This window comes from Meles meles, chromosome 1 (genome assembly GCF_922984935.1).
Source record: "Meles meles chromosome 1, mMelMel3.1 paternal haplotype, whole genome shotgun sequence".
In the NCBI taxonomy this organism is placed as follows: domain Eukaryota; kingdom Metazoa; phylum Chordata; class Mammalia; order Carnivora; family Mustelidae; genus Meles; species Meles meles.
In genome coordinates this window covers 185,399,222-185,541,833 of record NC_060066.1, presented here as the reverse complement: position 1 = coordinate 185,541,833, position 142,612 = coordinate 185,399,222, and the positions used below count along the sequence as shown (strand labels likewise).

The 142,612-nt window shown below is 47.0% G+C and overlaps 2 protein-coding genes across 5 annotated transcripts; one reads left to right on the top strand and one right to left on the bottom strand.

Annotated features, from left to right (window-relative positions):
• Window positions 1-1,244: 1,244 nt before the first annotated feature.
• RIMS3 (regulating synaptic membrane exocytosis 3) lies at window positions 1,245-43,020 on the bottom strand. Of its 2 annotated transcripts, XM_046021417.1 has the most exons (9): window positions 42,732-43,020; window positions 26,221-26,396; window positions 21,275-21,522; window positions 15,589-15,730; window positions 12,948-13,060; window positions 10,724-10,825; window positions 10,229-10,368; window positions 8,583-8,686; window positions 1,246-7,307 (listed from the first exon to the last, which is right to left on the bottom strand). In XM_046021417.1, coding segments are annotated over exons 3-9 (819 nt in total). In that variant the 5' UTR covers window positions 21,492-21,522; window positions 26,221-26,396; window positions 42,732-43,020; the 3' UTR covers window positions 1,246-7,306. The 2 variants fall into 2 exon arrangements, with proteins under 2 accessions (XP_045877364.1, XP_045877373.1); XM_046021408.1 differs by having other exon boundaries at window positions 1,245-8,686.
• Window positions 43,021-62,114: 19,094 nt separating this feature from the next.
• On the top strand, window positions 62,115-132,542 carry NFYC (nuclear transcription factor Y subunit gamma). 3 transcript variants are annotated; one of them, XM_046010436.1, is made up of 10 exons: window positions 62,115-63,184; window positions 101,072-101,184; window positions 109,410-109,481; window positions 110,909-111,022; window positions 114,847-114,942; window positions 120,037-120,210; window positions 123,797-123,955; window positions 127,039-127,146; window positions 129,593-129,652; window positions 130,637-132,541. In XM_046010436.1, the coding sequence occupies exons 2-10, from the start codon at window positions 101,080-101,082 to the stop codon at window positions 131,066-131,068; spliced, it is 1,320 nt and encodes a 439-aa protein (XP_045866392.1). In that variant the 5' UTR covers window positions 62,115-63,184; window positions 101,072-101,079; the 3' UTR covers window positions 131,069-132,541. The 3 variants fall into 3 exon arrangements, with proteins under 3 accessions (XP_045866392.1, XP_045866394.1, XP_045866393.1); XM_046010438.1 differs by having other exon boundaries at window positions 62,131-63,184; window positions 130,949-132,537; XM_046010437.1 differs by lacking the exon at window positions 62,115-63,184 and adding an exon at window positions 80,047-80,231 and having other exon boundaries at window positions 130,637-132,542.
• Window positions 132,543-142,612: the final 10,070 nt, after the last annotated feature.

Genomic DNA, 142,612 nt, shown 5'->3' with positions numbered 1-142,612 from the left:
CCCCTTCCAATTTGTTTCCTCCTTGGATACTCTCCTTCTGCCTTAGAATATACTCTGTAGAGCTCTCTAGGGTTACTCCAACTGCTGAGATAATTTTTAAAATTTAATTTTCCTTGTTCACTTGACTGTATGGTTTCTATATTCGGATGGGCCCCTGGGAGATAAGTTAGATATTTGTATTGTTTTGAAGTTTAGGGTATTATGAACAAAGCTGCCATGAACATTTTTGTCTTTCGATGGCCATATGTTGTCATTTTTCCTGATAAACACCTAGAAGTGGAATTGCTGGGTCACATGGTGAGCATATAAGAAATTTAGAAGAAATTGCCAAACCATTTCCCAGACTGGTTGTACCATTTTGCATTTCCAGCCAAGATGCTGCTCCCAACCCTGCCAGCACTTGACTCTGTCAGTCTTTAATCTGAGCTGTTCTACTGGGTGTTAAGCTCCCTGATGAATTATGGTGATTGAGTGAATGTCTTTTCATATGCCAGTTGGCAATCTGTGTATCTTCTTTTGTGATGCATCTGTTCCAACCTTTTGCTCATTTTCCTCTGGTTCTCTTACCAAGTTGTCATCTTATTAGGAGTCTTAATGGTATCTTTTTTTTTTTTTAAGATTTTATTTATTTATTTGACAGAGAGAAAGATCACTAGTAGGCAGAAAGGCAGATGGGAGGTGGGGGGGAGGCAGGCTCCCTGCAGAGCAGAGAGCCTGAAGCGGGTCTCCATCCCCGGACCCTGAGATCATGACCTGAGCCGAAGGCAGAGGCCCAACCCACTAAGCCACCCACTGACCCCTTAATGATATCTTTCCAAGAGGTTTCAGTTTGGATGAAGTCCAATTTATCTTTTTATTTCAAGGTTAGTGCTTTTTCTGTTCTAAGAAACCACTGCTTACCATAAAGTTGTGAAGACTTTTTTCCCTACATTTTCTTCTAGGAGTTTTATAATTTTAACTTTTATATTTAGTTCTATGACCCACTTCGAGTTAGTTTTGTGTATAATGTGTATAATGAGAAGTAAGGGTCAAGGTTTGTATTTTTCCATACAAATATCCATTGTCAAAGCACCATTTGTTGAAAAGATTTTTTTTAAGATTTTATTTATTTATTTGACAGACAGAGATCACAAGTAGGCAGAGAGGCAGACAGAGAGAGAGGAGGAAGCAGGCTTCCCGCCGAGCAGAGAGCCCGATGTGGGGCTCGATCCCAGGACCCTGAGATCATGACCTGAGCAGAAGGCAGAGGCTTTAACCCACTGAGCTACCCAGGTGCCCCGAAAAGATTTTTTTTAATCACTCGGGCACCTTTGTCAAAAGTCAGTTGGCCGTGCCTAAGTGTGTTTTTGTACACTGGTCTATGGGTCCGTCCTTATGCCAATACCATTGTTACTTCATAGTAAGTCTTACAGTCACAGGTAACATAACTCTTCCAACTTGGCTCTTCTTTTTCAGAATTGCTTTAGCTATGCAAGGTCCTTTGCATTTCCAATAAATTTTAGCATCAGCATGTCAATTTCTCCAGAAAGCCTGTTGGAATTTTTACCAAATGTGCAATGAATGACTCTAGCAATAAATGTGGGGAGAATTGACATCTTCACAATATTGTGTCTTTCAATCCATGAACATGGTATGATTTACCCTCCATATATTTAGTCTTTAACTGCTCTCACTCTGCATCTGTCTGGCCATTCTTCTGCAATCATACCTCGCTTTGACAAGAGCCAGGAAAAGTTTTCCTCTTTTAAAGACCCAAGTGATTCGACTGGCCCCACCCAGATAATCCAGAGAGCAGAAATGGAAAAGTAAAAGACAGAAACCTGGGAAACATTAGAGCTCACAGAGTGAGCCTGGTTTCATAAGCTTCTCTCAAGAGAGGGTGCCCCTGGCACTGAAAAGCTAAGAGCCAGAGCCCAAGTACTGGAGGACCCTTGGGGAAGAGGCTGCCAGTCTTCCCTTGGCAAGCATGTGACATTGGGACACTTCCTTTATGTATCTTCTGTCTCTGCAGACCCAGACCTAGGACAAGGGCACTGCCCAGAAGTGATTAAATGTTAACACACCTTTCTGTCCCTCCCTGAGACAGGGAGAGGAAGGGGTGCCCCCGGGGTCGAGGACTGCCGGAGTTCACAGCACCCGGAGGTCAACTGCGTGTTTACTGCTTGTATCAGCTGTGGCTGGTGTAGACAAGACTGGCTGAGAGCTCCTGGACCTGAGCTCTCGGGAAGAAACACATGAGGGGTCAAAAGCGGTGGCCTTAGCTCCATCTTACCTTCCCTTCTGGTTGACACTGGGCATCCCTTGTGGAGTCTGTGGGAACAGAAGGCTTGGAGGACCTGTAAGCAGGAACTGTGGGACAGCTGGGAAGCCACCTGGCCCCATCAGATTCCACGGCCCGTGAACATCAGTGTGACAACAGAATCCCCACGCAGGACCCGGAGGCCCTGGTCAGACCTTTCTGGGGCCTTTTCCTCAGATGTCCTGCCCTTTCCTGCCTTTGTGCCTTGGCGTCCTCCTCCTCTTCCTGGTTTTAGTTGCCCAGAACCCTGTTTTCTCTCTCTTTAGAATTAAGAACCATCTTCAGAAAGCAACACAAGAAACCATTTTCAAACTGACTTTAATCTTTTTTTTTTTTTTTTTTGCTGCCCAAATATTGTACATGCAGAAGCCATGTGAAGAATTTTCTCCTCGAGGGAATTGGCAAGAATGTTGTCGGAAACAGCCGGCAGTCCTCCCCAGCCGTCCACCTGCCACCTAGGAGCCACAGCAAGTTTGGAAAGATGCTGCACATAGAAAATGTAGAGAGCGCAGATATAAAAGGCTAATTGCTTCTTATCTTAACAGTGTGCTTGTCAGTCCCTATCAGCTATCTCTTTCTTTGCAGGATGCATTTGGAAATTCTAAAAAAGGGGTTCCTGCCTCCTGTGAGTTTACATACTAAAGGAGTGGATAGAATAATCAGGTCAACTTTTCCTAAGGAGGCAGCCACTCTGCCTGAGGTGAGGTCTGCTGAGAGATTCCGGAGAGAGGAGTGGTTTCGAGAAGCAAAATACTTTGATGGAGAATGAGTGCCCTCTCTCCTCCCATCAGAGAGCATTGCCTTTAACATTCTCAGGTGTTCGACTCTCCCACGGATGTCATTCTAGAAGCAGAGAGGAGGATGGGCCCAGTCTCACCTGCTGGTGGGGGTACTGACCTACGCAGGCTGCGGCTGAGGTGGTCACATCCCACCAGCCCCTAGAAAAGTGTCCATTGTAGACAACCCTTAAGTATTTCCAGTCGTTACACAAGAAGAAAGGAGGGAGAGCAAACCACAAAGACGTGGAAGCAGAGTCTGTTAGGATTCCGAGTTCCTGTCAGAGGCAGCATCTGGGCACGGACGGATGAGGACCTACACCCGGTCGGGGTACCAGGGGCCGGATGAAACCAGCCCTTGGACCAAGTGTACCAGGCTGGAAACCCTCCTCGGCTCCAGATCAGACTTTAAAGCCTGGAGGGAACCATGGAACCACTAGCAAATGCTGACTTTGCAGATGAGGAAGCTGAGGCCCAGACAAGTGAGGAGTCTTGTACAAGGTCACAATTTGGGACAAAACTATATAGAACAGCCTTTGTTTGATGCCCTGTAACCAACTGTCCAGGCCATCGATCCGGGGGCGGGCGGGGCGGGGGACAGATGCTCTGTGGCCCCTGGATTCCCAGGGCCCATTTCTTTAGCCAAACTCTCTGGAACCCAGTCCCAGAGACCCTTCCTGACATCGGTGTGAACTCTGGCCCCTGGGCCTTACTGGCTAAGTTTCCAACTAGAGTCCTAGAAGGTTCGTCCAGAGCGGTAACGCACTTTTCTCAACAAGCCCTCGCCCCAAGTTAGTCTAGGCCCCTGACAGATTTCAGTTTCTCTTACTGGTGTGGTTTTCCTCACAGGCACAGCCAGGCTGGGCCCACAAAAGCCCGAGCTCGGGGTTGAGGGGGAAGAAGGAGTTGCTTTGCTACATGGAAAGATTAAGCCCTTTGTCAGAGAACAAGGTCCCACCGTCAGGCATGCCAACGGCCGAGGCAGCATCTGTGCGACCTCACCAGCAGAGCTGGCGCCCGGGCAGACCAAGTTGCTCTCTTTGGCATCACCGACATTGCTCTGAGATGCTCAGGCACTCTCAAAATCAGCCGTTCCCAGCCAGACCAGGCCCCGCCAGGCGCCACCAGGCCTCCCGACTGGGCGGGGCTCCCCTGCCTTCGGTCAGGAGTGTTTGGTTTTGCCCCATCCTCTTCTGACCTGAGTGAAAAGCAGACTGGAGGAGGGAGGCAGGGGAAGGAAGAGTCCACACGCCCGTCTCCTCCCTCTTCCTGCGATGAAAGAGAATCCAGGACGGGAAGCAGCATGTTCCCGAGCCTCTTTCCGTGTCAGGATCGGGGAGAAGAAAACGCCCGGGAGGAGAGGAGCACGAAGGGAGGAGCCGGCGAGGGAGGCAGGCCTCTTCTTTTCCATCTCCTGGCAGATGCCCGCCAGCCCCGCAGAAATGCCGCGGGCCCACCCGGGCCTGGATGGGGCGCCCTCTCCCTCCGGCCAGGGAGGGGCGCCTCGTCGACTTCATCAAGCAAAGGCAGCCATTTCTTGCACAGAGTTTGCACAGTGCAGGAAGCAATCAGAGAAACAGAAGAACGGCCTTCGTGAAGCTCTGCTGCTTTCCGGGCCGAGGAGGAAAGGGAATTGGAGGCATCGGGGAGCCTCCCGGGCAGCAGGATGTGGCTTGAGAACCCTGGTGGTACGTCAGGGTTCCTGGTCCCACAGTCAAAGATTGTGCTACATTTCATTTCCAGAGACATACCCTTGGGGGTCTCTATTGTCTCTAAGGGGGGAGGGGGCCGCTCTCCTCTAGGCTGGCAGTAAAGAGCTCAGGCATGCTTGCCCTGGTGGGGGTCATGCCCCGGGAGAACCAGTGATCTCATGAGCGAGGAGCTCCCCGGGTGCCCCTCTTTCTGGAGCCCCTGGGCTCTGCCTCACCCCGTCCCCCTGGAATGCTGGCATTCGGGGGAGAGCCTCCCAGGGAGGCTCGGCTTCTTTTGGGGGGAAAACGGGGAGGTGGAAGATATGGGATAGGGAGGAGTTTCGGAGCTGGTTTTTCCCTGAAGGATCAAATCCCTCTTGTCCAACCTAGACTTGGCCCCATTTACCAGAGGCTGATTCATAGCAAAGCCCTCAGACATCCCCATAGGGAAGGAGTCTGTGAGGGAAGTGGGACGCGCTGAGCAGCAGAAACGTGAAGACAGATGCTCTGAATCATCCCTCACGGTTCCTGCCCACAAGCCCAACACTGCTGCAGGGCCGCCCCCATCTCCGCCGCATCCGCCACGAACCTACCCGGGCAGAGGACAGGGCATGGCAAAGAGCCCCGTCCTGTCCTCAGCTCTGGGTCTCACCTGGGGGAAGCGGGCCTGCAGAGCCAGGACCAGCTGTGCCTGGCCAAGCAGGGTTCCCAGGTGAGGGAGCACTCTGGGGAGGATCATGTTCCCTCCTTCCCCCACCATCCCCTCTTCAAAGATGCTCTCCGCTCCAGGGAAGGCCAGGCCGGCACACCGTGCCCCCGCCTCTCCCGGGACAGGCTAGCTCCCAAACGGCTTCTCAGACAAGCCCCTGTATGGAGGAGGTTGAGGAACAGACCCTGAAACACAGCCATTCACAGTCACACGTGTGTCAGCCTCACATGACCTCACCATCATCGGGGGGATCCAGGTGGGGATTCGTAACTGACTGGTGCAGAGGTTTAAAGAGGGTAATTCCCTAAGGTCAACCTGGGGGTAATTACTTCTCCTAGGAGAGGTGGGATAGGAGCAGCCCAGCTCCTGGGAAGGTCCGGCAGCTAGGGACTGCAGCCAGGTCAGCGCAAGTTATCAACAGGTCAGGCCTCAGCTCCGGCGGGACCTTCTGTGTGCTAACTTGCCCCCCAAGGTGAGGGGACCGTGGCCTACAGCCACCCAGAGGTGGCTTTTCGCTGGAAGCCGTCTACCTTCTCTGTCTTCCTGGACCCCTCAAAGAAGGAGAGTGATCTCCCTCCCTGATAGCCCCCATTCCGTGCTGGGGGTGGGGGGTGGCTGCACGTTCTCGGTAGCACCACTCAGGGCTGCATCAGCAGGTGTCTACGCGATCCTAGGAGTCTTTACTAATCCCACCATTCCAGAAGTGTAGACTATGTTCACGCCATCCTGAGGGTGACTGTTCTGGAGAGGTGAATACCTCACAGACAGGACAGAAAATACCCTTTTGTGAGCGAGTTTCCTCTCTCTCCCCACCCTAGGGTCAAAGAGTACAGAGCCCTTTGCCTTATTTTTAGAAACATGAGATATGCGCGCATTACCCAATCCCGACAACCGGAGAGAATTTCTGCCTAAAGAGAAAAGTCGACCCAGCTGCCTCCTCCCTCTCCCTACGCCCACAACAGTCCTCATCTGTGATAAGACAAGAATGGAGGTTCTGGCGGAAGCCGGGAGCCCATTTGGTTCATTTCTTACTGCCCTTACCCACTTTCCATCTGTGGGCAGGACCAATGGGGTTTTCCTGGGAGGGAGGTTACCAGGCTCTGGCTTCGACCTGATGTGGGTCGCTACCAGGAAAGGAGGCCCTTTGGGTGGAGATGCCTTTATCTCCTGAGAACCTCCTCCCTCTCCACTCAGAATACGCCTCTAGGCCCATCTGTCCGGCTTTGGTTATGAATGGAGTCCAAGCACTCGGGTCTGAGACCGCCCCACTGCTCAGCTGGGTAGCTCCCCTCCACCTTGGGCATGTGGGTCAGAGTGATGCAGCGCTTGAGGCTGACGTCTGGGGAAGAGGCAGAGGGACAGTCTTCTCCATACCCTGATGCCCTCCTGCCACCTCTTTCCTCCCCACCAGACACGGACCCAAGGGCAGCCATGTGTACCCCCTGGGCAACGTCTCGCCTTTTGCCCCAGACCTGAGGAAGGAGAGGACAGATCTGGGCATTCCCAGCAGACATCTCATGGGTCCAGGCCCTGGTAGCCTCCCTCACACAGGGCCCAGCAGTCCTGTGAAGTCAGGGTTTGAGGGACTTTGGGAGGCTCCAACCAGACAAGAGCAGAAAGAAAGCAGAGGCAGGTGAGGTGCGGAGAGCAGGCCGGGCCACTCTCCAGAGGGCAGCTGCAGGGTGCAAGGAGGTGGGGAGGCCAAGAGGGGAAAGTATTGCTTGTACAGAGCTGGTGACTGTGGCAGGCTAGCTGAGTCCCGAGCCAGGCTGTCCGTGAGGCTGCGAAGCTGGAGCCCAGGTGAGTCTGAGCTCCCAGACAGGGACCCTGGTCTGGAAATGAGCAAACAAAGAGAGACCCAAATGGTCAGCCTCATGCAGCTAATCCCCAAAGGTCAGACAGGAGTCTCAACAGTGGCACAGACAAGGGGAGCCCCAGCCCTCCTCATCCCAGAAACAGTCCCACCCCCAGCGCTTCCTCCACAAGCCAGGTCCCACCAGGATGCACCCCGAGGGGGGCAAGGCCACCCCCCCCCCCCCCCCGGTGGCCTGGAGAACACACAGGAACCTCCAGGAACCATCTGCTTTGGCAGAGAACCTTCCCCCTGAGGCCAGCCTCCGGGGTGTCAAGACCCTCCAAGTCCACACCTCCTGGGATCCACTGGGAGAGCTCCTTTGGCATGTTGGAAGCAAGGAGGTTCAGAGGAAGGCAGGAGGTGGAGAACGATGCTAAAGGGAGGTGCTGGCACTTCCCTCTAAGGGGCCTGGCCAGCCTCCCTGGGAACTAAGTCTTCCTAGCCGTGTGCTGCCGAAGCGAGGAGGCGCTCTCCAAGCCCGCAGCTTCCCAGGCACGGTCTGCTGGCCCGGCCCCCAGCCAAGACCCTAGGTAAGCATGCTCCAGGCTGCAGGTGCATTCGGTGGGAGGAGCTGCCAGAGCGCTGGGCAGGGAGGAGGGTCCCCGAGGGGCCTCAGTGTGGCCAGCTGCAGTGGGTACTACATTCCTCAAAAAAGAGCCGCGGTGCTGAGAGAAGCACAGGTGGGACGCAGAACAAGGCAGAGAACAAAGCAGGGACCACCAAGAGGCAGCCCCGACAGGGACACGTGGACTCCACCCTGGGCACAGGACCAGGCAGGGGGGATCGGCGGCCACATCCCCCACTTCTGCCCCTGGACTCAGGGATCCACACCCACACAACACTCCTTTGGGTTTCTTTTCAACAAGACACAGAGAGATGTGGATTTAGCTCACGTAGTCACCAGGACTGACTGTACCCAAACAGGTAAACGGATAAAACATGGTCGCACACAAACACAGACACACACACAAACACACGCACACACACACACACTACGGTCTCCACTGCCAGCTGGGACGGGCCCAGTAGCCAAAAGGCATGCAGCAGGGCAAGGGTCCAGAAAGACACAAAGACTATGTACAGGGGAGGGGAGTGCCATGAGGCACCCCTTCCCACACTAGATCCCGGCCTCTTCGGAGGTCCTTAGGAGCACGAGGGGCTGGTGGCACTCTCCAGGGAGGACTGGGACAGGCGCCTGGTGAGGGATCCAAGCGTAGAGTCTGCCACTGAGGACGTGGGGAAGAGTTTGTACCAGCCGGTGACCGCAGCGGTCAGGTCCAGCTCGTCCAGCATGATCTGGGCCATGCCCATGAAGCATTTGTGGTCCATGCGGCCGTAGTCTCCCCAGACGATCACCTGCCGGGGTGGGAGGGGCAGGAGACAGGGGCGCTGAGCCAACTCCCTGACTCCAGGGCTCAGTAGTGGGCCCGGGAACCTACAAGTCTCACCAGGACACAGATGAGGCAGAGAGAGCCAGAACTAAGACTGATTTGGGGGCAACAGCTTACTGAGCACTTAAGGCGTGCCAGGCTCCAACATACGGACTTTTCTCCATTATCTCAACTGTTCCAGCCATCTAGGTAAAGGTGCTGTGTATCATCATTTCAACAAAGAGGAAATGACCACTCAGAGAGGTTAATTAACTAACCCCAAGATATACAGTAATAGGTGGCAGAGCTGGGATTGGAACCTGGGTTTGACTTCCAAACCCAGGAATCTCAGATGACAGCCTTCCCCATTTAGGAGGAGACTGAGAGTCCGGGACCTGAGTCATAGTTCCTAGTCTGCTGCTGGCTCACAGCGGAGCTGGGGGAGACCCCTGGCTCTCACTGGACCTCAGTGTTCCCATCCAGAAAACTGGAAGAGGGGAAGAGATGGGCTCGGTGATTTTCAAACTTGTATTTCTGTTGGTGGATCCTTTTCTCAAAATGGAATCACAATATACATATACAGAAAAACAGACACCCAGGATCCTCCCTGCCCCCACAGAACCCTAGGGTTCTGCAGTCCTGGTCATTTGGGACCCCAAGGGCCCTTGCCACACAAGGACCCCAGCCCAGAGGAACAGCCCCTGATGAGCAGTCACACAGCCCAGAGAGCCCCAGCTCAGTCCTCCCCTCTGTCCCCCACGTGTCCTCAGGTGAGGCCACCAGCCACTACAACCAGCTAAAACCCAGAGAGCAACTGTCTGCAGGCCAGGTACTTGGTGAGGCCCTCCACGTGCGTCTCTCATTTACACTTCATAGTATATCGTCCACAGACCGTGATGGAGCCGAACCTTAAATCCAGGACTGAACCCAGACACCAGACCCCACTTAGCCTCTGGCTAAGCCCCTCAGCTGCTTCATCTGTGAATGGGCGTGATGATCCCTCCCTCTCCGGACCATCACGAAAGCCACCGCCCTCTCTCAGAGTTGGGGTGGCATCACCTTGGCCAGGGTCTCCTTGGCTTTGCACGTCACTCGGTGAAACCTCAAGCGAGTCACTACCCCTGAGACGGCAAGATGGGGAGAATCATACCTACATCGCAGCATCATGTAGAGGACGCAAGGAGGTCAGGATTAAAAAGCCCTTTGCCCAGAGCCTGGCATGGAGCTAATACGCAATAAGCACCAGGCAGAAAGAGAAGGTGGTGGTCAAATGCGGCTTCTACCTACCCACTGAGTACCCTGGGGGTGGGACGGAGGAGTAGCAGACTTGTCCCCCTGAACTCTGGTTTCCCTTCGAATCAACAAGGGACAAAGACCCCTCACTGGGCTGTGAAAACAAACAGGTCATGCGCATTGATGCACCTAGTTCGGTGCCTGACCCAGGACACATCCAACACAAAAGAGATTTTAAATTATAACTTGCAGTCCTGGGGAGTCGCCCTGTCCCAGGAACCCCCGTAGAACTCACCTGCAGCACCTTGCCCTGGGGCCCCTCATCGAAGAGCAGAGCCTGCTGGTACAGGGGATCACAGGTCTTCTTGGCCACCTTTGTCTTCTTTTTGGCCAAGCAGGCCCCGTTTTCAAGCAGATAAACCTTGATATAGGTGGCTGAGGGATGGGAGAAAGCAAGCTTGGGAGGGGTCCAGGAGAGACTGCTATGGTCTGCTCCATCCCCTAACATCCAGCAGCTCCTGGAGGTGAGCGAGCTGTGTGGGACGAGCTGAGTGGACAGCAGTAGAAAAGACAGACTCAAAACACTGACTCATCCATCCTCCCCGCTGCCCGCCCCCCACCCCCGCAACTCTGTCTGCTGGCCTTCCAGGTAAGCCATGACTCCAGGGTCAAGAATACTGATCTAGGCCAAGGGGCAGTCGAGGACGTGCTAGACTCAGAGCTCAGTTGCATACCTCTGCCTGGCAGGACCCCCATATCTGAAACCCCTCTCCCTGCTGCTCAGCCTCACCTGGGAGGGATTTGGAGCCTGGTTTGGGGGTCAGGCCCCGAGCCTCAATCACTTCCACCTCCAGCTGGCCACTCCGGTCCATGATGGCAATGTGCACGTCCCCTGCAAGGGAGAAGAGGGACAGTCCAGGCAGAGGCAGAGCCATGGACAGGCCAGCCAGCTGCTGTGCCGAGGGCAGTCTGCAGAGGGCGCTATGCTGCTGGAAAGGGCACAACATGCAAACATTGCTTGCGCCAGAATTGCTCTCCAGAGGCCACTTGAAAGCAGCTGAGAAATCCTTTGATAGGTACCCTGGGGCAAGGGCAGGGGCATGACCCTCAGGGGGCATCCTTGGGTAGCAGCGGATGACTGCCAAACTCCCAGGTTTAAGTCTGGTTAACTGGGGGACTCCTCTCTTACTCAGCAGAATAGCGGCCCTCGGCCACTCCCCAAATATTTACAGACTATCAGTTTGAAGAGATGCTGAGATAGGAGCCTGTGCAGGACAGGAGGCACTGCCTGGGAATGCGGGCCTGTTCACACTCTGGCCAAAGGATGCAGGGAAGCCCAGATTTCCTGGGAACAGAGAACTGGGAAGTCCTCACTGTGCTCCCACAAACGATTACCTTGCTGAGGCAAGTTCTGTATGAAGTCATGTCAAGTTATTTCTAGAACTCTCAGCTTTGTTCAACATCGTTAGCAGAATTTGAAATGATGCATTAGTCACTTGGAGCATCCTTCAAAGGAATGCAGAATCATAAGCCTGATGCAGAGAAATTAGAATTGGCCAGACTTTGGGTTCAGCCACCCATTTTAGATACTCCGAGCTATCATGCAAAAATTGTTTATATTTGCATACTTGGGAGGATGGGGATTTATTACTTTCAGGAAACATCCTGGATGTCTTCACCCTCCCTTCTAGCTATTTCTGACCTCCCCGTGCTTGAGGGAAGGGGGAGGTCTCACTGTAACATTCCTAGCGAGAGGAGACAAGCAAAGGCAAGCCTGTCCTTCCCACTTCTAGACACCAGGAGGCATCACACGCAAGTGTTCCAGGCTGGGAAGGCACAAAAGCCTCATGGCGGTGGGTGGCTCCTCTCATTGCCTCCCAGACCCTGGCTGGGCCTAGGGCTGGGAAAAGTAGACTGTGAGCAAGGGCTGGGAATTAGCCAAATCCTACCCTAGAGCCAGAGGAGAGCTGGTGCTCACCCTCTGAGGGTTCCCGTGGACAAAGGCTCATCTGAGGACAAGGAAAGCACATCTGAGGACAAGGGAGCAGTGCCGTGGGATGAGAACTGGCCTGGGACAGAAACCCAGCTCCACTGCATGGCTCACAGCAACGCGCTGCCTGAGCCCAGCCTCCTCACGTGCTGTGAGGTCAAAGGTCGAACACTGTTCCAATGAGGACTGAGTCCGGAGGCTCAGGTTGGACTGATGGGGAATGCGGAAAGGCAAGGGGGCATCTCTAGGGGAACGAGTTCCTGGGAGGAGCTCCCTAAAGCCAACATGGCCAGTATCTAAGACAGAGGGGGAGAGGAAGGCAAGAAGGAGAGAGGGAAGGAGGAGGGAGGGGGCCAGAAGTGCAGCTAAGAGGACCAAGTAGAGACTCTGGGTAACAGGTCCCAGTGGCAGGGGAGGGGGCTGAGAAAATTATTTAAAAGGCTTTTAGGTGCCAGGCAGTTAGAAGCAACAAGTCCAAAAGGACACAGTTTTCAGGAGTAAATGAAACACTTCATTCAAAGCATCGAATAGGAACTCGACGAATTGTTGTTAGGTTGCAGAACTAGGGCAGGGATTCTTAGTCCCATTTTACAGATGGGAAACCGAGGCTCAAAGAAGGGGAGTGACTTGCCCAAGGTCACATGGAGCGTCAGGGGTAGCACAGACTTGGGGAACATCAATGCTCTGACAACTCTAGTTCACCACCTTACATGGAGCCGGCCATGGGGCTGGCCGTGGGAGACTGTGTGTGTGTGCGCGCACGCATGCGTGCATGCTTAGTGAGGGCAGGAACGTGCTATAAACCACTGCGGGGCAGCCAGCAGAGCCGAGCTGGAACCCCTGTCTTCTCAGTAGAGGGAGGGACCGTGGAGGGCCTGGCCAACTCCTTTTCACTGGTGCAAAATCCAGAGTGAGGGCTCCTCTCCTCAACTAGCACTGTGTCACACGGCGGCCCCCACAGAGCCCACCCCTTCCGCGCCATGGCCGCCATCACTCCACTCACTCGGCCCTCAGGAGGACTCACCCATTGGTGGCGTCGCCAATGTCTGTCGCCCCACAATCTGCGCTGGTCCCAGCCCATCCAGGAAATCACTGAACTGGCTTTCAGCCCCAAGCCGGGTGGTGGGGAAAATGAACCTGGAGGAAGATGCAGAGGGGTACATGAGGTGGCCTGGATGGTGAGATGCAGTGGCCACGCCCCTCTGTGCCTCAGTTTCCCCTCTCCATAGCACGAGTTCCCTGCTTTAGCTAGGGACAAACAGAACTCTTCATCTCTGCCCATTAGAGAAAAATGCTCTGATGTCCCTTGAGAAATAATAAACATAGGGGCGCCTGGGTGGCTCAGTGGGTTAAGCCTCTGCCTTCGGCTCAGGTCATGATCCCAGGGTCCTGGGATCGAGCCCCACATCGGGCTCTCTGCTCAGCAGGGATCCTACTTCCTCCTCTCTCTCTCTCTGCCTGCCTCTCTGCCTACTTGTGATCTCTGTCTGTCAAATAAATAAATTAAATCTTTAAAAAAAAGAAATAATACACATAACATAATAATGTTATCTAATCCTCAAGCACCAGGGTTTTCTAAGGTGACCCTTAGAAGGTAGGGCTTGCTGGATGCCTGTGTCCTCCCCAGGGGATATGAATGCCAAGAACCGGAAACACAGGCCAGAAATTTCAACGCCTGGGGCAAGTTCCAAGAACTGAGGTTTAGTTGACCGTATGTTTGAAATCCAAATCAATAACGTGAGGTGGTGCCCAAAACAGCAACCGAGACCAAAATAACACAATTATAGGGTTGAGAGAAAAGGCGAGCGGTGGTGGGTGGTCCCTGGTTGTGGGGGCCTGGAAATAGTAGCAAGCAACACTGACGGTGATTCAAAGCTGGCCGGGCGCCCAGGGCCCACTAAACGCTCGGCATGGGTCGTGTTCGTTCCCGCCATTCTGTGCGGCGGGAGCTATGCCTGTTTGACAGATGAGAACACAGAGGCTCTGAGAAGTAGGAGACTTGCTTTGACTGCAAAACAGAGACGAAGCCCACCTCGCAGAGCTACGGCGGGGACTGGGGCAGCTGGTGCGGGGAAGGTTCCAGACAAGCAGAAAACAGTAAAATGGCCATTATGATGTTGTTGCTGGGAACATCGAGGGAAGGGGCCCCTCCTGATGCGTTCAAGGCCACATGTTCTGGGGGTGGCCAGTAGAGAAAGGACCGATAGGGGAGGACAGGCCCAGGTGTGCTCAGTGGCTACAATGGACCAAAGTTCTGAGACCTCCTGGGATGGCTGGGGTGTCTGGTCTGGGAGATCAGACTGTCCCAGAATGACTCCCCAGTTGGAAAGTTTGGTCTTGAGTCCTCCTTGGTCACCGACAGACAGGGAGAAAGGTTGCATACGCTTGTCAAAGAGGGCCTTGGGTTTCTCCAGCTAGGCCAGCCTCCACTCTGTGGGAAGGGGCTTCGAGGCCCACTCACTATTACTGACTGGCCATCAGCAATGGTCCCAGACCGCACTCTGAGGAAAACAGGATCTGAGGAGGTTAAATAAGGTCATGGACTCTCAAGGTCACAGAATTTTAGGAGCTTGGTCTAGAGAACGTAAAGGTTGTGAACAAAGGTTGAAGAGTCAAGTGGCCTTAATTCAAATCCTGACTCCGCCACCACTGTACAGCTGTGACCTTGGGTAGGATACCTCACCCTCCTCCCATGCCTCAGTCTCTCCACACGGAACATGGAGATCAGTGCGACATCCCTCATTGTTAAATGATATACTGGTTTTGGTCTGATGGTGGCCAGTAGATCTCAGAGTGAGAAGCAGCCATCTGAAGTGGCCAGTGACACCTTGCATACGGTGGGATGCAGTAAATGCCACTTGCATTCATGGGAGTGGGCACAATCATGAGACACGAGATCACAGAATCCTAAATAACAGAGCCTCAGGGCCCTACAATCCATGGGCCTTGATGAGGCCGAACCAGAAAATCTTATTCATATAACCAGCTTCTTCACAGATTTGGGAGGGACTGAGGGAATAGCTAACCCAGTGACTTCTGAATTTTTGACTGCAACCCCCATCCGATGGAAAAAACCCATTTAACATCATAAGCCTCTGTGCAACCCTATATTAAAAAACCAAAACAAAAGTTCACAAGGTAATTCATCCTCACACCACAGGATATGTTTGAAATTTCTATTCCTTTCCCTAATGCCAGTTTTCACCCACTAAACTGATTTTACTTCCGCCTGAGTCACCAACCACGGTCTGAAAAGCACTGATCCACTCCAACCTCCTTCTCTAAGCTCCATGCAAGACCACTCATGAGAACTCCATTCATACCTGAGCTGCAACAGTGGTTTCAGATCGAGAAGGATTTGGGGTTCATACTTTCCTCTGGAGCAGGGCAGTGTAGGTGCTGGGGGGTGGGCAGCATGAAACACACAGACGGGATGCACCGTCCCAGGGGTGCTGGGGTATTTGGATGGGGAAATGCAGCCCAGAGCAAGATGAAGACCGGGGCGCAGGCAGCGAATGTCCACGGAAGGCGGGGACGCAGAGGAACCCACACATCTGGACCCAAAAACCAGCCAGAAGATTTTCCCATCCCACCCTGCCTCCAGCTCTGAGACTAGAGGACCATGCAGGAAGGGGGGGACCACAGTGGGCATGGGCTGCACGCACGTGCCCTCGGAGCTGTTGCTGTTGGTGCTCCCATCCGTGGACTCCCGGCTGCCCTGGCGTGTGACCCGACTCCGCATCTCCACAGCGATGCCCGTCTCTGTGCTCCGTCGGATGGTGCTGCGCAGCTTCTTGGTAGCCCCTTCTGGGACCCCCCAAAACATAGAAAGGGAACAAGGTCAGATCACTGATGAGGCTTCTGTGGGAATGTTGCCCAGGTCACTTCTTGGGTTCTGGCTGGAGGCAGGGGCGCTGCTGAGCTAGTCTGCACAGTGACAGGCGCAAAGACCAGAAGGATGACTGGAGGCAGAGTCAGGATGATGGGGCTGTGGGGCGGGGAGTCGCCAGGTGGAGCCCAGCCCTGCAGCGCTCACCCTCATCCCTGCCAGGCTCCCTGAAGGCCACCTTCCCAACTCAATTCCAGCCCTTGCCCCACACGGGTAAGTGTGCCTTTCTCTTCTGGAAAGGTTGCTTTCTCTGGCATTTCCAGGTTTGCTTTCGCTCTTCCAGGTACCCTCATGAACCCTATCACACCCGGACCTCACCCTCCACCTCTGTGATACCTTCATAGACCCAATTAAAACAAAAAACCAAAAACCCCACGGGAAGCCTGGCCACACTCAAACCAACCTGCATTCTCAAGGTGGGTCTGAACGTGGAGGGGTATGTGTGTGGAGGGGTGCAGAGGCCATTAGGGAAATGAGACTGAGAGGGACCACTAGGTTGACCTGAATTGACCTTGGCTTTGAGAAAGAGGTCTGCAAAAGAACCCTAGAAGCCATGTGGTGAGAGCTCACTCCATGTCTCTGTACCTCTTATTTGGAGGGACCTCTACCCTCACCCCAGCTCCCACCTTGAGACTTGCAGGGAACATGGGGCACTTTGCCTCTCCCAGCAGCCCACCATCCTGTCTGGGTTTCCATGGCAACCTCCTCAGCATTGCAGCAAGGTCCCCCTAGACACCCTCTCCTCCTGGGGTGGGGGGAGCATTAGACCAGTTGAACTGAAGGTTTGTAGGGCCTGCCCTGCTGAAGCTTCACTGCCTGAAGAGCTTGATAGGGAGGAAAGTGGCATCACATAAGGATTGTGCCAAAGGAGCCACTGGTTAGACACCTGGGCAAATTAAGAGTGGAACTGCCAACAGGGCTGGGGAGGCCGGGAGTGGAGCCTGGCAACACAGCCTCCAAAAGCTGTGGGGAGGGGGGAGCTGATTATGCTGGCCAGCCCCTCTCTGGGCCACACCCAATGGTGGGTTGGGGAGGGGTTGTTCAAAATGCCAGCCTGAGAAAAGGAAGACTTTAGTTTTCCTCCTTCATCCCACTTATATTTCAGGAAGTCCCACTGCGGGGTGGGGGGAGGCTAAGAGGGCCAAGATCCCCCGTGGATGGGATGGGGGGACTGGTAGTAAGTCTGGGCCAGTGGTGAGGAGGAATGTCTTCTTGGAAACCAGCCCAGCTGCTGCGATATTGGAATAGCTACTGTCCACAAGTCAGTGAGAACACTGCTATGTCCGTCAGTCTGTCTCCCTCTCTCTCTCTCTCTCTCTCACACATACACACACACACGATCACTTGAGCCGACACATATTTCTTTCACGTGGGCATAAGCAGATACACATGAGTGCTAACAATCACATGTATGAGTACAGTGATCTCCCACACCAGGTCACATACACTCATACAATGGGCACACGATCACTAACAGTCCTACAAGGTCTTAATCATACTCTGCCACACACACGTGACCCTCACACCGTAACACCTGATTGAACCCCTCCAGTCGGTCACACACAGAGATACAAACTCACAAATGTTGTGTAACCCAACACACAGAGGACTGGGCAATGATGGTGGGTATAGGGGGGTCGCTCTGTCCATGGTTCCTAACTGCCATATCCCCTCTAACCAATTAGGATGGGTCTGTGGGAGCTGCACTTTACCCTTCTCCATATCCCCCCAAAAACACACACCCTGAGCTGAAGCCAGAGCCCTTCCACCCATGGCCCCAACCTTCCTCTTCTAGATCCACTTGGGAGAAAATTTACCTCAACCTACTGCGAGCCCCTGGGTAGGGGTGTCACAGAATCCTGAAGTATTAGAGACACCTTGCTAGCCCCCGATTGCCATTTCATAGATGGGGAGCCTCAGGGCCACATGCTCACAGGGCTGGGGCCAGACCGCAGGCCCACACTCCCCTGGTCTACTGACGGCCTCCTTTTCACTCCTCTCCATCAAGTCCATATAGGTTTGAGAGGTGATTCAGCAGAGGTTAAGTTCCACATCTCCTGGGTGGGCAGAAAGTTCTTGCAGCCTCAGAGAAAATTCATCTACTGGTTTCATGCTTGTCTGGTCTGAACTCTGTCGATCTGGGAGTAACTTTATGTGGGCTCTCTCTCTCTCTCTAGAAAACTGGGCCAAGTTGCTTACAATAATTCTGTGGTGCCTGGAGACTGAAAGACTCCAGGAACCATCCCATCTGTCCCACCACATAAAAGGGAGAAGCAGAGCCTTCAGCAGCTCTCTCCATGGCATCTCTGGACCAGTCCTGAGCCCTCTCCCCCACCAGAGCCCAAAGTCCAGGTGGGAAGGGCTGCTGTCCCTGGTACTGAAAAGAAGCTCTCCTTTTGATCAAAGGCTGGAATGGTCCAGCCTAAGGCCCGGTCAGAACCCACCGATGTTCTGGGATACCAGAGCTCTGACCCTACCCTCATCATTTTTCCCACAATTCAGAGAATGTTAGATCTAGAAAGAAACCGGGAGACGGTCTTTATGGTTCCATTTTAACAGAAGAGGAAATTGAGACCCAGTGGGAATGTGAGTTTCTCAAGGTCCCAAGGGTAGTTACAGAGCCAGGACTAAACTCTAAAGTTTCAGAGTGATTTTCTGAGTTAAATGTGAGGAATAAACTGGAAAGGGCAGGTGTGAAGCAGGGGAACTAGCTGAGGTAATAGTCCAGGCTAAGTATCACAGGGCGGGAACCAGGACTGAGGCTTTGAAACAAAGAGGAGGAGATGGGTGGGGCCGTAGCAGAGACAGTATAGACAGAAGACCAGAAGGAGGGAAGCCCCTAGAGGGGCAGACCTAGAGCTCAGAAGATTGTGTCCCGACTCCACACAGCCCGGCCCTGCAGGGATCCTAGCAAGGAACCGAGCCATCCCATCTGGGGATAGCAGGAACACCCTGCTAGGATCTTTTTCCAGAACAGAGTTTCCCAGCCCAGTACCCATGGTGAGTCAGCCCATACATCACCATGGGGACAGACTCTCCTACTCAGGATGGGGCTCCAAGCTGAGACACTGGCAATCTCAAGGCTGGGGAGAGGAGCATGCTACAAGCAAGGGGCAGAGCTGTGGGGGCTAGAGAAGTCACTTCTTATTTGGTCCTACTGTGTGATCCTGGCCAATAATAACACTGACAATTTACCAAGTATCTACTATGTGCCAGGCATGAGGCTGAGTACCTTTGCTTATCCTATCTCATGCAATTTCCTGGACAACTCTGCAAGGCAAGTGTCATTGTCCTTATTCCACAGTCAAGGAAGCAGACTCAGAGAAGTGAAATAACACGCCTGAGTCACCCAGCTAGCAAATGACAGGGTGTGGCTCAAAAGGCCAACTTGAAGTTGTTCTCTAGGAAAGTGCCTCTCCTCTCCAGGCTCACATGCCTCATCGATAAAATGAGCATGTTGGACTAGATGATCCCGAGGGGCCCTCCCTACTCTCACAACCAGAGATTGGGTGATTCAAAGAGACTCAGTTAAAAGTGCATCTGGGCCATTCATCTCGCTCCAGCCCCAGGCCTTCAGCTGTACCCTTGCATACCATGGACACAAGTGATCCTGAAGCCCTGTCATCATTCATCTTCCTTTGAGACTTGAGGTCTTCTTGGTGTCTACTCCAATCCCTACCTGCTGACTGTGGAGTCTGGGTAGGTGGACAGCCCCAGGCCGACCACTGGACTGTCTCCCAGTTACTCAGGCCCCAGCCCTGGGTTTGGAAGACTGTCTGTCCAGATCACTTGGGCATGAAGAAGCCTTTGGTTCTGAAGCTGAATCAGGTGGATTCAGCTGGAGATCAGTACGGCTAGGTCTCCTGAAGCCACATTCCTGGGCCCCAATACCTCCTCAAATTAATCTTAATCCCTTAAACTTAATCCCACTCCTTGGTCCTCTACCAACCAAACTCCTGAATCCCTATCTTGACTCTCTGGTGCTGGGCCTAAATTGCATACTTACAGAGGATATGCCCATCCTGGGGTATTGATAACCTCCAGCCCCCTCCCCATCCAGCATTTCCCTGCACCAGAAACCGCATCGCAGCTCGATCGCTGGAAAAGACCATCCCACGTGCTCCTGCAAAGGGCTTTGTAAAAATCTATTTTAAGGCCTGGAAAAGTCTCCCACCCTCAGCCCCAACTGGGAGTCTTGACGAGCATTCTCTCTGGATCCTCCCGGGCCCCCGCCCCCTCACCACCCCCATCCAGCTGCCCTATTTGAAGGTTTCCTGGGGAAGTTGTTACTCTGAACAAAACAAGCAGGAAGAGATTTTAAAACAAAACCAGCTGGTGTCTGGGCTGATGCTTCAAAGTGAGGAGGTCTTTGGGGGGGAGCAGGCTGGCTCCTCTGTGACGTGGGGTTCAGCATGACTGTGTGTGTGACAAAGTGGGTCGCCCACCGGTCTGAGCAGAACTGGCATTCCAAAACTAAGTGTTTGAGAAAATACATTTTCCCAGATGCAGCTGGTAAGGGGTGTGTGACTTTGGACTCACGAGATATGTGCGTGTAGGAGGGCAACGTGCTTCTGTGGCCACGGGCCATTGTGTGTGTGCGCATGTGTCACTATGCTTCTGGCATCCGGGTCTCTGCATTAGTACTCGGAGGGCTCTGCCTGTGGGATTCGCACGACTGGCTTTATCATGACCACAAACAGTATGAATGGCTGTGATACGCTCTCTCGGCAGCAGGGGTGGCTCACCCCATGTGACCACGCACGGCGTGTGTTTCTCTCCGGGGACTTGGAATGCAGAGGCATAACTAACTACATTCGCGCACCTGTTGGCACTTGGGAGACTCAGAGAACACAGAGGAGACCGAATCCTGCAGACGTGCGTCTGCGAAGGTGTGTCCCTTGGCACAGGGCCAGGAATACAAGGGCCGGTTCATAAAGAATGGATGAGGAGGGGCGCCTGGGTGGCTCAGTGGGTTAAACCACTGCCTTCGGCTCAGGTCATGATCTCAGGGTCCTGGGATCGAGTCCCGCATCGGGCTCTCTGCTCAGTGGGGAGCCTGCTTTCCTCTCTCTCTCTCTCTGCCTGCCTCTCTGCCTTGTTGTGATTTCTCTCTGTCAAATAAATAAATAAAATCTTTAAAAAAAAAAAAAAAAGAATGGATGAGGAGTGTGTCAGTCTGTGCATGGGGGGCAGCGGGTGTAGAATTTAGGAGCGTGAACCCAGAAGCCCAGCTGCTGGGCTCTGAATTCACTAGCTGTGTAGTTTGGGGCATCTTCCTGCTCCTTCTCTGTGCTTCGTGGAGTGGGCAGGGATTCCACGAGGCAGTACAGGGACGGGACCCAGAACAGCACATTGTATATGGTACGTGCTATAGAAGTACTTGTGGGTGTGAGGACCCTCCCTGGGTGCCCCGTCATTGCAAGGTGCCCCCAACCCAGCCCCCCCGTCCTGCGCCCACTCACCAGACTGGGGCAGCTGCAGCGTGCTCTTGCTCCACTGGGTCAGGCCCACGATGGCCACCATCTTGGCCCCGAGGCTGCTGCGCCGCTTCTTGGCTGTGGTGATCCCAGCCCCACCCCCAGCCTGCTGGGAGCCGCAGATCTCACCACTGATGCTGGAACTCCGAACCACGTTCCTGGAGGCCGCGGCCGAGGCCGGACCCGGCTCCCCGTTAAACATGGTCCGAGGGGTGGCGAGGCCTCAGGCAACCCTGTGAGGGAGGGCAGGAGAAAAAGGGGTCCCACATCAGACCCCCGAGCCACTATGCTGTACCCACTTCTTCCTAGCTGTGTGACTTTGGGTCAGTCACTTGGCCTCTCTGAGCTCATGAGGATTAAATGAATAAATAAAGGCGGAGTATACCCAGGGTCCAGCTCATTAAATGGTACCATTCTTAGGAGCACATGGCGGTCCTGGCAAGTGACCTGGTTTGGCAGTAAAGGCAGAGGCTGCGGAGTCATTCGGCCCACTCTTGAATTCCTAAGGCCTCTACACACTGGCTGTGTGATCTTGTGACCAAGCACCTTGGGGTTTCAGTGAACACCTCAGCAAAACAGGAAATACAAGCACTTACCTCACAGGGTTGTTGTAAGGATTAAATTAGAGCGTGTGAAGGCGCCTAGAACAGTGTCAGGCATGGAGTAAATATTTAGGAGGTGTGATTACTTTCACAGCCAATAATAAGAACAGGGAGAGCAACAGTGGCCCCAGGCTGGGGAGACAATGGAAGGGGACCTCCTGCTAAAGGGGCCAGCACAGAGAAGTATAAAAGGAGCAGGCACGAGTCACCCTTAAGCACACCGCAGAGCGGCAGCCACTGGAGGTGTTTTAACCCGAATCCCAGGGTTTTTCTTAATGCATTTTAAAAATAAACTGAACTCACACTGCACATACAATTTTACATCCTGGTATTTTTCATTTAACCTCTGATCATGAGCATCTCCCAATGTTGTAATATACGGCACACGTGTTTTAATACCACCATAATAGTCCATTGTGTGGTGGTAGCATAATTGACTTAACTATTGCAATACAGTGACCTCTTAGGTCAGGTCTGACTTCCTCCCCTCTCTCCTGCCTTTTAAACAACACCGCAACAAACCTCTTTCTACACTGCTTTGATCTGCTTCTTTCCTGAGGATTGATTCCCAGAAACAGAGTGACTGGGCTGGGTATAGAGACTGCCGGGAGCCTCCCCATTGCTCACTCTCCCTTCCTGCTTCCGGGCAGACTGCTGCTTTCGTCAGGTACCACCCATCCCATTTTGGAGGCAGATCCTGATTAGTTCAAGTCACTCCGTGAATGGCACTCACCTGGGTAACTAGTACTGGTCCTGAAGGCAGGCCTGTGACTCAGCCGGCCCGATCTGACTTAAGGGGAAGATTTGGATTCCATGCTTATGGGAAAAGTGGGGTCTCCCTCCCTGCTTTTTCCCTCAAGACCCTTCTCCCTAGAGAAGGCCCAGTCTCAGGAGGAAGCCAGTGTCGCTGAGGACCCAGAGCAAAGGAAAGGACCTCAGGCCACCCCGGAGCCAGCCTTTCTCTGGTCTAGCCAGTTATGGGAGATAATGTGCTTACGCCAGTTTGAATCAGTGTTCTCTGTCCCACCCAAAAGCATCCCACCTGACACCGAGGACATAAACATTTCTTTGATTCTTAGAAAATATTGCCAAATTCCTTTCCAAAGCTGCCATCAACAAATATTTAAGCCCCTAAAACTCCAAGGTCTAGGCTGAATGCCAAGGATATGACAGTGAGCCAGGCCGACATGGTCCTGCCCTCCCAGAGCCACCAGTCCAGGAGAAGAGACAGACAGTAAGTCACTGATTAGGTAATTAAATATTAAATCTGAGGGAAGACAGAGGGCACTGGGAGCCACTCTGGGGGAGCGAGGGAGTGGGGCAGCAGGCGTCTATGGCTCGGTTTTGTACAGAGATGGGATCTCCAGCTGTCTGGCCTCTACAGCTTGGCCGAAAGTCCAGTGCAGCAGGGAGTGCACTCCGCTCAGTGTACCCGAAAAGCAGCTGCTCCAGCAGGCTCTGCCTCCAGCTCTTCCCAGCTCTGTCCCAGGCTACAGAGCTCTTCCCAGCACAGCTCCCCATCCCGGGGCTAAGGTCACTCTGCTTGACCCTCTGCCCTCAGGCTTGTCATCCTAAGGGAATCTGACTTTTCAAAAGGACAGAGCTGAAGGAGGTGTGTGAGAATAAGGGAGAAGGGAAGGGGCCACTCTAGAGGATTCTGCAGCAGAGAGCTGCGAAGGGTGGCTGCTTGGCCTCCTGGTCAGTGCGGCTCCTGCCAACCAGGCAAATTGGGGCTGACAGTGGGGATGAGTCAAAGCTGTGTTCTCCCTCCTTTGTGGTTGTCTGGGCCATTTTTTGCTCACCCTGTGATACCGGCAGAGTCCCGGATTATATTTCTCCAGCCATCCCCCGTTAACCTTGCAGCTAATGGAAAGTCCCCCTGGACTTGGGCCTATGATGATCTCTTCTCTTCAGTTTCCAATTCCAGTGCCTGTTTGTGTGTTTCTCTGGGTATCTGCATGGTCTCTTGGTGGATAGTGGGAGAAGCCTCATTTACTCTTTAAAGAATTTCTGTTAGGTGTGTGGTAGTCTCCATGTCACAGGTGAGAAACTGAAGTCTCTGGGAAGTCAAGGCCATCCTATTCAGCTAAGAAATGGCAACACCTGGACTCGAACCCAGGTCTCCCTTTCCCACAAAGGTGCAGACACAGGGGCGCCTGGGTGGCTCAGTCGGTTAAGCATCCTACTCTGGGTTTTGCCTCAGGTCATGATCTCAGGGTGGTGGGATGGAGCCCCTGTCCTTGGGCTCCACAGCAGGGAGTCTGCTTGAGAGTCTCTCTCTGCCTCTGCCCCTCTCCCCACTCATGCTCTCTCTCAAAATAAATAAATGAAATCTTTAAAAAAAAAGAAAAAGATGCAGGCATGCTCAGCAGCTCCTGCCCCTCCCAGCCAGAGCTCAGCCAAAGGTGTGGGCGCATCCCTCCCCTTCAGCCTTTGCCCTGGGTCTCTGACTCTTTGAAAACACTGGAAAAAAAAAAAAAAAATCTCTGATGAGGAAAAACCTCTGTGGCCCAGGTTTTCACAGCTGGCATGAGCAGTATGTGAGGGCCAGGAGAAACCCCACCCAGAGCACAGCTGTAAGAGTTCCCACAGCACAGAGCAAGAGCTCCCCAGGCACAGCCTACAGGAAGCCAGAGTACCACTCCCAGGGGCTGAGAAGGGAGGAAGGTATGGGACAAAATTCCTGACTCCACCAACCCAGGGGCTCATGTTGCCTCATGAATAATGAATGACATTGACAAGCAGATGGTTTGACATCCAGGACTCGGCCCCATCTGGAGCCTTCTCATCTTTAACCACCCAGGGATCACCCAGGGGGCCTGGAGAGCTGATGAATGCTTCAGAGCCCCACCACACGGGCCACCCTTCAAGGGACAGGAGGAGCCAAATCCGAAGCACAGGACCCAAGGTCTTGGGACCTGACCCCTGGGTTGGGCGGCCTGGGAGAAATAAGAATGAGGAAGTGGGATTAGAATGTATACAGGCTCCTGTCACTTTCTCTGGGCCTTGGTGTCCTCATCTGTATGTAAAATAAAGCGATTGCCTTAGGTGATCTCTAGAAGCCCTTTTAACTAGAGAGCAGAGCCTGTGGACACACACTGCATGGGCAGGCTCAGAACTGGGGCTCCAGGTGCTTCTCTGACAGCTGGTCTAGCTCAAGAGGAGTGAGACAAAGTGACAGAGCCAGCCACCCGGCCCCTATGAGGAGGAGGGCCTCCTCCCAGGGACCCTACAGGGCATCCTGGTAGTTCTTTTTTTTTTTTAAGATTTTATTTATTTATTTGGCAGACAGAGATCACAAGTAGGCAGAGAGGCAGGCAGAAAGAGAGAGGAGGAAGCAGGCTCCCTGTAGAGCAGAGAGCCTGATGCAGGGCTCAATCCCAGGACCCTGAGATCATGACTTAAGCCAAAGGCAGAGGCTTTAACCCACTGAGCCACCCAGGTGCCCCGTGTCCTGGTAGTTCTGAAAGATTGCTAAAATGAACTCCATCCTTCAACAATCTTCAACAAGTCTTCAACAATCCCTGCCTCTGAGCATGACTGTCCCTTTCCCAGCCAAGTTCATGGCTCCCCAACAAAGGGTGCCCTCCCTCACCAGGTGACTCCAGCTCTCTCTGGCCTCCCACCTACTGTCACAGTAGCATCTACTACTGTGGCTCAGATTTCCCATTTAGGGACAAGGACTACTGTTCCCACTCCTGCTGAAGGTCCATGCCAGCCAAGACCTTCCAAGATCCTCAAGGAAGACATCTAGTGTTTTCTTTCCAGCTGTGGGTATGTAGCCTTCATCCTGGAGTCTCAGTACCCTAAGGGCTCTCCAAACCATCTCTTAAATCCTGACAATAGGGGTCTCAGGGCTCTGCCAGGCTACCTGGACCCCTTGAACCCTTTGACCATGTGTCTAACGAGCTCATGAGCCTTTCCCAAGAGTCAATGAGGCCATCCAAAATCTCAAGATAAACCCAGCTACCCACCCTTTCAACAGGAGGGAGCAAGGAATCTGTCACAAGGGGACGGGTGGGTAGGTCCACCCATAACAATCACTAATCCAGATCTTTCCCATCAAGGCCAGATTTAACCTCAGGATCTCTCTCAACCAACTAGTGAGAACTGGCTCATGATTTGAAATAGAATCGCCATCCCTATTCCAGCCTGAGTCTTTCATCTTGTAGAGTGGGACCTCAAGGCCCAGGATGGGAAAGAGACACACCCAGGGTCACACAGAATGCTGGTGACAAAACCGGAGCTCCAACCCGAGTCTCCTAACTCCCAGGTCCCATGTCATGGGGCGGGCGCTTCCTCTCCACTTGGAAGAAAAGCCAAACTCACCGAACTGATGAGTCTGAGCGCAGGGCTCCACATCACAGGGGGCTATGCCCCGTCCAGTAGCACACCCCTAGGGCATTTACACGAGGCTGCAGTTAACTTCTGCCCAAACACCAGTTTTCAGGAAGGTGGTGAAGGCAGTCACAGTAGCTCCCACCAGGAGGTGATGTGATAAGAATCTGGAAGGAAAGAGGGAAGTTTAGGGGAAGGACTAGCAGAAACAACTGTCCATAAGAGCTTCAAGTAGTTGGTGGCATAGAAAGACTTTGGAGATAGCTCTGTGATGTTGAGCTAATCATTTAAACTCTCTGATTCTGTTTCCTACTCTGTAAATCCATCCCAACTCCTGGGTCCCCTAACCTGCCTTTCGGCACTTTCATGTCAGACTACTGTTGCTGAAGCCCCACCACAACTTTAAAACTTAACAGATGAGAGACACTTGGAGGTCCAAACGCTGAGGAGCTCAACACCCTATTCCTCCTTCCTCAGCCCTCCCCCTGCCTGATAGGGTTTGTGTCCTTCCCCAGACTCTGACATGCGCAGTGGGGTTGATGGGGGGAGGGGCCTCCTGGCTCCACCCCCAGCCGTGTCATCCTGAGCAAGTCATTCAGCTTCTTTGAACTTCCATATCTTCTTCTTCTTTTTAAATTTTTTTTCTTCTTCTCTTTTTAAAGATAGAGAGGGGGAGAGAGAGAGAGAATGTGCATGCAAGGGAGCCTGAGCAGGGAGAGAGGCAGAGGGGGAAGCAGGCTCCCCGCAGAGCAGGGAGCGCGATGTGGAACTCAGTCCCAAGACCCTGGGATCATGACCTGAGCTAAAGGCAGACGAAAGCTTAACCGACTTGCTACCCAGGCATCCCCCATCTCCTCTTCTATGTGAGGAGTCTACTTGCCACCTGGACCCAGCCCCACTCTCCATGCTGGACTGGGTGTCAGATGGGTATAATGAGGAGCAAGAAAACACTGATTAAAAACACAGGCTTTAGGGGTGCCTGGGTGGCTCAGGTCATGATCTCAGGGTCCTAAGATCGAGCCCTGTGTTGGACTCTCTGCTCAGCAAGGGGTCAACTTCTCCCTCTCTCTTGCTCTGGCTCTCACTCTGGTTCAAGTAAATCAATAAAATCTTTAAACACACACACACACATACACACACATATACACACAGGCTTTGGAGACAGACAGACTTGGTTCAAAACCTAAATCTGTCACTTACAAGCTGTAGGATGCAGGGCAATTCCTTAGCAAGCCCCCCGACCCCAGCCTACTGCTCCTCATCTCTTGGCCATGGGATAAGAATGCTTGCTTTAGGATTATTAGATGAAATATTGCAAAAGAAGGACTGGTAACAGAGCTAAATGCTTAGCTGGGCAACTATACTGTTACTGCTCCTAACGGTGCCTTTGTAAACAGGGAAGGTACACAGGTATCAACGCTTATTGGTCTAGATAGCACACCAGATGCAACCACTTCATGGGAAGGCTTCAAGACCAAGAGGATCACCCCTCCATCTGGCCCAGGCTGCTTCTACCCAGATCCCGGGACAGCATGGTTTCTGGGTCCCTGCGCCTCTCAGTTGAGGTGGGAGCTGGCATGTGATGCTGTGCTCTTCTCTGCCAGCATCTCAGCTCCTGGGCTCCCACTGGATGCTGGGTCTGGCACTGGAGACCCCTGACTCAACTTGGACCCAGCACCAGGGCTGCCCACCATATCTCCCATCCCAATCTGTGCCCATGTCAGAGGCCAGTGTCTGCCTCCACAGAAAGGTGGAGGGGTTCTCTTTTTTCCTAGCCTCTCCTTCCCCTCGTTCAGGAAAAGATGGGCAGGTGACAGGGGAGGCACATGATGGGAGAGGTAGGTTGGGCTGAGGGAGCACACCCAGCTTGCATGGGGAGCACCACACTTGATTATGTGACCTTTGTCTCCCCCCAGCCGGACTCCCACACAAAACGCTATACACACACACAGGGAGAGACAGAAGGCACTCGATTTCAAATGTGTAATCACACACCCTACAGACCCAGACAGATGATATACACTTAAAGACATAATCACATGCGTCCACAGAGAAGCACACACACCCCCGAGACAAAGGCACCCAGAAGCCGCCACACTGACGCCACAGGCATCTGCGGACTCACATATGTGTAGACAACCATGCGCACTCACACACACAGCCCTCCTTGGCCCCCGCCCAGCCCAGAGAGGCGGGAAGAGCCCAACCTTCAGTGGGCAGGGAAGTGGGAAGTGTCTTACCTGGGTCTTGGGTTCCTGTGGCTGAGGCACGCACACCGGCTCTGGGCAGGCGCTTGTGTGAGCTTGAATACACACACACTCATCCCTGCTCCAGCCCCCAGTACCACTCTCCTGGCCCCCATCCCTGCAGGTTGGACAAAAGAGCTCCTCGGTGAGGTTTGTGGTGAGGAGATGAGAAGGCTGGCAGGGAGCAGCTGCTGTCACCATGGCTACGGGGCTGACCCACTTCTCCTCCACCCAGCCTGGCCCACCCAGCCCAGGCAAGGGAGGACAAGCAGCTTTGGACAGGGGGGCCCTCCCCATCACACATGGTAAAGAGGTGGGCCTCTGAGGGTGTGGTAAGGGATGGGGTGAGCACCAGACCAGTTTCTGCATAGAAAGGCAATAGCCAGACATTCTTTGAGGGGAGCAAGGTACTCAGAAGATGACCCCCGCTAAACCTAGCACATGGCCTCCCTCGGCATCTGCTCCTCTGACCTCAGGGACCCTCCACGGGCCACGTGCTTGCTCTGGACACATTCTCAGACACAGGCCTCATGTCAGGGCAGATGCGGGGCGGGCAGGCCCAAATCTGCATCCCCAATTCCAAGGACTCAGGACACTGAAGGGCAAGAGAGACCCAGAGCTGGTTGAACCCTGTGTCCTGCTCAGACCAAGGTTGCAGAGGGCAGAGCTTGTCCTCCCCAGTTGGACTAGGGGCTGCTGGAGGCAGGGCCATGCCTTTGTTCCTCAGCCTGGGCTGCCATGGGTCTTCTCTCAGCCTGGGTGCTCCTGAGGACATGGCCATGTGTCTTTCCCTCAGAACTGAAGATAGAGAAGGACCACACAGCCTTCGGACAGCTCAGTTTTGTGAGATTAGTCACAAAGCAGAATGAATCGCTCCTGTACGACAGCTTCCTGTAGCTCCCCATTTCCTTCAGGATAAAGCAAAAACCCCTCATGCCAAGGCCCATAAGCCCAGTGGCCCAGCTCATCCCCTGCTCTTGCCCCTTATCTGTATTTCAGCTGCACTTGCCTCATTCCCATTCTTGAAAAGTGCTCTGTGTCTCTCGTCCACCTGGAATGCTCTAGCCTTCCCACCCTGCATTTGTCTGGCATACCCCCTTTGCCTGGCTGATCCCTACTCTTTGCTCAGTCCCAGATGCAATCTCATTTTCTAGGAATCTTCCCAGCCGAAGTGAGTCCCCCTGTCATGCTCTCCCAGACTCTGCACTGGCCCTGCCTATTATGTGAACTGTGTGTCCCCCTCCCCACCTCCAAAAAAAGATACGTTGAGGTAGAAACCCCAGTACCGTAGAATATGACCTTGTCTGGAAGAAGTGATCAGATGTGATCACTGAAATTGAAATCATGCTGGAGTAGGTTGGGCCCTAATCCAAGACGACTGGTGTCTTTAAAAGAATACAGCTATGTGAAGACAGAAACACACAGGGAGAACGCCATGGGACGATGGAGGCAGAGTCTGGAGTGAGCAGCAACAGATTAAAGAATGCCGGGGATTAGCAGCTGTCACCAGAAGCGAGGAGAGAGCCATGGAAGAGCATCTCCCTCAGAAGGAACAGATCCTGCCAACACCTTGACCTTGGACCTTCAGCCTCCAGAACTATGAGAGAATTAATTTTCTGTTGTTTTAGGCAAGCCAGTTTGTGGTACTTTGTTATAGCTGCCTTAGGAAACTCATATGTTGCTATTCCTAATTTGTTCAGTGCCTGTCTCCCACACCCCAGCCCCTGGCTGTGAGCTGCCTAAAAATAGACACCATGTCCTCTTCACCAGGAACCTCTAGGGCCTGGCATAGGTCTGGCCCACAGTAGGGCTCTGTAAAAATGTGCTGAATGAATGAATCATGATTTCAAACAAATATTAAATTAACAGTATTTGCAGTTGGATAGTAGAATTGTGAGTCATTTTATTTTCTTCATATGACATACTGTGTTTTTCTAAGTTCCCACTTGAGAGACTATATTGATGGTATCATAAAGAAAAACTAAAATACATATTTTTCTTTTCAAAACATACATTAAAACAAGAGTCATTTCCACCAATATGTGTTTTACGAAGAGGAAGAAGTTCTGCTATCTGCTTGATAACTACTTTTTCATTGACTAAGTGATTCCTCCTTATCTTGCTAGAGCATTTTCTGGAGTCAGATTTACAGAGCTTGAGCTCTGGGAGTCTTGGGAGGAATAGATTCCCGGTGGGAGGGGTCCAGGCAAAGTATGCATGCTTCTCAACCCTCCACTCCTTCTCACAGCTCATGGGATCTGGCCAGATGTGGCACCTGTCACCTGCTGGGGGCTGCCAGACTTGGCACTTGTGAACACCACCAGCCCTGGCTGAAGGCCATTCCCAAACAAAAGCAAAATCAGGGCGCCTGGGTGGCTCAGTGGGTTAAGCCGCTGCCTTCAGCTCAGGTCATGATCTCAGGGTCCTGGGATCGAGTCCCACATCGGGCTCTCCGCTCAGTGGAGAGCCTGCTTCCCTTCCTCTCTCTCTGCCTGCCTCTCTTGTGATTTCTCTCTGTCAAATAAATAAATAAAATCTTTAAAAAAAAAAAAAAAGCAAAATCATACCCTTCATGAATGTACCCTCAAACTTGAATATTCATACAAATCACTTGGGTATCTTGTTGAAATGCAGACCTCAATCCCATACGTCCCAGGGGGAACCTGGAAGTCTGAATTTCTAACAAGGTCTAAGGTGATAACCCACATTGCTGGTCTATGGGCCACCCAAGGCACTGAAAGTTAAAGATTAAATATTCTGGTTATTCTGCAAGAGTGAAAGCTCCGGGATAGGGAGACCAGAAATGGCACATTGGGAAGTGCATTGCAGAGTATATCAAAAGACAGGTGGGGTTTGGAGAGGTAGAGCTGGCAGGAAGGAGGCGGGAACTACCTGGGAAGGTCCAGAGAGAAAGTGCTATGTTTGTAGGACGGTGAATAGAGAGCAGTGCAGCTGAAACAGGACTTAAATACAGTTGTGGGAGGGAGGGCTAGAAAGGTAGGTTGGGAACAGCCAATGAAGGGCTATGAATGCAGGGCTTCTTAAGAAGCTTGGCTTTAATCCCATAGGGAGTGAAATCTGACATGACTTAGATGTCTGTTTTACAGAGATCAGTCTGACACTGAGTGCAGACTCAGAAGAAGGTCTGACAGAAGGAAGAAGAGTCAAAATGCAGATAAGAAGGCTGCACTGCTTCGATAATGCAGACAGGAAAAGGAAAGGGGTGTACAGGAGTCATGTAAAGGCTTGGGGGTTGCCTAGATGGGACACTGTTGGGAAGAAGAAGAAAAAAAAAAAAAAAAAAAACCACAGAATCCAAAGTGATTTACAGGAAGGGTCGAGACTGAGAAGCACCATCAGCAAAGCTTGAGGTCCCAGAGGAAAACATTGGCTTAAGGGGAAGATGAGTCTGACATAATGTTGCAACTCCCACATAGAGGTACTGGGCAGATAAGCAGATTCAGTGGAGCCCAGGAGAGCAATGTGAGTGGGCAAGATTTGGATGTGTACCCTGAAGGGAAAAGTGAGGTGCAGAAAAGAAAGAGAAAGCCCAGAGGGGAGTACAGAGTGAGCAAAGGGTGAGAAATAATGCCCACAGCTAAGGGCAGGAGGAAAATAGAATCCACTAAAGAAGGGAGAATCAGCAGGAAGGTCAGAGAAGATACCGTGAGTATGCAGACGGCCAACCTGGAGGCCCTACCGTATTGTGACATCAAAACCAAGGAAAGGCCTGCCCAGCCAAGGCTGTAGGATGGCAAGGGAAACCCAGGCTTGAAAAAGAGCACTGCTTGCATGGAAAGCAGGATTTGAATCGGTGGCAAAGAGGGCTGGATTTCCAGGAGTAGGTCTGGGCTTCAGCAGGATCCCAACGAGCTTAGTTCCCAAGCACTTATTCCAGATCAGCCCTAGCACAGGAAGGCCAATTGCTTAACCTGCAAACACACATACCTGACATGTGCACACCCCAGAACCTACCAAACCCCCAGGGCAGAGCAGAGAAGCGGGGAGAAGAGGTCTTATGACTGGGAAGCACATAGTTTATCATCCAACTATGACTCTTAAGAGTGAGCAGAGACGCTACCAACAATCACACCACAGGTGTGCATTAAAACAGTTCCAGGCAAACCCAGACCCGTCGTTACTCTCGTCCTGGGGGATACTGATCCCCTCCAAAATGTCCATTTGCTCCCGTTCCCCCTTTCTAGATGGGGTGGCGGAACTGAGCCACAGGCGGTAGGAACAGGCAACCTCATACTCCGAGACACAACCCCCCCCCCCCCAGGATGTTAGTGGATGGGGAGATCGGGCTCCCCCCTCTCAGCAGCACCATGGACAGCGACCGACCCAGCCCGCTCCGCATCCCCTGGCCCCTGCTTCAGCAGCCGTGAGGCTCGATCAATATTTCATGGGGGAAGGGGCTCGGGTTACCAGTCCCGTGCCTAGCCGGAAGGCACCGCCCGCTCCCGCCCCTCCCCCCCCCCATCCTGGGGACCCTCCCCAGGAACCTAGCACACCCACCGCCCTGGCTGAGACAGACACCGCCCCGAGGCGCACTCCGCATTCCCTGCACTCCGCTCCACCCCCGGACCCTTCCGGGGGCACAAAGACCCGCGGCCACTCAGATGCACCACGCAGCCAGACGCGCGCTGTACAAAGACGGCGACTACACAAAACAACAGGCACACACCACACCCAGCAGCAAGCCGCCTAGACACACAGTACACACACAATACGTCTCGCAGACACACATTGCGTGGAGAGGAGTGCACCGCAGACCCCCTTGCACCTCACACTGACATCCTGGCACGCATACACAAACTCACCTGCTGCACAAAAACTCCCTCACAGAGAAGCTCAGACACACATATCACACACTGTGTGTGCGCACACACGCAGCATGCCTTCACAGAGTCCTTCAGACATATCGTCCAGAGCTACTTCATCACACACACACACAAACTTTCTCTGTCTCTCTGTCTCTCTCTCTCTCACACACACACACAGTATGCCTTCACAGAGACCCTCAGACATTCACTAGGGATACAGAAGCATATGCCTCACACTACCCAGGACCCACACCCTCCTGGAGCCCAGGCCTGCCCTCCTGCTGTGGACATGGGATTGAGGAAGAGACAGGCGGGACTTTCATCCCTCCTGCCTGGCCCTGATGTTGATTCCTGTGGATACATTCTGTGTGTACTCTGAGGCCTCTGGGGGCAGGGTGGGGACTGTGGCCCAGTACCCCAGGGCAGACAGACAGCAGCTCAAAAGGTGAGAGGGGGGAAGCAGGGGTAGGGGGACCTTTGAGACCTCAAAGCCTCCCCAGCTTTGCTGTCCCCAGGCCCCAAGCTCTGGGGCCTGCAGCCCCTGGGATGGCCTTGCCCTCACCTGCAGCTCCCACAGCCTCTGTGCTCCCTGGGACTCCCACCCTCTGGGAGGCCTGAGGTTTGTGTTGTGCATGGGAACCAAGAGAACTGAGGAGTCTGCAGCTCCTGCTTCCCCCAGGAGTGCCCAAGTGCTGCCTCAGAGATGAAGGGACATGCTATCCCCATCTGGACACCCCAGCTCCAAGAGCCTCGCTCTCCAGCAGGGGAGGGACAGGCAGCACAAATTCTCCTGTCTGCAGAATAATCATGGCAGGATTTTCTGAAAGAAACCCAAGACAGGGCATGAGGTGAGGAGAGGGAAGCAGGCTGGCAGAGAGGGAAGAGACCCCAGATTTTCCAGGCAGGTGGAAGGGAGCTTCAAGATTACTTAGGCCAATAGGCCATGTCTCTGACGTCCCCATACCACTTCCCAATTTTGCATTATGCACATGACACTGTGTGCCCCCTCAACAATTTCTGCCAAATCTCCATACTCTTGTACAGTTCCTTAACTATGGTCTTAAAATTGACACCTTTAAATTACATGCATTTACTGTAAATAGAAACTTTGTGTTACTACTATAAATGCAAAGGCTATTACTGCTTTCAATAAATAGAAAATGATGGTAAAATAAATAGAGTAAAAGCAAACTGTATTATTAAATTTTAGCGACACGGAGTTGCCAATCAAGACCTCTTTGTTAAAAAGGGAAGGGTAGCAGTGTTGGAAAGTTGTTAAGACACCCTGGCACTTTCTCCCTGGGACAACCTTGGACTTGACGGAGTTGAAAGGGAACTGACTTTCTCACTACGTGAGCCAGTGCTATGTAATGACAGGTCCACGACCCACTGAAAGTCACCTCAGGTCCTGTTGAAAGTGCTACTTCTCACTGTGGGAAGCTCTAGGCTTGCCCGCCTCCTGTAGGAGCTTGGACACAGTGGCTAGCTCGAGCCTTGGTACCACGATCCATTCTGATAATAACAATCCTTAGAAATTGCTCAATTCTCTGCTACTTACAAATTGTCCCTTTAGGGACACCTGGGTGGCTCAGTTGGTAAAGCGGCTGCCTTCGGCTCAGGTCATGATCCCAGCATCCTGGGATCGAGTCCCACATCGGACTCCTTGCTCGGCAGGGAGCCCACTTCTCCCTCTGCCTCTGCCTGCCACTCTGTCTGCCTGTGCTCGCTCGCTCTCTCTCCCTCTCTCTCTGACAAATAAATAAATAAAATTTAAAAAAAAACAAACAAAAACAAATTGTCCCTTCAGCCACTCTAGTATGAGCTGCACAGCAGGAATTATCATCCCCATTTCTGAATGAGAAAACAGAGGCTCTGAAAGATTAAGAGATTTGTTCTGAGTCACATAGCCACACAGGGTAGATTCTCAACTTCCATCCCCCCTTTTCTACTCTCCCTGCCTCCATCTGTCCCATCATTGGGAGCCCTTATTCTAGGCTGACCTCTTCCTGGGCAGTGGGGAGTAGAGGGAGAATGGTAACCTCGCATCTGCCTATGAGGCCCACACAATCCCGAAGGCAAACAGGCAAGTGAGTAAGTAGAGTTTTATTCTGGAGTCACACTGCTGTGGGTCCCTAGCCGAATAATGGCCCCTCTCTGAACCTCAGTTTCCTTGTCTGTAAAATGGGGATAATAATAGTACTTATCTTACAGGGCGTCAGGATTCAATGAAATAATGCTTGTGCATAGAGACTGGCACAAAGTGAGTACTGAAAAATGTTTATTACTAGGGAAGTAAAATAAATAGAATTAATTCAGGTTAAAAAAAAAAAGGCTCCTGGGGGTGGGCAGGCATGACAGTGTTCTTCACTGAGGAGAGGAAATGAGTTCTGTCTTAGAGAATGAATATGATTTTGGTAGGGAGAACTATCCTGTCTGCTCATGCCCTCCTCTTCCTTCTCTGCCCACTCCAAAGAGAAGTGAGAAAATTTAGGGTCTCATCTTCCTACTTTTCTGCTCTGGGCTTTGAGTAGCAACTGGTAGGCTCTTCAGAGTCTGCCCTGGGCCTTGCTAGCCCAGGAAAAGACTCCCCTTTAAGTCATAATGCCTGGGCTGTTTTCTCTAGGTGCTATCCAGATGGAAGGTTGGGGGCCAGGTCCACCCCAGCACTCTAAGGATTCTAGCAGATGTCTTCTAATGTGCTTGCTCAGACAACAAAGATTCCCCCCCCACCCACCCACCTTTCTCCAACCCGGTCAAGAGCAACGTCTGGCTATCTGTCTGGCTGTCTGACTTTGAGAGCCTTCCCAGCAAGCTGCTGTTGATTGAACCTGGGTGGGCACCGGACCCATTCAGAACCAATCAGACCCTCTCATACAAGTTTGGACTTGGATCGGCCAAACCCCTGGTTCTCTGAATGTGGCCCAGAAGGAAGGACACCGTTCAGCAACTGTAGGGTGCCCAGGGTCTGGTAAAGCAAAGAAAACCTAGCCTGTGGAGAAAGAAAGATAAAGGCAGCTAGCAAGGTGCAGAGAACGGCCGCTTCCATTTCTCCTGACCTACAGGTCCTGACTCCCAGAAGCTAACGATTTTTCTGCCCCTCTGTTCTCAGGAATCTCTTGAGTCCTGTTTTTTTTTTTTTAAGATTTTATTTATTTATTTGGCAGACAGAGATCACAAGTAGGCAGAGAGGCAGGCAGAGAAAGAGAGAGAAGGAAGCAGGCCCCCCGCTGAGCAGAGAGCCTGATGTGGGGCTCAATCCCAGGGCCCTGAGATCAGGACCTGAGCCGAAGGCAGACGCTCTAACCCACTGAGCCACCCAGGTGCCCCTGAACCCTTCTTTATTACTGAAGCTGGCCGGAGTGGGTTTCTATATACAAGCAAAGACCTAATTAAGAAAGGGGAGAAGCTGGAACTAGAGGTGTAAAGAGGAACAATCTTGGGATGAAAAAAAAAAAATCAGAGTGTCTGCACTGGTTGAGCTCCGCTAACAGGAGATAAGGAAGTGGAGATGTAGACTCCGTACAGATGTGGCCAAAGAAGGGCAAATTAACACTGTCCAGGAAGGGCCGGAAGGGTCCTCAGAGGCCTCACAGCAAAGGTGGTAGCTGAGCCAGTTTGGAAAAGTGAAGGACATTTTCCAGGGAGACGAAGCAGGGGTGGGGGAGGCCTGACAGGCTGCAGGAACAGCAAGTGCAGAGGCACAGAGGCACCAAACAGCCCGACGTGTTAGAGGAACTGCCAGAAGTTCAAAATGGGTGGGGGGCGGGGGGGAGGCGGGGAGAGCAGGGAAGATGAAGCTGGAGAGGTGTCCGGTGAAGATCACAAAGGCTTTGAATTCCATGCTAAGAAGCTGAGGCCTTTCTTGTTAGCAATAGGGAGCTATTGAAGTATTTTAAGTAGTGGGGGGTGACAGGGTCAGTTCTGTGCTTTAGAAAGATGGCTCTGGGGCCATACGAAGAAAGGACTGGAGAAGGCAGGCCTGAAGGCAGGGAGGTTGGTTAAGAGGCTGCAGCAATGAGTCATCTGTTCCTTTCATCCACTGACCAGCTCACTGTGTCCCTACTGTGTGCTGGGACTAGGCAAAACAGGATTCCTGACCCCACGGGGTTCACAGGCCAGCAAGAAAGAGAAACAAGGAAGAAGCAATTCAAGTACGATGAGTGTCATGAAGACTAACGAGGTCTTATGGAGCTGGGGGCGGGGGGGAGGGGGCGCGCGCAGTGTTTAGTTTCTGGTTTTTAGGCTTCACCGGGAATGATGCTGGAGCCGGTATCTCTCTGAAAGCTAAGTAGGAGTTAACAAGGCACAGGAGGAGGAGTGCATTCCGGGATGGAGGGACATGTGCGAAAGTCCTGCTGCTGAGGGAGAGGGAGAATGGTACCAGATGAGAGAAAAAGGTAGGCAAGGACCAGATCACACAGGGCCTTGGAGACTGCGTCAGAGTCTGGCTTTGGTTCCAAGAAGACTTGGAAGGGTCTTACACAGGGAGATGATACAATCAAACGTTTATCTTTCAAAGATCGCGCTGGCTGCGGTGCGAAAAATGAAATAATGCAGGGCAAGAACAGAAACAGGAGGAGCCGACTCCAGGAGGCTGTCCCTGCGGTCCAGGCTGGGAGCCGAGGGTGGCCTGGAAAGGGGCGGAGGGCAGGGAGAGAGATACAGAGAGCTAACACGACTTGCTGAGGACGGCTGTGGGATGTGGGGGTGAGGGAGAGGGAGGTGTCCAGGAGAACTTCCAGCTTTCCAGCTTGAGCAAGTGGGTGGATGGTGGCAGCAGAGACGAGCTGGAGATGCTGGAGGCAGAGCAGGTGCCAGCAGGCGGAGCTGGGGACCTGGGGACCTGGGTTTGGACCCCAGATTGTGAGACATCTGAATGTGGCCCAGGAAGCAGTTAGACCTGCAGGGTCTGAGCCCAGGAGAGACAGAGACTACTCGGGTCCAGAGAATAATGAGATTACCTGGCAGTGGAGGAAGAGTGAGCAGTTTAAAGAGAAGATGGGGGAGGGGACCACCGGGGTGGGGGGTGGGGGAATCCTGGTGGCAGCAGGGCCTGGAGGCAGAGTGACCAGAAGCTCTGAACTTGGGCAATTAGAACCATGGAACCCAAAGGTTCATTCCCTCAGCCCCAGGAGGTCTCAGGCTTTGGCTCCACCTCTCCTGGCCAAGCCTCTGGCCTCAGCACAGACACTCTCCCTTCTTCTCCCCCAGCACCTCTTCCTACTCCGAGATACAGGAGGAGCCCCTCCTCCTAGGGGAGACTTCCCCAAGTCCCAGCATGCACTCTGCTGTCCAACAATCTGGATCTGAATCCCAGTTCTGCTACTTGAGGGCTATGTGACTTGGGCCAAGAAATTTAACCTCACTTCCGTCATCTATATAACGGAAATAATAATAGTACCTACCTCCTAGGATCTGTTGGACGGTGAGTATATAAAGTACTTCGCGGAGCACCTAGCACACAGTAAGCACTAAATAAATGTTACTATTATTAACATCCCGCCCACCTTGGGACAGTTAGTCATGCCCTCCACCTTGTACTTCCTCCACTTGGGAACTATTTGCAGGTCTGTGTCTCTCCCTGCCTCTTCCTACCCCTACCCAATTTGTGGGGCTACATGATACGCAGGGCCCAGTGCTAAATGAAAATGTGGGACCCTTGTTCAAAGTGAGGCATTTCAAGATGGTGACAGCAGAACACTAAACGGAGCGTGAGGTCCTGCTAACACAGGGCTCCTGCAGCCATAGACTGGTGACACCAGCCCTGTCCACCACGCACCCCCCCCACCCCGCCCCAGCCCGCGGGCCTGGCCTGGAGGAGGTGTCAGCCCCAGGCGACAGAGCAGAAATGCCAACAGACATCAAGATAGGGTTTTGTAATTTCCATCTGGAATTACATTTTGTCCTTCCCATAGAAATAAGACCAACTCCATTTTACAGTTGACGACACTGAGGTCTAGAGACGGGGTGGGCCTTGCCAGAAGTCACCCGCCTCGAACTACAGAGCCGGGATGTGAACATAGGCCAGCCTGGTGCCAAACCGCTGCCTCTTGCCCTCTGGCTCCCTGGGGAGGTAGGGAGAATCTGGACCCAAGGGGTGAACTCTGTCAACAAGGCCCAGAGAGAGCGAGCTGGAGGGACCGGGCCCCGCCCTCCTGGGGCGAGCCACATAAACAACCAGCTCCCTGGGCACCAGGGCTGCTACCCAGGGAAGGGGGTGTGAAAGGGCAAAAGGTCACTCCCAAGAAGGCTCTGCCAGGGCCATAGACCCAGAGCCTCTGCTCTCCGGAAATGAAACCCTGCCTTCTCGGCTTAAAGCCCTTTAGGGGCTGCCTTTGGCCTCAGGAGAACTCCTAAGCCTTTAGTACCCTACTGACCAGGAAGGTCTGGCCTCTGCCACTGCACACTCTCTACCCTCTCTCCTCCACTGCTGCCCTCCCCCACCCCCCCCCCCCGCCCTCCCCCCACCACCCAGGCCTGAGCACACGCTGCTCCCTCTCCTAATCCCTGCTTCTTTGCCTCCTCAATTCTAGGCTCCCTGAATCCTTCCTTTCGGCACAGTGACACTGATGTCATTAGCTGTCCTGGACCATCCCAGGATAGAATGGGGCTGGAAAGCAAGCTCCATGGGGCCAGGGCCATGCGGCTCACAGAAGGCATCCCCCTTGCAACAGAGGTAGGAGGGTTTGGCATTCCTTCTCCCCTTCTCTCCATTCTCCCCTCATCCTCTTTTTCTTGTTCAGGTACCTTGAGCCCAAGGTGGGAGAAGCCCAAACTTGCAAAGGGAAGAGATGGGGGGGCAGTGTACATCCAGTCACTGCATCTAATCCCCCAGTATGTTCCTGATGGGGGTGGAGCAGTAGGAGTGTAAATTATGCCTGTTTTCCAGAGGAGTCTGAGACCAGTTGCCTGAAGTGGCACCAGAGCCTGGAAGCGGAGAATTCAGGATTTGAACCCAGGTCTGTCTGATGCTCACATACTCGGTGTCCTCTCTGCCCCATAACTGTTCCCAGTCCGCTCACTTCCGGCCAGGGAGCCATCGTTTCTCACCTGTGCCTTCAGTTCACACACACCCAGAGCAGCTCAGCTTGTTAGGTCAGCAAAACCCTAGTGCAGAAGGCAGCCCCGTGGTCAGTGAGAGGCCCGTGTAGAAAGCACCCCTCCCCTGCGTCAACAAAATGCCAGGGTAGGAGAAATACAGACACCCCCACCAAAGCCCTGGTCAGCCAAACACTAATGGGGGAGACACCCCCATTGTCAGCAAAATGCTGCACCCCAAGTCAGCAAAAAGCCAGCGCAAGAGACACTTCCCCACCCCTCTCTGCCTGGGGCCCAAGATGTGGGCTGGGGAACGCGGAGTCCTCCAAGGTAGAGCTCTTGGGGTGGGGTAGGGGGAAGCAATGGGGCTAGGGCTGCTGCTGCCTGGGGGAGGAGGCTGCAGCTGGGGAGCCAGCAGACTCGGGTGAGAGTTCTCACATGGCACTAATGAAATCAACCACCAGTCTGCCCCCCCCTCCCCAGGGACCCTCCAGGCTCCAGCTGATGCAATGCCCAGGCCAGATAATTGTTTTCTTCCCTCCTTAAAGGGCCAGCTGCTGTGGCAGCTGTGGATGTCACCCAGACCCCTGAGAGACCCCACAGAGCTTAGCACCTGGTTAGGGATAGGGGGAGCCCAGAAAGTAGCAGCTTGGCCCCAGGCTCTGCAAAGGAAAATCCAATTAATGTCCGAGACCAGAAATGTCTGAGCAAGGAGGGAGGGAGACAGGAGAGTTAAGGCAGAGACTGTGCCTGGCCCACAACCACATGCCCCCAGAGAAGGGAACCTGGTCCCTGGCTGTGTCCTCAGCACCTGGCTTCTGCCTGCCTGTCCTGTCAAGTCCTTGGCAGGGGGGCTGCTGGTGAGTTCAGCAGTGCCCGGCGCTGTGCAAAGCAGCTCAGATCCACCATTTCAATCACTCCTCCCCGCAGAACTGAAAGGTGGGTCTATTTTACTGAAGGAGGCTCCTAGAGGGGAAGTGATTCCCTCAATAGAACACACCCAGAAAGTGGCAGAGCCTGGGTTTGAAGTCAAGTTTGCCTGACTCTGGGCTTCATTCCCTGCAGAGCGTTGAGTAGGTGTTGAAACCCAGGGCTAGAGGTCCCTAAGCCTGGTAGCCCCAGTGCTGAGGGCAGGAGGGGTTTCTGTGGGCCCTAAACAGGTTCAGAAGGGCACAGTGCTTGGTTTAAGCACAGATTTCATGGACCCCTTCCCCAATTCCAGCCCCCACACCCCCAACCAGAGAATGTCCCATTAGGCTGCCTGCATGCCCCCAGGGACAGTTGGCAGCTGCCTGATTACAGACTAATTGGTGGCTGGCAGCAACTGTGGGGGGGGCGGGGGCTGGCTAGTTAACCCCTTGATAACCAGGCCTAGCCCAGAAGGGCCCTCTCCTTGCCACTTCAGGCCCCAAACCCAAGGACCCTAGACTTAAAAAGGCATCATAGGCAGAGGACAGGACCAAAGGGGCATCAGTCTTCCTCTCCACACCCAGACAAGACCCTTGGGGCTGGGGGTGGACACCGATATTCACCCAGGCTCCCCAGACCCAAAGAGGCAGTGCAGCCAGCACCCCTTGTTCTCTGGCCTTGGATATGGCATTGCCTACTCCATTCAAGACCACAGGAGCTATGGGCTTTCCCTGGGTTTACAGACCCAGGATACTGGGAAGAAACCCACTCCTCTGGGCTCGGTTGTCCAGAGAAGGTGATGTGGGCATAGGCCCAGGCAGCATGGAGGTCAGCCAGTAAAGCTACACTCCCCCTGAATGAAAGGGTGTCCAGGTTCCCCAGTAAGAGTCCTGCCAAGCCTCCATGAACCCTGGACTCCCCACCGTGGATTGACCAGTTGTCTTTCCCAGCTTCCTGAAAGCCCCCTCTGCCTACCCTAGGACTAGAGTGAGTATCTCTCCTTTTATTTCATGGGCTTGGCAAGGGGGTGTCCTCTGGGCATCACAATGGTGTTTCATTGGGAGGAAAGAGTGCCTGCTTCTCAACCAGGGCACAGGCAGGAGGGAGAAAGCAGGCTGCCTTCCAGCTCCCTTTCCAGGAGAGATTTTAAGCACTTTCCAAAAATGCCATGCGAGGCAATGCTGTTGAAGACCAGGGCCCCAGGTGCTCTAAGAATCAGCAAAGAACTCAAGACTCTGGGGTCCCCTACCCCATTTTCCAGGCTTCCGCAAACACCCCACGTTCCCCTCTCATACCTTAGCCCCCAACCCTGAGCCATCACATACACTCTGCTCATCCTCTGAGCCCCCACCCCCCCAACCCTGCACACTCACATCCCTACGTGGCGCCTCACGGCCGGCACCCCCTCCCCCCGGTGGTCCCCCAGACCTCCGCAGCCCCCTCCCCACGTCCACTCCGGGGCGAGCGAGGCCTACTGACTTACCCGGAGGTGGGGCCAGGGTCCAGACAGGGAGGGGTCTCCGCTGGGCGAGGCGGCTCCACAAGGCGGGGCAGGTGCTGCCCCGGGACCCCGCCCCGCGGACCCGGCGGTGGGCGCGGCCCGGTCCCAGGCGGGCGGCGGACTCCGAGGGGGTAGGGGCGCGGGGCGGGGAGGGGCTGCGAGAGAGGCTCACGGGGGCATCGCCCGCCACCGGGCCGGGCAGCTCCGCTCCGCCCGGCTGCGCTGCCGGCTCCGCAGCCGCCACGGTTCTCAGCCGCCGCCGGGTGCAAAGCCCAAGCCCCAGCCGGCGGGAGGCGAAGAGGGAGGCGGGGCCTGGTGGGGGCGGGGCCTTGGTCAGGCGGGTGGGGCCACTGGAGGGGCGGGGCCACTGGGGGCAGGGCCTCTGGTGGTGGGCTGACCTAGGAGAATGGGGAGAGTCTGGGTTTGCCCGGTTGTAGGGGACCCAGGCTAACAAGACCCCGAAGGGTTGGGGTCTAGAGGACGCCTCAAGCCTCTCCACGTCCCTGGGACACTCTTGCCTCATGGCTACTTCCCCCTCCGCTACCATTTTTATCTGTACTTTTTCATCCTTCCTCCTCTTAGGGGCACCTCGCGGAACATCACTGGCACCAGGTACTCCATCCTGGACCAGATCCAAGAAAATCAAATGGCGGGAGATAGGGGAAATGACTTACAAACTCAAATTCAATTTACAGGTGGGAAAATTGACGCCGAGAGAGAAGAAAACACTTGCCCAAGTTCCTGCTTTGAAGAAAAAAATTTATGAGAACCTAGAATGTGGAGACCCTGAAGCTGGGTCCCGCAGCTGGCCAGAGGTGAAACCAGGACTCCATTTTATTCAACTGTTAATTAAATGTTTGTTATCATCTAATCTACATCAGGCCTAGAAGTAGGCCTGTGTCATAGAATGATTGCTCTGGAGCTGCAAGGGGGATTCAATTAGAAGGACAAAATAGGGGTCAGGGAAATCGCTGGAACGATGGAGGTGAAGGATGGGGAGAGCAGAGCCTGTGAGGATGTGGGAGAAGACGGAGGAATCAAAATTCCCTTGTGCTCTTCCCATGCACCCTATCACAGAGACATGGACACCAGGGGCTCCCTTTAGAATCATGGTCCCTTTGCAGATTTGGTGAAAACTTGGGCCTTCCTTCTGGACAAATGTGCAAATGTACACTTTGCATATAATTTCAGGGACTCCAGGGACAAAGGATTGGATGGACAGTTGATTCTTAAGTGTATATAGAAAAATAAACGTGCAGGAATTAAAAAAAAATCTAGAGAAAAAGGAATGGAAAGAGATTCTGCCTTACCTGATATGAAAACATAAAGGCAATGTATTTAAAGCAGCATGGTATTGAAGCAGAACTACAGGAATCAGTGGAACAAATTGGAAAAGAGAGCTGGATCCAACCACACAAGGGAATTCGGCGTATGATGAAGATGGCACTTCAGGTAAATGGGTGAAATAACTGGCAAGTCATTTGAGGAAATGAGAGAAAACTGTGTCCTTACCCCCAAATAAATTCCAGGTGACAAGCATATTTATATACTTTATGTACCAGAAGAAAGTATGAGGGAATGTTTTAATGGTCCTGGAGATGGAAAGGCTTACCTAGGCATGATGAAGCCAAAGGAAAAACATCGATAAATTTTTTTTTAAAGATTTTATTTATTAATTTTGACAGAGAGAGATCACAAGTAGGCAGAGAGGCAGGCAGAGAGAGTGAGAGGGAAGCAGGCTCCCTTCAGTGCAGAGAGCCCGACGTGGGACTCGATCCCAGGACTCCGAGATCATGACCTGAGCCGAAGGCAGCGGCTTAAACCACTGAGCCACCCAGGCGCCCCAACATCGATAAATTTGACTGCAAAAACTTATATAGAGAAGAAATTATCGTACTCAAGTTTGAAAGACATATGACAAGCTGGAAACGATGAATCCCAGCTGTCCTCTTCTCCTGCCCCTTCTAGCTCACCGGCCCCTCAAGCGGTGAAAAGGGCGAGCAGGAGGGACTGGCAGTGGCTGTGAGAGGGCAGAGCATACGGTGGAGGCTCCTCCCACAGCGCCCCGGCCAGCGCCCACCTGTTCAGGGGCCGGGAAGCCCCGGAAATCCCAGCCCAGCCATCTGGGTCCCCAGCAGGTGCCTCAGCACAGCAGAGCCAGAGTCCGCCCTGAGGCTGCTCACCACTTCCCTCATACGGCCATCCTGGGAACTGTAATCCTTGGTTCCAGGTCCTGCAGCTCTCCGATCTTAAGACGGGATTTTTTTTTTTTTTTTAAGATTTTATTTTTAGGGGCACCTGGGTGGCTCAGTGGGTTAAGCCGCTGCCTTCGGCTCAGGTCATGATCCCAGAGTCCTGGGGTCGAGCCCCACATCGGGCTCTCTGCTCAGCAGGGAGCCTGCTTTCCTTCCTCTCTCTGCCTGCCTCTCTGCCTACTTGTGATCTCTGTCTGTCAAATAAATAAAATCTTAAAAAAAAAAAAAAAAGATTTTATTTTTAAGTGATCTCTACACCCAGCGTGGGGCTGGAAACTACAACCCCGAGATCAAGAGTCGCCCACTCCACGGACTGAGCCAGCCAGGCGCCTCATGTGAATTTTTTTCTTAAAATAAATAGCAACTAAATTTTGGAAAGAGCTAACAATGTTCCAGGCATTGTCTAAACATTTAAACATACAGCATTTCATTTAATGCTCAAGGTCACTCTTCTGGATAGGTCTACTTTTTTTTTTTTTTAAGATTTTATTTATTTATTTGACAGAGAGAGAGAGATCACAAGTAGGCAGAGAGGCAGGCAGAGAGAGAGGAGGAAGCAGGCTCCCTGCGGAGCAGAGAGCCCGATGTGGGGCTCAATCCCAGGACCCTGAGATCATGACCTGAGCCGAAGGCAGCGACTTAATCCACTGAGCCACCCAGGCGCCCTGGATAGGTCTACTTTATTAGCAGCTCCATTTGGCATTAGAGGAAACAGGGTCAGAGAGAAATAACTTGGCCAAGTTCTAAGTGGCAGGATCAGGATTCAAAGTCTGACTCCTGCCCCCCCCCACTCTTGATATAAGAAAGCCAAGGTCTAGGAAGAATTCAATAAATCAAAGTTTTTTGAAGTTAACTTTCATCCAGGCTTTGTCCCAGATGCTGGGGATTCAGAATTGAGAAAAACAGTCATTGGGGCAGACAGGAGACAAACATTTCTGACACAGTGAATCCTGCAAACAGCCAACGACCTGTTAACCACAAGAAGGAGTGTAGGGAGAGAGAGAGGAGGGGTGCAGGAGGAGAAGTCTTTGAAATGAGTCTTGTGGAGTTTAAGGGAGGGGTGGAGGAGTGGGGTAACACTTACAAGTCTGGGTGAGGAAGAACGTGGGGGAAGAGCGGTGGTCTGCCTGTCCTGAGTCTGGGGTTTGTTAGAGGTGATGCTGGACAACTAACCCAGGGTCAAGGTAGAGTTTGGGCACAGAGGAGTTTGGGCACAAAGATTTTGAGAACTTTTCCATGGTTCAGTTAACTTGGTCTAGCGGCCACCTACCCTGCCAAACCAACCTGCTTCTTTCCTCCCAGATGGTCCTCACCTGTGTTCAAGCTATCAGTTGTTGAAGCCAGAAACCTCAGAATCGCCTTTGACTCCTTCCTTGTCCTAACCTCCATCTAGTTAATTATCAGGGCCTGCCCAATCTACCTCTTAAATATTCCCCAGGTTCATTTATTGGTATCACATCCCCATGGCCACCACCCTCGTCCACACTGCCTTCCTCTCACTCCTGAATCCAGCTGGGAACAGTGACTTGGTTTGGAGGGCTGGACATCTCTAAACTTTCACTCCAGAGAAATCCTTCCAAAATGACTCTTCCTACATCTACTCTCCTACTGAAAACCCTTCTCACTGATCCATTCAACAAATGAGCAAGTGTTTGTTATGTGTAAAAATTCTGAGGACACAACAATGAGCAAAACAGAATTTAAAGTCTCTTGGGGGGGGCACCTGGGTGGCTCAGTCAGTTAAGCATCTGACCCTTGATTTTCAGCTCAAGTCATGATATCAGGGTTGTGAGATTGAACCCCATGTTGGGCTCAGCACTGGGTGGGAGCATGCTTAAGATTGATTCGTTCTCTCTCTCTCTTCCTCTGCCCCTCTCCCCACTCCCTCTCTAAGTAAAGAGAGTCTACTGGGATGGCAAACAGCAGTCAAATGTATGTAATACATAATTACAAACGGGAAAATGTCCCATAGGAGGGCCTGCTAGAATGTTCCTCAAGACACCTCATCTGAAGTTTGAATAGCCATCAATCGGATCACAGCAAGGATAGGGTAAAAACTTATGCAAAAAAGCCCCAAAGGTGCTTCTCAGTCTCAGTTTTCTCATCTGTATCAAGGGGATATTTATCCCCATGTATCTATATGATCTATATGATAAATATCCCCATGATACAGATTAGAGGATTAAATGAGTTAATACAATTAAATGAGTTAATACATTAAATGAATTAATGTATATAAAGTCCTGAGAATGGGTCTTGGGACATAATAAATTCTCCACAAGTGTTGGCTATAATAACAATAATTATTATTTAATTTTCTTTAAAGTAGAGAGCCATTGAAGGTGTTGAATAATAACAAAGTTGTTAAATAATAAAGCTTTTTTTTTTTTTTTAAATAAGCTCCACACCCAGCGTGGAGCCCAAGGCAGGACCTGAACGCATGGCTCTGAGATCAAGACCCTGAGATCAAGACCCGAGCTGAGGTCAAGAGTTGGATGCTCAACTGACTGAGCCACCCACGTGCCCCACCAAGAAACATTTTTTTTTTAAAGATTTTATTTATTTATTTGACAGAGAGAGAGATCACAAGTAGGCAGAGAGGCAGGCAGAGAGAGAGGAGGAAGCAGGCTCCCTGCGGAGCAGAGAACCCGATGCGGGGCTCGATCCCAGGACCCTGAGATCATGACCTGAGCCAAAGGCAGCGGCTTAATCCACTGAGCCACCCAGGCGCCCCCCAAGAAACATTTTTTAAACATCACTCTTGCTGCAGTGAGGAGCGTGGTTTGGAACACAGAAAGAGCAGATCCAGGGAATTAATGACTTAATTCATTAATTAATGAATTAATTAATTAATGGGCCCCTTTTGCAGGGGCTCATTGAGAACTGTGGGGCATTTAAACCAAGCAGGCAGGAGAGCATTTGGAGACATTTTGTGATTTTGGTGGGCGAAACGACTGACCTTGGTGTTTGATTGGCGGTGGGAGGCTGTGGGAGGTGGCAGGGGTGGGGGGAGCTCCCAACATCTTGGCCCCAGCATTGATGTTCTTCACCAGGTTGGGGAAGCCTGGAGGAGGACCGGACCTGGCAGCGGTGCTCAGGTCAGCTGTGGACCTGTTCAGGCACAGGCACTGCGCAGAGTCCTGGATATGGGGATGCAGAAGAGCTGCTTGGGTCTGAAGTTCAGGGGAAAATTGTGGCCGAAGACATAAAATGGAGACTGTTGGCAAGTACCTGATAATTGGGCCTCAATCATCCCGTCTGTAAAATGATGGAAGGAAGGAGATAGCTAGATGATTTTTAAGGTTTCTCCTACATGTGTAACATATCCGTTGTTGAGGTTGACAGGCCCGCCGAGTCAGGGAAAAAAACATCCATGTGGCCTGAAAGATTTGACCGAGGCTCCTTGGAGGCTGTTATTCTTTAGTCTATCTTTTACTGAGCAGCTACTAAGAGCCAAAAGCTCTACCACGGATGGAAAGATGAATAAGACCCAGGCCTTGCCCTCAGGAAATTCAGTCTGGGGCAGAGACTCACAAAGCAAAGGGCAGTTACAAAAAAGTAACGTAAGAGCCTAAAAGCAAGCTTGGGGGAGGACCAAGAATGCTTCTGAGGGAACTGACATCCAAGACAAGACCTGAAAGTCAGGCAGAAGAAGAAAACTGTGTGGGGAATCTGGGCTGGAGAAGATTGGGTTTTTTAGGTTTTTTTGTTTATTTGTTTGTTTGTTTTCCGAGGAGGGGGAGTGGCAGAGGGATAGAGGGAGGGAGAGAGAAAAATCCCAAGTAGGGTCCATGCCCAGTGCAGAACCTGCCGCAGGGCTTGATCTCACAACCCCGAGATCATGACCTGAGCAAAAGTCAAGAGTCAGATGCTCAACTGACTGAGCCATCCAGGCACCCTTGGAAAAAATTGTTTATGTAGTTATTTTTTAAAGATTTTTCATCCTTGAATTTTTTGCTCAGGATTCTATCCATGTGCCCTGAGAGTCTATTTCAGGTACAAAGGCCCAGATATTGATAGTTGCATTTCCTAGACTGTTGAATTTGTCTTCTCTTTCTCAATGCTCCATGTGGCCTCAACTCCATATGCTTTGCCAGGGCTTGGATGAAGGCAGGGCAAGAGAGGCACCCAGGGCACACATTTAGGGAGGTACTCAATCTCAGGGATCTGCAACATGCTCCTGGCCCTGCTCCCTGCTCACACGCCCCACTCCAGCCCTTCTGGTGCTCACATCTTGCTGTCTATACACATGGCTCTGTTTACAAAGACCTTCCCTCACCCGCATTGGCCTGGTGAAAGCTCACTCTTGTTCCAAGGCTCAGCTCCTCCTGGAAGTCACTCTTACCACCCACCCCTGCCTCCTCCCATGGTCAGGGTGGTCCTCTGCACTCTAACAGCATGGTAAAGGCTGCATAGCGCAGACCAGACTTCGGCATCAGAGCCCTGCTGTGCTATTTATCATCTGTGAATTGCTCTCTGAGACAGTTTCTATTTGTGTAAAATGTGGTGCCGACTTCACAGGGGAGTTGTAAAGATTAAATGAGAAAATGTATGTAAAATGATCAGCAGTGATTGGTACCGGGTATTTGGTAAGTGGTAGGTATTATTAGTTTGTTTATACTTCTTCTAAAGCACTCATGTATTCTAATTATTCTCCTGCCTTTATCTTCACTATACCGTAAGTTCCTCGAATAGGGAGGAGGAGAAGGAGGAGGGAGAGCTTTATGAGTGACATTGAACGGGCACTAAGATACGTCTGCTGCATAAATAAAGGAAAGAAATGACAAGTTTTATGGGAAAAGTTCTGGGCAGGAAATCTGGAGCCTTGGGCTCTAGTCACATGGTCCCAGTGATGGCACAGTGCCTACCCAACTTACATTCACTTGAAAGAAGGGTTGCCCAGACCACAAACCCTATTGAGCTCCTACTTTAGACCACTTGGCCCCTTCAGCTTCTAGACTTGAACAAATGAGGCCAGCACCAGAGCCAGGGGTTACTGTTTCATATACCTTTAACTAATGGTCTACCACAACAGTCTGAGACAGGCCGATTAGAGAGGCTCTCTGGAAACAAGGAACACCAAGAAACAGTCAGGCAGCAGAGGGAGTTAGAGTAGAGAGGTCAGAGACAAGCAAGCCTTCGCCAGCAGAGGTACGTACATGCCAAGATAGGAGGGAGCAGAGACCAAGAAACAGCAGAAACCAGTTAGTGCATAGAGGCGAAAGGAGCAGCCCTGTGCAGAGTTGGGGGAGGGTGTCAGGAGCAAGAGAATGAATAGAACAGTGAGTCCTAGAGCTGCCTTGTTCCTGCTCGCATTTCAGTTCCAGTCCTTACAAGAAAATCCTTTATATCTGAGCTAGTTTGGGGTGATTTCTCTACCTTGTGGCCCAATGAGCCTGATTCTACTTGTTGTCTTGGTTAGTCTCTGCCCCTCTCTGCACCTCAGTTTGACAAGACCATCTCTATGATCTTCTCGAGAACAATGTTTGCTTTGAACACCATGTAGAGAGAATGGGTTTTAGGTTGCTGGCAGCTGAGTTCAGTATTACAGAATGCCATTACATCCTGGCTCCCAAAATAGCTTGGTACCTGGTTAACGAGCCTATGGAAGGATCCAACACACATCTGACTTTGAACCTGGGTCCAGCTGATACAGTCTGCCTCCACACTGCTCTCCCCCCCAGTCCATTGCATCCTTTGTTGGATCATAAAGGAACTGAGAAACCAGGGCTGGTGTTTCTCCGGTGTCTTTGGCCGCTAAATGCCCTACCTACCCTCTTAACACTCTCCTGGACCCACTTCAGCATTTCCGAGGAGTCCAGTGCCAGGTCTGCTCCAAAGAAAGTGCCACTCCAGGAAGACTTTGAACAAAGAAAGTTTCCTTGTTCGGTGTTAAGATTTCCTGCCTTCCAGCTGTTTGGCTCTCAGCCTTGGCCCTGCCCCCATCTTTTTAAGCTAACAGCTATGTTGATAATAATGCTTCCTTGCCTTTGTAGAGTGCTTTGTATTTTTCAGAGCATTTTTATGCTTGTCTTATGTGATACTCACGGAAACCCAGGGAGGATGAGCGAGAAGGGGAGTGTAGAGGATAATATTTATCTCCCATCCCATCTACCCCCTTAAAACTATTTATTTTAAAAGAACTTACAACAGATGAAATATTGAGACCAAGCTTGATTAACTGACTTGCCCAAGATCACAGAGCTGGTAGATGGCTGGGCTAGATCTAGAAAGTCCACAATCGCAGATCATGCTTAAGCTGGACTTGCCTACCTAACACTGCCTTGCAAAACCCTGCTGGCCATAAGAAGGGACCCCGAGAGAAGTGGTGGTCTTGGCACTGCTACCCTTTTGGGTCCTCCAGGAATCATTCACAAATCTTACCCCTCCAGTCTCTACAGAGACTTGGCTACCCCACAGTGGCTTGGGCAGCACCAGGAATCCACAGAAGGTTAGATGTAAGCATTGAGTAGCAGTGCCTTATGTACTGGCAAAAGTGAATGCTAGTGAGAGTCAGTTTTCTTGGTTTGATTACAGAGCTCTTCATGGAGGGTAAGACAGGAAAGGTTGAGAACCATAGGTCCACCCTTCTGCCAGCACCTCTGGGAAAGAGGAAGCAGAGATAATTATTCGGGCCCAACCCCCTTCCCAAACTCTACTCTGCAGCAAGGACACCCTGTCCTTACTCTGTTCTGGGCCCCCTGTTTTGGGCCACTTGCCAAATGCATTCATTGCTGCACTCCTACCTGATCAAGATGAGCCCATTCCTTCTAATCGCAACATGGACTCAAGTTGTCCTGGGACACAGTAGCAAGTTCTAATATTTAGGGGTAGGTGAGGAAGAAATGGGAGTGGAAAGCTTCACCTGGGCTTTCTAAAGAATCTGCCCTTACTCCTTCTCCAGAGCCCCCTGGAGAACATAGTGTGATTTTCTTGTGGCAATCACCCAGCCCAGCAACTCCAAACAGCCCAACTGGGAAATTAGTCAAGGAAGTTGGCCTATCCAATGGCCTGAACAACAATATGTCAGCTGAGGTGAAGACAAGAAACCAGAGAATGTGCTTGGAATTTGAAACAGAGGGAATTTATTCCAGAGAACTGGTTAGAAACCTGTTGGCTTGAAGGAGCAGAAGGGTAAGGTGAGGCAGACTTGAGATTAACACCTGCAGGAAGATTCTACCGCTCTTAGGCTTGGAAGATCAAATGGACGAGTGTGTACTTGCTGCTGACACTATGGGAGCTTAGGTTTGTTTTTGTTTTTTCTTTAAAGATTTATTAATTTATTTGGGAGAAGAGAGAATGAACCAAGCAAGGAGGAGAAGCAGACTCTCCACTAAGCAGGGAGCCCAATGCAGGGCTTGATCTCAGGACCCTGAGATCATGACCCGAGCCGGAGGCAGACACTTAACTCACTGAGCCACCCAGGCCTCCCCAGGAGCTTAGTTTTTGAAATGATGCTGCTAACAGACTGCCAGAGGTCGCTGGAACCTGCAGGTACCCACTGCTATCCCTTCAGTACCACCAACCCCTGCAGGAACTTGTGGCAGTGACCCACCACTGCTGGAAATGCTGAGATCTCTGAGCCCATCACCACCAGCTGCTGCCGAAGTCTCCAGTGGATGCAGAGAGACAATGATTTTGCCTGTCCTGTTACTATGCCATCTCCAGCTTGCAATTTCTCACCTGTACTTCCCATTCACCAAATCTGACAGGAAGCCAGCTGGCAGAGGGAGTCTGGGAAATGTAGTTTTCAGGGCCCAGCACTCTCCAGTACAAAACAGAGCCTGGAAAGGCTAGAGCAACAGGCAAATGACCAGCATAAATGGTACTGAAATGTACAACTTATTTTGGCACGTTAGAGTCCATAGTGTTGGACATTAGTTGATTACCTCATTACTTTCCAGGAACGATGTGTTTCTAGGAAGTCGACTCCATGGGAATAGAACAGGGCTGAGCCAGTCAATGGTGAGAATGATTGGTTCAGGATGGTCATATGAATTAGCCAGTCCAATCAGAGGGAATCTCGGGATTTTTTTAAAATTTTTTATTTTTTTATTGACTTATAACGTCTTATTAGCCCCAGGGGGACAGGTCTGTGAATCACCAGGTTTACACACTTCACAGCACTCACCATAGCACATACCTTCCCCAATGTCCATAACCCAACCACCCTCTCCATACCCCCCTCCCCCGGCAACCCTCAGTTTGTTTTGTGAGATTAAGAGTCACTTGTGGTTTGTCTCCCTCCTGATCCCATCTTGTTTTGTTTATTGCTTTCTTACCCCTCAAACCCGCCATGTTGCCTCTCAACTTCCTCATATCAGGGAATCTCAGGATTTTTGCTGAGACGGCTGGTACACAGACTATCTTCCTTGCTAACCACGAATGAGGAAGCAGGCAGGCGTTCGGAGATGTTAGCAGTCATCTTGGGACAATATGAGAGCAGCAGAAAGAGTAGCCCTGATGACTAGCAGATTAATTTGGGGGCACATATGTAACCCACATGCTGTGTTCACTACTTAGGAAGCTGTGGCATAGTTGATCTGTCTCACGCCCTTTATGGTGCCTATTATCAGCCACAAAGCAAGACCAATTTATGAGTATCATGGAAAAATCTGGAAGAGAAAGAAAGTTCTAGGAATCAGCCACTATTCCCATGGTCACATCTTGGACCAGTGGCTTTTAAACATTTTTTATTGTGCCCTCAATAAGAAATCAGTTATACAGTGTAACTAGTACACATGTGGCTGTACAAATAACTGAAAGAAAGTTTCACAACAGTTTCCACAGTATTTACCCTGCAAAAGTGTAATTAATTCAAATGTTCAATTCTATTCTATTCTACTTTTTAAAAGATTTTATTGGGCAACACTGGTGGGACCCCTCTCACTCTTGGGAGCTTTTTCTGTGCCTTCATTTAGTAAACTTGTATTGCTTTACTTAAAAACAAAACAAAAAAATAATGATTTTATTTACTTATTTGAGAGAGAGGAGCAGAAGAGAGGCCACAAGCAGGTGGAGGGGCAGAGGGATGGAGAAACAGGCCCTGAGATCATGACCTGAGCCGAAGGCAGATGCTTGACCAATTGAGTCATCCAGGTGCCCCTCTATTCTATTTTTATTTTTTTAAAGATTCTATTTATTTATTTGACAGACAGAGAGATCACAAGCAGGAAGAGAGGCAGGCAGGCAGAGAGAGAGAGGGAAACAGGCTCCCCACTGAACAGAGAGTCCGACGCGGCACTCGACCCCCAGGACCCCGAGATCAAGACCCGAGCTGAAGGCAGAGGCCTTAACCCACTGAGCCATCCAGGCGCCCTCTATTCTATTTTTAAATAAATCTGGTCATAAACTTTTAAATGATTTCATGACCTAATTATGGGTTATGACCTCCAGTTTGAAAAACATTGCCCTATACTATGTCATCATCAATTATTGTAAAACTTAACTCTTGATTAAAAAAAAAAACCTAACTTTTACTAACTTTCCTGCTTTTGTATGCATATTCCCTGCCTTCCTTTGCTATGAAGGAAAGTCACAGTGCCCCAGGTCTCAGAGGCCAGCCTCTCCCCAACCTAACGAAAGGATACCAATAACTCTGTAGATATTCTCTTTTGCATTGCTGATTTTTGCCTGTCTACTGGAAAGTTTAGTTTATAAAATTGCTCGAGTCTTTCTTCTTTTTTTAAAAGGTTTTTTAAAAAATTTGTTTATTCCTGAGAGACAGAGAGAGAGGCAGAGGTAAAGGCAGGTTCCCCTGCAAAGCAGGGATTCTGATGAGGGACTCCATCCCAGGACCCTGGGATCATGACCTGAGCCCAAGGCAGACGCCCAACTGACTGAGCCACCCAGGTGCCCTTGAGTCTCTCTTCTTAAAATCAAAACCAAACCAATAAATAAAAAAGCTCCCTTTGACCTCATTTCAACTGCCACTACTTTAAGTCAACCCAGAGCAGATATAGTTGAATGGGATAAGAATTAGAAGGGTGGCTAAGAGGTAAACTCAGTAGAAGGGATGAGGACCCTGTCAAGAAGGCAAGTAGTGGATGTGGAAGGGAGAAAAATGCATGGCAACTTATGTGAACAGATAGAAATGAGAAGCGAATTTTGACCAAGAACTGCCTTCCTTAATCTCCTTTTTTGAGACTCCTGCTCGCTGGCTGCCTTGTGATAGAGTCTGGAGTCTGGAGTCACATAAGCTCAGGTTCAATACCAGCTCTGCCATTTCTGAGCTGGCTAATTTTGGATAAGTTACATCTCTAAGTTTCTCATCTGTAAAATTAGTCTAATAAAACCTACCTTATCAAGCTGGCTTAAGGATTAAATGAGATCAATACATTTTAGCTCTTATTAAGGCCTTCTCCCATCCTCATACAAAGCCTTACCTTCCCCCACCCACTAATAATAATTACACAGGGACACTTGGTGATAAATTCCTCTGTGCCAGGCAATATTCTAAGGACCTTACCGGTAGTTTCCAAGCTGAGAAGGATTCCCTGACACCTTCTTAGTGTAGTTTTTCTCTAATAATGTAATTAATATTTATAGAGTGTCCACTATGCATCAGGGAGGGGAGTGAACGGACTTACTTGCATTCATTCATTTGATAGATGTTAGTTAAGCACTAACTATGGTGCCAGGAACTTACTAGGTATTGGAGATACCAAGATGAACAAGGCCCTGAACCTTGAAGGACTCACAATTTAATCACACAGTAAGTGTTATGTAATGAGGGGATGTATATGAGATGTTCATTCCTTGTGGCTTCCTTGGTGTAGGCAACCCATCTTTGGCTCCAGACCTAATGACTGATAGTGTTTGATTCTGTTTTTCTGGCTTAACTTTGGAGCCCTACTTTCAGGACATGCCTTTCAGTTCTCAGCTCCCCATAAACCACCAGGATTAAAAGAAAAGGTTTGTGTTCCTTATCTGTCCCTGCCTGGGATTCCCCCTCCAGAGGAAAGAAAAATAACATGTGCAAAAGACAGGTACCTTGCTGGTGTGGTTTCATCCCATCACACTTTAAACACTTTTCCATCTTAAACCACTCTGTCTCCTAATTGCCAAATTCAACTGACTCTTTGTGCCTTTGCAGATCTTTTGTCCCTTTCTCTTTTTCTGGTGCACGTATCATTTACTGTTCTTTGTCTCTTTCTCCTCTACAGCTGAGAGGGGTTAAGTAACCTATTCAATTTATACCACCAAAAAATAGAGTTGTGACTTGAACCCAGAGTAGGCAGACTCCAAAGCACATGCTTTAGCCAACATTCCATACTGCTTGGGAAGGCAGACCAGTAGTCTGTGCTGTTCAATATGTAGACATTAAATGTATATACAGTGGCTTAAATTGAAATTAAAATAAAGTGAAATAAAAATTCAGTTTCTTAGCTGCACTACCCATCTTCAAGTGTTGAACAGCTACATGTGACTGGTGCCTATTATACTGAACAGCATAAATATAAAACATTACCAGGTTGCCTGGGTGGCTCAGTCAGTTAAGTGTCAAACTCGTGATTTCAGCTCAGCTCATGATCTTGGGGTTGTGAGATTGAGCCCCACATTTGGTTCTGCACTCAGCAGGGAGTCTGCTTGAGATTATCTCTCTCCCTCTGCCCCTCCCCAACTCATGCATTCTCTAAAATAAATAAATCTTAAAAAAAATGTCCATCATTGCAGAAAGTTCTGTGGAATAGTATTTAGAAAAAGTGCAGGATAGCATTGGGTTGGATTGCAATCTTCCCTCTGACTTCTCCTTACCCTCTGTCTCATTTATTCATTCTCAGGGAGTGGGCAGCCTTTCTTTCATCAGTCCAGCTCTCTCCTCCCCCTTTTCTGGGAAGTACTATTCTATCCTACACCTTGCAATCACACCATTATCCACAGGGTCAAAATGAATACACCATGTTTATATGTGACCCTGCACCTCTCTCCACAATGTTGATTGCTTCAGGGGTGGACATCTGGCCAAAGCTAGCCCAAGCAGTAGTTCTTCTCCAAGAGATTAAAAGTGGAACCTAAAAGTCTAATCGCCTGGCTGATTTCTTGAATGGAGGTGACTTGGGATCTACTGGTGATCATGTTTTGATCTGGATTGGGAAAACTGCTCTTCAGAGAGATCAAGAAATGACAAAACAGTTACACATATTGGGGAGAGTTGGATCTAGGAGCTCAAAGGATGTTAGGGTTCTTCTCTCTCTCCGAGTTCTGTCTTCCTCTGTGATGCCTTCATGCGCGGGCAGGCTCTCTTCATGAAGCAGAAACGATGGCCACCCCCAGATCCATATGTCTCAAGACCTCCAGAAGAAAAGTCCTGTCTTTCCTGGATCTATATTTCACATCTTCCCAAGGGGTTTGCTTAGCTGAGGTTGGGTCATGTGCTCATCTGTTCAGAAACTGTGACCTGACTTAGCAAGGGTTCCTAGAAAACAAAGTCTAAAGAAGGGATTAAGTGCTAAAGGTTTTTGTGGGATGCACATTTCTAGGGCAGTGAGAATGAAGGGATAGGGGAAGGAGGAAAAGATGGAAAGCAATGCATGCAAGGAAATGTTTGCTACTTCTTCACGATGAGCTGTGAAGAGACACACTAGTCTCTTGCCAGGTCCACCCACTTGGCCATGTGGAATGTCTCTAGATAGGTTGTATAGAGAAATTGTATCTTAAAACAGTCCATCAGAGGAAGGAAAAGAGACTGGATTGTTCTATCCTGCTGTTTCCTGTCTCTTGTCTCCCATTGATTACTTTGCCCTATGGGTAGTTAAATCTCCCGTACTTCTAGGTTGCTTCATTGGCGCTTCAGCAGCGGCTCAGGAAGCCAGAGCTCATGTTCTGTGATGTGTGTCATCAGGGTCTGGAAGTTGCAGAAGCCTTAGAATCCACATTTTCAATTACTTGGCCTCAGGCAGAACTGTAAGGCCTCACTCAGAGTTGGCCGGCCATACCTGTGGGTGAGGTAGACCAAATAACTAATGGTCTAAGAGTGAAATGACACTAAGAGACTGTGATGAGGCATTGGGCCATGATGTGGGGATCATTATGATCAGTCAGACTGGGTCATATGCCTACCGCTATGGCTGATGGGCTATGGAAGGTATGCTGTGGAAGGAAATATCCCATCCTCCTTCCCCTCATGCCAGTTCAGATCCTCAGAAAATCAGATACCAAGACAGGATTAAATGCAAGGAACTTATTATGAAAAACACTTGTGAGAGAAAATGGGACAGGAGCTAAGAGACTGAGGACCATCAGACAAGGATGCAGATCTGACCCTAAGGGAAGGAGAGAGAAGGAAGGAGTTCTAGGTGGAAGGGTCTTAGACTGCAGTATAGTTCTAAGGAAAGTTTAGCAAGGCCATTGAGGGTCCTTGAGCCAAAGTGGCCCATCAGAAGAGTATCATTTATCCTGGCAAAAAGCCTGTCCTAAAATTCCTGCAGGGCTGTCAGTGGCCAGGACCAGAGGGGAGGCCTGGGTAAGGGGTGATGGACTTCAGAGCTCAGCACCTGTGCTGCTGATGAATTACGCTTCTCCCAGTTGGAGATCTGAAAAGTGCATTCTCGTGGCCACATACCTTCTCAGCCCAGCACTACATGCAGATGAAGGAGGATGGTTTTACAGTCTAAAAGAAGAAAAAAGTAGAGTGCCACTACCAGTTGAAGGGACAAAGGTGTTGAGCAGACAAGACAACAATGTCCACCTCACAGCTTACAATTTTTCATTTGTAATTAAAACTCTACATGTTCCAACCTGAACTCATGACTTCTCCATGCTCTGGAAAAGTTCTGAAGTCTTCATCTGGAGACTACCATCCTCCCTACTGTGAAAACCGAAAGTCATGTTAAACACCTCTTGATCATTTCTCTCCCTGCCCTCGAAATAGCCAACCAATAGTTAAGTCCTTCCAATCCTACCTTGGCAATATCACCTCTGCATTGGTATGTCTTTCCCCCACTCTCATTGCTGATGTGTTCAGGAGCTCATTGTACCTTGCCTGAACTACTGTGGAAGTCTCCAGTGGTCCATTTGCAGTCCCATTCCATCTTATCATCTCTGCCACATTGTCTTTAACCACAGTTTTCACCATGTCAATCCCTTCGTAAAAACTTCTATCACTGGGAATGTAAAATGGTGTAGCCATGGTGGGAAACAATATGGCGATTCCTCAAAAAATTAAACATAGAATTCCCATATGAATGGGAAAAACCCAAATGTCCATTGATGGATGAATGGATAAACAAAATGTGTTATATACACAAAATGAAATACTAATATTCAGCCATAAACATAAATGAAATTTTGGTACGAACGTGGATGAACCTTGACTATATTATGCTAAGTGAAATGAGCCAGATACAAAAGGACAAATATTAAATGGTTCCACTTATATGAGATACCTAGAATAGTCAAATTTCAAAGAGACAGAAAACAGAACAGTTGTTATCAGGAGCTGGGGGAGGGGAGGACAGAGAATTATTGTTTAATGAGTAGAGAGTTTCAGCAGAGGCAGATGAAACAATTCTGGAGATGGAGTGTGCTGATATTTACACAACAATGTGAATGTACCTAACGCTAACAAACCATATATTTAAAAATGGCTAAAATGGTAAAACAAACAAAACCCAAAAAAACTTCCATACTGACTCTCCTTAGCAGAAAATAAAATCCAAGAGCCTTAATCTCACCATATGTAACTTTCCAGATGATTCTTCTTCCTTTTCCTGTTGCTCTGTATTTCCTCAATTGATCGCCTGCTTCCTATATCTGCTCTACTGGCTACCTACACAAAGCATACTCTTTCCCTAGTTCTACTCATTTTTTTTCAAAACCCAAAGGTCACATCCTTAACAATCTTTCTCCTCCCACTGTTCCATACTAAGTGGAAGTAATTGCTCTCCTTTTTGAACTCCCACAGCTTGTGAATTATGTCTGTCTTTAACACTGCTTTTCTTTTAGATCAAAGAAGGTACACAATGAGATAGAGAGGTGGGGCTGAGGGTAGTCTAGTCAGCCCTCTATTAGAGTGTTATAACATTAAGGAATTTACCAACGTCCTAGAACTGGTCTTTATAGCCTTGCAAGTTCAGAAGCCTGATTGTAATAGTAAGCAGAGTGGAACCATCTCCCAGGGGGCAGTCTTGTATCCATTAAGTTCACAGAAACTGATGGTTATATAAGCCAGAATCCAATAGGTTGATGTACAATGAAAAATGTAGTTGTCAAAAGAACTGGGAATCTCTAGGTGGCAGATCACTAAATTCTGTCCCTATAGGTAAGTCATTTGCTAGGTGAGTATAGAATCACACCAGGTAAGCACGTTTCTCTTAAGAAGCATTTCTTAGCTGAGGCAGCCTGAGATATTCTCACCCACTGTAGGGATGACATGGACAAGGAAATACTAATGCTCAGGTCAGTTTGACTGGGGCAGGACTTAGAAAGGCAAGGTTAATGCTTGTCTCTGTGACTGCCCTGTTTGGGCTGTCATGGCTGATTAAACCCTTTGGTTCACAATCTCTCTCTGAATAAGACACAGAATGACTGGTTGATAAGACTGATCAGGCATCCATTTATTAAATTACGATCACTCTGTTTTCTTGAGATTTCTCTTGTATGCCTGGATCAGAGTTTGGTTTGTTTTTTGATCATGTTTGTAGATAAACTCTAGGCTTACCATCATGGAGAGCTAATTTTAAGGTTGTATTAGTTTAGGCTAGCTAGGTTATAGGGCAGTAACAACCAACCAATTTCAGGGGCTTACAATAAAAAATGTTTATTTCTGATTCACCTTATATTACATGTTACGTGTATCAGCTGTGGCTCTGCATATGTTCATTCTGGGACCAACACTGGAGAAGCGTTTCTACTTGGGACATCGGCTCTCATGGCAGATGAGAAATATGGACAGCCCATACGTTTCTGCTCAGAAGTGGCTCATGCCATTTCTACTCACATTTCATTGACTAAAACAATGCCAAGCTTCATGACACTAGAGTGAAAATTATAATCTCCTAGGGACAGACTAGACAGGCAGGGGTTTTAGAAAGGCAGGGGCAGAGAATATTGATAATAGTCTATAAGGACTAATGTCCAGTCTGTGTATACTAGTATGGCTGGCGCATTATAATATTAACTATTAAAATACTGAAAATAGTTTCATACTAGCTGATAAACACCTGCTATCCCAAACCTCCTGACAACTCCCCTCCCCCGGGAGCCCTTGGAACCTACTCTTCACACATTAGCAACTAAAGGCTTAAAACCTAGCACAGAAAGGTATCCCCATAACTTTATGGACCTCAAATGTGCTAGATAAATGCTTGACTACTACTTGTTAAATATGTTTGTGATCACCTTTGGCTGATTTTATCTTCGTAAATTCTTATTAAATTCTGAGGGCAACCTGATTTCCAGGCTCTTAGAGGGAAACTGACTGCAGCCCCTATGTGCCGTTGAAAATTATAACAGTAAAATCTAGTAATACTAATTCATGCTGATTCCTACACATTTTTACATCTTTTGTAACAAAATACATGCAATAATTAACTCAGTATTTTAGAGACTCACTTAGCTTTTCCCATTAGCTAGCTCATCTTTCTACTATATTAACACACTATTTATTTTGAGTCTGTTTTGACTTTTTTATGCCATTTCTCATGTATGAAAATGTCATCATTAACACTAACTTCCTTGACACTTCTGCAATTTCCAAAGCACTCTCCTTTACACTATTTCATTCAATCTCCCCAACACTCCCAGGAGGTAGGAATTAGATCATTTTACAGATGAAGAAATCGAGACTCAGTGAAGTCAGGTGTCTTATAGCTAGTCAGGTTTTGTTCATTCATCCATCAAATATTTATTGAGTGCCTGAAGTGAGATTTATTCAGGTTGGATTTGGAAACAGTTTTCTTCAATTCATGTCGAGGGCTATTCCAGTATTCTTTTTTTTTTTTAATATTTTATTTATTTATTTGACAGAGAGAGAGGTCACAAATAGGCAGAGAGGCAGGCGGAGAGAGAGGGAGAAACAGGCTCTCCCCTGAGCAGAGAGCCCGATGCGGGGCTCGATCCCAGGACACTGAGATCATGACCTGAGCCGAAGGCAGAGGCTTAAACCACTGAGCCACCCAGGCGCCCCCTATTCCAGTATTCTTAACACCTTTATCATCACAATCATACACTCAAAGGAAAAAAATAATAATAGTGTTTATTATATTGTTGAAGACTCCTGCAACCCAAGTCTCAAAAAGTCTCCAAGGTCATTTAAAAAATTAAAGGTAACCAGCAACAAGAGCAGTTTCATTTCTCTCAGTGCTTACACCTAACCTATTGGCTCAAAGTGGATAATTCATCCACAGGTTTTGGAACTACTCATATTGAGTTTTGACACTTACGGGAGTTTGACCAAGTTATTTAATCCTTTTGAGCATCAGCTTTATCTGCAAAACAAATACTACTGGTTGCAGAGATTAAAGAGATAAGGTAATACTCATGGGGTTTTCAATTGTCTTGATGAAAGTTTTAAACTGCATTCAAAGGAGAAAAGCAGTGTCTATGTCGACGTAAGGTTACACACTATTAATTCATAGGAGGTGCTGTTCTTTACCCTGGAGTATATCATTTTACAGTTTTGGTGTTAAATCCCCTTTTATGGTACTGGTAGTTATTTTCTTTAGCGGCGCCCATAATCTGGCATCCCCATGTCCCTTCGTCCAACTGCTCTCTTTCATCCCAAGTTAAAAAAAAAAAACAAAAAACAACCCGAACCCCAAAGACGTAGTTAACATTCAAGTGTGCCCACCACATCAAAGGCCCACAAGCCTAGAACGCCGGGTGGTCACCAGGCAACGCCTCCTGATCCCCTAGAAAGGGGTGGGGTCAGAAGGCTCTCTGATCTCATTCCACCTCCCCAGGTCGTCGCCCTTCCTAATTCTCGCGAGACTTCAAAACAGCTTCTGCGCATTACAAGATACAGAGAGTCAAGGCGCCAAGGGAGGGGGAGGGGAAGGGGGGGAGACGGTGCAAACGGCGTGGCCGCCATCTTGTTTGTGCCCCCGCTTCGCGCGCGCTCCGTTCTCCGTGACGCACGCTTCCCCCTCCCCTCCGCCGTGCCCAGGCCTCTGCACTGCCCGACTCCGCAGGAGCGTGGGGGCGGCTCCTGCTTTTCCCTGGACTCCTGAGCAGAGGCGTGTGAGTGTGCGGGAGCGTCTGTGGGAGGGAGGGAGAGAGGCGAGCGGCAGCGGCGGGGGGAGGGGCAGCGCTTCCAGCCTTCGGCGGAGACCTCACTTCCCTCTCGCGGCTGCTGCTGTAGTTCGGTCCGGCCTGCCCGCCGCCATGTTGTGTTCTAGCTGGGCCCGCCGCTGTCGCCGCCGTCGCGCTCCTGGGGTCCGTGCGCCTCGTCGGCCCGGCCCGCGGGCTTTCTCCCATTGGCGGAAGGCGACTGCGGGGGGGCTCGCTCGTGATTGGTCGGTGGCGGGGAGGCCGCGGACCTGGCACCTTATTGGTCGCGCTGGCTCCGGCCTTGGGGGTGATGAAGGAATCAGAGGTTGTAGGGATGCGTGCGTCTCGGGCTTGGGCAGCGGGGTGGTGACCCCCTTCGGTGCAGGCATAGGGTGGAGCCTGGGGGCGAGCTTAGAGACCTTAAGGAGGAAGACGGTCTGTGGTCTGGCAGGTACTTCGAGGATAGCCTGCGCACGGCCCGGAGTGGGTGGCACTCCCAATCCAGAGGTACCCTCGTGGCCTATAAGGGCGTATAAGCTCCAAGGGTGCCAGGCGTGGAAACCCTGAAACCTGAGTTAGGGGCCGAGAGGGTCTTCGCGAGCCAAGAGAGCTAGACTTGGAGGGCCGTTTCGTTTTGTTGCCTTTTATCCGGCATAGTTAACATACATATGGTGTTACTTTAGTTTCAGGCGTATAATGTAGTGACTGTATTCCTTAATCCCCATCACGTATTTCAGCCATCCCCTGACCTGCCTCCTCTCTGATAACCGTCAGTTTGTTTTCTATAGTTAAGGTAGACTGGAGTTTAATACATTTTGTCAGTGACCTCGATGTCCACGGATGCCAGGCCTGAGGGGCATGGTAAAGGAAGAAGGGGCGTCAGGACGTTAGGGACCTATCTAAGCTATTGAATCAGATCGGTATTTTGCTGGAGAATGCCAGCATTGAAACCGAGGTTTCAGTTACCAGGTCCGATATGTGATATGAGGAGAAAACAGAACCAGCCTGAGAGAGGGACCCTTACTGGACCAGTGTGCTGGGTGTTAAAAACTGAGTACCAAGCTTAAAAGGCACAGCATTAAGTAGTGACAGATCTGTAGGAATGAGGAAGTGTGAAACATTTCCCCATCTGAAATGGGGAACACTTTCAGACTTGGGAATTATAGTAAGGGAGCAATTATAGATTATTGGGTCGCAGGACTATGCAGCTAGTTTTGAGACATTGTATATGAAGTTTTTCTGCATTAGGAAGGGTAACGTCAGGGTTGAGTTTCTAAAGGCTACATTTTTTAGCAGATATTAGATACTTGGCATTTATTCGTTGAATAGATATTGTTAGGTTCCTCTTTAGTCAAAGACAGAGCTTAACAGAGATCCTGGACCTGGCTTACTTGTTTTCTTTTATGTATGCCTAAAAAGTACACCCACCCTCATGTGCACTTAATTTTTTTTTTTTTTAATAAGCAGCTTGGAAGGAGAATAAGCTAGTGCATAGTTTCTTGCATCTTGTCATGAGTTACAGAACTTAACAGCACTTTCTGGGTTGTATTTCAAAACTTGTTTTAGTCAAGAGTTGTTAGAGTCAGCTTGGGGGTATTTTATCACTTTCCATTTTATTGTAATGAATTGTTGTACATTTGCTCTTCCCAAGATTTGGGGTTCATGGAAACATATTTGTGTTAAACCTCTGTGCTTCCTAATTTGTTTTTCCTTGTGTATGTTAGGTGGTCCTTTCTAGCTTTAGATAGTTGTTATACATCTGTATTCATACCAATTTCAAGAAACTTCTCTGGGGGGCGCCTGGGGGGCTTAGTGGGTTAAAGCCTCTGCCTTCAGCTCAGGTCATGATCCCAGGATCCTGGGATGGAGCCCCACATCAGGCTCTCTGCTTGGCCAGGAGCCTGCTTCCTCCTCTCTCTCTACCTGCCTCTCTGCCTACTTGTGATCTTTGCCTGTCAAACAAATAAAAATCTTAAAACAAAACAAAACACACTTCTCTGGTTTTCAAATTTGGTCTGTTTTATGTGTATGCAACAAAATTTTCAAGAGAAAGGGAAAGTAGTAGAGGAAGGGAGTTGACATTTTGGAGTACACTTACCACCCCATTCCTGTTAGGTAGGCTTTGTCATTCCCATGTTGGAGATGAGAAAATTGAGGATCACAGAGGTTATGTAGCTTGTCCAGTGTTGAACTGGGGTTCGAATCAAAGTTGTCTGATGCCAAAGCCTGTAGTTTTAACTGCTATGTCATGCTATCGGTATAAACCTGACTAGTCAAACTTCCAGATAGTGTTAATATTTCGAAGGGGGGCATCTTTTTTTGGTTGCTGGGTGTTAGGAGTGTATTGAGTGGGGAAAATATAACTAACAAGAATTTGTTGTACTGTTTTAAAGATTCAGACCACAGAATAGGAACTGTATAAAATACAGGTTCTTCAGCTAGGTATTTAAATCATATCTGTTGATTTCTGTTGTATAGAGAGAAAGATTTACAAAGTAAACTGTTGGGTTTTTTCTGAAGCCAGGTAGATAATAGGGAAAAATATGTACAGAAAGTTTAAGAATCTCATTCTTTAAAATCAAACTTAAGAAAATTGATGACATAGTCTCTCTGTATATGGAAATGATTAATGCCAAGAAGTGAGGAACTACCAAGTGTATAAAGAACTCATTTGGGAGCTTTTTCAGATATCACTACTTCTTTAAGATGTTTGTCTCCAAACACTGGGACCTGTCTGGAAGCCTGGTGCTTTCTTCAAAACGTGGGATAGTTAATCTAGTAGATACTTATCCTAAATTAAATGTAAAATTAAAACTGGATGCAAAAAATTATTTGCAGTTCTAATATTTGCATGGAAATCTTTAAATAACTTAGGTTGCAAGAGGAGACTAGCGGACTCGAAGTCTGAGGTCTGAGTTGCTTTGTGATTTGATACAATTAGGTGAGGGTCTCCTCCCTTTTATTTGCAACTACATTGTAGTGTGGAAGATAAGAGTGAAAAGAAAAAGGGGAAATAGGGCTTGCTATGCATTTTGTACATGGGTCATCTAACTTTGTTTGACTCAATCATTAAGTTAGCTGAATATGAAGAATATTATGATATCCATAACTTAGTTTCTTTTTTAGTAAATCTAGACAAGTTTGCAAAAACAAGCATGCACATAATTGTTTTTTATTCAGCAAACATTTCTTAACTATCTGTTCTTCAACACCACCAAGATCATCTTCATTCCCACTAGCTCCTTACATCCATGGCCAGTTCTGGGCCTTTTATCACCAGGAATTAACCACCCTAGAAATCTCAAACTCCTAGGATCTCTGAGTAGGTCTGAGTTTATGTTTAACATAGTAACTTGAGAACATCAACTTTGCCTTCTAAGTAGACTCATGCTAATGTTTAATACTTAACAGACTGTGTCCATGTTTTGTTATCTAAATCCTTATAACAGTTCTGTTATCTCATTTACCTGTATATATTTTCCATTTGGTCAAAATTGATTCATTGTACTAGAAGAGATGCAGGGTTTCTTATCCCCACTTACAGAGAAGTGGAGGCAAAGTGAATTGAGGAGCCAGTGCTAGTTTTCTTTTGGAGGCAATTTTGAAATTCACATTTCTTAGTTCAGAGGTAATGAACCACTAAAAATCTATGAATCAAACTCAGGAGTGATATTATAGTTACTACTTTTTATTGAGTAATCACATTGTACCAGCTAGGGTATAAATGTATTACGCGTATTATTCACACGTGCTATGTGGTAGATCCTATTACCACCTGCATTTTTAGGTGTGAAGAAACTGAGAAGTAATTTGCTCAAGGTCACATAAGGTGACAGAGCCCAGATTCAAGCATCAGTCTATAACTCCATTATAGTCTGAATTCTTACAAAATTTGTGGAATCCTTAAACGTAAATACTGGGTTTGTTTGTTCTTATGTTCGTTTGTTCTTCTTTTTTGAGAGAGAGTACAAATGCATGAAGGGGGAGGGGAGAGGGAGAGGGAGAGAATTTTTTTTTTTTTTTTTAAGATTTTATTTAGAGAGAGAGCATGAAAGCAGGGGTGGTGGAGCAGAGGGAAGAGGAGAATGAGACTCTCAAGCAGACTCCAGGCTGAGTGTGGAGCTGACATGAGGCTCAGTCCCATCACCCTGAGACCACGATCTGAGCCAACATCTAGAGTCAGACACTCAGAGAGATGAATCTTAGATAGGCACCCCATGCTGAGCATGGAGCCCAATGTGGGGCTCGATCTGACCACCCTGAGGTCATGGCCTGAGCTTAAATCAAGAGTTGGATACTTAACTGACTGAGCCACTCAGGTGCCCCAAACACTGTGTTCTCTGGACACCATAAAACATTAGGAGAGGGGCGCCTGGGTGGCTCAGTGGTTAAGCGTCTGCCTTCGGCTCAGGTCATGATTCCAGGGTCCTGGGATTGAGCCCTGCGAAGGGCTTCCTGCTCCATGGGAAGCCTATTCTCCCTCTCCCACACCCTCTGCTTGTGTTCCTCTCCCTCTGTCTCTCTCTCTTTTCAAAAAAAAAAAAAAAAAAAAGGAGAAAAGAAAAATACTTGACTCTTGGATCAGGAAGTGACTTTTTAGATTTCTTTCAGGCAAGTGCTTTGTACAGAGGCCCTAAAGAGTGTGATGACCTTGACAAGGTCACTTGGCTATGCAAGGGGAGAGTCAAGTCTAACCCAGATTACTGGTTTCCTAGTCCTGTGCTCATTCCATGGGTAGCATTGCCTCTTCTATGGAAACATTGACTTGATGATGGTGATGACTCTAAGGCACCTTTGTTTTGACAAGTTTGCCTCATTCATAGGAGGGAGAATGGCAGAGGACATTATTAAGGTCACAGATGACCTTCTTGAGGTTCATTCCAGCCTCAGGCATACAACCTAGGAGGAACATTCCTTACCCAGCAAGTTGTTCTTTTCCATTCAGTTTCTTGTTCCCAAAGCAGACTGTGAGTTATCTGATGTATTCCAGGCTCTCTTTTCATTTTGTTTATTCAGTTTTTCATGCATGTGCTGTGACTAGTTAGGAAGACTACAAGGTCATTTTAGTATTTTCCCAGAGACCGAAAGCACCTAACATAATTTAAGTAGATTAATTGTTGGAGGAAATGGATTTAAAATACTTTGGCCAAAAAGTGCTGATGGGAGGGGGTAGTGTAGTTGCTGACGCTGGAGTCAGACCTGGGAAAGAATTCTTCTGCAATGCGGTTACCCTCTGTTTGAGCTGGGGGTCAATTTCTTAACCGGTCTGAGCCTTAGTTTCTTCCTGTGTAAAGTAGTAGTAGTGACACCTATCTTACAGAGTAGTTACGAAAAACGAATACAGTAGCATATGGTAGGTGCCTGTCACCAAACAGACCTTAGTAAATGAGAGGACACATCATCTTCTTTTTAAAACAGCACAAAATCTGTCCTTTCAGCCTCTTAGAGCTTCCCTAATGAGGAGCCTTTTGTAATTACCTACTCTTTTATATATGATAAGATTTCTGCATGAGGGAGCAACCACTTGGCATGAAAGAAATAACCTAATTTAGTTATGTTGTTGTGTCTTAGGAGCTGATTTACAGAGGATCTATATTATTACTAGTCTATGTTTATGAATGTATGAAGTAGTAGGATCATTTATTTCAGGGTTAGGTTGTCTCCTGATTGCTCTGTTAATCCTCAGGTGCTGAGTGGTAGTGATTTTGATGAGATGAGAACATTTCTGTATTTGCCAAATAGCAATAATTTATTGAAATCAGAACAACCAGTTTTATCCTTCAATCCAGAAAGAGATTTGCATTATAGTCATTTAAAAATTTTCTAATTGTAGAAATTGTCAGTTGAAGTAAGACTGTCAGTTTGGTTTCTAGTCACCTGGGTAACATCTTCTTTGAAGTAAGCAGAAGACAATGTTGTAGGATGGTTCAGGAAAAAAATTTCTTTGCCTGCAGAAATTTTTGCCAGGTTGCAAAATTTGCTGCACCCTTCCCACACTTCTCCATGTTTTAGCAGTGATGTACCTGATAACAGTGAGGCAACATCTGTGCTCATTTTCAGCATGGAAGTTGTATTTTCTATTTTGGTTCAAGTCCTTATTTGTTTGGGGGTGCCAAACTGGCTTAGTTGGTGGAGTGTGTGACTCTTGATCTCAGGGTTGTGGGTTTGAGCCCCACACTGAGTGTGGAGATTGCTTTAAAAGAAAATCTTTAAAAAAAAAAAAAAAGTCTTACGTGTCTGCAGACAGATTACTTCTAAATTCAGTGTACTTTTATATAATGAGACCTTTCTAAAAGATAAACTTCAGGTGCAGTTCAGAGAGAGGGACTAGGCTAACCTTTGTATTTGAATGTTTCCATTAGAATAGGTTTAACTCAAAGGTTCAGATCTTCATGTCCAAGATATATAAAGTGTCTTGTTTAGATGAATACTCTCCATTTAAAATCAACAGTGTATTGTTAGGTCAGATTCAAAAATTAATCTTAGGGGCACCTGGGTGGCTCAGTCGTTAAGTGTCTACCTTTGGCTGGGATAGAGTCCCCGCATCTGGCTCCCTGCTCAGCGGGAAGCCTGCTTCTCCCTCTCTCACTCCCCCTGCTTGTGTTCCCCTCTCTGTGTGTCTCTCTCTGTCGAATAAATAAAATCTTAAAAAAAAAAAAAAAGAATTAATCTTAAATACATTCATGGGAATGAGATATAAACAGTCATCTTGAGCAGTCTTTCAATAAATGCTTCAGTGACTCATAGGAAATGATGTTGGAGTATAGAATAGTTTGTGTGATGTCATTGGCTTAAATCTATTAAGCCAGTCCCACCCATTCTCCGCAGTTTCGCTTTCTGTGGTTTCAGTTATTGCGGTCATCCGTGGTCCAGAAGCAGATGATCCTTTTGATTATTGTCAGAAGATCGGTAGTAGCCTAACGCCACATCACAATGCCGGTCATTCCCCTCACTTCATCTGATCACACTGGCCTTTTATCATCTCACATCATCACAAGAAGGATGAGTGCAGAACAGTAAGAGAGACCACATTCACATAACAGTATATTGTTATAATTTTTCTATTTTATTACTAGTTATTGATCTCTTTTCTGTGCCTAATTTATAAATTAAACTTCCATCACGGATATGTAGTATAGGAAGAAACATAATGTATATAGAGTTCTGTACCACCCGCAGTTTCAGGCATCCACTGGGTGGGTGGGGGGTCATGGACTGTATCGCTTCTAGATAAGGGGAGACTATTGTACTGAAGGTTTTCACAATTTCTGTTATTGTTACCCCTGCCCTCAGAAGCTGCACATTGTCTAGGGATCTATATGAAGTAAGATTCTTTGGCCAGTGTTAAGAAAACATACCCCTCACTAGTGGCATAATTGTTCATATAAAAGAGGAAAGTGAACTACATGCAATCTGAGCAGTTGAACATCTTTGTCATTCTTAACTGTCTTAAAAATTATTACTGTAACCCGAAGGGTAAGTAGCTTAGAATTTGCTCATTATCATCAGACAAAGTTGTGGCCTTTTAAAAAAGCAAAGGACATTTGGTTGGCGATAATTTGGGAGCCTGAGGATTGCTATTTATGGTGATATTTAATGTCATTTTCAGTAGGACTAAATTAAAAGGGAAATGCCATAATGTGTGTAAAATTCCAGCCATTTTGGAAGGTGGTCAGAATAGAGTTGTCTATAATCTTTTCATTCCACTAAAATCTGTAAGACACTTTAGAGCAGCTTTTCCTAAGCTGTTTCATTGAACATGAGTGTTTTTTTTTTTAAAGATTTTTATTTTTTTGACAGAGATTACAAGTAGGCAGAGCAGCAGGCAGAGAGAGGGGAAGGGAAGCAGGCTCCCTGCTGAGCAGAGAGCCCTATGTGGGGCTTGATCCCAGGACCCTGGGATCCTGACCTGAGCCGAAGGCAGAGGCTTCTGCCCACTGAGCCACCCAGGCCCCCCTTAACGTGAGTTCTTATGCAATGTAATAAGTGTTCTCTGGAGTTGGAAAAAGGATCCTTGACAGTAAAGTGAAATGTATTTCTATACTGCAGAATTAGTATTCAGAGCCTGCTTGTTGATGTGCCTTATGACCCTTCAGGAGAGAGGGTGCATAATGTGGTGTTTCTTGAACGTACTTGGCCACGAAACCCTGTTTTTGAGAACATCTAATAAGCATTTCATATTATGACTAGTATGTAGTGGGGCCCAGTTGAACAGTTCTGGTGTAGAGAGTTTATGAGTAAAAAACGAATCTTTTTGTATAAGACAGCTTGGCCAATAGTGGGAAAGGATTTGTCTGGGAACGTACAACATACATCTCCAAAGTCACATTGACTCTTCGGGATGAAAGTGATTTCAAAAGGTCATCTAACCCAGTTGCCAATATCAACAATGATACTAGCAGCTACCATTTTTTTTTAGAGCACTGGCCGTTTATCAGTCACAGTGTTGTTATTCTACAGGGATTATTAACCGCTGGTCTTAATGATTTTTTATCTTCTTAATATTTCCCATTTATCTGTTCAACATCTGCACTACCACATTTTCCGGTAACTAGATGACACAGGGTCTTTGTTTTCCCTGCTGTCTGTGTGGAGTTGTCATGCTCCCACCCTGTCTGTTTCTCCATATTGTACCTGAAATGATCTTTTAAAACGGTAATTCTGATTGTGCCAGTCCCATGCATAAAGCTCTTCAGTGGCTCGCTGTTGTCCTCAGAATAAAGTTCTAGTATCTTAGCCTTGTACAGCCCTGTTCAGTTTTCTAGGTTAACTTCTAGCCACTTGTCTCTGGGCTGCTGCCGTATCAAACTATAGCCATTCCAGGAAAATAATGCTTTCTGTCAGCTCCAGGACTTTGCACATGCAGTTTGCTTGTCTGTCTCAGTAGGTTCCTATTCTTCTTAAAATTTTAAATCTCCCAAGAAGCCGTCTCTGACCAGCCTGAAATTTAGTTAGGCCCTGGGTTAGGGGTTCTGCTTAGGTCTTATACTATGCCTGTGGGAACTCTTATCACACAGCACTGTGATCGCCTATTTTAATATTCTTCTCTGTTATAATAGACTTTAGTATCCTCAAGGACAGGCCTATGTATTGTTTAGGATCCCCAGATCTTAGCACAATACTTACACGTAAGTGTTTACTGAGTGAATGAAAATACCCCTGATCTTACAGCCTTGCAAGATGGTTTATAGTTTAGGAGATTGGCCTCAGTGGGGTTAAGTAACTAGTTTGAGGTTACTCAGCTAAAATGAGGTGATGAGGAATTAGAATTAGAATCTAAATCTGTCTAGCTGCAGAGACTGGGCTTTTTTCCCTCTGCTTCTCCACATGGCTGCTCTTTTTCATCTTGTCTTTACATATTCCTGTCAAGTGTTCAAACAGCCTGTGCCAACAACCCAATCCATAGCTTCTGAGGCAGCTTGTGCCATCTTTGGACAGCTCTGAGAGAAGAGAATAGTTTTCTGGAATAGCTTTCCATCCAATGGTTTTAATTTATGCTTTGGAGAATACAATTTATTTTTTAAAAACAAATAATTCAGAATTTATGATCCACTTACCATCTCATTTATTGGTTTACTTTATTAACTTATTGAGCAGCCATTTACTGGGTACCAGCAAACACTGTGTTCCTTTTTCTAATGATACTGTCGTTGCTCAAAACAAAACAAACAATGTTTCTGGGACTTCTTTGGAGATTATCTTTAGAACTTCTGTCAGATTCTTTTGAAAATTTGTTGACACAAAGTTTTAAACTTTGAAGGTGGATTTGGTGTGGGAAATAACTAATAGTTGTTCATGACCAAGTGAAGTGAAAGATATGGGTCAGAAGCAACAATCTGGCAGTCCTGAATTTTCTGCTTATAATTAAAAAAAATTTCAAATCAAAATTGAAAATGGAAAGATTTAACATTAGAAAAATCTGGCTTTCATGTTTTGTTTTGTTGTTCTTGTTGTTTTTTTGTTTTTTTTTTTAATCTATTATTTGCTTAGGGGTACAGGTCTGTGAATCATCAGTCTTACACAAATCATAGCACTTACCGTAGTACATATTCTCCTCAGTGTCCATAACCTAACTACCCTATCCCTCCCCACCAACCCTGTTTTTTTTTTTTTTTTAAACCAGACAAAAAGGGTAATATTTATGAAGCCATTGCAGTGGTTCTGGAAGGGATAATGAGGGTACAAGGAATGGGCATAATGGATGTTCTCTGTGATACTATTTACAGTATTTTATTTATTTATTTATTAAAAAGATTTTATTTATTTAGCAGACAGAGATCACAAGTAGGCAGAAAGACAGGCAGAGAGAGAGAGAGGGGGAAGCAGGCTTCCCGCTGAGCAGAGAGCCCAGTATGGGGCTCTATCCCAGGATCCTGAGATCATGACCTGAGCCGAAGGCAGAGGCTTTAACCTACTGAGCCACCCAGGCGCCCCTATTTACAGAATTTTAAAATTGAAGACACTGAAGGAGTAATATCTAAAATATATGAAGACCTTATACATTTCAGCAGCCCCACCAAAAAATCCAGTGAAAAAATAGGCAGAGGACCCGAAAAGACCTGAAAATACATTTTTCCAAAGAAGACATACAGAGGGTCAACAGACACCTGAAAAGGTGCTCAATATCAATAATCGTCAGGAAAATGCAAATCAGAACCACAGTGATACATCACCTTACACCTGTCAGAAAGGCTAAAATTAAAAAGACAAGAAATAAGTGTTGCCAAGGATGTGGAGAAAAAGGAACTTTTTTTGCTGTTTGTGGGAATGTAAATTGGTATAGCCACTGTGGAAAACAGTATGGAGATTCCTCAAAAAATTAAAAATAGAAATATCATATGATCCAGTAATTCCATTACTGGATATCTACCCAAAGAAAATGAAAACACTAGGGGCGCCTGCCTTCAGCTCAGGTCATGATCCCAGAGTCCTGGGATCGAGCCCCACATCAGGCTCTCTGCTATGCAGGGAGCCTGCTTCCTCCTCTCTCTCTGCCTGCCTCTCTGCCTACTTGTGATCTCTGTCTGTCAAATAAATAAATAAAATCTTTAAAAAAAAAAAAGAAAATGAAAACACTAATTCAAAAAGATATGTGTACCTCTCTGTTCATTGTAGCCTTGGCATTATTTACAGTAGCCAAGATGTGAAAGCAACCTAATGTCCATCAATAGACGAGTGGTTAGGAAGATGTGGTATACACACAAACGCACACACACACAGTAGAATATTACATAGTCATATGAAAGAATGAGATTATGCCATTTGTGACAACATGGATGGATCTAGAGGATATTATGCTAAATGAAGTAAGTCAGACTGAGAAAGACAGATACTATATGATTTTACTCGTGTGGAATCTAAAAAAACAAAACAAATGAACAACAGAAAAGCATAATCAGACCTATAAATACAGAGAACATACTGATGGTTGCCAGGGAAGGCATGGAATGGCAGAAATGGAGGGGGAGATACAGACTTCCAGTTATGGAATGAATAAACCACAGGAATGAAAGGCACAGCATCGGGAATTTAGTCAATGACACTGTAATAGTGTTGTATGGTGACAGATGGCAGCTACACTTGTGAGCACAACATAATATAGAGAAGGTGAATCACTGTGTTATAAACCTGAAACTGGTGTAACATTATATCAGCTATATTAAAAAAATTCAAAAAGAAAAAAAATAAATTGAAAACACTGAAGTTATTAATATAAAACTCATTGAAAATTATGGTACATCCATTTAATGGAATATAACCCAACTATAAATGATATATATTTGATATGGAAGGTTGACTTTTTAATATTTTATTTATTTACTTGACAGAGATCACAAGTAGGCAGAGAGGCAGGCGGGGGGGGCGGGGGAGCAGGCTCCCTACTGAGCAGAGAGCCTGACGCAGGGCTCGATCCCAGGACTCTGAGATCATGACCTGAGCCAAAGGCAGAGGCTTAACCCTCTGAGCCACCCAGGCGCCCCGAAGGTTGACATTTTTTAAGTGAAAAAGATTACAAAACAGTTTGTATAGCATTATCTAATATTGGGAGATTAACACCCTTGTTTCTCATTTATATAAGCAAAACACAGTGTTTGATTCTGAGTAGTTGCATTAAAGGTATTCTTTTTTTTTTTGTGGAAGATTTTAAAAAATTTTTTTAATTTATTTCTTATTTTTTTATAAACATATAATGTATTTTTATCCCTAGGGGTACGGGTCTGTGAATCGCCAGGTTTACACACTTCACAGCACTCTCCATAGCACATACCCTCCCCAATGTCCAGAACCCCCCTCCCCCTCTCCCAACCCCCTTCCCCCCAGCAACCCTCAGTTTGTTTTGTGAGATTAAGAGTCACTTATGGTTTGTCTCCCTCCCAATCCCCTCTTGTTTCATTTATTCTCCTATCCCCCTAACCCCCCATGTTGCATCTCCACGTCTTCATATCAGGGAGATCTATGATAGTTGTCTTTCTCCGATTGACTTATTTCACTAAGCATGATACCCTCTAGTTCCATCCACATCATCGCAAATGGCAAGATTGCATTTTTGATGGCTGCATAGTATTCCATTGTGTATATATACCACATCTTCTTTATCCATTCATCTGTTGATGGACATCTAGGTTCTTTCCATAGTTTGGCTATTGTAGACATTGCTGCTATAAATATTCGGATGCACGTGCCCCTTTGGATCACTACATTTGTATCTTTAGGGTAAATACCCAGTAGTGCAGTTACTGGGTCATAGGGTAGTTCTATTTTCAACATTTTGAGGAACCTCCATGCTGTTTTCCAGAGTGGTTGCACCAGCTTGCATTCCCACCAACAGTGTAGGAGGGTTCCCCGCATTAAAGGTATTCTTAAGGGGCACCTGGGTGGCTCAGTGGGTTAAAGCCTCTGCCTTCAGCTCAGGTCATGATCCCAGAGTCTTGGGATCGAGCCCCGCATCGGGCTCTCTGCTCAGCCGAGAGCCTGCTTCCTTCCCTCTCTCTCTCTGCCTGCCTCTCTGCCTACTTGTGATCTCTGTCTGTCAAATAAATAGGTAAAATCTGAAAAAAAAAAAAAAAAAAAAAGGTATTCTTAAAAAAAAATACCCCATTCCCTTAGCCTATCATGGCAGTACAAAACTGCTATATACATCTCTCATCAGCTTAGTATATAAGAAGTCACACAATGTATTTAATACTCAAATGAAAATGGCTTTGTGTTCATATCACAACAGGTGAAAAGTTCATTTTTCTTTAGAGGTTCTCTGATATTTCTTGGGGCTTCCAGGTCCACTCACTTCTCTGAGTCCAAAGGAATCAGTTAGGGGTACCATCAGTGAAGTGTTTGTTCAGGGCACTGAAGAGTCCAGTATCTTTGCTGCTAGTTACGCTTCTGATGTGATACAGTATAACCTGCAAGATTAGGTTATCGGTGGGACTGAGTAAGGCTCTGTCCTTGGCAAAATTGTCATGGAAGTTACAGCCAACTTCTGCCATAACTCTGATCCTTCAGTCATTCCTCAGGATGCCGATCAAGAGCTGTTTTGGCATCAACTTTTTGTGTTCAGGATCTAGCTTTTGCTGCTTTTATTGATTCTGAAACTCTTGCTGCAGTGGGCTAATCTTCCTCCATGGCCTTTGTCAATTGGAGCTGAACAGTGGCTGCCCCTTTAGGTGGGACATGCACTCTCCAGTTTCCCTCAGTCCCCACTACTCCTTGTTATTTTGTTGACACCATGGTTAAGGTTGCGTTTGATGTATACCTCTGTACTGAGCAATAGTGCTATATGTGGATATAAATAAAACACACATCTTCAGGAAGCCCTCCTCTGGTAATAGAGACATAGTTGAAAGTAATTATAATGTGTGATAAGTGCTATAGTCAAGTATATATTTAGATATTAATTGAGTACCTACCCCATGCTAGGTATTAATGCTGAATACTTTACCCTGTCATTTAAGCCTCAACATTCCCATGGATTGGTGTTATTTTTTCTGTTTTATACATGAAGAAGTGAGCTCAGAGATGGTTAAGTAACTTGGCCAGGGTCATAGAATTTTCTGACCAAAAGCATCAGGTCTCACCATAACTACTTTGAGAGCATTTAAGCTTGAACCACTTAATCAGAGGCCTTCGTTTTGCCTCATAGTGATCTAGGTGTTTTTTAGGGCAAGACGATGCAGTTGTCTGGTTTGGAGGGCTCCTGAGATCCAGGACCAGGGAAGAATGTGAGTTGGAATCCCAGAGATCCCATGAGGCTCTTATTCCAGTCACAACAGGCTAGAGAGGAGAAAGCAGTAGTAAGTTGAATGGGTCAGCCTGCCAGATGGAAATTCTAGGATAATTTCAGTTCTCTTCCCACTAGCTTGAATTATAGTAAGGTGGCTGTTGATGAGAAGTAGGGATTGAGGGGTGCCTGGGTAGCACAGTTGGTTAAATGTCTGATTTTTAGTTTCAGCTTAGGTTATGACCTCAGGGTTGTGAGATAAAGTCCCAAGTGGGGCTCTGCACTCAGTGCAGGGTCTGCTTAAGTTTCTCTCTCCCTCTTACCCTTCCCTATGCGCTCTCTCTCTCAAATAAATAAATCTTTAAAAAAGAAAAAGAAATAGGGGTTGAAGTGTTTTTCTTGCAAACTTTCCAAGAACTAATAAAAACTATGTCAGAGACTTTCACAGAGTATTAAAGGACATGTTTGGTGTAATTGGGTACATCAAACACAGAGTAGGGCTGGGCATTTGGGACAAGAACCAAATTTCAGCCTGGACTGGTGGTGAAAGGCATGGGGAAGATTTTTTGTAGCAGCTGGTAGTCCTCCCACACTGCCCTTTATGGCTCAGGAGTTGCTTTCTGCAGGGTTGCAGGGTATGCTAGAGACAGTCCCTTCTAGTAGCTTTGGGACTTCAAGGAGAGGGTGCTGTTTTGTCACATTCTTAGCTAGGTCTCTAATCAAGAGAGCAAGCTCAACGTTAGTCAGATTTCTGATTTTTAAATTAACGAAGTTGGATGTAGTAGTTTATGCTACCTCTACATATATGTGACGCCTAAGAATTTCCTTGGCTGTACCCTGAGGTGCCTCATGTCTCGGTGTTAGCATTGTGGTACAATAGAAAGAATAGCACCCTAGGTGCGACCTGAGTTTGCCTCCTCACTGTATGGTTAGGGGCCAGTTGTCAAACTTCTCTTTCACTCTTCTCACATTTAAAGGGGATAGTAAGGATTAGAGGGGAAAAGTCTGTAACGTACCTAACGTAAAACCTGGCACTAATTGGTGGTGTTTAGAAATTAATTCATTCCAATGTGAGAAATGAGTGGAATGTGTGTAGAGAAAATATGGCAAAGTGATTGGAAGGACCACCTTGCTTCTGTTTCAGGGCGCTGCCAAATCTCTACATATGCCCATGATGACCTCGCATGTACAGTCAGCCAAGGTATTTCTAGAGAAGGTCTCCTTTACCTGGCAAAACAGTTTTGTTTTTCAGTCCTGGGATACTTTGCTTTCCAGGGAGGAAGCAGGTCTAAGGAGATTGTTAAAGACCTTTGGTAATAATGCAGTTTCTATTGAATATTTTGTAAAAAAGAAAAGAAAAAAGACATGTTAATTCATTTTCACCATATTAGGAAGCTCCTTTTCAACAGTTGGGCCCAAATCCTTAAGCAAATCTTGACCACTGTGTAAACTTCAGCATCCCAGAATGTCTTCAGTACTGCAGCACTTAGACTCTCTCTCCTGAGATCATCCCTGCTACTTATTCTTGAAAACGTGGTAGAAGAGTTTACTCTCTGTGATATCAAAACTATAATATTCAAAGCTAATCAACATTTTTTATGACCATCCTGAATAAGTTAATCCATCAAACTGTAGTGAACTTTAAACAGTAGGCACTGGTGGTTTCTCTCTGCCAGTCCCCTCCCTCCCATCCCCCTTTATCATTGTATTTCTCTCTCTGGTTCCTGGTAGACGTTTTGGAAATGCCACCGTCTCTGCCACTACCTTCTTATATTACCCCAGAATTTTCCTATTTAGATTAGTTTGTGTTTCAAAATAAGGTGATTTATCCTAGTACTAATTTGTGCTTTTAAAATTACCAGGGACATAATGACAGATGTCTTTTTAGAAATCCTACAAACCGTTGTATGGCCATTGATATCACTCTTTGTTACCGAGGTCACATTTTCTTTGGAGCTGTTGGATGAGCCCACCCCGTTTTCTTTTTCTTCTTCTGTTAATGCTCAAGAGAAAACTGAAGATGGTTAAGTCACAACTTTCCGATCTTGTGCACATTGCTTCTCTGGTTTACTGCCATAGGATACTGTAGCAATATCTTACAGACATCTTTGATGGCCAATCAGAAACAGTTAAATTACCTTAAATTTTTTAAATGGAACTCTGACAGCCAATAAGAAATCCTTTGGGTGGGAACTGTAACAGCCCTTTCGTGTGATTTTAAGAACATGGTAAATTTGCATTTTCTTCTTGTTGGAAACACAAGAGGCCCTAGTGCGTCTGCTGTGTGCATTTGCCAGGCATTTCCAAGCCTTAAGTTCCCGGTAGTTTGAAGTCTGAATCTGACCCCTGTTCTGCTTCTCAAGGTAACTTTAAAACAGGAAGTGTACAAAGGAGGTAACTGATGACGTGAACAGCCAATCATGGCTTTGTGTTCTTAGCTGATAAAGCAGCTCAGCCAATGGGACCACTCTGGAGGCAAGGTTTGGTGTCAAATAGCATGCTAGATTGAATGCCTTTGACTGTTAAAGTGGAAGGAGGCTGCAGGGCTTCATTGGAGCCTCGGAGTTTTTCACTGAGGCAGGGGTCAGCTGAAAGACAAAGAAAAATGGCGAATAGTTTGCTGGGGGGTGGGGGGACAGCTGTTCGGGTTTTCACTGGAGTGGACATTCCAGACTCAGGTTTCTGCATCTCCTGCTGCCTTTTGTTTCCTCCGTCCTTTTGGGGGGGAGGGCTAGGAGTGACTTAAATTCTCCCTGTCCGAGGAGATATAAATAACTACATGTAAAATTAATGCAGTTCTCGGTAAGTTTCATTCTTTGTTTTGTGTTAAAATGGTGGAAACTGTTTAGCTTCAGAGAGTGTAGACAAGTTGCACTGTTTCAGAAAATGGCCACTTTACATTCCATGCATACCTTTTGGTGCACCTAGAATACCTTGGCTCTGTTTAGATTTTGCATGCCCTTCACCTAGGATTTCTTTTCCTAGTTGAGTATTGACAAGATCAGGTACATGAAGAAAGGCTAATCATTTTTCAGGGGCACACAGAAGCAAAGCACTTTCTCTTTGCATTGGGTAAACTTAACTGTTTCCAAATAATTTTCCTTTGTTCAAGTGCACTGAAGCTTTCCTACAGAATAAGCTGAGTTGTTGTAAGACTTTCTCTGTTTCCATGCACTTTGTTGACATCTGTGTTTTCAGAGGTGGAAGCAACACTATTGCTGTTCTAAATTTGTGTGAAAATATGGTTTGCACGGATGCAGGTTCTAATGGTGAAGGCCCACATGCCGGTGTGAAATTCTCCCGTAACTTTTCTTGGTTTACCTGTCTGCTTCTATTCTAATACAGACCAGTAATTAAGTAACAATCTTTGTTTTAAAATACACATTCTAGCTTAGAATGTTGGAAGGAAACATACTTTTCCACTATATTGGCAGTGACAAGAGCAAGTCTTTTTCTGCCAATTTCACACATTTTGTCAGGCATTGGTTTGGTTCTTTAAAAATGATGTGAGCAAAGTGCTTTTCATTTTCTGTATGAAATATTTTGAATCCTAATTTACCTGCAGATTGTGAATAGGAAAGTTAAGAGTACAGACACCCTATCTTTTGCCCTTGATATTTTTTCCCCTCTTTTAGGGATCCGAAGCTAATGCTGGTTGCTAATCAGTAACTAGCCAGTTTTTGTGAATAGTGAACTCTTCTGTCCCATGTACTAACATCTATAATACACTTGATTTTAAAAAGCATTTCTTTGTTTTCTTCTTATTTGCAAATATGGAATGAAGGTCATTGGAACATTTCTGCAGCAGACTCAGCGTGGAGCAGTGAGCCAGCAGTACTCAGTCTCTGGGTAGGGAAAAGGAGCAGGCCCTAGTAGAGAAGTTTGGAGGGTGTTGATTTGCCTCCCCCCGCTTCCCCTCCTATAAAGGATTTATCTGAGAGGATCGATAGGGGTTTAGATTTGGGGCTCTTGGAATTGGAGTGGTGTAGCAGTCAAAGTTGCTCGATGCAGGCCTCTGTCGTTGCTTGCAAAAGTGACCTTGAAAAACTGCCGAGGAGTTGAAAGATTGAAGGACAAAGTTTGTTTATACAGGTTTAGACTGAAAAGCTCTATTTAAGATGAAAAGAGACTGTACTTCTGATGTTCAAGTTGAGTGGTTAGTAGGAATATGTTATAGATTCAGATTAGGAGTTTTCAAGCAGTAAGACAATAGGGCTGCATTCATTCTGTCTCCCACTCTTCTCTGTTCCTTCCCCCAGCAAAAAAAATTCTAAATCCTTTTGGTATGATAGTTGAGTGAACTGTCTAACAGATTCAGAATTCCTTGCACGCTACCTTGTCTTCTGTGTAATCTAGAGGGTTCTTAGTGAAGAATGGCATTTCAGGAGTTCAAAGCAGTTATGTTTGTAAAACTTCTTTGAGGGAATTGGAATGCTTGTGGTTAGAAAACTGTCATTCTGGGAAGTTAAATCATAAGAGAAAGGAGTATGTGTTAAGGATTACATTTTAACAGATAATTAATTTAAATTTATTTTTTATAAGACATAATTTATATGTTATCAGTTGCTCTGGGTTTTATGTATGCTTTAAAAAACAGATGTAGATTATGGAATGACTCTCTTAGCCTGGGAGAAGGCCTGGAGCACGGAAGGCAGAAGGTAAGTGGGGCATAGTACGAGGCCTTGATTAAAACTCTTTATTTTGAGAACTTTGTGGATTTTGCTTCTTGGAAAGATATCTAGCCATTGCCTCTAGCTTGGGTTCTTAACCTTTTCAGAGTCATGGACTCTGGAGAATCTGACCCACTATCTGGAAAAATGCACGTAGGCGTGCCTGTGCAGAACCCGTGGTGACTAAGGTGTCTTCTAGTATAGGCAGAGTGGTGTTTATATGATCTCCTTATTTAACACATTAGCCAGATAAATGTTTTCCAGAAAACTGAGGAAAACTGAACTTCCATCAGGAGAATAGACCTTCCACAGCTAACTAGAACTTAGACTAGGGGTGGGTGTGTGTGGGTGGGGGCAACTTAGACAGGGTCTTAGATTTGGGCATTTATTTATACCCTGATTACAGTATTTGCGGTAGCATGGTTCGGTAGCAAAAGCAGTCATTAAACGTTAGGAGACCTGTGTTCAGGTTCCATTCAGCTGTCACCAGCTTTGTGAGCTTGGGCAAGTCAGCCATTTAGTGTCGGCTTCCTCACATGTAAAAATGGGACCTAAAAATAGCACCTTCCTATTTAGTGGTGAGTCTCAAATGAGATCATGTATGTCAGAGTGCTTCACAAGTTGTGAATTGCTACATAAACATTAGCTGCTATTAATCCGGACTGTTGTGGGGTGGGGGTTAAAAATTTAGGAAGATAGGTGGGGCATCAAAGAAAAGAAATGCCAGTGTTTTAATATGTTTACCAGGGAGTTTGCTTAAATGCAACACATCTCTTTTTAAACATGGTTTCACATGCCTTCACATGTATATTCCCATTTGCACTGACCCTATGTAATTGATCCTATATAATTTGTTGAGACCATCAAACCTTCCCTTACCGGGATTCCTATGAAAGAATTTTAATCCCTTTGTCAAAAATTAATAGTGTCTCAGAATAAGATGAAATGGGAATGCTGATTTTTTAAAAAGCCCTTACTAGATTTTGGAGCCTCTCAGAATAAAAACTGGGAACCTGTTCTGATTGGATACTGAGATCTGTGTTATAATGCGGGTAAGTTCTAATAGTTGCAGATATTTACTAGGCAGAGGTTACATTTTTAGTTTATGCAACAAATATAAGTAAACTGGAGCCATTTTTTGGTTTTCTTTGTGGTCATATTTTTTTGGTCAGTTTTCAAACTGGGAGGTAGTAATATCTTGCAGAGTAAGTAGCAAGCAAGTAAATGTTGGGATAAAGACTTGAAAAAAAATTGGTCTCTCATCAAAATATAAACAGTAGCATGAATTCCACATAGTTGATACCTATTGTGAGATACTTTTCCAAGGTAAAAAACCCATAGGGATTTCTTTCTCACCCATTTTACATGCCTGATGTCATCTATTTTTAGGACTCTTTTTCTTCCTCGGGGTGGGGGATGGCTATTTGTGATCTATTTGATTTCCTGTCCTATTAAGTCACTTCCTATCAGGCGTGGTCAGGCAGCATTGATGTCTGCCTCCTTTCTATGCATTGAAAGAATCATTCACACAGAATAAGTTTTGGCAAATTTGGAATTGGCCTCTCCAAATAAAAGTCCACTTCCTGGGATGTGTATGTTTGAAAACAGCAGTCATGGTCACTGTGGGCTTTTTGTTCCTAAAACAAGATAAGGTCTTTTAGAGAAGCTATATACTTTCATGGAGGCTTCAGTAACCCCAAAAATATTCTTAAAGCCAATCATTTATACATGATCTTCTTCACGAATGGGGTTATTTTTGCCTATTCTGGGCCCCAATAATATATGCATACAGAGCTTTTATACTCTTAAGTTTGACTGATGGAAATCATCTAGGGATCTAGTCTGCTTCCCTTGTAAACTGGGGAGGTTGAGGCCCAGAGAGGTTAAGTGCCCCAGTCTTTCAGCTTTTTAATGGCTGGCCTCTGCAGATCAGAAATTCAGCTCCTACTTAGTTCATTCCAGGTTTCTTTTATCCCCCTAAGTTGTTTTTACTTTTTATTTTTCATATTTCTCTTCCTTTTGGTACACCCATACAGGTTTGCTATTTGAACACAGAAGGAACAGAGAAAATGGGCTGTGGAAGTGATTTAAAAGTCTCCGTGTGGAGGCTGTTGGTTAGAAAGTCTGCTGTGGCAGCAGACTTAACAGTCCCTTTTGGGATCTGAAGATTTCTTGCCTCAGCCAATTGGCTTATTCAGAAAGCAGAGAATCAGCTAGGAAGCTAATGGTGCCCACCTGGCTGAGGTGTCCCAGAGAGCTGGGTTACTTTTATACATTACAAAGAAGTAAACTAAGGTATACAGACACAACACCTGCATGCCAGTTGCACTTTTGTTTTGTTTTGTTTTTTGGTGGTGGTGGTTGTTAATACACCTCAGGAATAAGCTAACTCCCAAACAAGTTTGGGCCTGGTTCTTCAAGTGAGTCCTAAAGCCAACTGGTATTTCATAAACAAAGATCCCAGGATCATATTAAACATTTGACAAGACTGAAATAGAAATCATTGTCTATATACTCCCCAAGTAATATTTTAACTATGTTGACTTTAATCTTTACCACCCACAAAGTAGAATTGTGAACATGTGTGTGTTTGGGTAGTTGTGGATTTGGTCTTGTTCTCATTTGCATATTCTCCGAGAGACCATAATCTACTTGAACCTTTTAAAGTTTTTTCTTTTGTACTTGGATTTCTTTTCGCCACCATATATTTGAACTAAGGTTACAATTTACTGAAAGAGTGAGGGCTTGAATGATGCACATCTTATGTGATGTGTAGGTGCTAAGGCATGCCGTGTCTGCAAAGTAGAGTAGACACAGCTGGATAGTATCTTCCTTGTGTCTCATCTCTCAGAAGCTTCGTTTTCTTTTTAACCTCTTCTCTCTGCTGCCTCAGTATTGGGCCTGGACCTTTAAAACTTGGTCTGTCTGTATTGTCACCCTTGTCTTGCTGTCTCTCCCCTCCGCATCCCAAAGCCACACCCCGGGCGCCTGGGTGGCTCAGTGGTTTAAGCCGCTGCCTTCGGCTCAGGTCATGATCTCAGGGTCCTGGGATCGAGTCCCACATCGGGCTCTCTGCCCGGCAGGGAGCCTGCTTCCCTCTCACTCTCTCTGACTGCCTCTCTGCCTACTTATGATCTCTCTCTCTAAAAAAAAAAAACCAAAAAAAAAAAAACCAAAGCCACACCCCACTGTTGAAAAAGGTAACCAAAAGTTTTCCTCTGTTTAGAGCATTTACTATAAATTAAGTTACAGTCCTGCACTCTGTAGTGAAAAAGGGCAGTTGAAGGATAAGAAATGAAGGTAAATTCCAGTGTAAAGGCAGAACTAAAAAAAAAAAAAAGGCCATGTAGTAAATGTTTAACAAAGCTGGTGACCTTGGGTTCCTTAGTTCAAAGGAAGAAGGGAGACAAACCACAGCAAATAGCCGTGCTGATTCACTTGGTTACCTTTTTTTCTTGGAAGTATTATCATTTGGTCTGTCTTCATCATTTCATTTACATAGAAAACTAGAGCAAGACCTGCTTGATTGGAAATACCCAGATAAAACGAATTTTTCCTTTATCTCCCTAAGCTGTGTAGTTCTTACCTAGGAGAAAATACCAAAGGTGGATGCTTTACATTTCCTTAAACTAACTCACCACACATGCATGTCTTATGTATGGAGACTTTAAAAATGTGTACAAATAAAATTTTACTCCAGAATCTAACAGGTAGGGGAGACAGGATGTATAGCAAGTATGTGAAACTGATATGGAAAGTACAACCAAAGGACACAGAATTAAGAAGAAGGGAGACGTTTACATCTGACTTAGGAATGAAGGCAGGCAGTTTTAACTGGTGTTGAACTCAGCGAGGTAGGGACAGGGCACTCTAGGCACAGAGAAAGGAGGAGCAAGGTCATGATTCAAAACGTACAGCCTGTACTGAAGGAGAGCAGTAAGTAAATGGCCCAGACTGCTCAGAGCAAGCATATAAGGAGATGAGTTAGGACAGGAGAGTGGAATAACAAAGTTTGGAGAAGTAAGTTGGGGTCAGCTGTGACCACCAAGTTAAGAAATTTGAACTGTCTCTGTTGGCATTGGTGAGCTGGTGAGGATTTTGGGTAATAGGTTGATGTGGCATTATCAGAGGTGTGCTTTTATAAGACTTAGTAAGCATCATTATGTAGAGATAAGCAGAATTTGAGAAGACTCCAGAAACAGTGAACAGTGCAGGGAGTTCACGTACTAGGTTCACAACTCGTACTGGATTGTTAAATGAGGGTGAAAAGGAAGAGCAAGAGCTTAGAACTATACCTAGTGCCCAGCATTAAACACGTATTAGCTGTCAGCAGCAGCAGCAGCATTTTTGCTATTGTATGGAGATGATGAGGCCCTGAACAGAGATAGTGACTGAAGAAAGATCAGGAGATGGACACTGTTGGGGACTGCTACTGCAGATTCTGGAAGTTGATTAGAATTGGACAGAATCTAGGACCACTTTGAGGTTTTAAGCCTATGTGACTGGAGGATGGAAAATGAAAAGTTAGAAGGAGAAGATTTAGGGAAAGAAGATGATTTTGGACACATGGAGCTTGTTTGAGTTCCGGGTGGCTTTCCAGTTGGAGATGTCCAGTTTGCAGGACTGGAGAAGTAGCAGAATTGGTAGTGTATATTCGGAATTTAGACTACAGAGATTATAGCTGAACCTGGGGAATAAATGGGAGGGAATCAAGGGAGAGAGAATGTACAGAAGGACCAGAAGATAAAACTTCGTGTCAAAGTTGGAAACACAAAAAAGGTTGGGCCCTCAGGTTGAGACATGTAGAAATGAACATGGTGGAGTCCTCTAGGTCAGGGTTTTTTTTTTTTTTTTTTCTTTTTAAAGATTTTATTTATTTATTTGACAGCACAAGCAGGGGGAGTGGCAGGCAGAGGCAGAGGGAGAAGCAGGCTTCCTTTTGAGTGGGGAGCCTACTGTGGGTGAGCCACCCAGGTGCCCCTAGGTCAGTGTTCTGTAAACTTTTTTGATTGTATACCTCTATTTGAATGTGCAGCTCCCGTATAGAGTATTCCTTTTTTTTTTTTAAGATTTTATTTATTTATTTGTCAGAGAGAGAGAGAGCACAAGCAGGCAGAGGGGCAGGCAGAGACAGAGAGAGAAGCAGACTCCCCGCTGAGCAAGGAGCCTGGTGTGGGACTTGATCCCAGGAGCCTGGGATCATGACCTGAGCCGAAGGCAGCGGCTTAACCAACTGAGCCACCCAGGCGTCCCTAAAGTATTCTTTACTCTAAAATTATTCATTTTTTGAATGTTAGTTTAGTTAAAACTGCAGAATATCTATAACTTCCGTGATTCAGGCATACATAACAAAGTAAGGTATCACTGTTAGCCCACATTTTTCTCAAAACACCATGCGTGATACATGATCTTCTGACAAGTTAAATGGAATGAGGGCGTTGGTATTAGCCCATAGGTTAAGCATTCAGAAAACTAATATTAACATTTTCAGTATGTGCCTTGGTAGGTAGGTAGAAGATTAGAAATACTGCCCTAAACTCTGGTGGCCTTCATTTGTTCTGAAAATGTACAAATATTTCCGTGAAATGTTACCTAGTAGTTCCTTGAGATTAGTTATATATATATTTTTTATATGTGTGTGTATGGTCTTAAGCTTTCTTATTTAAGTTTTAAGTATATACACACACACCTCCATCCAGTGCAAAAGCTAGGGGTTTTTTTCTGAGTTGCGTTGGGCTTAATCTTTACTGGTGTTAGCTTTATAAAGTCTCATATGGCAGCCTCTGCATGAACCATAAATACATGTGTAGGAATTTGGCAGCATTTGCTTAGCAAGTAATATATAGCCACATGATCATGATAACATGGATGAGCAGCATACAATATAAATATCCAGAAATAGAATAGCCTCGTCTATAGGATTTAGCAGAACTTTTAATATAAGGTATGTCTATTTAGTTTCTAGACTAGGTATGTTGTAATTATCCTCAGTCTAAAATAAAGGTAATGATGGGCCTGGGTGGCTCGGTGGGTTAAAGCCTCTGCCTTCTGCTCAGGTCATGATCCCAGGGTCCTGGGATCGAACCCCACGTCGGGCTCTCTGCTCAGCTGGGAGCCTGCTTCCTCCTCTGTCTCTCTGCCTGCCTCTCTGCCTACTTGTAATCTCTATCTGTCAAATAAATAAATAAAATCTTAAAAAAAAAAAAAAGTAAAGGTAATGAGAAACTTTTCACTAGAGAGAGTGGTAAATTTCCAGCCACTCTGCCTGATTATTTATTTATATCCTGAATTCCATGATTAGTCTCTCCTGCTAATTAACTGGCCAAATACCTATGAAGCTACCCTTAAAGGTAGTTAAGCAATGTTAATAGTATGTAATGTTTATATAAAATAGTACTCTACAGTTAATGGAATGATTTTATATTTATTCTCTCACATAGTATTTACCTAAGGTAGGATCGAAGATTATTATCCCCATTTTATGGGTGAGGAAATGAGAGGCAGAGCCTCGTGACATAAGCCCTGTGTTCTTTGCACTGTGCCTTGTTACTACTGCCTATGAAAAATGCAAGCTATACCTGTGTCTGTCTAATAGGAGTAATTCTTCCTTCTGCCTCCCCTTTGCCTGTGTGTGCTGCTTCTCCCCAAAAGGAAGACATAAATTTTTTTCTTCTCCCAGAGTTCACACATAATCTTACATGAAGTGACTAAACAGGTTGATCATAAAAGGAGCAAATATATAGTCAGACTGAATTATATTTAAGTTTTTTGTCAAACACAGCCATCTTTCTTTTCAGAACAAAGCATAGTGGAAGTAGGTACTAAATGAATACCACCAGTGAGTGTGGTAGGAAATGATCTTTCCTGAATCCTAATTCACTGAGGTCAGGTAAGTAGGTGAAGAACTTTTCCCACATAGGAGGTTAGAGTTTTGTTAGGTGTCCTGTGGTGTTCCTTAGTTGTGCAAATGTACACATTATGGTATGTAGTGGGCACCTCCTAGAATTTGTGTTCTATCTGGAACTGTAGAGATTGGTATTTTTAAGATGAGTCATGAGGTTCTTAAATAATCATTTGCTTTATATTTCCTAACTGATTTATAATACTTCCTTTACCTCTAGTGAGGTAGTTAGAACAATGGAGTGCTGATATCTTGGAGCAATGATTGCATAATTAAAATAACTTTGTCACCATGTTCACAGTATGGCAATGGCGTTAGTTTTGAAACACTGCATAGTATTGAGCCTGATGATTCCTCCTGTGAGCCTGCACCTATGGAAACATCTCCGACAAGGGGGCTAGGCTAAGGCTATTCCTCTGAACCAAAAGGAAAAGATAGAGTGACTTCCCATCACCAGGCCCCCAAAGAGTGAACTTGATCTACCAAACCTTTTCATCCTCACTCTTGGTTGGTGACTAGATAACTCTGACTCTCCCAGTCTTTTGGTCCACTATAGCTTTAACAAGCTTGAAAACCTTAAACTTTCCACTTTGAAATGTATGAGAATCTGGCATCTTGGCCTTTTGGAGTAGTACTTTTTCCAGGAGAATGATGAGGAAAACTAAAGGTAAAAGGCTTGATGGATTTAATGGTGCAGGCTTCGAAGAGCCATATGTTCTTAAGTTTTGGGTGCTCTGTTGAGTTACTAATTCTATATGCGGTGGAGGACTGCAGAACAGAATCAGGGCCTGTGGGGTTTCATTCCAGCTCTGGCACGTGCTTGTCCTGTGACCTCAAAGTCCCTCAGTCTGTGTGAATGAAGTCTCTTTGACAGATGGGAGTATTAGTACCTGTGCTGTGTGTGTAGTGAAAAGCAAATGAGATGGTGGAAAGAGAGCTCTTGTACAAAGTGTAAAGCATGTACAGGTGTAAAGGATTAGCATAACCATCTCAGTTGCTTTGCCCTCTTTGAAGTAGTCTTTACAATCTCAGCTCCTGACAGCTGTAGACATAGAGGTAGGAGGTGCAGTGCTTGTTTGGCTTGGAGGATTTGTTTCTTCTCATTTCCTTCTTTCCTTTCAACTTCTAAAGCAACCATAAAAGACACTACACAGAGGGCAGAATTCAGTGTGTCTGTGAATCAGCAGAATCCATACAGCCAAGTCAATACAACCAAGCTCATATTGACATTCTTACAACACCTGCAGGTTTTTAACTGAGAATTCTTTGCCCCCCACCCGACAGTTTTTAGATAGATTAACTCACCAGTACAATCTCCCATTTTCCAGTGGAGTCTATGATTTGGATAATTATCAACATTCATGGTGCATTTTCTGAAGAACAGGTTTCTCTGCTTCTGTACTCTTCTTTAAGTCTTCTGTTGGATCACTGCACAAAGGTTATTGCACAGCTGGGTACAGGGACTGCAGAAGGGATTTTCCCCATATGAAGATTTCAAAGAAAACCCAGAATGAGGCCATAGATACTTGGGGTCTTAAAATAGTTCTTGAGGAGCTTGTGTTTGTTCCGTAGATTTGTGTTGAATTCCCACTATGAGCAAGGAATGTTTCCCTTGAGGATGTTCCAGAAACAAAGACCATTACATAAGAACTGGGGAGAACATAGGAGCAGGGAAATTTTAGGCTTAAGAAACAATGTGCCAAATAATAGTATGTCACGCAAGTCAGAAGAAAGTGAATATGTTAACAGTGGGAATAGATTTTATTGGGTGCTGAGAACGGTTTTTTGGGGAGAAGAAAAATTTCGAGGCCACTAATTAGTGAATGTATATATTTAGTTTGTTGTAGTTGTACTGTAAAAAGCAGGCTTCTTGACAGCTATTCCCAAAAAACCTTAACAAGGTTGGTTTCGTTCCATGAAGTAGTCTCAGCAGTGCCTGCTTTCAGAACATGTTTTTGGATGGATCCAGAGCTCAAAACAGAATCTTCTTCTTGGGTGGTGGGGCCAGGTAGAGTGGATGCTACCTAGACTCCAGGTCTCTTCTGCCCCATAATGTAACAAACGAGATTTTCTTTTGAAGGACAAAGCAGCCACACACACTCCTAGCTTGCAGAAGTGTGACATGTCCAAGGAGACATTAAGAATTTAAAGGTTTTTGGATTAGTCTAGGAAAACCTGCATAGCTATTGTTGTTGACATTCCTGGGGATTAAAATTTGGAGCATTCCTAGTCATTTCCTTTTTAATTCTTTGCTTATTTGGAAGAGTACACGCATTCTAAATTTAGCAGTGTAAAGGGTTTTGCAGTTTATATCATGTTTGTAAGAGAGATGGGAAAAGGTTTCTATGTATTTCTGTGTGTTTCTATGTATTTGCATCTGAAGCTGGAATCCTGGAAATTGTGTTAACAACAAAATAAGTCTAAATTAGAGGAAGAAATAAGTTGGGTTACTTTCTGCACTGCCTCAGGGAGATTGGTCTTTGGGCTAGGTGCTCTGCTTGAGACCATTCAGATCAGGAGTAGGTGTCTGCCTACTCTTAGCAGTGAAGATGATATACCAGTATGATGCTTGGTATTTTTTGAGGCTTTCTAGCATGTGTCTTCCCATTTGTGTGCTGCAGCCACCCTGTGAGGTGCTCCTACAGATGAACAGAGGTTCCAAGAAGTTAAGTGACTTGCCCAGGATCATAAACATAATGAGTTAGCAGCCAGAGAGCCAGAACCTCCAGGTCCAGGCCGTTTTCTTTATGTATTTCCCTGTACTTTTTTATGTATTTCCCTGTACTTTACTGCCCCCTACTGTTCACATTTGAGTATTCATAGGTGCTACTGACTGACCTGGAGACATGCAAAGGCGAAGGATAAAATAGGAAAGAAAAAAGCTACAGAACTTGGAAAGAGACAACAGAAATAAGAAAAGGATGTTTATATGATAGAGATAGGAGTGCCAATAGCATTTCCTATTATTGGCACAGAGATGACGGGACCAAGTGGATAAAACTGATCTTTTGGGTTATGGATTTGAGTCATTGGTCCCAGCAGGACTGCTTGTCTCTCTGAACAATTTGAATACACACAAACCTTAAAACAGTACAAAAAGGAAGGAGGAACAAGCTATAACAACACAAAAACAGAATTGTAGAGGCTTTGTGTTTCCAACTCTACCATTTGCTGTATTGTGTCCTTGAGCAAGTAACTTAACTAATCCTTTGCTTTCTTATTTGTAAAATTGGGACGGTATTGTTATCTTTATCATTTGGCTGAGTGAAGATCAATTGAGGGTGGCGTACCTGACAAGTAGTTTGTGAACTCTGCAGCTCTTAAGTTGGCATCGCAACATTCTTCAGAACACACTTCTCACCTCTCCTGGGCACACACAAATACCGGATCCTGCCAGAAGCAGGAAGAGGTGGTTCTCAGGATTTCTAAATCTGAGAAGGGATCTGGTAGGCAAAATGCCTCTTTGTTTTAGGATACAATTTAATTCAGGCTCCTGGCACTATTTCTGTCTACAGCTCCTGTCAGAATTCTCTTTCAGGCTCAGAGCCTGAAAAACCAGTAACTCACCATTCTTCCTGAAAGAATTTATTTACTCTGATTAGGTTGGAGAGTCAGAGAGATTAACAAATATTCCTTTGGGGCAGAGGGGGCCGGCCTAGCTTGCTCCTGGTGGATACCAGGCAGGGGAGCTCTGTGCTCCTCAGGGAGGCTGACCAGGTGAGGGAGCTGTGTAACAGCTGTGCTGAAGGGCAAGCTTCTCAAGCCCCCACACTGAGCTACCCCTGTCAGTCAGTGAGGGACAACACTATTTCTGTCATGGAAGGATTCAGTGAAAGAAAACACTTAACAGTTTAGAATTGGCTTCCAAATGTTACCTGATTCTTTTTTTGTAAAGGGCCAGGTAATATTTTTAGCTTGCAAGTCATACAGTTCATGTTGTAACTCTTCAACTCTACTGTTGTAGCGTGAGAGCAGCCTTCAGCAGTGTCAGTGAATGAGGGTGAAGTCTTCCAACAGAACTTAATTTAGGAGAACAGGCTGCAGGCCCGATTCCAGCCCATCAGCTCTCCTTCCCAGACCCTTGCTTTAGAATCCTCCACTGAAATATTTTATTTTTTCCTCTGTCATACAAAATAGAGTTTTATTGCTGTCATATGCGGGGATAGTTTAAGTTGAACATTAATGAACAAATGATGAAGAAAGTTATGTGAAGTAAGATGTTTACATATCATTTTCTCTTCCGCAGAAACAGATCTTAAAGTGTTCTGTTCATGCCTTCCTATCAATTTCATTATGCTTATACCAGTTGCTATGCCTTCAGTTTTTTTCCAGTTATAACTGTACTATGCTCTGGCCCTTGTTTAAAAGATTATGTTGTAGTAGATAGCAAACAGAAACATGTTTTTGGTTTTGAAGGAAAAGTATTTCTGCTGCCAATTTAAAAATGTGTCCTTGTGAACAGATCTTTAGGGAGAATAATGTGCAGCTAGTTCCAACCCTTAGTCTTGGGAAGCATGGTTCTTCCAGTAGGGAGTATGAAAAACAGCTTCATACTTAGCTTCTTAGAGCTGGAAACTGACATACCCTCAAACATTGAATTTGACAGTGATCAGGGTTGGGGAAAGGGGTCTCCAGTCAGGCTGCATTATTCATTCTTATAGTGGTAGGTACTGTGTAATAACCTGCTAGTAAGTTTGACTAGCTGGTATCCAGTTATATAAGGGTTTTAAGTAGTAAGGTTTCTGGTACTAAACTTGTTGCTTTCTTGCGTGATTTAATAGAAACCTTAGATGAGCTTAAAGACTGTTGACCCCTCTTTTCTCCCTAATCACCATGCCTTCTTTTGTATTCACCCATTTATTGCATCCTTAAGTGGTCAGGTGAAGGTCTTTCATATCAGACCACCTCTTTGGCTTATATGTTGAGTATACGTTGCTCCTGGAGTGGCTTAGTGGAATGACTGGCCCAAGGCTACCAGTTAGTAGGCAGCAGGCCAGTTCACAAACACAGGTCTTTCAGTGTCCAGAGTAGTGCTATTTTTCTCCTGAAATTGCTGATTCGAGATTGGTTTTATTGTAGAGAATGTAGGCCTCCTTAAGACTTTAAATGCTCTTTAGCATGATTGATAATGGTGTATGTCCTTAGGTCCATCTGTACAAACATTAGAACTAAATTGTCTGTTGGTGGAGTTGTTTTGTTTCCAAAGTCTTAGTTCTTAAATTTTATTTACACTTTTCTTTGTAGTGTGGAAGAATATCTAAAGTAGCTAGTGCACATAACTTAAATCCTATCCCCTTCTTATCCATCTAGTTGTTAATCGTGTTAATATTCTTTCTCTGTATCTCTTACTTTCCATTTGAAATATAACATCCCAACAGTTTGGGCTAATTCAAATAAGCCTGGAACTAACTTCAATAAATATTTGAACAGTACTGGAACATAATAAAATGGATGTGAAAGTGCTGCCAGTTGGGCAAAATAAAAAGCATGTCATCTAATGACAGAGGAGGACATGATCAAAATGCAGGTCACAAAGGGAGTGAAGAAGATCAGTACTTTGAACATAGGGAGATACCCAGGAATGATTGGGGTTGTCTGTGGCCTAAAGGCTGCAAGTTGGATTCTGCGGGGGGTGGCCACTAAAGGGAAACATGGTACCAGTGTTTAGCTTTTTCAGTCGAAACTGGGCTAGGATATATTTGCTTGCATTTGACAAAGAGAGTGTTGTTTTTAGGTGAAACCTGACTGCTTGGAGTGGGTCATCTCTAGTACTTTAATAGGAAGCAGTGTTGGTCAAGGATTGGGTTTCATTTCAGGGAAGCTTTCTTCGATCTTTTTTCCTTGAACAGTTCTTATGTTAGGGTTTTAGGTATTCTCTCTCAACAATCATGTATTTGGTTTTAGTTATTTCAAAGACTGTATATTGGGTTTAGGCATATTATAAAGGACTTTTATAGGAAAATGAGGTATATGCCAAGAAAAGAGAGCTAAAGTCTAAAGATAGAGAGTTTTAGAAACCAGGGAATATTGCAGTAAAACCTTATTTTTTTTGTATTTTATGAGGTTGATCACTTTGATAGATCCTCTTTCATCCTGATTGTATCACTGAAGGAGGGTTTGGTGAGCCATGGTACCTGGTCAAGAGCAAAGCTTGAAGATTTCCAAGATCTTAAAAAGAGGAGTACTCCGCTTCTGAGATGTTTTGAAAACTGTTAGGTCTTTTTCTTTCTTCATCAGTGATAAAGAGTAGCTGGATATTAGAGTGACAGCTAGATTTTTCCATTCTTAAATGATCGAATTGAATCATCTTATCTCCTCAATGATTTTCTCCTCATCTTCCTGCTAATGAATGGCCAAACAGAGGTGTTTGCCCTCCTTCTACTTACCTATAGTTATTAATTTTTCAAACTTTACTAATCTGTCCTGATCACCTTTCTGAGAATATGCTATCTTTCAAAAGTTTTATACTCAGGAGTGGTATGCACCCATGTTTCCAGGCTTCCAGTATGCCTTGCAACTTGAGGGTATGTGCATGCGCGCATGCCCGTGTGTGTGTGTGTGTGTGTGTGTGTGTGTGTGTGTGTGTGTGTGTGTGTGTGTGTATTGGGGTAGGTTGGGGGGTTAGTGGCATTGTGGCCTTCCTGTCTTGTCCTTTTATCTTAAATTCACTTCAGTAGGTCAGTTTCACGTAGATTTCTGTTTGTTGTCCTTCTTATTTTGTTTTCTAAAAATTTATTTGACAGAGATTACAAGTAGGCAGAGAGGCAGGCACAGAAAGAGGGGGAAGCAGGCTCTCCACCAAGCAGAGAGCCCAATGCGGGGTTCGATCCCAAGACCTTGAGATCATGACCTGAGCCGAAGGCAGAGCTTAACCCACTGAGCCACCCAGGTGCCCCTGTCCTTCTTATTTTAAAGCCCCAGAGAGAACCTCATTTATTCTGAGCTTCCCAGAATAGCCTGTATAACCACTTCCTTTGGTTGTTCAGGCAATCCCATTAAGTCTGTGCCAGCCTTTCTAAGAGACCTCTTTTTCTCAGAAAGGCCATATCCAGCAACTCTCTTGCTCGTTCATTCACGAGTAATCAGTCATAATGTGTGCTAGATGCTGTGAGAAATCCAGAGATGAATCATACTCAGGTCCTACCCACAAGGAGCTTATAAACCAGAAGGAGAAATATGATAAGACATGCACATAAATAATAATCATACAAGATAATGTGGTGAGGGCAGAACAGATCAAGGGCTCTGAAGGTTCATAGGAAGGAGTGATCATGTTTGGATGGGGATGTTTAGAAAAGACTTTTAGAAGGATGGCAGTTGAGTTGAGCATTGGAGAAACAGCCTTTTTGTGATGGACTTTGATTCTTCCCTTCTGGTTTTGGAAAGCAAACTTTTTAAAAGCAGATAAATTAATAAATATTGGGAGTTGAGATTATTTCTGGCAATAATCATTCGATACTTCATCTGATCCTTACATCTTTATTAAAGAGTTAAACAGACATCTTATTGAAGTATTATGAAGTAATTAATGAACATGAATGATAAATCTAATATTAATAATGAATGAAATGTGGGAAATTCTATGCTGCGTGTTTCTTTTTTTAAAGATTTGCTTATTTAGAGAGAGAGCACAAGCAGAGATGGAGGGGAGAGGGAGAGGGAGGAAGAATCTCAAGCAAACTCTAATGAGCACAGAGGCTGACACAGAGCTCTGTCTCACAATCCTGAGATCACAGCCTGAGCTGAAACCAAGTGTCAGATGCTTAACCGACTGTGCCACTCAGGCGCCCCAAAAGTCACCTGTTTTTGTCGTCATCATTGTGTTTGTTTAAAGTAGGCTCCTTGCCCAGTGCGGGGCTTGAACCTAGAATCTTGAGATCAAGACCTGAGCTGAAATCAAGAGTAGGATGCTTAACTGACTAAGCCATCCAGGTGCTCCTCTGCTGCATGTTTCCTGAGTGATCTAAAGCAATGAGCTTGGTCTTAAGGCAGTTTTGTTGTCAACTGTATATAAAGAGTTTTGTCCTGTGGTAGAGATAGCGATTTAACATGGAGTGAAAAGGATCCTGGAATGAAAAGGATCCTGGAGGTGCCTGACTGGTTCATTTGGTTGAGCATCTGACTTTGGCTCAGGTCATGATCTTAGGGTCCTGGGATGGAGCGCCAGTGTTGAGCCCTGGGCTTGTCCTGGAGTCTACTTTTCCCTCTCCCTCAGCCCCTCCCCCTACTCATGCTTGTGAATGTGCACTCTCCTCCCCCCCCACACAAAAAAAGGGATCCAGAAATATTAGTCTTTCTTACTTTTAAATACATACCTTCTCGTTACCCTAGAAAATGGATCTGGCACATTTTCCACAGGCTGTAGATGTTATGAATAGGCTGTTTCTGTAGCAAAATCAACTTAGTTATAATTAATGTATTTAATTACTAAAGTAAGTGGTAAGATTAACTAAGGTTGGTTTATATTTTTTTGCTTGTTGGGTTGTTTAGTGAGCAAAATTTGTTTGCAGATTAGGTTTTGTTATTTAAATCCTGTGCCCCAGAAAATATTGAGAACACCAATTGGTTTTTATAAAATCTTTTGCTTGAGATTTAGTCTGATTTTTAAAAGCCCCATGTAATGACTGAATCTGCTTTGAGGAAAAAAAAATTTTTTTAAAGATGTATTTATTTTAGAGAGAGAAAGCTGGGTGAGGGGCAGAGGGAGAAGGAGAGAGAGAATCCACAAGCAGACTCCCCACTAAGTGCAGAGCCCAAAGCAGGGCTCAGTCCCACAACCATGAGATCATAACATAAGCTACCTAGATGCCCCAAGGAAAACCTTTTGAATAAAAGTAGTCAACCTTTTCTGGAATTTATAGTAACAATTTACATTCTTTCAAGAGGTATTAAAAGAATTACCTACTAATCATCTCTACGCAAAGATGCTGGAAATCATGTTCCTTGTGAGAAGATCCTCTGTTTCTGATGAGGATAGCTTTGTTTTTGAAGTCAGGAATTTATAAAAAGAGGTTTCTGTATGGAAAAATCATAAGGGCTGTAACTCTAAATCCAGAGCTCAAATGGAACTTAGCAAATAAATATAACTTAATATAAAGAAGAACCGTCAGAGCTGTCCAAAGATGGAAAAGAGCACCTTACCAGTAAGCCAGTTTCCCAGAACTGAGGAGGGAGATGCTCTCATATTGAAGCTGAATGACCACTTGGGATGGGATTGTGGGGGTTCACAGAGGTTGGAATAGAGCTGTGAGCATATTTTTAGAGGGGTGAGCCTCCGTGGCTCTTGACGTCTTTTTTTTAAGTCCTAAACTTTAATGATGTAATAAAATATAAAGGACATTATTATTGACTTGTATATTTTGCTATTATCTATTTGTGATTTTCTAACGCAAATGGGCCTCTGAAGTTAGAAATTTAAACTTTAATACATTTCTCAGTTCCAGAAAGAAAGACTTGCTAACTTCTCTTTTGTACCTAACCCTCATTCCAACAGTGTGTAGCTCTGCACCAGCCAGATTGATTCATGATCTAATGGCTGCACAGACGTTTGGGAACTGATCACACCAGCACAGCCTTCGTTGGGATAGCTCAAAATTTAAAGAGCAGACTGTCCACGGATAAAATTTAAAGGAGCTTCTTGAATTGTGTGCCTTCGTAATGTTTGTGGGAACAGATTAGAGGACAACCAAAGCTTGCTACCAGCTTTCTAAATCTCATTCAGACTGAACCTGTCCATTATTAGCAAGCATACAAAGATCCCACACTGGCCGTGGCGCCGTGTGCATCTTCCTCCCTTGACTGTAGCAGCTCATGTGGCAAATTTTGCTAAGATTAGGCCTGTCCTTATAGTAAAAGGTTAAATTCTTTTTTTAAGTTTTTGATATATTTTTTTTTATTTCTAGAAAAAGTGTTTTCTTTTGCTCCATTTTAAAAGGTTAGAGTCTAGGGGAACCTGGGTGGCTCAGTCGGTTAAGCATCTGCCTTCAACTTAGATCATGTATGATCCCTGAGTCCTGAGATGGAGCCCTGCATGGGCTCCCTGCTCAGTGGAAAGTCTGCTTTTCCCTCTGCCCCTCACCCAGCTTATGTTCTTTCTCTCAAATAAATAGATAAAATATTTTTTTAAAATAAAAAAAAATAAATAAAAGGTCAGAGTCTCTTTTCGTTGTCATCAGTACCTTGTGAGTATTAAAAATAAACTTCTTTAGATTACTTTGATTTTAGATTTCAAAGATTACTTTGTTCTCAGTGTGTCTAAGAGAATAGTGTATAGGCCCTGTGCATATGGTGATGAATGAAAATGTCATGGGAGCTGAGAGGACCATACTTGGTTATTGAGGACTAAAGATTTTATCTAGTCATTTCTACTGTGCTTCAACATTCTTCACTTTAATTCCCTCCAGAAACTCCAAGATCATATTGCTTCCTAGTACTTAAGAGTTCCTGTTGATGTATAGAGCTGCTTGTTGGCCTCTAGCACCAGAAATTGGCTCCAAATATTTTCCCATTACATCATCACCCACTAATGTTATTACACCAGGGTGAAATCTGCTTTGAAGATTGTACTCTTGTTTTCCTTCCATCTCTTTCCTCTCCTCATTTCCTTTAGAAGGAAAAAGAAAAAAAAAAAATTAGAACCCTCTTGGACAGTCCCAGGCAAACATTTAAGAGGAAATCAAGCATTTTCAGGCTAAACCTAGATTTATCAGTCTTCATTCCACTCTGCTGACGGAGAGTGATCTGCCCAGCATGGGGTCTGGAAAGGAACACATTTAGTCATGTGACACCTGACTTTGGTGCTTTTCTCTCAGCCCTTCAGAATTGGTTCTTAATGATTTACATAGCTCTCTTCCAGCTTCTTGTCACTAGCAAGTTAAACCTTTTTATTTTTATTTATTTATTTATTTACCTTATTTATTTATTTATTTAGGATTTTATGTGTTTATTTATTTGACAGACAGAAATCACAAGTAGGCAGAGAGGCAAGCAGAGAGAGAGGGGGAAGCAGGCTCTCTGCTCAGCAGAGATGCGGGGCTTGATCCCAGGACCCTGGGATCATGACCTGAGCTGAAGGCAGAGACTTTAGCCCACTGAGCCACCCAGGTGCCCCTGTTACCTTTTTAAATAATTTTCCAGAATAGAAATTCTTAGGATATCACTAAGTTTCTTATTCTTTGTGTTTAATTAAACTGTTTTCTTCCATTTAAGTATTTGTCGGATAAGCATTTTAGCCATCTGGAGTTTTTACTTTCCCCCTATAAATCTTATAAAACTATAATATTATCTTCAGTTAAAACTGGTACAGGGATCCTTATTCATCTTCCCCAGTATTTTTTCAACCACCTTTAAAGCTTCCTGTTGATGGTATGCTTTGGCTTTGTTCCTGATAGAAAAGGTCAGGTAAGGAAAGAATTGGGAAGTAGTTTCAGTTCAGAGACTTGGTGCTACCCACTCAGTTATTGGCCAAAGCTTCAGTGCTTCTGTGCACTCTGAGGCAGATTAGCTTGAGATGGAAGAAATAATAATCCCCAGTAGCCTCAAAGAAATGGGACCATAGTATCTAAAACAAAAGAGTAAAATGGGCTCCTTTAGGACTTGGGTTTACATTTCTCTACAGTATTAGTCATTGGGACCCTTAAGTTACGGCCTGGAGTGTTAGAAACCATGGTGAACTTGAAAAAAAACATTGGAGGGAATGGCATTGAAAATTGTGGACCATATAGAGCACCAACCAAGTACCCTTTTTGTCTCCTCCTAAGACAAGACATTAAAAGGTCTTGATTCACATTAAGATTTCAGTTTAAATTTCTAGTAATTTTAGGTTTTCTAGTTAGAGTTCCTTGATAGTCTCTGTGGTAGTAAAAGTTGGATAGAATGGGAAACTTTTTCCATATGTTTTTGCTAACATTTAAGTCTGTGTTAAAAAACCTCTTCAGCACAATTATATACCTTCTCAGATTGAAAAATTAAATGAATTAGTGAAAACAGCCATAAGGAAGGATATAAATAACCTGGACAGAAAGTCTGTCTTTATTACTTCTAATTTATCTCATGTGTGTGTTTGTTTTCAGTTGTCAAAATGTCCACAGAAGGAGGATTTGGTGGTACTAGCAGCAGTGATGCCCAGCAAAGCCTACAGTCCTTCTGGCCTCGTGTCATGGAAGAAATCCGGAATTTGACAGTGGTAAGAAAGAATGAGAAACTTGTAGAGTGTAAAAAGCTGTGAAATGCATAACCCAGTACTTAGAGTAAAACATTTTCAATCTCAAGCACATAAGTACAGTTCATTCCTGACCTCTGGGTGAGAACATGAAAATATAATTTACCTTAGGTGAGGTGACTACAAGGATTTTTTTTATATCTTAGTGGCTTTCCTTAGGCATGTGGGTGGATAGTGGATGCTTTGACTCAGAGGTAGTAGCTTACTGTGAGGCATATCTTTTAGAGATGCAGAAAAGCAGAGCTCTCACCTTCCTTAAACTGCTGTAGCTCATTTCTCAGTCCTAACTCAGTGGCTCTGCCAAATTTCTAGACTCTGGTAAACACTGTTGGACAGTTTATTCAACAACAAATCTATTGCAAGCAGGCACTCTTTCTAGGTGTTAAAGGATACCCGTAGATGACGGTTTCTCAACAGTAGCTTTATTGGCATTTTAGGCTGGATAATTCTTTGTTGTGAGGCTCTGTCCTGTGCACTGTAGGATGTTTAGCAGCATCTCTGGCCTCTACTCATTAGATGCTAGTAGCAATCCTCCTCCAGTTGTGACAACCAAAAATACCTCCGGACATTGCAGATGTCTCCTGGGGGCTAAAATCTTCTCATTGAGAGCCACTGACTTAGAAGAATCAAATATTACCCTGGCCCTTGCAGAGCTTGCAGTCTGGTAATTACAATCAGAGTCATTCAGTGAATATTTATTAAATACTGACTGAGTCAGGCACAGTGATGAGTCTGAAGCATTAAAAAGTCAAAGTGCTCTGGGATTACAGAACTCCCTGGCTGAGTTAGGGAGGCTTTAAGTAAAGGGACATTTTTCTAGATCTTGAACTAGAGAAGCATTCACCAGACGGAAGGATAGGCAAGTATATCTTTGGCAGAGAGTATGACATTCATTAAAGGCCTGGAGGCCCAGAGGGGAGGGTCTTACGTTTTGAGGACCAGCAGGAAGTTCAGAGTAGCTGGGGGTTACTATGTGGGTAGAACAGTGAGGGTAGGAGTAGAGTGGTATGGCAGTGGTAGCAGGAGGTGATGCATTAAAATTAGAATATTTTCAAAGTATAATGTTATTTCCTTAATGAAGAATGTTTCATTTGGTGTCATGCTAGCAAATACCAAAGGATCTGTCTGTTTTAGGTGTGTCATTCCTGCCCTGAAGGCATTAGGCATCCTGGTAGAGCAGACACTGGACTCCTTAACGTAGCACTAACGTTGCACTTTCTTAAAGCTAGTGGCCTTTAAACCTCAGACATAGGAGGTCAGTTTGTTTACTCAACAAATACTTACTATCCACCTGCTGTGGCTGTGCTGGATACTGTGGATCCAGTAGCAAGCTGTACGAACAAGATCATTGCACTCGAAGAACATGCATTCCTGTGGGGGAGATAAACTAGAAACAAGTAATGAGTAAATAAAATAAAACGACTTCTCATTATGGTAAATGCCCCTAGTGACCGCAGGGATTTAAAAAAAAACAGATTCATATTTTGATGTACTTGTGGGTCATGTTTGTTTATATGGGGTATTTTCAGCAACGGAACTTGGCTTGGCGTTTCTCACAGTGGCTTTTGTTCACAGATGAATTTCCACTGAGAAGTCATTGTTTCTGTAGTGTGAAGGTGGTGGTTCTCTATACTGCCTCAGACATAAGAGAGAGGAGCAAAAGAAATCATTAAGGGGTGCCTGGGTGGCTCAGTTGGTTAAGCAGCTGCCTTCGGCTCAGGTCATGATCCCAGCATCCTGGGATGGAGTCCCACATCTGGCTCGTTGCTCAGCGGGAAGCCCGCTTCTCCCTTTGCGTCTGCCTGCCACTCTGTCTGCCTGTGTTCTCTCTCTCTCTCTGACAAATAAATAAAATCTTTAAAAAAAAAATCATTAAGTAAAAAGTAGGGTATTTTGTTCATATTTTGAGTGGGTGATCTCACAGTTAAGCTGCTGAGGTTTTAGTATAGGAGTTGTACTGGTGTAAAGCTAGTGCCCTCCTGGGCTGTGGTGGGGTTAGTTAGGCCCGTGCCGCAGGTCTGCACTCCGGCTTGAGTGTAGAAGCAAAAATCCAGGATCAGGCAAGTGCCCAGATAAAGTCTTGGGGTTCCAGCTCAGCATTTAAGTTTTCTGTATTTTAAGCTTTGATTGGTAAAAAAACATATAACAAGTGCACCGTCTTAACAATTTTAATTAAAATGTACAGTTCAGTATTGTCAGGTATATTCACATTCTTGTGAAACCAGTCCTAGGACTTTTTCATCTTGCAGAACTGAAACACTATACCTCTGAAACAGCAAGTATCCTTTCTCCGTCTCCCCAGCCCTTGGTAACTACTTTCTGTTTCTGAATTTGGCCGCTCTGAGTACCTCACATAAGTGGAATCACACAATATTTGTCTTTTGTGATGGGCTTAATTTCACTTAACATAATGTCTTCAGGGTTCATCCATGTTGTAGCGTGTGGCAGGATTTCTCTCCCTTCTGAAGCTGGCTAGTATTCCCTGCCTGTGTGTGTGTGTACCACATTTGGTTTAGCCATTCATCTGTTACTGGGCATTTGGGTTGCTTCCCCCTCTTGACTGTAGTGAATGATGCCATTATACATGTGGGTATTCAGATATCTCTTTGACACTCTGGGCTCTGATTTTTATTCGACTTGGTTTAATGTTCAGGTCACCAAAAAACCAGACTGTGGTGTTAACCAACTTTTATTATTTAGATAGCTAGCTAGTCCACCAGATATTCCAAGTGGGTTGTTTTGAGGGATTCAGTTTTAGTTCACATTTTATGAATGAAGAGAAAGGCCCGCAAGGAGGACAATTGTCTTTAATGATTCTTCTGTTGATGACCATGGTTTTCTCCCTTTGACGAAGACTCCTAGACCACTACCATGGAGTGATGTAAGAACGTCAGATGCTTAGAACAAAGGTTGGCATGTAATAGGTGCACGATAAATATTTGAATGAGCCAGACTCCTCCATCTCAGCTTTAGTGTGAAGCAACATCAGTGGCAAATTTGAGTGAGAATGCTGTCTAGGAAAGTTGGGGTACTCTTTCCCTTTGTAACACTCTTGTTTTTCCCTCTGCCTGTGGCTTATAAAGGCCTCTGCTTCTCTGACTGCCCCTCGGCCTGTGTAACGTGGCCTGATATTTGAGCGTTTAGTCTGTGCCTTTCCAGAACTCAGCAGCACTTACAACCAGACTTCCTCAGATACGTCAGAACCTCTTAAGTTGACATCTCAAAATGTCTAACAGATTTTTTAAAAATTCACATGTTCAGGGACGCCTGGGTGGCTCAGTGGGTTAAAGCCTCTGCCTTCAGCTCAGGTCATGATCCCAGGGTGCTGGGATCGAGCCCCACATAGGGCTCTCTGCTCAGCGGGGAGCCTGCTCCCCCCTCTCTCTCTGCCTGCCTCTCTGCCTACTTGTGATCTCTGTCTGTCAAATAAATAAATAAAATATTTTTAAAAAAAATTCACATGTTCAGACTGTCAAAACATAAATAAAACTTCTGAGAATATCCATAAGGTGTTGTGGTCTCCCTAAGACTGGGACAAAGATTGTCCAAGAAACAAACTGAAGGTTGCTAGATGATCTGTCTCTTGATGTGTTGGGAACTCTGGCCTCAATCATTTGCAATCAGTTTGCAAAAGCAATTTATCTTTCATCTCCTCTTGGCCATTATGTTCTTCTCACTCTTAAAAGGCGTTGTAATTATCCATAAATCCAGGTGACGTTCAGCTGGGATTGAAGTTGGTTAAAAATCATACCAAAATGATGGTATACTAGGATGATTGTGCAAAATACTGTATTCCTGCTCAGCAGAGCTCTGGGAACAATAATTAACAGACTTCTTGGCATTGAGTTTAACTCCTCCGAAGACCTCTTTGAAAGCAGGGAAGAAAAAGCTAATTTTGTATTTTGAGGGGCAGGTGGGGAGGTGACAGTGCTGAGTCTTGAAAAAAATCTCATCTACCTCATATTCTCTCCATCCCTTTCAGCCCTCACTTAGCTGTAATTTGATGCATAGGCCACTTTCTTTTAATTGCCAGGTACATCTTTTCATTCTTCGGTGCCTTCAGATTGGACAAGGACATTTCTAACATTGCAGTCAAGCCAGATAACTATTTAAACAAGATCTTGGAGGTGAAAGTTGGTGGGCTTTGAGAAAAGAGGTCTTGTGCTGTTTGAACCCTTCCTGTAGAGCCATGCTGCTTAAAGTTTATTGTCTGCGTGAATCACACAGGGATCTTGTTAGAGTACAGATTCTGATTTAGTACGTTGGGAGTGGAACCTGAAATTCTGGATTTCTTTTTTTTTTTTTTAATATATTTTGTTTATTTGACAGAGAGAAATCATAACCAGGCAGAGAGGCAGGCAGAGAGAGAGGAGGAAGCAGGCTCCCTGCGGAGCATACAGCCCGATGTGGGGCTCGATCCCAGGACCCCGGGATCATGACGTGAGCAGAAGGCAGAGGCTTTAACCCACTGAGCCACCCAGGCGCCCCTGAAATTCTGGATTTCTTTTCAGTTTCCAGGTGATGGCATTGGTCTTCTAAGGAAGGACCTCACTTTGAGTAGTAAGGCTTTCACAGTCCTCACTGTAGGTCATAGTCATCAGGAGAGTTTTCAAAACACATGATGCCTGGACTCCACTCTCTAGAATTTCTGTTTCAGTTACTCTGGGTAGAGTGCAGTCCTCTTGCGTGTTAAAAGCCCCCCAGGTGTTTCTAACAGACAGCCAAGGTTGAGAGTCACTGCTTCGGAGAGGATCAGAATCTTGACTTCTCTGGAGTGCCTGACTGGGTAGGCCTGGAAAAGATTTCTCATCATTCTTTGAAACTCCGGATATTCTTTAGAGCAGCCTGAGACCCATTGACTTTTCCTTGGCTCCAGATTCTCATTGAGTGAATTCAGACTTCTTGAAACTCGCAGTTTCAGATGGCCGCATTTTTAATGTAGTTCTTTGGTTGCGGTCAGGAGCATGAGAATTTTCTGAGAGAAAATCTGTTCTTCCACCTTGCTGATACCACTCCCAAGGGTAGGGGAAAAAAGTATGTGTCAGTTGTTCTTCCACTTGGATCAGCATCAGAAGTTAAATGGTATTCACATCATTTGCATGGTTGCCAATGACAAGTGTCACTGAATTGAAAGGCAATTAAGTGGACCTCAACCTATGGCTGGTGAGAGCACTGCCCTCTCCAGTAAGCTTGCTGTAAACCCTTACACGTGACTGGAAAGCTCGGATGAGATTATAGAAGCCTGGGCTGTTGTCAGCGGTAATGAACCACGCATACATATCTAAAGATCCACTTTTCTCACGCTGCCCTTTGAGATCTCAGGGTTTAGGGATCGTGAGAAAGTTTCCTGAAAGAAAAGGTTTTTGAGGGGAGTCTTAGAGCAAGGTTTTGTTTTTTTTTCTTTTTTGTCTTTTTTTTTGGTAAAATTTCTGTCTCATTTTATAGGTCTGTGAGGTGGGACCTTTTATTGTTGCTTTTGATTGAAAAACAGTCTCATAGAAATTCTAAAAGTCATATTTTTCTCTTTCATGTTAGGGAAGGAGGTCTTCTTATCACCTTTGGGCTTTGGTTAAGAAATTTAGAGCTGGGGCGCCTGGGTGGCTCAGTGGGTTAAGTGTCTGCCTTTAGCTCAGGTCATGATCCCAGAGGCCCTGGGATCAAGCCCCAGATTAGGCTCCCCGCTCATCGGAAGTCTGCTGCTCCTTCTGACCTGCTCCCCTCTTGTGTTCTCCCTCAAATCAATAAAAAAAAAAATCTCAAAAATCTTAAAATATATTGTTGAAAAAGTTCTATGTATGATTGAAATCGTAATAGTATTTGTCATTCTGTGACTGACTTTTTTTTTTTTTTTAATATTTATTTGACAGAGAGAAATCACAACTAGGCAGAGAGGCAGGCAGAGAGAGAGGAGGAAGCATGCTCCCTGCGGAGCAGACAGCCCGATGTGGGGCTCGATCCCAGGACCCTGGGATCATGACCTGAGCCGAAGGCAGAGGTTTTAACCCACTGAGCCACCCAGGCGCCCCCTGTGACTGACTTATTAAAAAAAAAGAAAGGAAGAAATCTTAGAGCAGTCGTGTGGAAATACCTAAATAAGCAAGCTGGGTGAGCGTGCACGTGCAAGTGAATTATTAGGCCTTGTGGCCATAATCTTATACTGTGCGTATCATCCTGGGAGGTCTTCCAGAGGAATTATCCCCAGCATTCTCTTGGCATTTCTGTTTAGCATCATCGTTTTGTGTGATCTGCCACACAAGAAGGAAGACCAGTGATTGTTTTTGGTGGTTAAATGTTTTTTTAAATCCCTTTAGGGTCTGGCCCCAAACCAGCATTCTCTTTCCCGCTGCTTCTGTCTGTACTAAGATCATACATCTGAAACTTAAATGGCCATGTTTTTTGTGTTGCTGTCCTTCTGCTTCTGTCTGAATGACATTCTCCTACTTTTCCAACAAGCAAATTCTGTAACATCCCTTAGACACAGTTCAGATGTCAGCCCTTCTGCGGAGCATTTGCCAGTCCTCTCGTTCATTCCAGCCCCTCCCCTGCCCTCACCCCCAGCAGGTTATTTCCTTTCTTGTCCCTGTGGGATTTTACACCCCGACCCTACTATAGCATAGGGGGTTATAATATTTTTCTGTGGCAGTCTCTAACAAACTGTAACCTGTTCAAAGGTAAGAGTAGATTTGCATCTTTTACGTAGTAGTGGGTACCATACACTCACTCTAAGTTGAGTTGCATGAATGAGAAATGAGAACAGTAAATACATCCTGCTATTTTTTAAGGGCGAGATTTTAATAATTTGGACTTGTAAAGATCCTCCAGTCCAGGGTTAGTTCTAGTAGAGGCTTTATGGAAAATGTTTTACCTAAGCTGGGAAGGGAAAAGATAAAAAATTGGTGTTGGAGGTTTATAGAGTTGAGTGGTCCCAAGCTGCTTGTTGGTTTTATGAGGAGAAATCCAGTGTTTCAGTGTACATTCTATCATGATAAAGCTCTTCCTTCTGTAGTTATAAAAATGGATCCTGGGGAGGCTGGTGACCTTTTCCCAAAAGGCCCCACTGCCTTCCTTGGCATATAGTTGAGGGTTTCTGTTGTTGGTCTTGGAAAAGAAAGTTCACTTATGCATGATCAGTATACCAAATCTCAGCTAATAGCTGCTCCTTCCAATAATGTGATGGTGCAAATTCCCCAGTGAGCACCTTGGGCTTGGTGAGTCACATTTCAGACCACTTACAGAATCTGGCACTTGTCACCTGGACCCAAAAGAGGTTTCGCTGATTTTAGCCAATCTCTGCCTTTGCACCTTTCTCTTCACTGCAGCTTTGAAACCTAGAATTGATTTTTATTTCTAGAATTGCATCCATCACTGGGCATGTGTTTGAGTATCAGTAGTATCAGAATAAAAAAGGGCTTAAATCACAAATAATTGAAGTAGGGCCGGTCAAAAAGCCCTTTCCTAAATCCTATCTACATTAAAGTCATGTGGTTTCCTCCCAGTCCAGTCTTGTTGGTTAAAGGAAAAAGTGCTAGGGCTGTTCCTAAAAGGCAGCTAATAAATTCGCCCTTTTTTCCCCATACTCTTCCTCTCCTGCCCCCACCCCCAAGCAAACTTTGGAGACAAGGCCTTTGCTGCTGGGGTGGGAAAGGCCCTCCTCCCTGATTTCTGGTGTTAGCTTAGTATAAAGGTCAGAAGTAGCCAGTGCCAGCCAGTACTGGCTGAAGACAGCTGAGGGTCACTGTGGTCTGGTGCTGCACCTTGCCCTTGTAGTCCCAGAATAGAAGAAAGACCTGGCAACTTAAAAGAATGCCCCTGAGGCAAAAATCTCATTTTAACCTGCATATTGCAGACTGGTAAGCTTTGGGGGGGGGGGGGAGGTACAGAGGAAACGCTCATAATGCATCTCTATATTGTGCCAGCAAAGAATCTGTTACTGTTTGGGTCTACTTTTCATGAGGGTGCTGATAGATGGCATCATAAATTTATCCTGAAACCCTTTAATTGTTTGAAGCTCTACATGGGCTAAGAAGAATTTTGCTCCGGGACTTGGATTCTCTTCTTTTAATCTGTACCTCCTCTCCTAACCGTTTTTCCAAAAAAGGAGGAACTAGGCCAGTCACAGTGTTTCATGGTGCCTGTCGTGCCCTGCTGGTTGTCCCCACCATTTATGTGCCTTTTGTTACTTATTTCAGAAAGATTTCCGAGTACAGGAACTCCCACTGGCTCGTATTAAGAAGATTATGAAACTGGATGAAGATGTGAAGGTGAATTCATAATTCATTTTTATTATTCATATTGAAGCTATGATGGTGGGTAGATTGTCGCTCCTTTTTGTAGTGTTCAAAGTTTAATTAAACAGAATGAAAATATCGTTATTGTCTCTTGCTTGTTTTATTTGGTTCCTGTCTAAAATTGTTAAGTGAGCTGAAGTTGAACAGTTTTAATTATTATATAGTGCTTCTCTGGAAATTAGGGATATCCTGTTTTCCAGATGTTGATAATATGCTGAGGGTTTGCTTTTTGAGTCACTCATCTTTTCACTGTGCAGGGTGAACACAAATCGTCAAATCAGCAGGACAGTGCATCTTCTCAATTAGCATCTTATTGCTGTCTCTGCTTGTCAGTGTGAGCTCTAAGAAATGTTTAGGAATGATACTGCTCCTGTTCTAACTTTTCTGTGTGTGAGTTGTGTTATGTGACTTAATGCCTGTGAAGAGGTTTCCTTGTAAGTGGCTATTTTTGTATACCTAAGAGCCCACCTCCCATTTCAACTCCTGGAGAGAAAGTAACGCTCTCTCCTTATCACTCAAAACTAATAGTCCCCTGGGTTTGTATAGAAAGCTAAGCTAACCAGTTCACAGTAATTTCCCCTTTTATTAGCTCTCATTCCTTCTCATGGTAACCCTGTGAGATTTGGTAGGATAAGAATTATATAGTATATAAAGATATAGAAATAGACACAAAGAGGTTAAAAGTGACCCACCCAGAGTAAAAGAACCAAGATCCCAGTTCTTACCTCCTGCTTCCTTAACCATGGCTCTGTCCTGCACAGACCACCTCACCAAGGGTTCAAGGGTTTAAACAAGGAGTCTTGTTTGACCAAGAGCTTGAACTTCGAAGTCAGACATGACAAGGCAGCTTACATTACTTGAGCACTTACTAAATGCCAGGCCCTGAGCTGGGTTCTTTTACATGTATCACCTCGTTTGATTCCTGCAGCAACACAGGAAGGTTGTGGAAAGGTTGTCTTCTTTTTCAGTATGTGAAAAATGAAGCCCAGAAGGATGGGAAGCCTGAAATTTTATCTGAATCCATTGGCTCTCAAACTTATTATCTTTCCCCACATTGTCTCTCCTTAGATTAGAACCTAAACCCTGCCACTTACTGGCTCTGTGCCCATGGGCGAGTCACTTCTCTCCTAAACCCTAGTTTCTTTGAAAGTCTGTTACGAAAATAAGAAAGTGCATGGTAGGTCCTAGAAAAGTTAAGTATTCTTCCCTCTTCCTTTCTTCTACCAGCTGTCCGCTTCGTCCCTGCTTGTGGATTTATTTTACCTTAGAATTTCTTGAGGCTGTCACCTTCTCATTTTCCAGACCTTGCCGCATTGTCCATAGCAGAACATGAGGCAAGGGACAAAACTGGTTTGAATGACATGCTGGTGATTGACAGGGAGGGCCTACGTCTGTTGCAGATGATCAGTGCAGAAGCCCCTGTGCTCTTTGCCAAGGCAGCCCAGATTTTTATCACAGAGTTGACTCTTCGAGCCTGGATCCACACAGAGGATAACAAGCGCCGGACTCTACAGGTAACGTGGACGTCCATGGGGGAGCTGGGCAAGCAGCTGTCTGTGCCTTCACCTGCTTCCCTTGCATGGTCTTGGGCCAAAGCTTGTTCTTCCTTAGATTTCTGGCAAACTGATGTGTGAAATTGGCATCTTCCTCCATTGTTGTGAGGCCGACTTACCCTGTAGCCATAGTAGTATTTCCCCACTAAGGATCTTCATTGCCAGTTCTTGTGGTTTTCACAGCTCAGTGACTGAACTCTTGAATTGGTGAAGTCTCCCTATAAACAGACTAACAGGATACTGATCTATTTGGTCATTGGCTCTGGAGGCCTTTCTCTTAAAAGCCAGGCCCCAGTTCTTGGAGGAAAGGTTTCCCAGACATAGAGGAAGGGTGTGACAGAGGACACTGGCAGTCTTTCAGTAACAAAGCCAAGAAAGTAAATTGTTTTCTCCTTTGTTTCCCATTACTTCCAAATTGAAGATGCACGCGTATTTATTCTACAAATATTTATTGAACACCCACAGTGTGCCAAGAGCTGTTCTGGGCTTTGGGGATTAACACACAAAACAGACCCAAACCCCCACCCTTGGGAAACCTATATTCTAGTGCAGCTAAACATGGCGAACTTACGCGATGCTTCAAAGCAGCATGGATGCTAGCATTCTAGCATCTCTAGAGAGATCCAGTTAAAGTTACCTTCAAGGTCAGTTCAGATTAGGGGCGCCTGGGTGGCTCAGTCAGTTAAGCATCTGCCTTTGGCTCAGGTCATGATCCCAGGGTCCTGGGATCGAGCCCCACATTGGGCTCCCTGCTCAGCCGGGAGCCTGCTTCTCCCTCTCCCTTTGCCTGCCATTCCCTCTGCTTGTGCTTTCTCTGCTAAATAAAAATCAGTTAAGATTAAAAAGTAAAATAAGCAAAACACTTGGACAGGCCCTTCAAAAAAGGAGATATCCTGGGGCCCTCAGGTAAGACATCTGACTTCGGCTCGGGTCATGATCTCAGGGTCCTAGGCTCAAGCTCCACGTTGCGCTCCCTGCTCAGTGGGGAGTGGGGAGTCTGCCTGAGATTCTGTCTCCCTCTGCCTCTCCTAAGCCCTGCTCGCATGCGTGCTCTCTCTGTCTCTCAAATAAATACATAATCTTAAAAAAAAAAAAAAATCCAAATGACCAATAAGCATATGAATAGGTGTGCAACATCATTGTCCCTTGGGAAATAGAATTAAAAGGACAAGACATTGGTTTACACCCGCTGGAATGGGGCTGACAGTACCACGTGTTGGTGAGGAAGTGGAGTGACTAAAACTCCTATTGCTGGGCTGAATGTGAAGTGTATAATCACTCTGGGAAACTTTTTGGCACTGTGTAATAAGCTTAAACTTATCCCTGCTGTATGACACAGCCATCCCACCCCTGGATATATACCCATGGATATATATTTGATATATAGCCAAAGACTGGAAACAACTCAAGTATCCATCAAGATAGGGATATATAAACAAAAGGGATATGTTCATATAATGGGTTACTGCTCAACAGCAACAAAAACAATTGATCCATCCAGCCTGGGTGAATCTGAAAAAATTACGTTAAGCAAAAAAAAACCAGAGGAGAAAATCATATAGCACATGATACCTTGTACTGTCACCATCTATGGTGATAGAAATCAGAGTAGCAGTTCCCTCAGATTCAGGGGGAAGGCCATTGGTTGGAAGGGTTAGAGGACACTTTATAATCTTATCTAGGTGATAGCTACCTGGCTGCATGTATTTATTAAAATTCATCAAACCTGTGTCCTTAAGATTCCTGTGTTTTACTGAATATGAGTATTTAGGAAAATAGCACTAGCATTAAGAGAAGCAAAATGTTAAAAAGACCAATTTAAGTATATTTGTATTTCCCAAATACTGTAGAACACTTCGGTGTATGTTTGGAGGTGCTCATTATTTTGTTCCCCACCCTTGCTTCCCCACCCAGTTCCATCCATAGATGAGCTGTTTAGATAGCTTTGAGTAGGTGACATCATCAGTAATGTGATACTATATCATACTGATCTTAAATGAGACCTGGCAGCCTTAAGATGCTCCCTGCTTCGGTTGGAGGGTTTATTATCAAGCTGATGGTTGGCAAGAAGGGTGGACTGGAGTTTTGCATTTCAGTGGCTTGGGGCCATCACAGAGACAAGGAAAGGGAAAAACAGAAAATTTCCATCCCCTTTTCTTTTGTCTGGTGAGTCACCTCTTTTAAGATGTGATATATAGAGATTGCTAGGCATTTCTGCTATCATGTTGACTTTTTCCCCCAATATTTTATTATGGAAAACATTCAGATATAAGCACAGTTAATAGTGAGTACCTGTATACTCACTGCCTAGATCCTACTGTTAACAGTTTGCTCACTTCATGCTATCTGTCCCTCTATCCATCGAGTCACATATATTTTTTTATATATATATATAGTTGTTAGGTTTCCATGTTTTTGTGTTTTTTTTTTTAATTTATTTGACAGAGAGAGAGATCACAAGTAGGCAGAGAGGCAGGCAGAGAGAGAGGAGGAAGCAGGCTCCCCACGGAGCAGAGAGCCCGATGCGGGGCTCGATCCCAGGACCCTGAGATCATTACCTGAGCCAAAGGCAGCGGCTTAATCCACTGAGCCACCCAGGCGCCCCAAGTCACATACATTTTTTTTAAGTGGCTCCACGCTGGGCCCCAACACAGGGCCCAAACTCATGACCCCAGGATACAGATTTGAACTGAGATCAAGGTTGCTTAACTGACTGAGCCACCCAGGCACCCCCATCTATTTTTAAATGCATTTCAAAGTTTACTTTTCCTAAAGACTTCAACACTATCATTCACTAGAGTTCACTACTTTTTCCTGTTTGTTTTGCTTTAAAATTATCATACAGTGAAGTACTCCTATCTTAAGGATACATAGTGTGTTTAAAAAAAATTTTTTTTTTTAGTTTTTAATTAAAAAAAACAAACTAGTTTTATTATTTAAAGAAAGGGAGTATCACTCTTCGAATTCCATTGGAACCAGGGCTTGGCTTCAGAATCTTTTAGTCAGTTCTAGTAACTTCAGACTTCTGGTATTCGTATCACATTAAACAAGATTTAAACCGTGGATTTAACATTGTGACTTTATTATTTATTTATTTAAAAGGATTTTATTTTTTTGACAGAGGGAGACAGCAAGAGAGAGAACACAGGCAGGGGTAGTGGGAGAGGGAGAAGCAGGCTTCCCACTGAGTGAGGAGCCTGAGTCCGGGATCATGACCTGAGCTGAAGGCAGACGTTTAACAACTGAGCCACTCTGGCGCCCCTAAATTGTGACTTTAAATTCCAAAATACAAATCATAGACCTTGGGAACTAACATTCTACAGATCAATGAGTAGAAAATATTGTAAGAAGTTATTTAATTAGGATTTCAGTAGAGGTACCAAAAGGTTGTAAGATTGAATAACAGCCTAACCTTGCTAACCACTCAAGAAACAGAAACCTGCCCATTGGGATTGCTAGATTTGTACGAACTTAGCTGGAGTACGACAGTTTAACAGCTGTGGAGAGGACTTGGGGTAGGATCCAGTAGAGGTGGTTGTCGTAATTGGAGGCTCAAATACCCAGTTTGTAGAGCATGAACTATCTTATTTGTCAATGTCTGCCCATCAAGTCTGACATGAGGTATTATGAGTTTGACTGTGCGTATTCAGCTATAGCCTTGGCTGTGGTCGTTGAGTTTGGCTTAGAAGTCATCATCTTCTCTTACTTGTGACATGGAGGGTATAAAGCCAAGTGAACTAGTTTCTCCCCAAGCTAATTTTTAACCCTGCTTTTCTTTGTTGCAGAGGAATGATATCGCCATGGCAATTACAAAATTTGATCAGTTTGACTTTCTCATCGATATTGTTCCAAGAGATGAACTGAAACCTCCAAAGCGTCAGGTGAGCTGGGACGGCCTTGCTCCTGCTTCTGGCTGAAGAGCATCTTGCACACTCGTGTCAGATACGCTCCTTTTCCTCTCTCAGCTCAAGTCATTTGCTATTCCTTTTGCTTTTCTTTGTCTAGACCAGATCCATCCTTAACATCTCCTCTGTTACTCATTTATGGATACTTTTAACTCAGTGCCTCTGAGGTGGTATTTCAGTGAAAGTAGACAAAATAAGAATTAAAGAGAAGTTACAGACAGTAAAGCAAAGCTCTTTTCAAGGTACCGTAGAGAGTCTCTCAGAGTTCTTAACATGGAATGGGAGAACATTCGTAGCAAGATACAGATTTTAGATTCTCAAGATTTAAAGAAACAGCTTCTCTGCGTGCACAGTGGTGTTTGGAGTGAATGGACTTGGGTTTTCTCTTACTCTGGATTGCAGTTCACTGTGTAGTGCTTGAGTTATACATTAGATCACCTGTTAGGGTTTCAAAAATACTGGCGTCCAGTCTTTACCCCACACCAGCTGAATCAGAATCCGTGGCAGGGAGGCCCAGGTCGCAATACTTTTTAAAACTTTTCAGATGTTTTTAATGTGCAGCCAAATTTGAGAACCACCACTTAAACCGTTTTCCAAGCAATCACAGGAAAGAATGTGACTATCTCTGTCTTTGCCTCTCTTTTGCCTGCCCCTCTCCAGAGGTCACACTGACTTTTTTTCAGCACCTTGGGTGCATCGAGCTCTTAACTGCAATTTTAATAGACCCCTTTCCTGTATGGCTCATTGTTTGAGGCACGCGGATTGCATGACTCAGTAGGTGTGGTTAGAGACGCTTGGGGAATAGTGGCAGTGTCTGGCAGGAGCAGAGCTATGGTTTTGTTCTGCTTGCTTTATCTTGTTAATAAAATTTTGAGTGTTTTTAATGAATTATTTCATAATATATTATCCTTAGAACAGAGTCATTCAGTGACAACCCTTCTATGCTGTCTCGCACTAATAACCAGTCAGGAAGTGTAGAAGTGCGCATCTTAAAGGACATCTATAATCCTGACCCTGCCTGGGGGCCTTTGGATCAGCAGGCCCTCTGTCCCCTCCTTGTTAGAGCAGGGCGCTTCACTGCGGCTCCGTTCTTTCTGGGCAGTCTTTGCTACTGTAAACATCCTTGACTGGAAGCTGTAAGGTGTTCAGAGGAGCTTTCAGTCGGATGTTTACAGCGGCAGGCTGCCACGGTCGTCCCCAGCTGCACAGCGCCTTTGAAACCATTGCAGGTTTGTGCCCACGGGCTCAGTTCCTCCTCTTGGGGTGTTTCCCTCCTCTCTGAGAAGTCCCTGCCACAAGAACTCTGACCACTTCTCTTCCTCCAAAACAAATGCTACCACGCCCCTGCTCTCCTTGTTGGAATTTGTTTCAGAAACCCCCTTTAAAAACAAGGTGGTGAGCCCTGTGACAAAATCAGGCCTTGTGCTAACGCCTACTCATTCTCTTTGGGCTGTCCACCGAACCAGGTGGCTGGAGGGAAGGGTCATGTCCTGTCCCTTCCTCAGGTCCTCAGTGCCTGGCGCTCTCGCAGTGTCAGATAGCTCCTAGTTCCATCCTAGCCTGACCGTAGTGCTGTGATCCATCCCCTTTTAAAGTGTGTCTAGCTGAAACAGCTCCTTGCTGCCTGGATTCAGGTCTTTGTAGGTGTTCAAGCCATTGATTGGAGTCCTACTGGGGGCAGCTGCTGCCTGGCCTTTGAAAGGTTGAGATTGCTGAAAGCCGGCCTGAAATTCTAAGATAGCACTTTTAATCCTCTGTAGACATGAAGTTTTCCCCAACTCCAAATTGGCTGGCACCTCCTTAAGTCCTTTAAAAGTGCCTACTCTCCAAAACTCACCCTTTCTGAAGGAGGCAGCAGTTCATTGTGGCTACTGAAGCGAATGTACTTTTTTCAGTCTGGGGCTGGCTGCACAGCTCCGTAGTGATGGCCCGAGGATGGGGTGCTGCTCGTTCTCTGACGTTTGTCAGTCTCTACTTCTGAAAAGATTCCGAGAGCAAGCCTTCTCTGGTCAGGGAAACCAGTGCAAAAGCTGGGCAGATGCCCCATCCTGAATTGATCCAGTCATTTGGAGATTGTTCTAGCACAGGGGGTAATTCCCCACTGCTGAGGAAAGAAACTAGCCAGAAATAATTGAGTTGTAGATCTAAGGTCCTTGACTTCTCAGAGATGGTTGGACATTTCTCTTGTTCTTGGGGGAAGCAAGGAGACTATTGAGAAGCAGAGGGTAGTTGAAGCTGACTTCTACCCCACTAAAGCTATGAGTTGAAAGTTCCTGCCCATTGAAATGTCATTTTCTCTTCACCCATTTCTTTAAACCAAGCATAATCATTCCCTTGCTAGCTTGCCCTCCATTGGCCGGATGAGTCTTCATGATGCAGAAGAACCTTAGATGTGCCTCCTTCCATCCCAGTGATTCGAGAGCAGTCACGCCTGATCCGTCAAAACACTGCCCTGAGCACCTCTCCTTGGTACTTCCTGAGTGTCCTAGGCACTGCCTGGTTCCCAAACAAGAGGGTGTGGTAGGCAGGATAGGAGAAGCTCTTTACATGCTGTAACCATTTTTGGCAGGAAGTATTTTGGCTTCCGAAGGGGGTGCTTCAAGGAATTGCTTTTTGTTTGGTAGAAAGACTATATTCACTTGCAGGTTAGTTGCAGTGAGAGAGAACTGGAGACAAAGCAATCACAGGCCTGAGCTGGGAAATGCCAGTTTCTCCCTCCTCCCTGACTTCTTCAGGTTGGTTCTGGGGAAGTCTCAATCCTCTCCACCCTCTCATTTACCCGAGAGCTTTTGTAAATTAGGTCTAGAGTATAGTGATTGATGTTTTTTACAAGATGGGAAGGGCATTCTCAGTGGAAAATAAATACATTGAACCTATTTCAAGACCTTTAAATAGGTTGGCAGTTGGCTTCTGTTTCTTGGTTAAGAGAGGGTATCAGTATTTATCCTTTCTACAGCCAAGAGCTAGTTGAAGGGTGAATGAGACACCCTTCAGGATCCCCAAGAGCTAAGGGAAAACATCTATATATACATAATATTTATAATGGTTAAAAAGTCAAGTTGAAATAGAGGTGCTGTTGTCACAGTTACATTCTTCTGGGGACTGAGACCTAGATGAGAAAAAAGGGGACCTCCTTTTTCTTCTGCCTCAGTGTGATTACATTCAGGGTTCGAACTGTTTGGGTCTGAAGCACGGAACACATTAATACCCTAGAAAATTCATTTATGTCTGAGGACTAGCTTAGAAACCCAGAGGGTTAAAGGCGTCTGTTGAGGCTGGATGGGTGGCCATTAGGGAACCTTGTGGTGCCAGGACCCCAGTTCCTGAAGGGCTAGATGTCAGCAGTCCTAATTCTAGTATCTGGGGCCCCCTGTCATGCCCTGTTCTGTAGGGGACATAAAAACTTCTCCCTACACCATAGCCGTAGAATCCTAGAGGTAGCAAAAGAGAGTTTAGGTACTTTTTTCTGTTGGTAACAGCTGTTGGGTTGAAGAGAATGTGTCATACTTGGTAGTAACTTTTAAACTTTTTAAAAACTCAAGTTTTAAAAACACTTTCTGGGGCACCTGGATGGCTCAGTTGAAAGAACATGCAACTCTTGATCTTGGAGTTGTGAGTTCAAGCCCCATGTTGGGTATGGAGCTTACTTGAAAAAATCAAAACAAAACCCCCAAAACTACTTTCCTACCTGCAGCTCTCTGCCTGACCCTGTAAATAATCTGTCCATCATTCAGCAACCTCTTAGTGTATACCTTACAAGGAAATGAATGGTGGGACATCGGAGAGCAAGAGAGAGTTGAGCCCTCAAAGTGCTCTCAGCCAAGCAGGGAAGGCAGTGAATTTGACAAGCAGGTACACCAAAGTGTGGTGAGGAAGGGACTGTGCAACATAGATTGGGACACCTAAGCTAGTGAGGGTATGCAGTCAGTACCACCTGTGTCACTGTCACTTTGGGGAGCTTTTGAGGCAGTCCACAGCCCCTCTATACCTTGAAGAAGTGTCTTTTCCTCTTTTCTTGAACCTGGCAAACTTATCCCAGAACAAGGAAGTGAGTAAATTAAGCTAATTTTCTGCTCAGCCAGCCCGAGTGGTTGTCTGTTTCTGTTGTTTTTGTTGTCCCAGGCAGGGGCACCGTGTGTCACAGGGCCCTCCGGAGCAGACGCCGACCTCTGTGTCAGTGGTCAGGGGCCCGCCAACCCCGGACCCCAGGCTCTAACCATGCCGTAGTGTGTGTAAACATCCTACACTCTCAGCTGTGAGCTCAAGGTGGCTGGGAGAGGGTTGTTTACTCCTTCTGCCATGGAAAACGTCAGCTGAAGAAGGAACGGTCTCTTCACCCAGCAGATTGGACCGAATGCGACCTCCCTAGTCAGCTAAGGCTGCCCCCTCAGCGGAGAGCTGTCCCTCAGGCCCCCCTGGGTTGCGCTTCTGTGGCTAAGTACAACCAGAACCAGACATGACGCTGGATAGACGTGGCCCTTCGTAACCACAGTGCTCTTGATGTACTGTAAAAAGCCGGGCACTTGCCTACCAGTGCTCTCAATCCTGACATTCAATTCTTAAGTTCCAGCCCAGGAAAAGCCCTATTTTGCTTTCTCCTGCTCTGTCCCTCCAAAGCTGGCAGGCCCCAGATAAGGAGAGTGCTGCCATTTTGGGACATTGGAGGCCAGCCTGAGAGCTTGATGTTTGGGTAGCATCTTCCTAGTGCTCGCAATTAGCACCGTCTGCAGATCACAGGCCTTGACAGCGTTTACTGACAAGCACTGCTGGTGCGTGGTTTTTAGTTACGGTAATTATTTGCCCATTTGCAACTCATCACGCAATGGGTGATTACTCTGTACTTCAGAAAATTGGCTGTATGTTTTGTGAAGCCTATGGAATCTGTTATTTTTAGTTTGATTTAGCACAACTGGGCTCTTCGAATTCCACTTTCCCTTGGCTTCAAATGTGGAGAGCTCAGCATTCAGCAGGCAACTGCACAGAGTCCGTCTGGGGGAAGAATGGAAATTCACTGTGGCGGCTGCTGAGTCAGTTCTTTTCCTCTTACCTGCCTCTCCTTCTACCCCACAGGAGGAGGTGCGCCAGTCCGTGACTCCTGCCGAGCCTGTCCAGTACTACTTCACGCTGGCTCAGCAGCCCGCCGCCGTCCAAGTCCAGGGTCAGCAGCAGGGCCAGCAGACCAGCAGCTCCACAACCACCATCCAGCCTGGGCAGATCATCATCGCACAGCCTCAGCAGGGCCAGGTCCGTGAGCTGTACGGGGTGCCCGCCAGCAGGACCGTGCCGCTTAGGTTCAGGATGGGGAAGGCCTGGCCTGGGCGGAGAGGCAGGCCAATCATTACAGGGCACGGGACCCGAAGTCTGGAAACTTGGGCTTCTCCCCAGATTGAGCCACCCAGGTGATGTGTCACCCTAACCTCTCTGGGTCCCGGTTTCCTCAGGGTCAGATGAGAGTGCAGTGAATGAGACACCCTTCAGGATCCCCATGAGCTAAGGGAAAACGTCTGTATTGTGCCCCGTGAAGAGTAGTGACATCCCCATAGAAGGTATTGTAAGTGGACCCCATGGCTGCTGTTAGGAGATCAGGCATCGTTACCAGCTTGCATCCCTCTCTTCCCCTTCTCCCCGTCATTTCTCTGTGGCACCATGGTTGTGTGAAGTGACCTTCTCTTTTTACAGTAGCAGTCAGAATATTCTCTGTCCCCAGCAGTATTGTGAAAGCAGTAACATCCACGTTTGTTGGGGGTCATGAGAGGCTGTAGAGAGCTGAGCTCTGAATCCAAATTCTCTGTCAAGCATTAATTTATTCACCAAACATTGAGTCCTATCCTATGTGCTAGGGATAAAACAGTCCCTATTTTTTTTTTTAATTTTTTTTTTTAATTTTTTATTTATTTATTTGACAGAGAGAGATCACAAGTAGACAGAGAGGCAGGCAGAGAGAGAGGGAGGGAAGCAGGCTCACTGCCGAGCAGAGAGCCCAATGCGGGACTCGATCCCAGGACCCTGAGATCATGACCTGAGCCGAAGGCAGCGGCTTAACCCACTGAGCCACCCAGGCGCCCAAAACAGTCCCTATTTTTAAGAATTTTCACAATCTAGTAGGGTACAAATACTTAAAGATTAAAATACCAGCATATGGGAAGTGTAAGAAACTCTTAGGGATGTGTAAAGGGTGTTATGGGATCACATCAAAAGGGATATCTAGGGGACGCCTGGGTGGCTTAGTCAGTTAAACGTCTGCCTTCAGTGCAGGTTGTGATCCTGGAGTCGGGATCCAGTCCCACATTGGGCTCCTTGCTTCTCCCTCTGCCTGCCACTCCCCCTGGTTGTTCATTCTCTCTCTCTGACAAATGAAGAAATGAAATAAAATCTTAAAATTATATATATATAATTAAAATATATATAATAAAAAATTATATATATAATATATGTATAACAAAACATGAGGGAAGTGATAGAAGCAAATGTCAGAGAAGGTTCCCTGAAGGGAATAATACAAGTCTTAGAGGGAACAATGGCAACGACTCAGATAAAGAGGGGAAGGAGGGCTTTCCAGAAGAGAGCAAAGCACGGGCAAAGGCAGAAAACTGCCCAGGGAGTGTTGGGAAGGCACAGTCAGCATGGGGGACATTTAGGCAAGTCTGAGAATAGAGGCAGAGGACACTGATAGCCTTGTGTCTGTGCGTAAGAGCTGGATTTGCCTAGAAGAAACAAATTGGGGCAGAGGTAGATTTAAATATTAATGAAGATTTTAAGATTTATTCCGTCTCACTTTTTAATCCATATAACAGAAGTTTTAGGGTGCTTTCTCTTCACCAGACACTGCTAGGCAGGAGAGGTTCAAAGATGATTGCAACCCAGTAGGGCGTTCACCATACCATGATGCCTAAGAGACCTTCTGTGGCTAATGCTGTGCCTCTGCGATGGTGAGAGCTTTCCTTGCCAAAGGCTTTATCCCTTTACAGAGCAAACTTCAAGGGAGTCCACCAGGCACAGGCTCTGATTGGCTGAACATCCTAAGAAGCTCATGGCTGTTGTGCTCTGCCAGCAGGGCACGCCATACGTGATTTGACAGATGCCATGCTAACACAAGCCTTCATTTTCCTGAAGTGATTTAGAAATACCTTGGAAATCCTCTTAGGAAAATTGAGTTGATAGAGTACAGTGATGAGTTGGCAGTATGCATTTTTTTTTTTAGTCAGCAAGAATTTCATCTCTCCTCTTCGCCACCTCAGTCAGGCTCAGCTTGGAGCTGATGAGGCCTGCAGAGATGGTGAAGTTGGTCTCTCCCTGGGTCTCCCAGCCGTTCTCTGTCCTGCTGCTTCAGGGTGGCCTTGTGCTGTATCACCCCTCCTTGGACCTGTAGTAATGGCTATTTCAAGTTGAGTTCAGGTAACCTTTGTGGGACAGAATACTTACTAAGTGGGAAGGAAAGCATATTTTGGTAAAGTGAATCCTGTGTGTTCTGTCATAAAATTGGAAACTTCTATTCCTGGAGGTCGGGGGAATAGGCTGAATTGAGAATGCTGGTGTGAGAATGGGAGGTGTTTCCTGTTGTCCCAGCCCACCCACCACATGTGTTTTTACATAGATCTCTCTGTCCTCTTTCCTCCCGACCTCCGGGTCATAGTAATTTCTCCTTACCTAGTAACCCTGTGATTCTCAGCTGTAGTTCCTAGAACACGTCCCCTTCCCCTGTAACTTCAGATGCACAGGAGACCTGTGCGGTCAGAAACATACGAGCATCAGAACAGCAGCATCGATAGAAGCCCAGGAGCCACTGAGACTCGCAGCATCTTCTTGCTGAAGTGATTTGGAATTCAGAGTGGGGAGTTGTCATACTGGAACCAGGGCATTGGGGGTGTAGGTGTGGTGTTTAAAAGATCCCACCCTCTCCCCGCCCCACCACCATCGCCATGGCCCGCTCCTCCCTACCCCCTCCCCCAGCAGATGAACAGTAGGTACTGGTCTTCCCTGCTCTAGGTAGTCTGTAAGGGTCACATCTGGGACCCTTTTGAAATTTTGAAGTTTCGAAATTTGAGCAAGTGAGTGCCCGACCCTTTTGACAGTTCAAGTCTACCGTCTCTCAAAGGAGTAAGTTTCCTGGAACTGTGGTCCATGAAGTGTGTATGAGAGACAGTCTGCCAAGTCATGGACGTTGGACAGAAATTTCTTAAAACTAAGGTTCCTGTTTCTAGAGAGTTCAGCTCTTGCTTTATTAAATTCGGTTGCTCAGGGATAGCCTCAGTGAGCATCCAGGTCTTTGTGGTGTTTGCCTGTCCTGTGGGGAGCCGTGCTTGATCTGGCCAGTGTAGGCTGCGGTCATTCTGCCCGCGTGACGCCGGCGTGCGCTTTGTCTTCTCCCGGTGTCGCATGCTAGAAGGGAGTCTGAGGTCCTGAGCTTCGTAAGTTCACCCTGACCTCACTCTCCATTTAGTGGGCTCTCCACATTCACCTGCTCCACAGTTGACCTTGGCCATGCCTCCAGTGAACTGTCCTGGTTGCTTTGGATTCTTTTGTACCACATGTGCCTTCCTATCACTGAAGGGGCTTTGGGAAGCTGCAGCATTTGAACCACAGAGGTGTTTGGGGCCTGGGCAGGTATTCTGTACTGTGAGCCTAAAAATCTATGTGGCATTCTCCCATCTTTTATTTCGGAGAGTAACTTCAGCCGTGCTTTAGGCCCAGAGGACTCTGAGTATTGTTAATTAGTGTTAAGATGAGTTTAGGCAACCACGGAAGGGATTTGCTCCTAATTAACTGCTCATTAGCCCCTACGGGCTCTGAGCTGGGGTTGAAGCCGTTTTCTCCTCACTCTTCTTTCCAGACCACGCCCGTGACCATGCAGGTGGGAGAAGGCCAGCAGGTGCAGATTGTTCAGGCTCAGCCCCAGGGTCAGGCCCAGCAGGCCCAGAGCAGCAGCGGGCAGACCATGCAGGTGATGCAGCAGATCATCACGAACACGGGAGAGATCCAGCAGATTCCGGTAAGCCCCGCTCGGCCTCACCCCCGCTAGGCGCTGAGCTTACATGCGCACACAGAATATTGTGTCTACCCGTGTGTGTATGTGTACATACATTTCTCTAAACGATATCCCTGTTAACCCAGACCACGACTTGCTTCCCTGTACACTCACTGCTTTTCTTTAATCCAGCTCGGGTTCACCACTGTGGGGCAGCTCCTTTCGATTTCCCTGTGCTCCACCTACACGGAGAGTGCTCGTAACCACTATTTCATGCCAAGACCCAAAGGCCCCATGAGGCAGTCCTGTCTTTTGATTAGCAGAGAATAAGAGGGAGGTGTACAGGGAAGGCCATAAATACACTTGTTGCATATTCATGAGTCAGTTCCCAGTGGAGCCTGCAGCAAAGAATATTTTTGGCTTTCATTTAACTTATCCATCCCTTCACTGTGGACTGCTGCTTCCTGTGCGCCTTGAGGGATTTCATTTCTTGGATTTATTGGCTTTTTTTACTTGTTCTTGCTCTTTTGTAAAAAATGTCCCATCTTAACGCTTGCTATCTATACATTGGTCATTTTGCCACCCAGAGATGTAGAGAGTGAGTGACATGGAGCAGTCCTTCCATTTCCTGCCCCTTGCCCTTCCTGTTGTAAATGACATGTAGGCAGATAGAGAAACTCCCTTGGACTTGGTTAACCAATTCCTCTTTGAAAAAAGCTCCATTTTTGGGGGGACTGTTCTTATTAACAGAGTAATAGACCAAGAGAAAACTGAAGGAAAGTGAAGTGTGTGTGCCCCTGTGTATCTTTCTGTCTCCCCTTTCTCCTTTCCTCCCTTTCTTGTGCTTTTGGTGCTCTCTCCCTCTGCTAGAGCTTGCTCCCTCTCGCTCTCCCCCGCCCCTACTCCTCTGCATGCACACATGCACGCACGCACACAGATCCATCAGTTCCGGGGGCCTTGCCTCACTGTCTCAGCCCCTAACCCCAAGACCTCTCTTGAATGGTTCGTTCTCCATTTCACATGTGAAGGTGCCAGAACAAGTTCACTTAAGCCAGAGAAGAGGTCCCCCCCCTTGCAGTAACTTTAACTCAAGTCTTTCTGACTCCCAGTCACAGAACTTTAGCCCAGATTTGTGGCGGAATTCGCTAGTCTTAGATTCCTAATGCAGGAGTCTGCATTTCCGAATTCCTCGGAGTGCTCACCCCAATAGAGAGGACCTTCAGGAAGGAAACTTTGCTTCTCTCTTAAAAGCCCAGAGGGCCAGCATTTTTGTTTAGGAGTTAACATCAAAACGCTGTCAGGCTCCACAGACCTGTCTTTGTGGTAGAGGACCAAGGGCAGAGTATCACCAGAGGTCTCAACTTAAGTCTAAAAGAGGAGCTTCTTGCTCCTAAGAACTGCTTGGAACTATCTGGCTCACAACTTTTCAGTCCCATCTGAGTTTCTGCAAAGAGCTCTCCCCAGCTGGGACATGTAAAATCCCTGTGGCTGTCAGGACACCTTCCCTGCTCTTGGGACAAGGCTGTAGTCTTTCATCCTGTGTTCCTTGGCTGGAGCTCTGGTGACTCCTGGGACCAGCCACCATCAGTCCCAGCAGATGAGGCTTCCCAAGCCTCTACCCAGCTGCCTTCATCCCCAAAAGCTACTTACTGCTGTTGCCTGGAAGCCACACTGTGGGACTTAGTGCGGGGCAGTCTGGGCCTGCATCACAACTTCTCAGCAGCTCTTGTTGGCATATTCTCAGAAAGAAATGACCACCCGTCACCCTATCTTGCTCCATCTCCTGTGAACCAGATTCTTAACGGGTTTACATTTTATGTCCCTCCATTTTGCCATAAGTGGACAATTCTGGAATCTGGTCTACCAAGAACTTCCAAGAACTACACAGACTACCAACTGTTAGTCTTTTCTTGGTGACTCAGATCCTGTCTGAGGCTGAAGTTGCAGAGAAGCGGTGTGATTTAACACTGCATGCAGGAGCGCAGCTCCATTTATCAGCATTTTCCTCACGGAAGTAAAATAACCTGCAAGTAAAATAACCTGTAAGCTCATGAAGGCGAGGGGAAAACTTGCTCTAGGACAAAGATGCATAACTTGCCTGTTCGCTTCTAGAAGCTTACCATGGCAACAGCAGCCTGCTGGGCTGCCAGGGGAGGGTGATGTCTGAGCCCCCAGATAGAGACCAGTCTGTCCTCCTGGCACCTCTTTCATCCCCCAAATCCCGAGTGTGAATGTCTGCAGTGCTCTGCTGACTCTCCTGTGCTGAGCAACCAACTGCCTTGGTCTCTCTGTGTTCCCGCTCAAGGCACTGAGACACTTCATGCTGCACTGGAGCGTTAGGAATCTGAGTTAAGGCTTTTAGCGCACAATTAAATGCAGTGTGTGGTATTATTTTGTTATCTGAGACTTAATCTTAAGCTGAGGGACTCTAAGGGCATTTTTGTAGTTTTGGTTTCCCATGATGGGTTTTCTGTGAAAGGTTTATTGATTCATCTTCCCCTTGGGAGGAGTTTGGCCAGAAGCTATTGCTGAATACCAAGGATCCTAAAAGACCCACAGCCCCCCATTGGTCCTGGCTGTTAGGTACTGAGATAGTGAAGCAGGCCAGCTTTTTCTTCAGATATGTGCAGCATGGGGTTGGGCAGGACTAGGGCTAGGGTGTGGAGTGACGGCCATCTGTGTTGGGCTCCTGGCAGATGCTGGAACTCTTCTCAGTACTGCATCAGCCATCCCAGGACCTGGGGTGGTGAGTTTGGAGATAGAGGGGAGAGTAGCCCAGACTTCAGGTACAAAGCATTCTGATCATGTCTGACAGTCTTTGGGATAAAATCCTAAGATAAACTGAGCCCAGTGAATGTTGAGGGTGTGGCCATGCTGTTTCTCACGTATGTGACCAGGTCATCTGGGAATTTTCTCCAAAGTCCATTTAGGGAATGTACCCTCTTTTGTGTTTCGTGACTTGCCAGGTGGGGATGTTACAGTTTTCAAAGTAGGTTTCTTTGGAAGGGTCAGGAGGGTAGAGAGGACAGTCATCACCTCTGGTCACGGGAAGTCTGCCTGTTGAGGTCGCACTCATCTCCTGTATCTGCTTGTCTGCCCTGCTCTAGGTGCAGCTGAATGCCGGCCAGCTGCAGTACATTCGCTTAGCCCAGCCTGTATCAGGCACCCAGGTCGTGCAGGGACAGATCCAGACACTTGCCACCAACGCTCAACAGGTATGTGCTCCAGCGACGCAGGCCCTGGGTTGGGTAAGCGGCTGGCCGGAGCTGGCCTCTGGCTGCAAAGGAGGGCTCAGCAATAGCTCTCCCCACCTCACCCTTTGGCAAGAGCCGCCCCCACACCCTGCACACCTCTTCACCCAAAGGACAGATGGGGTTTATTGGAGGATTAGATTCAAAGTGTGTCTCTTAACTATCTTATTCTCGTGGGACAAAGGAATGTGAAGGAGGGGAGATCTCAAGGACACTTGAAGAAAGCCTGGCGTGTGTGTGCATGTCTGACTAGAGGAGGTGCTCTGACAGCGGGCCTCATCGCCAGGCTGAGTTTCCATCTTTAAAACCAGATAGCTGTTGTGTCCTGGCACTCCCGTGTCCTTTGGAAAGCTTGCGTGGCTTTTACTTCCTCGTGCACACCTAGCCAGAGACTGTCCCCTTCATCTCCTCTCATGCCCTAAAATATGGAAGACTGTGAGGCACAGATGCTGAGGGGGCAGCCCCCCCGGGCTTGGGGTTTGGGGCTTGGGGGTTGGGGGTCCTGGGCATCATTTGCAGGGGATGGGCAATGCTGGTCAAGGGGAGGCGTTGTTAATGGATTCTTGTGCCTCAGACCCAAAAAAAGCAGCGATCGTTTAAGAGCTGGACGCACAGGCCCAGTTGCATTTCTGGTGATGTATCTATTGACAGTGGTGACGGAGCTGAGTTTGTAGAGCAGCTCTCCAAAGATCTCATTTGGGAAAATAGGAATGAGCCAAAAGCAAGGCTTCAGAGTTCCATACAGTCTCTGGGATCATTAAAGGGCCCGTTCCAGACCCATTTCTTGGCTTACATGAGGACTTGGGCTTTAAATGCCTTGGGGCTGACTGGCATGGAGTCACATCTCCAGACTGGTCTTACCCTCAGGTACCCTTCTTTTTTTAAAAAACAAAAATGAAAAACAAAACCTTGTTAAGATTCTAACCTGGGATCCAAAACCTTTTCATGGCATGGATGTGGGGGGAAAATGAAAAGGAAGAGTTTTTGGTTCCTCTGAGGTCAGTTTGGGGACCAGAAACTAAAGCCAGAAAGTGGGAAGAGTCAGGTTTTCCGACAGTAGTTGGGGGGAAGCCAGGAGGGGGCACCTGAGAGCAGTTGGGAGTCTGCGTTAAAACAGATCGTAAATTGTGATAGCCTGGCACATAGTAGGTGTTCGGTATGTGTTTGTTGAATGAATAATAGGCATATGGAATTTAAAGGTAGATGAAACTTTCTTTTCAGCTCATGTGGAGGGCAGTCCTACCGGCCACAGGGCACAGCTGACCCTCTCATCTATGAAGAGTATTTTCCATTTGTCCCAGGGTCATTCATTTATTCTGCAGACATTTCTTTGAATACTTACTTTGCACTGGGGGCTATAAAGACAAAACAGAGCTTCTGCCCTCCAGCTGCTTACAGGCGAGTCGGAGGGGAAGGACCCAAAACAGGGCACAACAGTAAGAAACCCTTCCGAAGCCCTTTCACACCAGTCCCCTCCTTACTCCTGACAGCCTCATGGGTAAGCCTGATGGGTTATTTTTGGCTGTCGTGAGGACACTCGAGAGGACAGTCCTTACGTGGCAGGTTGGCTGTGATGGTTCCAGGAGATGGCACACAGAGGACTACTAGTCAGATGTTCCGTAGATACACATACGCACATGAGCACGCTTCTGTCTTCTTGCAGCTGGGAGGCACAGTGTGGTGCAGTTCCACATGGCAGCACAGTTCTTTTCACATGTCCTTAAAATCCCCCTGTGAGATCGTAGCTACACGTGGTCGATGTTTTCCCTGCCCCGCTCACCTCCACCCCCACCCCCTGCTTGGCCCAGAGGGCTGCACGTGGCCTGTCTCGGAAAAAGTACTTCATAGGTGTGCGGCAAGGACTTCCACGGCCAAGGCCACCTCCTCGCCAGGGTGTTTCGTATTCCAGTCAGATAATCTAGGTGATAGGGGTTTGGTGTGGAGCCCACCTTCCAAAAACGAAAGGGACCACTCACTACTCTGCCCCATGCTTTGCTCTCTGCGTTCACTGGCTAAAAGACTCTCAGGTTTTCTGCCTAAGCCCTAAATGGGAGGCCTTGCCATGTTAGCTCCTAGGAGCCTGCAGTAAGGGGCAGGCAGGGGGCAGGTGGGGGGCAGGTGGACGAAAAAGGAGGTGGTTGTGGAGGTTCTGTATATTTCCTGCTCCAGGGTTCTCTGTGGTCTTATGTATGGGGCTAGCACTGAGTAGCCATCCATGGTAGGGGATGGGGGAAGGACCCTTGCTTTCCTGCTACTCTCTGAGCACCTGTTCTGTGCTAGGCCTCATTCTGGGCACTTTACATGCATTGTCTTGTGTGGTCCTCACCACCCTCTCCTGGCTGTGGGCTGCCGGAGGGCTGTATCGGGCCCTGCAGCTGACCTGCCTGCTGTGCCGTCTTGATTCCCACAGATCACACAGACAGAGGTGCAGCAAGGACAGCAGCAGTTCAGCCAGTTCACGGATGGGCAGGTAGGAAACCCGGTCTGGGCAGGGGCCGAGGGTGAGGGGTTGTCAGGGGTATCAGGTGAGATCTGTGGGTTTGGATGGTTAGGGCCAGTGTCCCATTTTCTGTTAACGAGTGGGCAGAAATTTAAAGCAAGTGCAGTCTTTAATTCGGAGTGCCAGTCCTTTAGATGTAGACTTACGGGAGCTAAAAATCATCTTAGACATTATATAGTCCCAGTCCCCATTTTACGGATGAGTAAACTGAGTTCTAGAGATGAGAAGTGTCTTGTCTGTGCTCACTCAGCTCTTCATTGCAGAACTAGGACTGGAATGCAGGTCTTCTGTTTCCCTTTCTAGGACTTGTTTTTTTCCGGGCTAGGCTACTTTTTAATAGCTGGATTAGTTGAAATGCAGAGAACATGTGACCTCTCAAGCTCTCTTGGTTCCTGGAATTCAGTCATTTTAAGCTCCTGTGAGAAGGGAATCTTTCCCTTTCCCTCTGCCTTCTCCCTCCCACTTACGGTCCCAGAGACCCCGGAGTCCATGAAAGAATGACATACCCAAGCCCATGTTCTCTGCTGACCAGAAGGGAGAGGAGCTGGCGTCAGGACCCACCTCTGGCTTCTGCCTGCACCACGTGCCAGGCTCACATGCCAGGGCTCCTGTGACAGTGGGGAGGGGGGAGGTCTCCACCTGTGGGTTTTTGGGGTGGACACCTGAGTAAGTCAAGTGTCCATTTGGCTCTGCCCTTCCACAGTGGCTATGTGAGCTGCTTCTCAGTGCCTCATGGGTCTTGGCTTAGTATGTGTTTAAACCCAGGCCCCCTCCTCAGCAGGGCCTGTGCAGGAAATGCAGGTTCAGTGTAGCCTCAGTCTAAGCCAGATACTTTGAGGAAAGGAGGAGGAGGGTAATCCTACTACCCCTGCTAGTGAGGATTACCGAGAGTTGGGGAAATGCGGACTTCCAAGCGGCTGGTAGAGTGGTTCAAATTGCTTGTGTTTGTCACAGAGGAACAGCGTGCAGCAAGCCCGAGGCTCTGAGCTAACGGGAGAGGCAGAGCCCAGAGAAGTGAAAGCCACAGGAAATGCAACTCCCTGCACCTCTTCCCCGCCCACCACACACACACCCCCACACCGGGCCGGAGCGTCCTGTGTCTGCTGCTCCCAGCCCCAGCAGAGCTCCACATCCCCTCCTCCCTCTGATGCCTTACAGTGGGTGGTGGTTGAGGTATCTGGGGCCCCCGACCATCTTGAGGCCCATAGGGAGCTGCATGCCCCTCTCCCAGGGGTGACCTCACTCTCTCCTCTCCACCCCTCGCAGCAGCTCTACCAGATCCAGCAAGTCACCATGCCTGCCGGCCAGGACCTCGCCCAACCCATGTTCATCCAGTCAGCCAACCAGCCCTCCGACGGGCAGGCTCCCCAGGTGACCGGCGACTGAGGGCCTGAGCTGGCAAGGCCAAGGACACCCAACATACTTTTTGCCATACAGCCCCGGGCGATGGGCACAGCCTCCCTCCCCAGAGGACACGGCCGACCTCCGCGCCTCCTGCAGGCTAGGACACTGGTGCACTACGCCCCATGCCTGGGGGCCGAGATTCTCCAACAGAAAGATGCAATATTTTTTATTTCCTTTTTTTCCATTTTTTCTCAAGGAATCAATATTTCAATATGTTGAGCTGTGTGTCCAATGCTATGAAATGAAAATATTAAATAACATATTTATGGCATTTTCTCGAAGAGTGTGGTTGAAGAAATACTTCTTTTGTTCTCTCTCTCTCTCTTTTTTTTATTCTTACCACTACTTCTTTTCAGGAGCAAATCTCAGGGGGTACGTTATCTCCTGACTCTCGGAACAGCTGCTGCCCCCAGGATTTGCCATCTTGTTCTGCCCTCAGATTGAGTTAGGTGCCTGCATAGCTTCCTCTTCACTAGTGGTCCTTTTGACCCTGCGCTTGTCCCAGAGCTCTGTGTGTCTGCACCCAGAGGCCGTGGAAACATTCCTTGCATTTAAGAGATGAACTCATTCGCCAAGGACAGTGGATGGTTTCATTTCCAAACCCTTCTCTCCCAGGGACCGAAGGAGACTAGAACTTCGTGCATTTGCCCACCCCCACCCCACCCCCATTTTTTATTTTTAAAATACATTAAAAATTGTGCTAGTCTCCTTTGCTGCATGGACTTCAAACTGCATGAAATGCAATAAATTTCATTTTAGATAATTTAGAGTCTGGGTATCTGTGTCTGGGGGCACTCACGGGGCTGCTGTGCTTGAGAAGGCTTGGAAATTGGAAAGGTTTGTTTGCCCTCGGGTTGGGTGTCTATGAAAGAGGGGGACCCTTGTGAGGAGGGGACTTTGAAAGCTAAGGGAACTTATGCTACATATCTGATTCAAATGGAGGTCTTCAGCTGACTTTGAAGATGAACTACATTCGGAACCTGCCGCTCAGAGGTGCCTGCCTGCCTTACTGAGACTACCACAGGTGGGCCAGATTCCGCTGCATCCTGCTGGTTTGAGGGTCAAGAGAGCATCCCTCATGGAAGAAACTTCCTCTGTCCTTCAAACAAGTCCTGCCACTTCTGCCTCGGCACAGGCTGGCATCCTGAACTGCCTGCTGTGGCCACGCCCACTCCCAGGGTTATGGTCTCTGCCGCGGTGGGTGGCTCAAGCTCCTTGTCAGCCCGAAGCAGGCCAGAAGGCTTCTACAGCTAGGTCCTACTTCCTAGTCATTGAAGCAGGAAGAACGGAGTGTTCTGCTGCTTCAGTGGCTTTCATGGGCCATGGAAGCCAGCAGTGAGCCACCTTCCTAACCTTCACCATGCCATCCTTACAACTGGAATGAGGCCTGTTGTCACGGGAAGAGCAGGGAACTGAGTGCCATTTAAAGAAGGTATTAGAGGCGCCTGGGTGGCTCAGTGGATTAAGCCGCTACCCTCAGCTCAGGTCGTGATCTCAGGGTCCTGGGATTGAGCCCCTCTGCTCAGCAGGGAGCCTGCTTACCCCTGACTCTGCCACTTGTGATCTCTCTCTCTCTGCCAAATAAATAAAATCTTTTGAAAAAAGAGAAAAAAAATAAGGTATTAATTTATTCTCTGATGGAAATATGCCACGAAACGTTGGACAGCTCCCTTCTCTTTGCTATCTTAAGGGGTGAGGTGGGCTTTGATGGGAAGGGGCTTTGATATTAGGCAGACTGCAAGTCTGACCCTGTTACCCTGGTAATCCTCCCACTAAATGCTCCCCCCTGTCAGCCATGGTAAGTACTTGGACGTCTATCATCTATTCATTTTCAGTCCTTTACCTGAGCACACCTTACTTCATTCCACAAGAAAAATTAAGATGGCTTGCATTGAAAATGTACACAATGGAACAATAAAATAGGACAAATTAGAATTAAGAAAAATATAATTGAGTAGGAAATGATTATAAAAAGCAAGAACACAAATACCCTGGCCATAAAGACCTACACAGTTGTTAGAATTCAGTTCACATTTGCCCCTTGGGCTTCTTGACTGCCAAAGCAAAGGGAGAGATGAGACCAGGTAAGAGATTCATACTATAAAGGGAAGAAAAATAACATTCTCCTGCAAAAGCAAAGATTTTCTTTGTTTTGAGGTTTGGGATACGTGGTGTCACTCCGGTGACAGCTTGGGAGGTGAAGCGGGTGATACTATCATAAGTCAGTGGGCCTGTTCTTCCTGACTCCCTAGTGCCCACATCTCCCCCTGTATTGAGTTCTCTTCTTTCTCGCTCAGGACTTTCCTCTGAAGGGAGTCATCTGGCCTTTCCCACTGTCCTGTACCGAGTCTCAGTGAGACATGCGTATACTCCCGAAAGCCTAGCCCCCCAGGGAGAGATGCAAGCTGGGGTGGACCCTGGCCTCAGGAGAGGCAGCAGCTCCACTCTGACTTCCTGGTTGAGCCCAGATGTTGAGGCCACGGCACTGCCCCACCTCGCTGCTCTTCAACTCATTCCTAAAAGCCCAAGTAGTTGGGTTTTCACACCAGTCAATGGGTCCCCATTTCCCACAGATGTCCATTCTTCTTTTGGAGATGTTTCGATCAGTTGTGATTGGAAAGCGACTATCTTACTGAGCACGTTCCCTTTAAATTTCCCCGCCAGCAGGGCCCAACTGGGTGTAAACAAACACTTTAGTGCAGCCCTAGAGAGCCCCTATCTAATCCCCAGCGCGATCCCCTTACATCCGGAGCATGCTTTCAACATTTTTCCTAGCACTTGCAGCATCCGTCCTCCCAATGATCTTCAGGTGACCCCGCAGGGGAGACAGGAAGAGGGATCATGATCCTGCGTTACAGAGGGAGACATGCAAGGCCCAGCATAGTCCCAGCATAGTGCAGCTACTTGCCCAAGGTTACTCCATGGATTTGGGGTGGAGCTGAAGCCAAAATACTGGCCGCCCGACCCCCTGTGCATATAGTGTCTTTCTGGCCGGTGGTGGTGGTGGTGGCTGCGAGAATAAGGCTTTACTAATCGTGAACTGTCTCCTGTTACTCTGCCTCCCCCCAACCACTGGCCCAGTCTTGAGTATATGTGGAATAAATAAAGCAGTTATATCTGGTGTGTGGACATGTGGTGACTGGGATAACTCTCGGAGGCTGATGCCAGAGACTGGAGACCCCTGGGCAGCCTCCTTGCTACTCAGTTCTTCTGAGGCCACAAGGGGGCGGCACGCAGCGCTTCCCCAAGTCTCTGGGAGGTGCCCTGTCCAACCCTTATCCCAACTTGAGACAATTCCGGGAACTACACGGGGTATCTCAATGGGTCCTAGGTTCTGAACCCCCTCACCCATAAAACCCTTAACTTTTTAAAAATTTTTATGTATTTATTTATCAGACAGATATGAGAAGTAGGCAGAGAGGCAGGCTGGGGCTGGGGGTAAGCAGGCTCTCTGCCGAGCAGAGAGCCTGATGTGGGGCTCAATCCCAGGACACCGGGATCATGACCTGAGCCGAAGGCAGAGGCTTTAACCCACTGAGCCACCCAAGTGCCCCCAAACCCTTAACTTTTGAAGGCAGGGGCATTCCTGTGGCAACTGAGGGCTGGAAGCACTATTCCAAGTATTACCTCAGGTTAATTCCTCAGGTTTGATTTTATTTTTTAAGTGATCTTTACACCTAACATGGGGCTCGAACTCGTGACCCCGAGATCAAGAGTCACAAGCTGCACCGACTGAGCCAGGCAGGCGCCCAGGTTCTCAGATTTTATAAGGGCTTTCTGGCAGTCCAAATTCATTCAAGGCCCTTCTTATCTCCCCAGCTTTGTGTCTTTCCAGTCTCCTCTCTCCTGCACTCTTTGCACTTTCAGTTACTAGTCCCTGGGTGCACCTCCCCTTTCAGAATGTACTGGCCCCACTGCCTGGAATGTCATTTTATTTCTTTTCCACTTACTGATCTATACATCCATCAAGACCCAATTTAAATGGCCCTTGCTGAGAAACTTTTAAGTCCCGGGGCAGAGTCTGCAAAGACCTCTTCCATGCTCCCACGGCAATGTCTACAGTCTCTGTTGTTCATGCTTATAACCACAGTCATTCAGCAAATATTTCCTTGGCACTTCCTATGTGTCAGAAATTGTTTTTAAACCTTGTAAAGATGGTTGAAAATTAGCCCAGATGAGGTTTGGGCTATCGTGAAACTTATATGGGGTTGAGGGCTGGAGGGGAGGTGTACATGGGAATGGGGGGGGGGAGAGAGAGACAGTAAACACAAGACAAGTTTGGCTCTGAAGAAACCCCCTATCACTTTGTTAGAATTTTCTTGGTTTGGTTATCTTCCTCACAGATGGTCCTCTTCCAGTCTAGAGTCCTCTGTGCTCCTCCAGAGCCCAGCACAGGGCCGGGCACCAGGAGGATGGCAGTGACTGATGAAGAGTGAATGAACGTGAACCCTTCCCTGAAGACAGGGCCTCCAAACCTGTGCGCATTCCTAGCACTGCTCCTTTGATTTGGCTATTTTTTAATTGTTAACATTTAAAAAAAAAATTGATTAGTGACAATATGCTGGGCAGGGGTATCAGAGATTATCCTTTCAGGAAATTTCTGTGCAGCAGGGGGGCCTGGGTGGCACAGTCAGTTAAGCATCTGGCTCTTGGTTTTGGCTCAGGTCATGATCTGGGGGTTGTGAGACGGAGCCCCGCATTGGGCTCCATGCTCAGCACGGAGTCCGCTGGAGAGTCTCTCTTTCTCCCTCTGCCCCTCCCACTCATGCTTGCTCTCTCTCTCTCTAAAGTAAGTCTTAAAAAAAAATTTCTGTGTAAGAAAGTATGTTTAAGCTTGATACGTGATGGATGATCTCATTTCATCTTTACATCCTCATGGTAGGTGTTCTTATTTTCTAAGTGAGAAACTGAGGCTCAAAGAGGTTAAGAAATTACCCAAAGGCACCATCTGGTTGAGTGGAGCCAGGAGCTTCAAGAAGCCTCCTGTCCCAGCCAGCTCAGCCCCACTGGTCACTTCCCCTGGGCTCATGATTCTTTTCCTAGAGAGAATGAGAGCCCCTGCACGCCCCTCCCCAGGTAGGGACCTAGCTTTCGTCCCACTCCTCCAACCATCCACACAGGCCTTGGCAAGGTGGCATCTGCCCTCCCAGAGGAGGAGACCCTAGAGTGGAGATCAAGTACTTGGTGGCATGAGCAACTTGGGTGTGGCCTCCACAAGACCCCTGAGCTGGACTGGCAGTGTGACTCCCTGGCCTGGGTGCTGGGCCACTCTCATGGCCCAGAAAGAGGGGATGTGGGGACAGCATCAGAATGGGAGAAACTAAGCTGCGTCCCAGCTGGGCCAGGTTGGGCTGGGTTCCTCTGGCTGGCTTGTGCTGAGGAGTCATCCCAAATAGCTTGGTCCCTCTCTACAGCCTGGAGCCCCATCACCTCTCCAGCTCCCCAAACCTCCCCCAAGCCCCTTTGCCTCTCTCTTTCAAGTGAAGTTCTGAGACAGAAGCTTTCTAAGATCTTGTATATGTCAAAATGTCTCTATTTTGCCCTTTAAATGACAGTTTGGCAATGTATGGAATTCTAGGTTCAGAATTATTTGCCCTCAGCACTCGGAAGATTCTATTCCATTGTCTTTTGGCATCTGTTGTTGCTGATGAGATGCTTACTGTCAATTCAATTATTGGACCTTTGTAGATAAGCTATCTTTTTCTCTCTGGTGGCTTTTAGAATTTCCTTTTTATTCTAGATATTCTACACTTTGGCTAAAAGGTGTCTAGATGTAGTTTTGTTTTTGAAGGTATCTTACTTGGCAGTCTGGGCCTTTTCAATCTAGAAATTCATATCTTATTTCTGGAAAGATCTTAATCACTCTTTCTAGTATCTTTTTCTGGAACTAATATATGTTGGGGTTTCCTATTCAATCTTCAATGTCTCTTTTCTTTCGTATGTTTAATCTCTTTATTGTTCTGTGCTTTATTCTGGAGGATTTCCTTAGTTCTAGTTTCTAATTCACTAATTCTATCTTCAGCTGCATTTACTCCACTAACTCATCTATTGATTTTTTTTTTTAATAAGATCTTATTTATTTATTTATTTATTTGACAGAGAGATAGAGAGAGCCAGAGAGCACAAGCCAGAGGAATGGCAGAGAAAGAAGGAGAAACATACTCCCCACTAAGTAGGGGAGCCTGAATCAGGGCTTGATCTCAGGACTTTGGGATCATGACCTGAGCCAAAGGCAGACACTTAACTGACTGAGCTGCCCAGGAGCCCCTGTTGATTTCTTTTTTAATGTCAGTGACTTCAGTTTTCATTTCTTGAATTTCTGGATAGTTCTGTTCAAAGCTAGCTGCTACCTGGTTTGATACATCTGTTCTTATTTTATAGATGCTATACCTTCCTTAATCTTTTTGAAGAATTTAACCATATTAAACTAAAATTAAAGATTGCTCTATTATCTCTAGATCTTTAGGTATGAATTCTCCCATGAGAGAGGGGCCTCTCAAGATATTGTACTTACTTTTTCTGATATGTTGTAAAGTTTATCCTTGAGATAGTTATTTTCAGCCACTTTCCTACCTTGTGTGTAGAGGTCACCCTAAGGGATGATTTCTCAGTTGAATCTGCGCAAGCCATGTGGATGTTCACCAGCTGCAAACTAGTTCTTATATTAGCATCTTGGCTTAGAATATTTCTACCCAAAGCCAAGACCAGGAGGCTAGCAGGCAGACATACTTTAGCACTTTCCCAGACCCAGCATTAGGCAGAGAGCCTGCTGTAGCCCTTGCCACTGGTGGGGTTTGCAACTATACCTCCCATCCTGCAAATGCCTCCTCAGAGTTACAGCTTCCACTCCTACTCACCACCAGAATTCCCTCTCATTTCTGGCCCTTAGAGATTTCTCATTCTCGCTTTTGAGTTTGGATATGTATTTTTTAAAGTCATCCAATATTTCAGGGAAGTTATCTAATTCGAAGTTATTTAATAGCTCAGGGAAGAGGGACTTTAATATATGTTCACTTAAGTTCGGCCTGGAAGTCCCACTCTCTAGGCCTCCCATCCCGGTCATTGAGCCCTCCAGTTTCCCTTGTGAGCCCCCATGCTCCTCCCTGGATCCCTGTCTCCCTTAGCAAGGCTTATCCCTTTTCTGAACCCCCTTCTCTGCCACTCTATCTGCAGTCCCTCCCGCTAACATCATCTCCTTCTCTGAGCCCTTGTCCAAGCTTCCCCCACCAACAGAGCATGGATCGGGGAGGCTTCCTTCCACTGCACTGTCAGCAACTCAGAAGAATATCCTTCCTCCTCATTTTCCAACCAACTCAGCTGTCCCAGCTGCCCTCACTGAGAACGTGGAGCCTATCAGCACACCCACAGTAGTAGTGATGCCTTCTGCATGGTCTTCCAGGAGTTGGGGGTCAAGGAGGAAGAATCCCGAGGATTCAGAGGAGCTGCAAGAGAAGGGATGGTTTTGACTTTCAATTCCACACCTCTTTCTCCCTCAGTGTCTCCTCTTTGTGGGCCCCCCTCCAGCCCTGAGGATCAATGGGGGTTCACTTTTGCTGAGCTCAGCAACACTGCTCCCTCCCCACTTCCTGTGGCTGTGAGCTCACTATCCCAGAAGGCCTGTGTTGTCTGGGCTGGGGACAGCTCAGTGGCACCTCGAGATCTGGGGGGGAGAGAAACTCCTCTGGGCCTCCCAGGACTTCCCACCTGCTGGGTTGGCCTAGATCCCTTGTCCTCTCTGGCCTTACTGGGGAATGGAAGCAGGCCTGATCCTTCTCTTATACTTCCTCCTCCTACTCACAGTGGAGTGGAGCTCTAGAGGCAAATAATGTATGTGATGCCACCACCCCAGGAAACCCCTCCTCCTAGGAAGCCTTTCCAGACTGAAAAGAGCTGCTAGGTCTAGGGACTGCCCACAGCATCTCCTCTGTCCACCCACCCCGCCCACATACCTGAAGGAAGAAGGAGAAACATACTCTGATACATACTAAGATGAATGGTTCACGTGTGTACCCCTCCCAGCATGATCAAGAATTTTTCGTGTGCTCCGTCTTCCCGAAAGGTGGGGCAGGGGTGAAATGACTTGCCCAAGGTCACCAGCTAGTCCAGAGGAAAAGCCAGGAAGCCTAGCCATGACTCGTAGTTCAGTGCTCTTTCTGCCCCTGGCACTGCCAGCCTCCCTGGGTGCTGAAGCCTCCAACTCCACCCCTCCCGAGCCCTCTCCTGCAGAACCCCAGCCTCTGCTGCATGCCCCGGCTAAGACTGTTGGCCAGTCTGCTGGCCAAGTCTGCTTGGCCAGACTGTTTCCTATCAGGCCAAACTGGACCTTCTGGCTTAGCATTCAGGGCCCCTGCTGTCCCCCTTGCCAAGCTTACCCTTCTTCTCCCTTGCTCTGTAACTTTCTCTCCAACCCCACATCCCACCTACACACACAGACACACATACTACAGCACAGGGGTAGAGAGCTAGATTAGGCTGAGTCTCTTCACTGAGCCTCAGTCTTCTTATCTGTAAAATGGGGGTGTAAGCAGCAGTCCATCACAGGGTTGTTGGGGTACTGAAATAAGACAATGCAGGTAAAGGTAAGCCTGCCTAAGGCTTAGCATTTAGCCCCAACTTCAGCCCGCGTGCCGCAGGCATAACTAACTGCACTTCTCTGCACTTCCCCGAGTCCTCCACACCCCTGTACCCTTCTTGGGACGTTGCCAGTGGAGACTTTTCCCTCATCTGACCTCTCACATCCCTGGGAGCTGTAAGAAAACCCAGGGGGGTTCTGGAATGTAGAGAGGGAAGAGTAGGAGATCTGGTGGGTGGAAACTTGACCCCCCCAAACCCATCAACCCCAATTCAAGCAGAACACCTCTGTTTTAATGCTTTGTACATGTTGGGATGCTACTTCATGATTCCATTGCTAATAAAGTCTGAAAACCACTGACTTAAAACCCCCTTCCCACTTCAAGAAAGGAACTTGCAACTTTGGTTGACCTGAGATCACACTGCTGGCTGTTATAGTCAATGACAGGCTTGAGCCAGGTCCCAGCCACTTCTAGACCTGAACTCTTATAGACCTGGGAGTCTCCACCGCTGGCAGGAGAGAGTCCTAGAGAACAGTTCTAGAGAACATCTCCAGTTCCCCTCAGCCCCCGGCACTGATCCCAGGACCCCAGGGCACAGTAGGTAGGTGCCAGCCAGCTGGGAGGACAGGTCACAGATGGTTCTGGGGTTACCCACAGGCTGTGTATCTTTCAGAGATTCCCTGTACCTCTCTGAGCCTCAGCTTCCACACATGGAAATGGTTGCTCTCTGTCCCAGATGGGGCAGGATCTGGCACCCAGTTGGTACTCTGCAAATGGGAGCTCTCCATCCCCACCCTTCCTCTCAATCAATACTTGCTCCATTGATAGATGACGGTGACAGTGATGAGTTACAGGAGATCCTGGAGCCCCAGCCCTTTCTTCTTGCACAGATGGGGAAACTGAAGCCCCGAGTGGGGAATGGACCTGCCCAGGGACACAGTGAGTCTGGGCAGGGTGGCCATTCTGGCAGTGTCACCAGGGCGAGATTCAGGGGCTAGGGGGTGGGGGTGAGAATGAAGCTGCTGAGGGTGGGGCGCAGGGAACAGGTGGGAGAGGGGGAGTGAGAGAGGAGGGTGGGAAACCACCACCACCCCCGACACTCCTGAAGCAGGGAGGCAGACAGAGAGAGCCTGAGACAGCTGTTTGCTCAGAAAAGTGTCTTAGTCACTAAAGGCTGCAGTGGGGAAAGTCCATCCTCCCAGTCATGTCCTGGGAATCCGGATTGGGGGGGAGACAGGAAGGCCGCCGGGTGACCCTCAGAGGGGCCACCTGTCCTTTCTGAACCAGACTTTCTTCTCGGCTTCCTCCAGTCCCCCTGTGTGTACATGAACACACACATCCCCCAAATAAATTGCTTCTGGCCTTCAAGGACCATCTTCTCCATTCCCCTCACCCCTTAAGAAGAGTTCACCGTCTTTCCACTTTAAAAAGGAGCGGGCCTGTCCCTCTGTTCATGATACACACCTCCAGGAGAAACAGTCCTCTGTGTCCTATGAAAGTCCTTCCTGAGGTCTAACTTTCATTCCTCTAGCTGCAACCATGGTGTCCTTCCTTTTCCTGCTACTTATGAGGGGGATAATCTAGAGCTGGAATTGGAAAAGATAATGCGGGGCCCTCTCCTGCCAGTGAGAGCTCCTCACAAAGGAAGGGACTTCTTCAGTCCCCCAAATGGGAAGAGAACTGTGGTGTTCAGAGGTGATGCTAAGCGTCAGGATCAGATTTCCAAGAACAGACTCAATTCCAGATATTCTGGGTGTTGGTAAGGGCAACCTGTGTTCAAGTGGGGTTTCTGCCACGCAAGAGCCTTTAGACCCCAAGAAAGACCTCCAAATCCCTTACAACTGCTTTTCTTTCCACCTACCAGTCAGGTTCCCAGACCTTAGTCCTGCCCTGCAGGACCCCCGATTGATGTAGTCTAGACAGTCCCATAGTGTCTGGGAAGGGGGTGCCAAGTCTAGGGGCTGCTGGCTTTAGCCCACAGGGAGAGGATGGGTTAACCCAGCGCAGGCATTGCATCTGTGGCTGGGCTCTGGGGTCCAGAAACCTTCCCCAGCTGCCAGCGAGGTCAGGGCATAACCTGCCCAGAGGCACCAGGCTCTGGCCCTGAGCACACCTGGAGCCAAAGAGCAGCAGGAAAGATTCAGGTCAAACCCCAGAAGGCACCCCGTGTTATGCAGAGAGGAAAAGGTCACTGTCCGGGTCAGGGTGTGGGCCGGCCGCCAAGCTCAGTTTGGGGACCCCCCAGGTCCCTGCAACACCCTCCCGGACGTCTGCAGATCTGCCTCCCTCCCTCCCCCAGAGGCGCTCAGCAGATCAATGCTGCCTTTGCTGACAGCTGAGAATCAGCTCGCCTTCCCGCCCCCTGCCCCGCCCCTCCGGCTCGGCTCAGTCCCCCGAGAGACTCCCGGAGGAACGTAGAAGAGTTTGCTGCGGAAGCCTTCACCCTGGGGCACGGCCTGCGGAGGGAGCGGCTGGTGTGGCCGAAGCAGCCGTCAGGAGAAGAGGGAAAGAGGATCGGGAAACCCAAATGACCACTCCTCGCAGGGCCGAGAGGGCTAAAGGGAACGAAAGGGCTGCCCCCTACCGCTAGAGAGAGGAGGTCAGTCAGGCACCAAGAACTTTCCAGCTGGAGAGGCAGTGCGTGGGAAAGAGTCTCCCGTTTGGGGGTGGGATTCTGCGGGCCTCTGGGGACGAAGTCGTCCGGCCCGCCGCGCTGGTTCAGCGCTCACCTCCCAACACCCACGTGCCCTGACCCTGACCCTGGAGGCAAGGGAGCGGTTCAGACTGGCTTGGCGGGGCGCAGGCCCTCATTCGGAGGAGACTCTTCTTTGGGGCGGTGGGGGGGCTAGGGGGTTCGTCCCCCAACCCGAAGAAAGCAAGCTCAGACGTGGGTGTGGGTGGGAGGAAGAGCGGACACACCCGGGGTCCGCTATGCAACACGCTGTGACACAGC

Excerpts from the sequence above, each read along its gene's own strand:
- RIMS3 (XM_046021408.1), bottom strand. The coding sequence starts at position 21,491 with ATGTTTAACGGGGAGCCGGGTCCGGCCTCGGCCGCGGCCTCCAGGAAC. Across the intron at positions 15,731-21,274 it reads GCTGCAGCTGCCCCAGTCTG|AAGGGGCTACCAAGAAGCTG; the intron begins GTGAGTGGGCGC and ends GGGGGGTCCCAG. Across the intron at positions 8,687-10,228 it reads CCCAGGGCAAGGTGCTGCAG|GTGATCGTCTGGGGAGACTA; the intron begins GTGAGTTCTACG and ends CCACCCCGGCAG.
- NFYC (XM_046010437.1), top strand. The coding sequence starts at position 101,080 with ATGTCCACAGAAGGAGGATTTGGTGGTACTAGCAGCAGTGATGCCCAG. Across the intron at positions 101,185-109,409 it reads AAATCCGGAATTTGACAGTG|AAAGATTTCCGAGTACAGGA; the intron begins GTAAGAAAGAAT and ends TACTTATTTCAG. Across the intron at positions 114,943-120,036 it reads TGAAACCTCCAAAGCGTCAG|GAGGAGGTGCGCCAGTCCGT; the intron begins GTGAGCTGGGAC and ends TCTACCCCACAG.